At 40.0% G+C, this 144,179-nt stretch overlaps 6 protein-coding genes and 2 non-coding genes across 8 annotated transcripts in view; 3 read left to right on the top strand and 5 right to left on the bottom strand.

The window, feature by feature from the left end:
• The window catches only part of LOC128745771 (uncharacterized), a 3,243-nt gene extending 1,915 nt beyond the window's left edge, over positions 1-1,328 (bottom strand). The window contains exon 1 of the mRNA XM_053842847.1: positions 1-1,328. This exon is cut by the window's left edge and continues 1,915 nt beyond it. Within this exon, the coding sequence (XP_053698822.1) occupies positions 1-1,328 (1,328 nt within the window).
• A 16,711-nt stretch (positions 1,329-18,039) lies between these two features.
• Trnat-cgu (transfer RNA threonine (anticodon CGU)) lies at positions 18,040-18,111 on the bottom strand. Its single transcript has one exon. It is a non-coding gene; the product is annotated as a tRNA-Thr (tRNA).
• Positions 18,112-32,461: 14,350 nt separating this feature from the next.
• On the top strand, positions 32,462-94,286 carry LOC128745768 (mpv17-like protein). The gene is made up of 4 exons (XM_053842845.1): positions 32,462-32,572; positions 93,531-93,720; positions 93,782-93,989; positions 94,050-94,286. The coding sequence occupies exons 2-4, from the start codon at positions 93,623-93,625 to the stop codon at positions 94,284-94,286; spliced, it is 543 nt and encodes a 180-aa protein (XP_053698820.1). The 5' UTR covers positions 32,462-32,572; positions 93,531-93,622.
• Positions 38,479-40,843, bottom strand: LOC128745769 (uncharacterized). The gene is made up of 2 exons (XM_053842846.1): positions 40,355-40,843; positions 38,479-40,233 (listed from the first exon to the last, which is right to left on the bottom strand). Exons 1-2 carry the CDS (start codon positions 40,841-40,843, stop codon positions 38,479-38,481), a joined length of 2,244 nt encoding a protein of 747 aa, XP_053698821.1.
• LOC128734063 (uncharacterized) lies at positions 50,274-52,866 on the bottom strand. The gene is made up of 2 exons (XM_053828057.1): positions 52,533-52,866; positions 50,274-50,703 (listed from the first exon to the last, which is right to left on the bottom strand). Exons 1-2 carry the CDS (start codon positions 52,752-52,754, stop codon positions 50,311-50,313), a joined length of 615 nt encoding a protein of 204 aa, XP_053684032.1. The 5' UTR covers positions 52,755-52,866; the 3' UTR covers positions 50,274-50,310.
• Trnas-gcu (transfer RNA serine (anticodon GCU)) lies at positions 67,847-67,928 on the bottom strand. Its single transcript has one exon. It is a non-coding gene; the product is annotated as a tRNA-Ser (tRNA).
• Positions 94,287-113,604: 19,318 nt separating the features above from the next.
• LOC128745767 (protein UXT) lies at positions 113,605-114,033 on the top strand. Its single transcript, XM_053842844.1, has one exon. The coding sequence runs from the start codon at positions 113,605-113,607 to the stop codon at positions 114,031-114,033; it is 429 nt and encodes a 142-aa protein (XP_053698819.1).
• A 3,702-nt stretch (positions 114,034-117,735) lies between these two features.
• Positions 117,736-127,824, top strand: LOC128734056 (zinc finger FYVE domain-containing protein 9). Its single transcript, XM_053828045.1, has 9 exons — positions 117,736-117,920; positions 117,981-118,219; positions 119,556-120,308; positions 120,368-122,014; positions 125,410-126,357; positions 126,428-126,674; positions 126,728-126,848; positions 126,923-127,084; positions 127,146-127,824. Exons 2-9 carry the CDS (start codon positions 118,105-118,107, stop codon positions 127,302-127,304), a joined length of 4,152 nt encoding a protein of 1,383 aa, XP_053684020.1. The 5' UTR covers positions 117,736-117,920; positions 117,981-118,104; the 3' UTR covers positions 127,305-127,824.
• The last annotated feature ends 16,355 nt before the right edge of the window (positions 127,825-144,179 follow it).

Raw genomic sequence — 144,179 nt, 5'->3', positions numbered from 1 at the left:
CGTCTTACATTATTTGCTAATTGAGCGAGCAAACGAGCTCCACATAGCTCTAGGCGCGGAATCGTGGTTCGATTTCCCTTGATAGGTGCGACGCGAGATTTTGAGCATAGTAAACGACTGGAGATTTGACCTTGCGAGTTTCGTGACCTTAAGTACAAACATGCTCCGTAGCCCTTCTGCGATGCATCACAGAACCCAGCAAGTTCTACAAATTCTGTTTGCAACAATGGAAGTACACAGCGACTAATCCGAATTGTGTTCATCGTCTGTAACTGTAGTCGATACTCGTTCCACCTGTTTTCTATACCAGCTTCCAGCGGCTCGTCCCAATTTAGTTTCTCTTTCCATAGTTCTTGCATGATGAGTTTGCCCGTCATAATAACTGGTCCTGCTAGGCCAAGTGGATCGAATAACTTTGATATGTCTGAGAGAATTGTTCGTTTGGTCGGTACTCCTTCATCAAAGGCAATTGACATAACTTCGAAACTGAATACATCTTCATCGGGTTGCCAAGTTAACCCAAGGGTTTTAGTTCGGCCTTCTTTGTTCAGCAGTACCTTTTGCTCCAGCCTGGCTTCGGGAATATCAGCCAACACCTCTTTGCTATTTGAGCACCACTTATGCAACTCGAATCCTGCCTTTTCGAGCATAGCAGCTAGTTGCCCTTTCAACTCTCGTGCTTCCTCTACCGTATCAGCACCGAATAAAACATCGTCGACGCATACCGATTTCTTGCCAACTTCTGCTGCAAGGGGATACTGCTCTGCTTCATCTTCACAAATCTGCATTAGTGTCCGGACTGCCAAAAACGGGGCGCTGGCAGTACCATAGGTAACTGTCGTTAACTGATAAACACCGATTTCATCCTTGGTACTGGATCTCCAAAGAATCTGCTGGAAACGTCGATCTTCTTTGCGTACTAAAATTTGTCGGAACATTTTCGAAACATCGGATGTGACCGCGACCTTGTACGTTCGAAAGCGAAGCAGCGTATCGACCAGCTGGGGTTGCAACGTTGGTCCCACCATAAGTTGATCATTCAGCGATTTTCCATTGCTAGTTTTAGCCGAAGCATCGAACACCACCCTGAGTTTCGTCGTACTACTATCTGGGCGTTTGACAGCATGATGCGGCAAAAAATACTGCTTTTCCGATTGCAACTCTACTGGGTTGAACGTGCCAATTTGTTCCATATGGCCCAGGTCGATGAACTCCTGCATAAATTGTTTATAATCAGCGTAAAGTTTCTGATCCTTCGTGAGTCTCGCCTCCAAAAGAAGGAACCTGCGGTGAGCCATGTGTCTAGAGTCTCCAAGGTCAATTTCCATGTTTCTGAACGGTAGCGCTACAGTATACCGACCTGTAACATCACGACTGTGGTTCGATACAAAATGATCTTCCGCGGCTTGTTCTTCGACGGACCAACTATTTTCGGAACCGTAATTTTCGATACACCAGAATTTCGAAACTTGTTTGTCTAATTGTTCATTCGTCACTGAGAGCACTTGCACTTGAGGGTAACTATCTCTCTCCTTTACATGACCACCTGCAACCCAGCCAAATACTGTCTGTCGGAAGGTCGGAAGCTCTTTCGATAGTGTATAGGACTTAAACAGCATCATTTTGTCCCATTCAACGATTCCGAAAAGGATATCAATTTTCGCTGTTTTATTAAACTGTGGATCCGCAAGATCTATCCAGTCGGGAATATTCCAATTGGCAATATCAAAAGATCGCAACGGTAATTTATTTGTGAGTCGAGGGGTAACCAAAAATTCAGCCATCGATTCGAAATAAGATGACCTTGAACTAACATGGGCGACAACTGATTCTGTAATTTGCCTTCCTGCTCTCCCAAATCCAACAACAGACACGTTCGATGAAAAGGTTTTAAGTCGCAACCTCTTTGCACACGCAGTTGTCATAAACGTCGACATCGCACACGAATCGAGAACAGCACGGCATTCTTGAAGTTCACCACTACTGCTGCGAACCTGTACTAAAGCAGTGTGCAACAATGCTTGATCGTTTACTGCCATCAACTGAACCTTTTTTGACACTGTACTTTCGCTCGGAAAACAATACGCCTCTGGTCCGTGCGTATTCATCAAGGCAGAGTTGAATTGCTCACACGACTGGACTGGTTGAAGCATTGTGCACAACTCGACACGAACGGGATTGGACTTCGTGTCGGTGTTCGCATCCGTTGACTTCGTTTCAAAATGTAGCAAAGTATTATGACGAAGATCACATTCCTTACACGTACCACTTTTACACTCGGCGACAATGTGACGGTTGCTGAAGCAATTTACGCACAGTTTAAGTTCTTTCACTCGTTGAAAACGTTGGGTTGGGGATTTCGACAAAAAGTTGCGGCACTCGTTTATATAATGCCCGCCCTTACAATTGAAACAGGCAAATTTGCTTCTATAGTCTGAATCACGATTAGAGCTCACTAACACATTCGGCTTCCACTTGTTTGCCGACGGTTTTGTATTACTGTGGGACGCCAACTTATGATCTTGCTCTAGATTTTCTAGAATGCGACAACGATTTTGCAAAAAGTCAACCATCCCTTGCCATTTCACTAGCTTTGTACCGACCACGTGGGACTCGAAATCTTTATGTGTCTGTTTATCGAGACGAGAAGCAACCACATGCACTACCATACACTCGGAAAGTGCATCGAGCGGCAATTTTAACGACGACAAAGCTCGGAGATTCTTCTGTACGATGTTAATTAGTTCGCGCAGGGCAGAAGAAGATTCAACTTGGATTTGCTTGAGTTGAAAAATGTCTGCAAGATGGCGGTCAACTAGCCAGCGACGATTTTCGTAACGTGCTTCCAACGCCATCCACAAGGACGCAAACGATTCTTCTGGTGTTTCAATTGTGGCAGCTTCACCGGACAAACATGACCGCAAATAATGTAACCGCTGTTGATCGTTTAACGAATCATTTCGACGAACAAGCAGCTTGAACTGACTGCGAAAATATAACCATTGTTCATAATGGCCATTGAACTTTGGCAACGAAATTTCCGGTAGTTTTATGCACGAATCGGGGTTAGGTTTCTGGGCGAAACTTGTATCTGAGGTCATTGCTTCAGGAGGCTTTGACAACGCCTTCACCTTTTTCATGATTTGGTACCGAATTTCACTCAATAAGTCGAAAAACTCTTCACTTTCCTTTTCGATTATAGGGACTTCATCGTCTTTAACTAGTCCATACAACTTGCTTTCAGTCTCGAAATAGGTAATTCGCATCTCGTCTAAAACCGTTCCACGAGTTTCTAGCATTAAAGGATCATCTTCATCTTTGAACGCGGTCACGAAAATCATTATTTTAGAGGCACGCTGTTGAATCGCACTTAGCGTCCTCTGTAACGACAAAATGGTGGCTTTTTTCTCGGCAGCCATCGCGAAACGCGCACAAAGGAATCAAGCCGTCTATACACCGAATCGAAACGGCAATCACGAAACGTATCTCCAATTAATTTCTTCAGCTCACTTTTACCGGTGGTCCATCCGGCTCGAAGGACCGATTGATGTACGAGACTCGACACGGTCCGGCTCCTTATCGTCGGCGGAGCCTGAAGGGTTTTCCGGTTCACCGGTTTTAACGCGAGACTGGAGGGTTCGAATTAGAAAAATAATTTAATTTTATCCTGGTCTGATTTAATCGATAGTCAAACGATAACTCGTCGTAAAATTAAAACTAGTGGCCACTTATATCTACAGTTTACAATGTATATCGGTACATAAGCATGTATATTTTGTTCTTCGGTTCTTCGTGACTTGCTGCAGCAATGTATATGTGCACACTCGGGACAAAATCGCTACGATGTGCAATGTTCGAAACACGACGATAAGACGATAGGACGATAGCGCTGTTGCATCTTTCACTCGTTATTGCAGTGATGCCGATTCGATCAGATTATTCTGAACAGCTTCGTTAAGGTGATGATCTTGCATGCCTGCTGTTCATCATTCAACATAGCGCTGCAAAGCGTTATGAACTGAGCGGATATCAACACGTGGAGCACGATTTTCAACAAATCTAGTCAATTCGTCTGACTGAAGTTTTTGGAGCGGCTTAGTAGAATACGAAACCTGAAAATTGAATAAAGAGAAAACTTATCCAATTTAATTCTACTATGTATATTTTGTTCTTGACAGATACGTATTTCGCCTACGACTTGCAGGCTTCCTCAGTGTTTGTTTTCGAACTAAATTAGCCCAAGCAATTTTACGGTTTTTATAGGAGCTTAAGGTTACGTGAGCTATGTAAATTAGTGTAGGTAAAGGGACACACTGTTTGCTCAAGACTTTCTGTGTAGGCATCCACAGTTGGTGTAGGTAAATAATATTGTAAACTACATTCTATTGAAGAACTAATTCTATTGCAGGAGTCTGAAACCTAAAAAATTAGTTAAATTAAGGAAAACTTGGAAAAGTCTAATGGGATTATGCGAAAAATGTGAAACCGGGATCCGAGAAAGGAGAGAGAGCGAAGTTTTTAACCAGAAGTTATTTCGTCTGTGCGTATTCATGTATGTCTGTGTTTTGGCACATATTTAAAAAGCCAGGAGTTACCGTTTACAGGGACTTTTTTTTTAACGAGTAGGGAAACCTGCTATCAGACACCTTAGAAGACAACTCAGGGAGTGGGGTTTGGTATCCCGACCCACCTACTGGGGCGTGAACCCTACTCGAGTCGCCAGTCTCAATCGCCCTGGAACCACCTTATCGGTATTACTTCAGGGAGGGGCTATTGTGCTTAACGCACACTCTTAGATAACTACTGGACTATGGTAGTTAGGCTTTTTATTCGCCGTTGATCGGCTTTCCAGCGGTTTTGTAGCTCAAGTACGATCTGGGTAGCAGACGCATTCACCGCTCCCCAGACGTCCGAGCTAGAACACATCCTTTGGACTAAGTTATCCGGAATAGTGTCCTGTCCGCTCACTGCCATCATGTTGCTTCTAATGCCCGCGAAACGAGGGCATATGAAGAAAGCATGTTCTGCCGTTTCCTCAACGTCCACGCATTCGGGACACACGGGGGACTCCGCATGCCCAAACTTGTGCAGATGCAGATGTGCAGAAAACAACCATGCCCTGACAGAATTTGTGTCAGGTGGAAGTTGACTTCGCCGTGGCGCCTGTTGACCCATCCGGATAGTTCCGGGATAAGTCGTTGTGTCCACCGGCCTTTTGTAGAATCAGACCATGCCCGCTGCCATGTGATCATCGAGGCCGATCTTGTGGTACTCCGTATGCCTCTAGTTCCACGTTGGTTGAAGCACTCTACGTCTTCGCTGATGATAATGTCAATAGGCATCATACCTGCTAAGACGCAGATTGCGTCATGTGAAACTGTGCGATACGCACTCGCCACTCTCAAGCACATGAGACGATAGGTGCTTTCCAGCTTGGCTAGATAGCTTTTGGTACCTAACGCCGATGACCACACCGCACAGTGGGACGGCTTCAAAAATAGTGAGACATAAGTAATAGCATCGAAACCTTAAGACATAGCATAACAGTTACTTCAGAAAAGTTTCTTCATTCAAAAATCAATTTCCAGTGGTGAAAACATATTTGGACATTAGAGTGTCCCTAATCAAATACAAAAAATATTTTCTCTATTTTAAGTCAGAAATGATTGTTACGTACAGAAAATGTACAGAAATGTTGAATACTGAAGATTTCTATCTCTTAAATGAAAGAAGTTATAGAGCCAAACTCTTAGGGACACCCTTCAAAACAGTTTTTACGATCTAGCTCTTTAATAACGCTTCGTATGCTTTTCTAATGCTATAAGAAATTATTAATCACACCAAATTGCATATTTTCGTCGAACACAATAGAGCTCTATCTTTTTCCCTTTAGCAGTTGACACTGGTTTTTTAATTTCAACATGTAATATTTAAGGGGGTGTAACTCGGGGGAGAGCAGCTAATCTCACTTATTTTTTGTGAATCAATTTAGGCTGTTTCCTATTATGTACAACTTAGGGCGGAACACTGTGGAACATCTGAGAAAAGTTACCATGAAGGCTACCGTTTTTAAAGCTGAAAGTTATACTTCTATACTATACTAAACTCCGATCCCGACCTCCTCGTGGTACCAGCCGGAATACGAGCAACCTTAGCGGAGATCGGGTAACCAACCCCGGTGGAAACTAAGGTCGTATACTAACCGGGAAGGAGGTAGTGAGTCTCGGCACTATAAGATGGCAGCCCCATCACGAGACTCGGTAGTGTTGCCCCAGTACGGCTACACACCTAAACAACACAAACTAACAACATTCAAGCATATTCGGAGCGGAATATTCGGCATCGACCTAGGCGACGGAATAAGGACGACGAATGGAGACTCGGGACTTGGAACTGCAGATCGCTAAATTTCGCAGGTTGCGAGCGGGTGCTGATTGAACAGCTGGAACCCCGCAAACTCGGCATCGTAGCTCTGCAGGAAATCTGTCGCAAAGGAGAGAAGGTATGGAAGATACGTGGCGGAAAGGCCCAGTTTTACCAGAGCGGTGGCGCTACCAACGAACTGGGGACGGGCTTTGTAGTGCTGGGCGGAATGCAGGATCCCGTGATAGATTGGAAGGCGATCAACGAGAGAATGTGTGTATTGAGGATAAAGGGTCGTTTCTTCAATTATAGCATCTTTAACGTGCACTGCCCGCACGAAGGTAGACCCGACGAGGAGAAAGAAGCGTTCTACGCGAGGCTGGAGGCAACGTACGACAGCTGCTCGTCACGGGACATCAAGATCGTCATCGGGGATATGAACGCCCAGGTCGGTAGGGAAGAAATGTATAGACCGGTGATGGGACTCCATAGCCTGCACACCGACATAAACGATAACGGCCAACGATGTATAAACTTCGCAGCTTCCCGAGGCCTGGTGATCCGAAGCACCTTTTTCCCGCGCAAGGATATCCACAAAGCCACCTGGAGATCACCTGACCAACGTACAATGAACCAAATTGACCACGTTCTCATAGAGGGCCGGTTCTTCTCTAACATCACGAACGTACGCTCCCGTCGGGGTGCGGACATCGATTCTGACCATTACCTAGTAGCAGTACATGTGCGCTCAAAGCTGTCCACCGTATACCGGACACGTCAAAGCCGCCCTCCTCGGCTGAACATCAGGCAGCTAGATAACCCACAAGCTGCCGAGAACTACGCGCGAGTACTGAATGAGGCACTGCCTTCTTCCGAGGAGTTAGGTGCTTCAAACCTCGAAGACGGTTGGGGCAGAATACGCTCGGCCATCGGAGAGGCCGCTACCGCGGCACTAGGTATTGGGCCTCGGGGTACACAAAATGATTGGTTTGATGGGGAATGCCAACAAGCGGTGGAGGAGAAAAAAAATGCTTGGAAAAATTATTTAAGTATTGCCACTAGAGAGAACCTGGCCAAGTACCGACGAGCTAGGAACAAGTTGACCACGATCCTGAGGAGAAAAAAGCGCCAAAAGGAGGACAAGGATCGTGAAGAATTGGAGCAACTATTCCGAGCTAATGACACGCGCAAGTTTTATGAGAAGGTAAACCAAACTCGGAAGGGCTACACACCGAAACCTCACATGTGTAGGGACGAGGGAGGGAATCTAATTACAAACGAGCGCGAGGTGGTCGACAGGTGGAAGCAGTTCTTCGATGAACACCTCAATGGCGAAGTCGCAGAAGGAGGTGGAACGGAAATTAACCTAGGAGCGCCCATGGAAGATAGTGATGTCCTAGCAGGGCTTCGACCGATCCTTTTTTTCTACCGCAGTCCCACCAACGCGCATTCAAGTTCACACCGTCCGTTTAGTGATGGAATACGAACGCTATGCATAACACAACTGGCAGTTTGCTCAGTCAAACGCCGATGGCACGCAGTAGTATGAACGCATTCTAACGCTTTTTAACATTTTCGTTTCGATCAAGTTGCCTTTACCGTTTGGAGCAGCGAATGACTGCAAAACAGTCAAATGACTGGCAGTCACCACGCTTACGAAAAGCAACCGCACAATCGTATGATTCAATACTACAAAAAAACAACCACTACATGTGCATGGAAGAAGTCGGTCGGACTCCGCCCAATAGGAACGAATATTTTGCTTGCGTCGGACCGACGTCCGGGTGACAAACTATTACTGTGAGCAGCCGATTTGGAGACAAAAAGAGAAACGAAAAAATACGTCACCGTATGCTTCCAGTCAGTTTGCAGTTTATATTCTCAAAGCGCAAAGCAAAACGGGAGATTGACTGTTTGCTTCTGCAGAGATGCCGCATGAATTGTAAGACGGCAGCAGCGCAAGCGGCAAATTGACTGAATTCAAAAAAACAGTCAAATGATCGTTCAAAAAGCGGAGTTTGAATGCGGAAAGTTCGCATTCACGGCAGTCACATTCAACTTGCGATCCCTTTTCAAGCCCTGTGTCCTAGCACCTGATCTCCAAGAAGTCAAACGAGAAATCAGGTTGCTGAAGACCAATAAAGCCGCTGGGAAGGACCGCCTACCGGCAGAGCTTTATAAACATGGCGGAGAAACGCTAGCAATGGCTCTACACTGGGTTATTTCGAGGATTTGGGAGGAGGAAAAGCTACCGGAGGAATGGATGGAAGGAGTGGTTTGTCCCATCTACAAAAAGGGTGATCGGCTAGACTGCTGCAACTATCGCGGTATTACGCTGATAAATGCCGCCTACAAGGTACTCTCTCAGATCCTGTTACGCCGGCTGTCACCGATAGCACAAGGTTTCGTAGGGCGGGTTTCATGGGGGCTCGCGCAACTACGGACCAAATTTTTACTATCCGACAGATCTTGCAGAAATGTCGGGAGTACAACGTGCCCACGCATCACATCTTTATTGATTTCAAAGCAGCATACGATACAGTCGATCGAGACAAACTATGGCAGATAATGCACGAATACGGTTTTCCGGACAAACTGACGCGACTGATCAGAGCTACATTGGATCGAGTGATGTGTTTTGTACGCATCTCTGGGACACTCTCGAGTCCCTTCGAGACGCGACAAGGGTTGAGACAAGGTGACGGTCTATCCTGCATGCTGTTCAACATCGCTCTTGAGGGGGTGATCCGACGAGCGGGCATCGAAACGAGAGGCACGATTTTTACCAAGAGTAGCCAACTTCTAGGCTTTGCAGATGACTTCGATATCATTGCCAGGAACTTTGCGACGGCGGAGGCAATCTACGCCAGACTGAAAGCGGAGTCTAGGAGAATTGGGCTAAAAATAAATGCGTCGAAGACCAAATACATGAAAGGAAGAGGCTCAAAGGAAACAAATGTGCGCCTCCCACGGACGGTAACCGTTGACGGCGACGAACTAGAAGTGGTAGAAGAGTTCGTGTATTTGGGATCGCTGGTGACCGCGGACAACAACACTAGTAAGGAGATCCAGCGGCGCATCCAAGCGGGAAATCGGGCCTACTTTGCCCTTCGTAAAACGCTACGATCAGGAAGCATACGCCGCCGCACGAAGCTAACAATGTACAAAACCATTATTAGACCGGTAGTTCTTTATGGACTTGAAGCCGTGACGCTGCTTACGGAGGACATACGCGCCCTTGCCGTGTTTGAGCGGAAAGTGCTGCGGACGATATTTGGCGGAGTACAAACTGAAAGCGAAGAGTGGCGGAGGCGTATGAATCACGAGCTACAGGCACTGCTTGGGGAGACTCCCATCGTACATCTAGCGAAAGTTAGCAGGCTACGGTGGGCCGGACACGTCGTAAGGATGCCGGACGACAGTGCGACGAAAATAGTCCTCTTCAACAATCCCACCGGCACCAGGAACAGGGGGGCCCAACGTGCACGATGGCTCGACCAGGTCGAGAGCGATTTGCGACTTCTGAGACGACTAGGAAATTGGCGACGAGTGGCCCAAGACCGAGTTGAATGGAGACGAGTGCTTGAAACAGCACGAGCCACCCCGGCTCTATGCTGCTGAAGAAGAAGAAGAAGAAGCTATACTTCATCGATGAAAACATGTTATCAATATAACGAATATTATACCGCACAGTCCTACGTCACACTTTCGTACAACGCTTAGGGCTGTAGTTTTTTTTAGAAATTAATATAATAGTAATAGTAGGGGAATGTCGTCGTGGTTTGGCCATCTTTTGGTCCACAAATCTCATTTCAAAAGAAACTTTGGAAATTTAACAAAGGTCTAAATACAAAGGTCCAAATACGAACTATCAATAAGACCTTTGTTCAATTTCCAAAGTTTCTTTTGAAATGACATTTGTGGACCAAAAGATGGCCCAACCACGACGACAAACCCCTACCGTGCCGTATCGAAATCCGTACACCTAAGAGCTAGACAATTTTAAATGGTCAATATAAAATTATAATATTGTAATAAGCAATTCGTCATATTTTCTTTTGACAGTATAATGCTCATTTTAACGTTATTTCGAATAACAGGAAGCTAAAATTAATCCTAGTTATAAAAAAACGAGATCAAAATGTGCATCTCTTGATTCAAAATCCGTACACTTTTTTATGCCTGATTCAAAATCCGTACACCTGTGACTCAAAATCCGTACACCATGTTAAAAATCAATCAAAGTCCGCATAATTTTGAATCTAAATACGTGTAAGCTTGATCGAAATGAGTTTAAAGTTTGTGGCTAAATTGTTTTTCTTTATTTGACTAATTACTTTATAAAATATATTTTTCTCGATAATTGACGCATTGTATTTTAGTCCTGCTCATCTAAGAGTCGTTCACACGCACAGTAGGAACACTACAAGGAATCAATCTTTTTGTTTTTAAGCCAAATTATGGGTTCATTTTCGGTCGGAAAGTTAAAATATCAGGTTTGGTACTGATTAAATATTGGTTCTATCCATCCCACTTGTAACAAAACCTCGTTTGTGTTAAATGTTCTTACATTCTTTTCCTTATGTCTCTGGAAATATTAGGCTTAGAAACAAACTTTTTTAACATTTTAGAGTAAATGAACTTCACTTATAAACAATATATAACATTTTTTCTTGATTTTTGTTGCAAATTATACGGAAAGCTGAAAAATTGCAGAAAAGACTCCGGTATTTCGAGAGTACCAATTCAATATAATAGCTCTTATCGTAGTGACCGGAACTTAAACTATCTCGATGCTTTTATTAATCGTTATGTGTGCAACAGGGTACCCGGGTACCTTTTCAGTTTTAAAATAGTTATAACTCATTCAATTTAAAACATACGTCATTGAAATTTTGCGACATCGTAAAACTCGTTGATCTTAAGTAATTGAAGTTTTTTTGGTGCATATCCATAAAGGGGATTAGCAATGAGAGGCACTTGAATTTTTTTATTACGTAGGAGGGCGACAAGGGTACCCGGGTACCCATGATTTACTATGTCCATAACTTTGGCTATCTTGAACCGATCTGGATGAAATCAGTGGCATTTGATTCATACATTTATCTAGTTTTGATTAGATAAAGCATTTGGCCATCAAATGACATGTACTTCCCGGGAATCGGTAATTCCGGAGCAACGTCCGGTAAAACGTGGGAAGCCGCTTGTTTTGAAAGAATATCAGCTTTCAGCAAAGTTATTAGCTTTGAACTTGACATTGTGGACCCTTTTTTCATCTTATTATATAAATTGGTGACTTTAGATCGCATTGGCCATTCCAGAATTGGGTTCCTGTAGGGTTACAGATGGCCAGTTGGGTGCTTATCCAACATTAGAATTGGTATAGCGGATCTTTTGGATGTTTAGAACTGATATGGCCAGTTTAGTACTGATTAATAATTTCGGAACTGGTTCCAAATGTATAACGGATGGTTCAACGTTTTGAACTGTTCTGATAATGCTAAGCATTATCTTGAATCCTGCGGTATCATCTGTAACCCCGTAGAAACCGTTTTCGAAATAACCAATCAAAATACATCGAAATGTAAAAAAAATCACCTACCGAACTAATTCCAAGAACTTTGATACCCATATTGCTAGGTTTTACCTCCAATCCTAGACTGGCCACCCATGACCTCACAGGAACCTACTACGGAATGGCCAACCTGATTCATCTCATTGTATGAAATAGTTCATTGTATGAATTTTTAGAGTTTTTATATCCGCATGCCTGATTTTCCTGCAATACAATCAGTTCTCTACTTCACAGCGGACACTCTGTCGGAATTCCGGATTTTCAGGCCTCGTATGTCTTTTAATGGCCAGATGGCCAAATAATTCAAAGCTAGATAAATTAACGAATCAAATGACGCCTATTTCATCAAAATCGGTTTAAAATTGTTAATGTTATAACAATATCAATTTTGGGTACCCGGGTACCCTTGTCGCCCTGCTAAAGGTGTTTTTTTTTGTCGCACACATAACGGTTAAGGGATTATCCACCATGTATTATCGTAATTGCCATCTTCCAGTTTATCGACATATATTTAGCTTTAGTTATTTCCATTTTGTTTGGCAAAACATAGAATAGAGTTGGATCACTAAGGATACTGCACAGGTGTACGGATTTAGATTCAACTAATAAAACTGAATCAAAATCCGTATAGTACTAATTATGATGAATAAATATTATTTCAATGCCATAATGAATGAAATTAAGCTGTAGAACGATAAACACCTTTAGTTCAAATTGATTTTCGGGATTTTAAATAGGAAAACCACTTCAAGTGCGCTTTACACTTCATTTTATTGGAAGTTATTTTCTTAGCAAATCAGGGGCGGACTGGGAGCCAAAGGGCCCACCGGGCCTTTGAGATTAGGGGCCCCGTGCAACTTGACTCGACTCAGTCACTGTCGAGTATCGAGTATCAGGAGAACGGGCAGCATAACGGCTCGATGCTCGAAACAAAACAAACTCAGTCGTTATTAGGACCGAGTTACCAACTTTTAGCGTGTTCGGCATATTAGCGGTTCACGGTACTTTAGTTTGGACGCATTTTTCTTCAACCCAATCTTCGCTACTTTGAGTTTTAGTTTTTTCAGCCACCACCACAGATGTTGTTCTATCGACAATATCCATTTCATTGGCAAAGCAGACGAACTAACTAGATTTGCTGAAGATTGTTGAACAGCCCGCATGAGGGACCATCACGTTGATAAAGTCCACTGCGCGGTTAGAATGGCCATGATTTTACGGTCGATGGAATCATGCGCAACTTTGAAATCAATGAAATAATTGTGCGTAGAATTCTGTATTCATGAAATTTTTGGAGGATCTGCCGCAGCGTGAATATTTGATTCTTTATTGACCGTGCTTCAGCGAACCCGGAAGAGAACTTTTCACATTCTGATAAGTGCCACTGTGCATCTTTGCCAGCAATGCAACGTTTTCCTCATCTATCACCCATTTATATTTCTGCAGATTTTATGTTATAGGGTTAATGACATGCAAAATTGCAAGTATCAAATAAGCTGATTTTATAAATGATGGGATGTAAACAGTTCAATATAGTAGCTTACTGCGTCTTCAAATCAGAACAAAACAGTCCATAGTGCAGGCGATTCCCGTGCCGAGTTGTAGGTATCCCTGGGATTAAACTCTTGGATTTTCCTATAAGAATTCTGCTTCTATAAGCAAGGTATTCTGTGCGAATCCCCTGCAGAATTTCTTTACACGATTCCGATGTGAGGAAGGCCCGAAACTCTGCGCGAATCTTTTTGGTTCGTCCTGGTAGAACTGCGGAAGAAAGAACCCACCGTCTAAAAATGTCAGTACGAAGACCACGTGCTCGTCAGTCCAGAGGAGAGGTTCGCCAGCAACGACACACGGAGTTTCTACAAAACGGTCAGGTGCAAAAATTTTGCCATGCCTGTGATGTGCAATGATAGTGCTGGCAACCTGCTTACTGACAAAACGACGGTAGCAGCCAGGTGGAAGAGTATTTCCAGACGCTGTTGAATAGAGAAGTAAACACGAAGATCAGCAGGTACAGGATAAGAATTTTGAGCGACGGCAAAACTGTGGAACCATCAACACAGGAGGAGGTCAAAAGAGCAATCAGTGAGCTGAAAAACGGTAAAGTTGCTGTAAAGGATGCTATCCTGGCTGAACTTCTAAAAGCGAGGAGCGAGCAGCTGTACGAAACAATTCGCACCCCCTTATTGTCACGAACAGAATATGGGAGGAAAACAAATCTCGGAGGTGTGGTTGATTGGCCTCATTTCCCATAATTTAAAAAACGGACATCGACTTGAGAGTAAAAACTATCGAGACATTACGTTGCTCAATTTTGCCTATAAGGTGCTCTCCCTATCGTGTGTGACTGAGTCCGTTAGCTGAGTTCTTCGTCGGTGAGTATCAAGCTGGTTTTCATGAGGGTCGCTTCACGATGGATCAGATATTTACCCTGCGTCTAGTAACTGACGAGTTCCGGGAGTACAACTTGCAGATTCATCATGTTTTTATGGATTTAAAGGCGGCATACGATTCAGTAAAACGAAATGAGCTGTGACAGTTAACGCTAGGACATGATTTTCCCACAGAACTAGTTACGTTGATTCGTGTGACGTTGGATGAGTAAAAATTATGAGTCAGAATAGCAAATGAGACCTCACGTGCTTTTTGATTTTGCGGATGACGTCGATATCACCGAAATCAAAAGAAGAGCAGCGAAAGAAGCCTTTAGATCATTTATTGAGAAATTGGGACTTACCCTTAACACCGCCAAAACGAAGTACATGGCGCGGAAATCCAAATGGTGTTGGTGTCGAAGAGGAACTGAATATATTTTGGTATGCTCGTGATATGTGACAACGATGTGAGTCGCAAAATAAAACGACTAATTGCAGCTGCGAATTGGCCTTTACGCAGGCATTACATTTTGTAGCTGAAGTCCCGTAGCTTGCAAGTTCACATAAACTGACGCTCTAGAGAACACTAATCCTTTCGGTGGCCCTTTACGGACATGAATCATGGACGCTAAAAGAAGCTGATCGACGAATGCTTCGGGTTTTAGCGTAATATTGCAAAATCCAAAATGGCGTGTAGCGCAGACGCATGAACCACGAGCTGTATTAAGAATGTAAATATGCTGTTATAATGAAGATAGTACAGTGTGACAGTCTGCGCTGGGCTGGTCACGTGTCTAGAATGCCCGACGAAGGAGTAACCAAAATTATTTTAAACATAGAATCAAGAAGAGGCCGTAGACTTCAGAGTAGACATCACACTGATAAATGTGCGCTATCGAGGATGATGCACGTTCAGCTGGTGTTCGAGGGGTTTGAAGAAAGGTAGCCCAGGATTGAGTACTGAAGGACCATAATTCATTCGGCGCAGGATCGATAACGGACCGTCGCCACTGAAGTAAACTAAGTATGGAGCTTAAACCGACAGTTCGATATTTATAAGTAATCAAATAACTGTGGATGAAATACTAATTCTACTTTTAATTACTCAGAATTGAAGCTGGTAATATTTTCTGAGCTTGGACCCCAACAGCTCAACTTAAATGGTTTCATGAATCACGGGGCCAGCAATTAAACATTCGTGAGTCGTAGAAAAAGTTCAATTGAAAGAGAAATTTTGGTTTAAAGTTCGGGGCCCCAATAGTCCCATTTAAAGCTGAATTTTCAATCTTCAAATCGATTGATTTCATGAATCATGGGGCCCCAGCAATCGAATATTCGTGAGTCATAGAAAAAGTTTAACTGAAAGAGAAATTTTGGTTTAAAGTTCGGGGCCTCAATAGTCCCATTTGAAGCTGAATTTTCAATCTTCAAATCGGTTGATTTCATGAATCATGGGACCTCAGCAATCGAATATTCGTGAATCATAGAAAAAGTTTAATTGAAAGAAAAATTTTGGTTTAAAGTTTGGGGCCCCAATAATTCCATTTGAAGCTGAATTTTCAATCATCAAATCGGTTGATTTCATGAATCATGGGGCCCCAGCAATCGAGCATTCGTGAGTCATAGAAAAAGTTTAATTGAAAGAAAAATTTTGGTTTAAAGTTCGGGGCCCCAATAATTCCATTTGAAGCTGAATTTTCAATCATCAAATTGGTTGATTTCATGAATCATGGGGCCCCAGCAATCGAGCATTCGTGAGTCATAGAAAAAGTTTAATTGAAAGAAAAATTTTGGTTTAAAGTTCGGGGCCCCAATAATTCCATTTCAAGCTGAATTTTCAATCATCAAATCGGTTGATTTCATGAATCGTGGGGCCCCAGCAATCGAATATTCGTGAGTCATAGAAAAAGTTTAATTGAAAGAAAAATTTTGGTTTAAAGTTCGGGGCCCCAATAATTCCATTTGAAGCTGAATTTTCAATCATCAAATCGGTTGATTTCATGAATCGTGGGGCCCCAGCAATCGAATATTCGTGAGTCATAGAAAAAGTTTAATTTGAAGCTGAATTTCAAATCATCAAATCGGTTGATTTCATGAATCATGGGGCCCCAGCAATCGAGCATTCGTGAGTCATAGAAAAAGTTTAATTGAAAGAAAAATTTTGGTTTATAGTTTGGGGCCCCAATAATTCCATTTGAAGCTGAATTTCAAATCATCAAATTGGTTGATTTCATGAATCATGGGGCCCCAGCAATCGAGCATTCGTGAGTCATAGAAAAAGTTTAATTGAAAGAAAAATTTTGGTTTAAAGTTCGGGGCCCCAATAATTCCATTTCAAGCTGAATTTTCAATCATCAAATCGGTTGATTTCATGAATCGTGGGGCCCCAGCAATCGAGCATTCGTGAGTCATAGAAAAAGTTTAATTGAAAGAAAAATTTTGGTTTAAAGTTCGGGGCCCCAATAATTCCATTTGAAGCTGAATTTTCAATCATCAAATCGGTTGATTTCATGAATCGTGGGGCCCCAGCAATCGAATATTCGTGAGTCATAGAAAAAGTTTAATTGAAAGAAAAATTTTGGTTTAAAGTTTGGGGCCCCAATAATTCAATTTGAAGCTGAATTTCAAATCATCAAATCGGTTGATTTCATAAATCATGGGGCCTCAGCAATTGAACATTCGTGAGTCGTAGAAAAAGTTTAACTGAAATAAAAATTTTGGAAAATCTCATTTTGTGTAACGACGAAATTTTTACTGGGGCCCACCGGGCATTTGCCCGGTTGCCCGGTGGGCCAGTCCGCCCCTGTAGCAAATTGCTAACAACACAGCCAATTTAAAGGGAAATCTGATAGGCATTAACGTTTAAATTTTTATTACTTGTATTTGATGGCCTACTACCTAAATTTTGACATTAACGTAATGTTAATAAACCACGGGTCTAGGCCTATTATTAATATTTTGCATTTAGACTGTTTAATACATATAATCAAGCAAATTGTACTAGGTGTACGGATTTCGAAGCTGTACGGATTTCGATACCGCATGGTACTCATAAACAACCCTAATTTGTTATTTTATATCGACAAACACTAGCACATACGAGATTTACGGTGGCTCGAAAACCACGTGACAACTTGAATTTATTATACCTGAAAATAAAAATCAGACATAATGAAACGAGCCAATATAGTCCCTAATTTGATAAGCATTTCCTCCTACCAACGCTAATATGCAGAGATATTCCGCCCTACAGGCTTTAACTTGCGAGTAATATCTACAAATAGCCGGAAATAGATGAAAGTTGAGAAATATGTAGCTGAATTAGCTGAGAATAGCATTTGTATGTTTTATCAAATTGAACATGTAAGCCATTATTTTATACAATTTTTGCAGACATTTGTAACTGTTCGTAACAAAGTTAGTGGATTCAGTTTACTCAGCGACATTCGCAACTATTCTTGTAAGATTGTAACTTGGAACCGACTGAGTTTTCCACTTAATTACAAATAATTTATGTTGATGTTGCTAAACCACAACGAAGGTATGAGCTATTATTATTCTTGAAGAAAATAATAGAAATTCTTTGTCTCACATCGTTAGGTAACTAATTTAAAAACTCAACTGTTAGAACATACGTATGCATTCATCCATTGCTCTAATTCCCAGTTTGATAAAAGATTAGTAAAGGAATTCTAAATTGCTAACAAAAAGTGTTGTACAACGATTTGCCCCCTGTGAGGTTTGAACTCACGACCGCTGGTTTACGAGACCAGCGCTCTACCACTGAGCTAAAGAGGCATGCGTATTATCAAAGTTGGGAGACCACACACTGATGCACTGGAAGCTTTCAGCGTAAAAAGAATAAATTTAGTTTACCAGGCAATTCTTTCAATTGCAATAAGATGAATTTCAGCTATTAGTGCAACCCCGGTACTGCACATAGTCACAAATTTTAGTCGAATAATTTCGCTGAATTCAACGAACCTATGCAATTAATACCAGCAAGCTAGTTATTTTAGGTAACATTTAACCTTTCTCTGCTTATCTTTTTTTACTCAATTGGCTAGTTAATAAATGGTTGTCTTTTTCGTTCACGAGGTACGACTCATGATTTATTCAGTCATTTATAAAAGCGTCAGAAAGAACACGTCATGTGAAGAAAACAAGCAATCGTTGCCGCGAAGATGGGAAAATTAACAGAAGGCGTAAATTGCTTATCGATTCAATATATGTACCTACCTAGTTGAAACACTCGTCTGTTTTTAGTCTGTATCGTCATAAAACAAACGCCATATGCAAAATAATCTATCGAAATGAAATGTGGTATCAAATCTGGGTGTTATATTCATATGTTTTGCATTTAAGCAATGACGCAAATTCACCCGGTTATTTTATGTATGGAAACTGGAACAAATTTGTGGCATTCATTGTGGCGTAATTTTAATCTTTACGAGGGGTACGAATTGCCAAAACAGATTCTATAATGTGATGGTTACAAAGCCGTGTAAATTACCGATGGTTGAATGAATAGGTGAGCATGTGGGAAGTGAGAAGATCAGCTATGATAAACAACTTTCGTTTCAGATAAATTGACATATTTTGGATGTTAGACTGTAAAAATGCAACAGCATGCCATGAAGTTACATTGAAAGTCTTTAAAAATCCTCATAAAACATAATATAATTTAAAATTAAAATTATACACATACTTCAAAATCTAACATAAATGAGAAAAAATGTATTTGCGACACTACAAAAAAATCACATAGCTTAGCTTCCCTGGAGAGCAATTAGAAACATTTTGGAATAGTTTATTCCTGTGCTTGCATTGTCAAAGTTTCTTCATTCTGGCTTTGGCTGCAGCTCATGAGACCTAACTCGTGCTTCACGGCCTGCCTTACTCGTCCCAGGAGGAACATGATATCTCATTTGACAGAGCCCATGCGGCGATCGTCTGACGAGACGAGAGGTTGTTATTTTAATCCAGAATTTGCCTGCCTACAATTATATGCTATATGATATCTCAATTTTACTTACCTCTTGAAATTCAGTCAGATCTGGAACTGGCATTCTTCGTACTTCAAAATGTTATTCATTGCTAAATTAAATAGACGGAAACGTGAGAGGGACAAAATCTAATTGACGAGGGTTGTTTTGCCAACCACACTCAGAGGGGAAGCACGTGTGCTGGGGACGTGCTGGTTGCGGGTAATCCATAAATATCTGACACATGAGAGTCCTTCGTGAGGCACGAGGAGTGTTGATACTAGCTTGTTTGACAAACGTGACGATATCAGTAATGGTTTTAGGTTCCGTCACCTAGTTACCAGATTACTGTGCTGGCTGTATGTGAATAGCGAAGAAAACGCTAGCAGAAATTATCGTTACTAAGCCATTTGATGGCGAAAGAGGAAAAAACTCGAATCGACCTTTTACAACTTAGATGAAAATTTACATACGTGACCTGTATCACGAAAAGTATCATTTCACATGGTTCTCGTAATGCTTAAAATAATAATGTAGACTATCGACTGGCAAAGCTTAATTCGTTTGGAAATGTAAACAAATGGAATTTATAAAAAAATTTAGCTTTGGCTGATTTTCTGGTTTCTGCATTTATACCCGTAGCTTGGCTAGGAAAAAGATAAAAAATGAGGAAAGGTACTGGCTACGACTGTATGAGCTCATAAATAACGCTTTAGCAAAAGTGTCAAAACTTTTACTGAAAAACTTTCAATAATTAATCTTCACACGTACGTCATACGCATAATTAGGGTAGATGCTCCATTAGTCGCGCAACTAAGCACAATGTAACTTCTTTTTTCTTGTTTATTGAGATAAAGGGGTATTAGGGGCATAATGAGCACCATAACTTGTTGGCTGATTAAAGCATCCAAAATGATTGAATTTTTAAAGTGTTGTCATTGCAAAACATACATTCACTATCAATAATTAAAGGCGAAACTGTTAACAAATTGAAAAATATTTGACATGATGACGAAAATTGCAATTTAAATTTATGCTTCAAAAACTAAAAATCGGTCAGTGTGTGGGGCGCAATGAGCCACCCTTATAAACACATGCTTGGAGGGTGTATATAAGTACTACAACTATACACACACTCACACACATACATATACACATATATACACACATATATACACACATATATACACACATAGATACACATATGCCCGGCCACTCAGCTACCACCAACTGGCTGGAGTTCACATCTACTTGCATTACACACCTTGAAAACAAAGCCCAGGTTGATGTCATATACACCGATCTGAAAGCTGCTTTCGATCGAATTGATCATGTATTCCTGCTGTGTAAATTAAAACGCCTGGCAGTATCTGATGATATGACCCGTTGGCTACAATCTTATCTGGTCGGTAGAACACTTCGTGTACGATTCGATACGCATAGGGGAATGTCGTCGTGGTTGGGCCGTCTGTTGGTCCATGAATTCCATTTTAAAAGAAGCTTTGGAAATTTAACAAAGGTCTAAATACAAAGATCTAAATACGAACTATTAATAAGACCTTAGTTAAATTTCCAAAGTTTCTTTTGAAATGAGATGTGTGGACCAAAAGATGGCCCAACCGCGACGGAATTTCCCTACATCAGAACCATTCGTCAATGCATCCGATGTGCCGCAGGGTAGCAACTTAGGCCCGCTACTATTTATTCTCTATATCAATGACATTGTACTCATGCTTGACTCAGGTTGCAAGTTAGCAGATGCGGATGATTTGAAGATGTTTTATGAAGTTCGTTCACCTGATGATTGCAGGCACCTACAAGAACTTGTGAATAAATTCGTTAACTGGTGCAGACGAAATCGACTTACAATTAGCATTCCAAAATGTGTCGTCATGACGTACAACCGCAATCGTTTCCCTATTATATTCGATTATAGAATCGATGGTGTTGTGCTACAAAGGGCAGACCAAGTGAGCGATCTAGGCGTGATTTTGGATCAAAAATTGTCATTCGATCAGCATCGATCTGCTATAGTTGCCAAAGCGAATCGACAACTAGGGTTTATATCTAAGCTCTCTAGAGACTTTACGGAGCCTTACTGCCTTAAATCGCTGTATTGTGCACTAGTTCGACCAATCCTCAAAAATGCTTTATTGGTGTGGTATCCCACTCATCTATCTTGGACTCTACGGCTAGAACGTGCAAAAAAACGGTTTATTCGTCTCCCTCTCAGGAACCTGCCATGAAACGACCCCGTAAATCTGCCGCCGTATGGCGATCGCCTTCGGTTGTTGAACTTGGATACGCTTGAAACACGACACAAGATTCAACAAGCAACTTTCGTAGCAAAATTGCTCAATGGAGAATTCGTTACCCCATGGCTGCTATCGAGGTCAACGGCGATACTACAGCACAACTTTCATCGCAACTCCTATGGGCTAAATGAGCCGATCACATCCATGATCCGCACTTTCAGCATGGCCGAAGAATTGTTCGAGTTCGGTGAACCAGCACGCATTTTTTAACAATAGACTAAAGAGATGTTCAGGGGTCAGTCCCGGCGTAGTGGTTAGCATTCACGCCTCTCACGCCGAGGACCCGGGTTCAAATCCCAGCCCCGCAGAAGTCACGAATGACCCAAAACTGGTTAAAGTGACTATAATCTAAATAAAAAATAAAAAATAAAAAGATGTTCTGTTTTTAGTTTTAATTCTGCTTAATTAAGTTCATTAAAGCCACTAGCTGGATGGAAAATGATAAATAAATAAATAAATAAATATACACATACACACTATAGATACACAAACATAAAACGTGCCAAAACGTCGAAAAAGCTATTGACTGCCGCCGGAGAGTAGCGTCAGTCTTTTCCTGGATCCGATTGGGGATTATCTTACAGAGTACTTAGAAAGTTATACAGAGCAACGTGATGCCACGCCAGTTACCGCATTCAGTAAGGTCTTCTTTATCATGAACTTTGATCAATATGCCCTGCATCCAGTCCACCGGAAAAGTTGCGGTTTCCCATATATTGCTGAAAAGCTAATGCTGATGATGATCTGGGCTGACAAAGATGGCTCAGATTTGAGCATCTCGGCTGAAATACAGTCTATCCCTGGGGCTCTATTGGCTTTCATACTTTTGATGGCTGGTTCTACTTCATCCAGCGATGGCACCTCCGAATTGACATGATTAATTCAACGAACTGTAGGCGGCACACGCTGCTAGTTTTGTTGGTCTCTGACATTTGAAACTCGAAAGAGTTGTTCACAATGTTCAGTCCATCGCTTAAGCTGTTCTGTACGGTCAGTCAGTAGCTGACCAGCTCTGTCCTTTAGCGGCATATTTGTATTCATCCTCGCATCCTGGATATCACCGTTGGCAGCGGGGGTTTCCTCTTGTTTGGCTAGGGAGTTAGTGCAGGCTCTCTTGCCCCGCCTACAAGCTCGTTTAACAGCCCACTGCAGTTCGGCGTATCGTTGACGGGCAGCTGTCTTAGCCGATCTGGTAAGCGCTCACTCAATGCCGGCTTTCGCCTCTCTCCGCTCGTCGATCTTCCTCCAAGTTTCATCCGCAATCCAGTGCCTCCGTCCTTTGCGCGCTTTGCCGAGGGTTTCATCACTGGTCGTGATGAAGCCGTTCTTGATGCCGGTCCATTACTCTTCGACGGTTCCACCAGGTGGCAACTCCGAGGCTCGGGATCCAAGTTGTTCGACAAATCGGCGGACGTCATAACGGCACCCAACTTTCTCCTCCCGTCGTTAGACACGTGCGACGCACACAGGAGTAACTTGGGCAAAAGCTGGCCAAAATTATTTTCTTACGTATTAAGTAGGGTAAGGAACGAGTTAAGCAGTGTTACCTATTTTAATCAGTTGAACATAAATGATCCGAAAATGCACTTTTTTATTCATATTTTCAAAATCTTTTGATAGGATCATCTTCACAAATCACTTAACCATACATTTGGTTCACACAAACACAATTTATTGGGTTTCCGACAAGAAATATGATGAATTAAAAATTGTTGTCCAAAAACGTACATTTTTCAGCTGCTCTTCAGCAATCGCCACCTTGCTACTGACGAATTCATCAAATTTTCAGCACTGATTACAACCACTCTGAAAGTCAAGCACTCAATTGTCACATACCATATTATTCAGTCTCTTTTTTTCTATTATCTAAGGCTTTGTCACTAGCCGAAAGTTTTATTATTTTCTAACAAAACTGAAATCAAATTCTGAATTGATGGAACCTGTTCACCAGTAGCAGCAGCTGCAGCACAACTGATGAACTATCGGTTGCCAAGATACTGTTTCGGTTCTGGAAATAAGAATTTTAAGTTTGAAATTAACTGAAACCTCCTATGGTGAAAACGTGGTTCAATACTTTTAAGAGAAATGTATGTTCATAATTAATTTTTCTTTATTAAAAACAACACAAAAGACAGCTTTTTCAATAATTTTCGAAGATTTTCTCAGTGATTTAATGAAGCAACGATGTGTTTCAATGTTATTTGCTTTGACAACACTGTTCTAAAGTTAGATCGTGTGCACTTCTATGTTTGCCTCTTTTGTTCTCCCACCATCCTTATGAACAGCGAGTGAGACGTCAAACTCGCAGTTTCCCATAAGAACACCAGAGAATAAAAGAGACGACGAATACCGTTTGCCGAACGGTGCGGTGAGTGTATGCCCCGATAAACAATTTAGACAGACGGCATTTTACGCATATGCCGATACGCTATGCCGATTACGCATCAGATGCCGATTAGTAGGTCGCGGATAGGAACGCGAACTTACTGAATAGGGGGAAAAGTTCGAGGGATTTTTTAACGGGACGTAAAAAAATTCAGATTTCAGGATTGCTGAAAACAGCACCCTGCGGGTGAAAATGGGTTCGGTGTGTTCAAAATTAGTTCCACCGCTCCAACTTTTAAAGCGAAAAATCAAAAGTTTAGCTCAACAATAGTGTCTTCCAATGGTAACAGCTTGAAGAACTAAAGATAGCAAGAAGATTGGTATGCTGATATTCCCCACTTAGTCAACCCATCGCTTGTAATAAGGTAAAACAATCAGTGACCCGCTTAGACTGCTTAAAACTAGTTCTTTACCCTAATATTTCGCTCGAATATGAAATGAAACGTAAAAATAGTTAATTTTGTAACTAACTGGCGCCATTACAAGTCATTTCAATTCACTTAATAGTGCAAATTATGCTTTTCTTCTATTCACTATTCACTATTTAGCCTTCTCCAAAACCTACAAATGCATGAGTAAATCAATGAGTATCTTGTTTGTCTCTGATTCATTAAAAAAAATGACATTGGTTAATACCAAATTGTTGATACTGGAGTAGACTGATTCTTCGACACTAAATCAACGCAGATGTCTTCTCTGTGACATATAACTTTTGTTATGCAATTTATCAAATAACAATCGCGCCACACATACTATTACATACTTTACCGTCACCCAACTAACATTTTTCCTACTATTTTTGTCAGCGAATTTTGTTGAATGGGAATGTAGATTCAAATAGTGACATATTTGGAGAACAGACCTCATAATCCCTAGACATGTAGTATTGCTAGTGTGCCCATTGTATTGAAGGTGAATTCTCTTGCACAGAAGATAGTACGCAACTAGATGCGAATGGTCGATATTTCCTTCAAAACAATGTGAAACATACAATTTTCAAAAGGGTCGCAAATGCCAGTCCAGACGTTTCCGGATGAGCTTTAGGTACCGATTTGTTCAGAATACCACAAAGATTCATTCCTTCATAGAATGTATGACCAAATTCTGTAAGATTAGATAACTTTTTTACCGTTGAAAAAGCACAAAATTGCAAAAAATAGTTGTTTGACAAAACTATTTAAAACAAGTCATATTTTCAAAATTTTAAATTTTCTTCCTACAAACCAGTTAGAATTACTTATGATGAACCTATGTTTTGATAAATATCCTTTGTTAATCTTTTTGTTTACTTCTGATGGAATCCGTTTCCTGATGCTTGATGATTTTAAAAAAAGATGTTTCAAATATTGTCAATGTTTGTACACCTGCCAAAACTTACAGGTATGTTTCCGTATGTTTTGACTAAGAGTACTTTGTGCAGCATCTATTTAAGCATACAAAAATATATATATTATATTAGAAGACCGAAAAACATGTTTTTCTTATTTTGGCCAGCTTTTTGCCCTAGTTACTCCTCTGTGCGACGCGCAAACGTATTTCAGCGATAACAAGATTCTAGTTGGAGCTATTGGCAGTAGATCAAATCGTGGATGTACCTTGTCTCATTATATTGCTCGTACAACGGATTACCTACGAATGGCAGAAACACAAATGGCTAAATCACGAATGACCGAAACACAAATAGCCGAAATTAGAAATGGCATAATATATCTAATGGCCGAATCACAAAAGGCCGAACGTTATATTCGGCCGAAAATATTCACGGCCTTCAACCTGCAAAAACGTAGGGTACATGCTGTCCTTACTCGCAGTCGCTCGTTCGGACTTAACTAAGGGATAATCCCTAGTAGTCAGCCTCTTCACGTAAAGATAAATTAGTATATTTCTGCGAAAATCAGCAATTCAGCATGGAATCTTCTATACCTATAAAGAAGGATTTCTGTCTGTCTGTCCGTATATTCCTTATAGAATCGAAAACTACTGAACCAATCGGCATGAAAATATGCATGTAGAGGTTTTTTGGGGCCAGGAAAGGTTTTAGTGATGGTTAGAAACCCCTCCCCCCACTAAGAGGGGGGACTCCCATACAGATGAAACACAAATTTCTGCATAACTCGACAACTAATCAAGCAAATAGAACAAAATTTGGCATGTGGGTGTTTTCGGTGACAAGAATTTATTCTATGGTAAATTGAGACCCCTCCCCTCTTTATAAGGGGAATTATAACTCCTCTCCTCTTTAAAAGGGGGGGCTTCCATACAAATTTCCTCATAACTCGAGAACTAATCAAGCAAATGGAACCAAATTTGGCATGTGAAGATTTTCGAGGGCAAGAATATTTTCTATAGTAAATTAGAACCCCTCCCCACTTTAAGAGGGGGGGGGGCTCCTGTACCAAAGAAACACAATTTTCCTCATAACTCGAGAAGTAATTAAGCAAATGGAACCAAACTTGGAATGTGGGTGTTTTTGTAGATTAAAATTTTTTCTATGATGAATTGGGACCCTTCCCCACTTTAGGAAGGGGGGCTCCTATACAAATGAAATACAACTTTCCTCATAACTCGAGAATTAATCAAGCAAATGGAAACAAATTTGGCATGTGAAGGTTTTCGAGGGCAAGAATATTTTATATGGTGAATAAAGACCCCTCCCCACTTTAAGAGGGGGGGCTCCTATACAAATGAAATACAAATTTCCTCATAACTCGAAAACCAATCAAGCAAATGGAACAAAATTTGGCACGTGGCTGTTTTTGGAGACAAATTTTTTTTCTATGATGAATTGGGACCCCTCCCCACTTTAGGAAGGGGGGCTCCTATACAGATGAAATGCAAATTTCCTCATAACTCGAGAATTAATCAAGCAAATGGAACCAAATTTGGCATGTGAAAGTTTTCTAGGGCATGAATATTTTCTATGGTGAATTAAAACCCCTCCCTACTTTAAGAGGGGGGGCTCCTATACAAACGAAATACAAATTTCCTCATAACTCGAGAACTAATCAAGCAAATAGAACCAAATTTGGCATGTGGAGGTTTCTGGAGGCAAAAATATTTTCTATGGTGAATTAGGACCCCTCCCAACTTTAAGAGGGGGTGCTTCTACACAAATGAAATACAAATTTCCTCATAATTCGAGAACTAATCAAGCAAATGGAACCATATTTGGCATGTGGGTGTTTTTGGAGGCAACCATTTTTTCTATGATGAATTAGGACTTCTTACCTTTTTAAGAGGGGGGGCTCTCGTACAAACGAAATACAAATTTCCTCATAACTCTAGAACTAATCAAGCAAATGGAACCAAATTTATCATGTGGGTGTTTTTGTAGGCAAGAATATTTTCTATGGTATATTTTCTATGGATTTCCCCACTTTAAGAGGGGGGGGGGGCTCCTATACAAATGAAAAACAAATTTCCTCTTATCCTGAGAACTAATCAATCAAATGGAACCAAATTTAGCATGTGGGAGTTTTAGAAGGCAGAAATTTTTTCTATGGTGAATTACGACCCCTTCCCCTTTTAAGAGGGGAGCTCCCATACAAATGAAATTCAAATTTCCTTATAACTTGAGAACTAATCAAGCAAATGGAACCAAATTTGGCATGTGGGAGATTTTGGAGTCTTGAATTTATTTTACGATAGTTAGAGACCTCTCGCCCCTGTGGTAGGGGGATATGGACACTCATACAAATAAGACAGAAATTTTTGCGAAACTCAAAAACTAATCGAACTCGAGAAATTCGAGACTCTTCCATAAAACATTAGTCAATACAAGACCACAAAAACTATCTATAGTAACACTAGATCATTCAGGACGAGACGGTCGCGAGTGTTGCCGGTGACCCGCCGTCGGGAGCGCCGCCCACTGGGGTGCTTGCAAAACTCGAGATTGTGACAAAGATCATCCGAGATTCATGATTTATGTACAACACAGGTTAATTTGTGGCAATACGAAGTTTGTCGGGTCAGCTAGTAGCTCTAGATAGTACAACATGCTTAGGATATTCAGTGAGAAGATTCTCGTCGAAAGAGTGTCGCTATTTTCCCGATGAATGACTATGAACTGAAAATAAGCTCGCCCGTCGATCAGTAAACCCCTCGTTTCACCACTACGACGTAGCAAGTAAACAACGTCCACTGTCATCGCTGATTTAGATCACATCATCATTGTCAGTGCTACAGTGCTAAAATATTGCTACATATTGCTAAATATACCTACAGTGCTTAAAAATATTGCTTAAAACCTTCACTTAATCTACTGCTATAGTATATGTATTTAAGTTAAATGACACAAATTGATGATATCAACTGAATTTTCACAGTTTATTCTTACCAGCTCTATAAAACACATACTCTCTAGTAAAATTACATGCAAGGAACTACTAAACAGCACAATTAATATAATTACTTAAAATTATCTATTCAAACGGTAAAAACTACATGCAAATCAATTATTATTAGTATACTTGTGGTGGTGTGCTGGAAGAGCTCAACGGTACGTACGTTCAGAGATGGACATACCATCTACCAGAGCTGCGGCAACACACACGAGCTGGGTACAGCTTTCATAGTGATGGGCGAGATGCGGAAACGGGTGATTGGGTGGTGGCCAATCAATCCTCGAATGTGCAGGTTGAGAATCAAGGGCCGATTCTTCAACATAAGCATCATCAACGTGCACAGCCCTCACCTCAGAAGTACCGATGACGACAAGGATGAGTTCTACGCGCAGTTGGAGAGTGAATACGACCGCTGCCCAAAACATGATATCAAGATCGTCATCGGGGATTTCAATGCTCAGGTCGGCCAGGAGGAGGAATACAAACCGGTGATTGGAAGATTCAGTGCACACCAGCGAACCAATGAAATGGGCCTAAGACTTATCGACTTTGCCGCCTCCAAGAATATGGCCATACGTAGTACCTTTTTCCAGCACAGAATCCACCATAAGTACACCATAAGTACATTTGGAGGTCACCAAATAAGACAGAATCACAGATCGACCACGTTTTGATCGACAGTCGGCACTTCTCAGACATTATCGACGTCAGATCCTATCGAAGCGCTAACGTTGACTCGGACCACTACCTAGTGATGGTTAAGATGCGCCCAAGACTCTCCGTTGTGAACAACATTCGCTACCGACGCCAGCCTCGGTTAGATCTCGCGCGGCTGAAGCAGCCAGACGTCGCCGCAAACTACGCGCATTCACTCGAAGCTGCACTGCCGGAAGAGGACGAGCTGGACGAAGCCCCTCTCGAGGACTGTTGGAACACTATCAAAACAGCCATCAGCAGTGTAGCGGAGAGCTCCATCGGGCATGTGGCCCGGAATCAGCGGAACGATTGGTTTGACGATGAATGTAGGAGGGCGGCCAAGATGCGCAGTGCCACACGTCAGAACGTGGAAAGACACAAACGGAAGAAGATGCAGCGAAACCAAATCTTTCGGGAGAAAAAGTGCAACCTGGAAGAGCAGGAAAATGCAGAGTTGGAGCGGCTGCATCGTTCTCAGGAAACGCGGAAGTTCTACCAGAAACTGAACGGATCCCGCAAAGGCTTTGTGCCGCGAGCCGAAATGTGTCGGGATAAGACTGGCAGTATTCTGACGGACGATCGTGAGGTGACGGATAGGTGGAAGCAGCACTTCGACGAACACCTGAATGGCGCCCAGGCGGAAAACCATGGCGGCGGGGAAAGCGATTTCGACGGTGCAACAAACGGGGAAGAGGTGCCAATCCCAACGATAGGCGAAGTCAAAGAGGCCATCATGCAGCTAAGGAACAACAAGTCAGCTGGAAAAGATGGCATCGGAGCGGAGCTTATTAAAATGGGACCAGAAAAGCTGGCCGTTTGTCTGCACCGACTAATTGTTAGAATTTGGGATACGGAACAGCTACCGGAGGAGTGGAAAGATGGGGTTATCTGCCCGATCTACAAAAAGGGCGACAAGTTGGACTGTGAGAACTATCGAGCGATCACCGTTCTCAATGCCGCTTATAAAGTGCTGTCCCAAATCATTTTCCGCCGTCTATCACCAATTGCGAATAGATTTGTGGGAACTTATCAAGCCGGCTTCGTCGAAGGTCGGTCTACAACGGATCAAATATTTACACTGCGGCAAATCCTCCAAAAGGGCTGTGAATACAGAGTTCCCACGCATCATTTATTCGTTGACTTCAAAGCCGCATATGATACCATCGACCGGAAAGAGCTATGGAAAATCATGGACGAGAACAGCTTCCCCAAGAAGCTCATCAAACTGATTAAATCTACGATGGATGGTACACAGTGCTGTGTTCGGATTTCGGGTGGATTGTCAAGTTCATTCGAATCACACAGAGGGCTTCGTCAAGGTGATGGTCTTTCATGCCTGCTGTTCAACATAGCGCTACAAGGTGTTATGAACCGAGCGGATATCAACACGCGGGGCACGATATTCAACAAATCTAGTCAATTCGTCTGCTTTGCCGATGACATGGATATTATCGGCAGAACATCTGTGGCGGTGGCTGAACAGTACACCAGACTAAAGCGCGAAGCAGAAAAGATTGGGTTAAAGGTAAATACGTCTAAAACAAAGTACATGCTGGCCAGCGGAACCGAGGCCGAACGACACCGCTTGGGCAGTAGTATATTGATCGACGGCGATGAGTTTGAGGTAGTCGATGAATTTGTCTACCTTGGCTCACTGGTAACGGCGGACAATGATACCAGCCGTGAGATTCGGAGGCGTATTATCAGCGGAAGTCGTGCTTACTATGGGCTCCACAAGCAATTGCGGTCGAGCAGACTAAGTCCCCGTACAAAGTGCACCCTGTACAAGACGCTTATTAGACCGGTTGTTCTCTACGGGCATGAAACATGGACAATGCTCGAGGAGGACCTGCGAGTGCTCGGAGTTTTCGAACGACGAGTGCTAAGAACGATCTTCGGCGGCGTACAGGAGAACGGAGTATGGAGGCGGAGGATGAACCATGAACTCGCACAGCTCTATGGCGAACCCAGTATCCAGAAGGTGGCTAAAGCTGGACGGATGCGATGGGCAGGGCATGTTGCAAGAATGCCGGACAACTACCCTGCAAAGATGGTGTTCGCCTCAAATCCGGTAGGAACAAGACGACCAGGAGCGCAGCGAGCAAGATGGTTAGACCAGGTGGAGCGAGATCTGGCGGAGAGTACTCGGTGTCCGAGGAATTGGAGAGCGGTACCCCTCAACCGAGTTACATGGAGAAATTTTGTTCAACAGGCTTTGTCTTAGGACGGCAAGCCACCTAAGTAAGTAAGTATACTTAATTTTGCTCGTTCTGTATAGGTACGCGAAAACGTAGTGTGCGAAACGTGTCATCAAAAGCAGGGTTAGAAGAGAAGTGAATTGGCAAAAGTATGGTGACAATTATATTGTATGGCATGCAAACTAATTTTCCTATTCCCAACAGGAATTTGTAATTCGTTTTACTGAAATATAGTCCATAGATTCGTATTTTCTGGTGCACGTCGCAGCTTTTCTTCCAACAGATGCAGTTAGTTTTCCGGAAAACATATGCGACCGCCGAAAACTCGAAAAGAAAAAACTTTTTATTGTTCTTTATTTATTTCTGCCGATGTCCAAATATGTTTTCCAATCTATTTATTATTAACGCTATATACCATGAGTACGATGGGAAGAAAGTTAAAATTTTTAGTGATTCAAAAAGTATGAACTTGAAAAACAGGGTTTTAAATCCTGTTACAGTGCAGTACAGGGGGATGTGTTTATAGTTAAGCACATTAAAAAATCTATTACGCAGGCAACCGAAGGTGGTCTTAATTATATTGTATCAAAGTTTTCCATCACAAAATCACTAGAGTACTATTGTCGCCGTCCGAACTGGTTACATGTATTTTCAAGCATTATTTTTCTGCACATGACTTAAACAAGCATCAGTTATCATCCAATTGCAGTGCGGTTTATGAAACAACTCGCTCACGATATAATTATCTCAACCGTGCCATCATCCATCCTCCGTGCCGCCTCCGTGCGATAGCGTATGTTTGCACAATGCCGAATGACATCAGTTTCGAAGACTATACCTTTATTGCCGACCCTAACACTGCTACTGTATGTGCAGTATGCGTATTCCGGGAACTATCCCACTTGGCACGTCCGGAACATAAATAAAATCATAGCGTAAATAATGTCATGATAAATGCTTATGCGACGTACTGTCAGGAGACTCGTTGCGAAACCGCCATCCATAGAACAATAAAATACGTTTATCTTGCGTGCATTCCCGCGTGAGCTTGTGCAGCGTACTCGAGGACGGGGAACGGGAATCCGGAGTTCTGACATGCATAATATTTGCAGCTTGGCAGAGTAACTGAACATAGATTCCATGTGTGTACATATACGGTTATTCGAGTGATGTAGCGCGCGTCATAACAGCTCTCTAGATGGTGGAAAGAAAGCTCTCAGCTGAAAAAAAATTCTCTGGCAACAACAGCTCAGAAATAGTGTCTAGTTTAAAAGAGTCAACTAAAATGTATGTTTGTGGTGAAACATTCAACAGAGTGGTAACAACACAACAATGTAGGAATAAAGGAACAAGCGTAATGTATTTATTTGTGTATACCCTACTCTTCAAAATAGTTTATCAGTGTATATAATAAATGGAATTAGATTTACTAAGTAAAATAGTCCTATATCCTAGACTTTCTTGGCAAACATGAGAGGAAAGTTCAAAGAATCAGTTAGCATTTATTAGCAACTGATAACTCACTGTGGATTGGTAAATGCACCATTGACCGTACATGATGTGATACAAACCAGCAGTCTTTCAAACCTTTATGTAATTTACAGTTTTTAAACTCAAGGTATTCATCTACTTAAGAGGTACGAGTAGATGATGTAGAATTCTATATTTTTGTTTCATAAATTTATTACAATTTGTGATTGTGAATCGATTATTTAAATCTTAGCTGTATCCTGCGTGCGTTGTTACGCATCCAAAGCAAAGCCTTGGGCTAAAATAAAACGTCTTTCTAAGACTTGAGCCTTCTTTATCGACCGACTTCACACAGCCGGCTCTTAGAGTACAGGACAGTTACGGGGCTAGTGCAATAATCCTACTTGCTCTATCTAGCAGCACCCCGCCTATCCGAGATTTGAACATACGACGGGTGGCTTGTTAGAGCAGCATCGCACCTCAAAACTAACTAAGCGGCTGCTACGCATCCAATTAAAAGCAATTTGAATGTAGCACATTGGATGTCACGCTACATTCCTGTCATAGAGAGAAAAAAATGTATTAGAGAACCAATTTTTATGCGAATTGCATTTGAACTATTACTATTCGAGGGAAGGCCCCGTTCCTATGTAATAGACTAATCTCAAGTTTTTAGTCTTGACCTTGAAAACCCGCGCCGAGAAACGCGGCTAACACAAGCTGACAGACGAAAAACGTCACGTGCAGTACCTTGCAAGTCGTAAGGGCCGGCACAGTGTCGTCGTCCTGAAAGTAAACAGTAGTTAGATTAAAACTTCTCGCTCGGTGGTAATCTGCAATTGATGTAGGAAGCGGCACAATATGTGTCGATAACCCAACCAAACGCGTCGCTGTTCTTGAGATGTGGATTTTGCGGTCTCCTTTTGTCCAGCGCCTCTATGGTTCAAAGGTATAAGTACCAGCGAACCACATGCCCTGGCGGGTGTTGTGGGTGTTCGAATCCGGTTGTAATCTCAGATTACAGCTTGGTTCGACTCATTCACCTTCCAGTATTGGACAAAAGGTAGGAGTCAAAATGACTACTTGTCAAGCATAGCTACCGATACCCCCCCCCCTTCCTTTCCGCTCTTCCCCACCTTCACCAAAAAATTTTCATTTCTTTCCCTACCGTCCCTTCATCAATTGTAGAACCATCGTTTCAAAAAATATTAATATATATCTCAAGACTAAAAACTTGAGATTAGTCTACGGCTTTATGCCCAAGCGGTCCACGACAACCAATCTTCTAACTCTTACGTCCGACGTAATAAACAGCTTTGACGACCAGTAGCAGACGGACATTATTTACACGGACCTATCCGCTACTTTCGACAAATCGAACCATCAAATCGCCATCGTCAAACTGGACAAGCTCGGTATCAGAGACGGTGTTACGGTGTTTTAATTCATACCTCTCCGACCGCCACCTAGAAGTAAACATCGATGGTTTTACCTCCAGATATTTCACTGCAAACTCTGGAATTCCACAAGGTCTTAGACTTCTTAGACTTAGACAATCTTAGACTTTTGGTCTTCCTCGTCTACTTCAACAATGTCAACTTCCTGCTCAAATGCCCGCGAATCTCTTTTGCCGACGACCTGAAGCTGTATGCTAAAGTTGATAGTCCGTCCGATGCCGCGTTCCTGCAAGAGCAGCTATCGATTTCTACTAAATGGTGGACAGATAATCACATGCTGCTAATTCCGACAAATGTGAAATAATTACATAATCCAGGAAATTAAACCCTCTCGTCTGCGACTACATGCTATCATAAGTACCTTTACGCCACGAAAACTGTGTCAAGTACTTGGGACTACTGCTTGACTCTAAGCTTGACTTCAAACAGCACAGCGCATTTATTGTCGACAAGGCTTGCAGGAACCTGGGATTTATCATGCGGATCGTCAAGGATTTCTGCAACATCTACTGTCTCAAAGCTCTCTACTACGCTCTTGTCCGGTTCAATCTTGAATACTACGTTCCACTGTGGAGTTCTTATTACCCAAGTAGCACAATTTTGTCATGTCTGGTTACTACAACCAATTTATGACTGAAATTAGTCATTATTCGGTTACCACAACTAGTTTATAACAACTGTGCTAGTAGGGTACACCAAAATGGAGTTGACCTAATCGAGTCAGTGCAGCGCAGATTCATTCATACCTGGAACGGCCCCTCTCAGTTGTACAACGCCGCAGACTCGTCCACCTTGACCCGTTGAGCACTCGTCGCGATGTGATCAGAGCAATAGCTGTCGTCGATATGCTGACCTCGAAAGTGGATTACCCATGTCTACTCGCACACCTCAACATATACGTTCAAAGTCGTGCTCTACGTAATGGTCCATTTTTGCGTGTACCGCATCGGCGAACCAACTACAGAACCTTTAGCACAATCACCGGTCTGCAACGATATTTACTATTGTATTTATATTTGAATATAGGCTATTGTGCCCGTTACCCAATCTAAACCTATTTACAAAATATAAAAAATACGTACATGAGTCAATTTTCTTAAAAAAACACATTAGAAATAAACAATAATATAATATTAATAATTAAAACATTAATATAATTGTCCTCTAAAATATAATCTAAGCCTACTTTTTATTGTACCTGAGCTCATGTCGATGGCTATTATTTCCTGAAGTGCATTGATGCCTCCCAGTTGGCTTCGAGGCATGACGCAGGCCTTATAAGCCAGTCGTCGTATGTTCGAATCTCGACTGGGAGAGGCTGTTAGAGTCAATAGGATCGTAGCAACTGGCCCTGCAATTATCATGCACTCTAACAGCTGGCTGCGAAGTCTGTCGTATAAAACTACAAGGTATACTGCCCTAAGAGTTGTACGAATGGGTGACGTAGGACTATAAACATAAGAATCTATGAGTGCCATTGTTTAAAAGAGAAGAGCGAAAATATTCAGAATCAATTCTTCATTGAATGCAATGGTGGCTTTGAAAACACGTGGACGGGGGTTCATAAGTACAACGCCTGCAGCCATTGAGACATAGAAGATTTTTTTTTAAAAATCACTTGTGTGTATCATAAAAGTTGAAATAGTAATGAATGACCAGCCCACAGATTATTGTATTAAATATGATTATGCGTAGCTGGACATGTTTCAATAATCTTACTTTTACTCGTTTGTGGTCTTTAAAAGGGCCATTGGTTACAAATAACATTAAATCCAAAGCACGTTCATCGCAAATATGACGTGCCATTCGAAGGTCCTTCTGTTTTGACATGAATGGCAAGAGGCATGAAAGTTAACGGCTTCGATTCACTCTTTTGCTCCGAGAAGGTTTTAGTAGTTTACTTTCAGAGCTTACCGCTTTTTACATAGCAGGCATAAAATATGGCACATACGCAAAAAGTTCTGTTTTATTTGTATGAGAGTCCTTATCCTCCTACCACAGGGGTGAGGGGTCTCAAACAATCATAAAATAAATTCATACCTCCATAAACCCTTACATGCCAAATTTGTTTCCATTTGCTTGATTAGCTCTCGAGTTGTGAGGAAATTTGTATTTCATTTGTATGGGAGCCCCCCCTCTTAGAAGAGGAAGGGGTCTCAGTACGCCATAGAAAAAAATCCTACCCTCTAAAACCCCCACATGCCAAATTTGGTTCCATTTGCTTGCTTAGTTGTAGATGTTGGCGCTTGCCCTACGTTGTGTATTTTGAAGGAAAAAAGCAGACGACGATAGCCGGCAGCAAGCGTGTATAGCAGGCGGGAACGACGACAGCCGGCGGCTGCTGGATAATAACCACCAAAGAGGATGGTAGTGGATCGGAAATTTCACTGTTACAGAATATCACTTAAGTCACCGTATTAGGCACTATAACTTAGCGATTTATTTCAGGCTAAACGGGTCCAACTAATAACTAACTACACAGGTAAGTATTGCAGAGTGGTAAGTATATTTGATTGCAGGATAACGAAGACGCAAGTTTTGCGTTCACTCTTGTTACTGGTTTGATCTGGACTGACTATCGTCCGATCGCTACCGAAATTATTATGCGGCTGACGGGTTGCCAGAAGGGCTGCAAAACTGGTCTAAATGTACGCCCGTTAGCACCAATCTGCTACAGGATGCAATTCTAACCGCCAGTGCGGTCGATTTTACTTCTAAGTCTCAACATACCCGCCGCCTTGAACAATCGTGTTCAACAAAAAATGTAAACAAGAAACATAACTTTTAACTAGCTAGTAATACAGGTTGGTTTTTATAATTCTAACACTATTTCTTCTCACGTTAATTCATTCTGACGACATATCCGAACTGCGTTGGGCCGGTTGTGGGTTGTTGACCATTGGTGAATCTTGTGAAGTGCTGGCTGGTACTGGAGAACACGGCAACAGGCAAATTTTTGCAATCGGACGGGTGATGCTTCCACGAGTAGTGCGGATTGAAACAACTCGTGCCAGCTGATCTTTTTCCGGGCTTAACAGCTTGTATTCGCCCTAACGGCCAGCGAATCGGTGGTTGCAGTTCGTCGACAATGATGACCAGTCTGCCGGGAACTATTTCATCATTTCGTTTCCATCCTCTGGTGTCTTTCTGTAGTTCTTGTAGATACTCCTTTCGCCAATGGATCCAAAATTGCTGCACATGCAACTGCAGCTGCTGATAGTGGTCGAGTCGGTTCACAGGTATGTCGTTCAGATCTGGGTCGGGCAGGGCTTGCAGGGATGATCCGATCAGAAAGTGTCCAGGTGTGAGTGCGGCTAAGTCGTTCGGATCTTCTCTCATGGGTAGCAGTGACGGTTCGAAATTTTTACCATTATCAGAATGGATATGCGCAAGACAGCCACGCCGGGCGAGAAACCTTCGGAGGCAACATTGGAATGCTTGGGTGGAGAGGTCATTCCCCAATTCTAGGTGCACTGCTTTGGTTGAGGAGCCCAGAAAGACGCACAGGTAAGATTTGGCAGGTGCTGCACGCTTATGAATCGGACGAAGATACAGTGGGCCAGCGTAGTCAATACCGGTGATACTGAATGGACGACTTGGGATTATTCTCGGAGCTGGTAATTGACCGCTTTGTTGCTGGGCAGGTACTGGATTGAGGCGTGTGCAACGAAAACAATTTCTGACGATGCTTTGAACTAGTTTGTGGCCTGTTAGCGGCCAAAATTCCTCTCGAATTATACTTAACAGCAAGCGCCCGCCGCCATGAAGCAATTTACGGTGGTAATGTTCAGCTGTCATCCGGGTAAACGGGTGGTTAGCGGGAATTAAAGCCGGATGCTTTGCTTGATAGTGTAAGTGGGACAAATTAAGACGGCCTCCTACTCTCAACACTCTCTCTGGGTCTAAAAACGGGCTCATCAGGTGAATGGAGGATTGTTTTGATACGGTTTCACCTTTCTGCAACTGGTTGGCTTCTTCGACTGTTTGTGCCCCACCGATGAAATCGTCGACATAAAAACATTTCTTAAGAGCTTGTGCACCGGCCTGATATGGTTCACCTTCGTCTGTCGCTAGCTGCTGGAGAGTACGGGTCGCAAGAAATGATGAAGGGGCTAAACCATAAGTTACAGTTAGCAATTCGTAGGTTTGTACAGGTGATTTTGATGAAAAGCGCCACAAAATGCGCTGCAACGGGGTATCTTCCGGATGAACGAGTACTTGTCTGTACATTTTAGCAATATCTCCGACTAGAGCAACTGGGAATGTGCGAAACTGTAAGATGATAGTGAGAAGATCGTCCTGCACCACAGGGCCTACGCAAAGAGCTTCATTGAGCGAGAAACCGGTAGAAGTTTTTGAGACGGAGAGCCGTCGAAAACGACTCGAACCTTGGTTGTCGAACTTGCTTCCTTAATTACGGGGTGGTGAGGTAAATAATTGGCTCGAGAGTTGTGTTCTTCGTCCTCTTTGATCAACTGCATATGGCCAAGGGAGAGATACTCTCGCATGAACTGGTGATAATCATCTTTAAGTAGTGGGTTTCGCTGCAGCCGTCTTTCAAGTAATTCAAATCGTCTCATAGCTGCAGGTTTTGATTCACCTAATATTGATTCGAAATCAGGCTTCTTGGGGTAGCGTACAAAATAGCGTCCTTCAGGATTTCGGGAAACAGTAGCCTGGTACAGGGTTTCACATTGCGTCTCCTCAACCGAGTAGTTGCCTTCCAGAGAGATATTCGAAACTAATACGGTATTGCAGACTGCCGAAGAAGAAACTGGTGAAGAAAGAACAGGACTTGCAGAGCCAACAATAGTCCATCCGAAGACGCTGTCTACTAAAAGCGGTAGATTTTTGTCCAACTGAATACGCGCAGAACTGGGAAAGAACGAATAGAAATGTCTGGCTCCTAATACCATATCGATTGGTTGACTCTTGTTGAACGATGGATCTGCCAGGAACAATCCCTTGGGAATTTTCCATCCAGTTGTAGAAATATCCTGAGAAGGAAGATTTGCCGTTACCTTATCCATTACTAGGAAACTTACACCGCAAGAAAAATCATCCCGTCTAGAATGGATTTGGGCAAACACTGATTCCCGAACCGGCTTACAAAGTTTACCGGCTCCCTGTACGGTAACATTAACACGATCCCTTCTTAAGCGAAGAATTTGAGCCATTCGATCTGTGATGAGATTTGGCTGCGATGCGCTGTCCAACAGAGCGCGAGCCAGATGCGTATGTCCGAAGGCGTCGATTACCTTCACGATCACAGTGAGCAGGAAAACATTCTCTCTTGGATGCTGGACAGCGGAGCTGACTTCCACTTCTGGAACATTTTCGGTAGCTGGAACTGAAGACTGGGCCGACGCGGTTGCTGCAGTAAGTTCGTCAGGTTGCGAATTCTCCGGTAGAGTAGAACTTGAAGCAGTTGCTTCGATGGTCCTTCGTGATCCGTCACCTTGCGTAGAATGCAGTAGAGTATGATGACGACGATTGCATTTATGACAACTGGAGTTGGATAAACAATTGCGAACCATGTGGCCAGTTTTCAAACAATTATGACAAAGTCGTTTGGATTGAACGAGTTGCTGACGTTCACCAAACGTAAGCTGGTTAAACTTTGGGCATTTTATCGCCATGTGCGGTTGACCGCAAACACCACATCTTTCTGTGGGTTTGGATCCTACTGAATTTGCTGTAGACGAGTAGGAAGACAAACGATATTGCGAGTGAAAGGGTCGCTTTGATGTGTTAGCTGGCGTAACAGAAGCAGGATTGGAAGCGTGGTTATGATTCACTGATATTGAATCCAAAACTCTGGTCCTTCTTTGGAGGAAATCGATTAAGCAGGTGTAATCAGGATTCTCTACAGTCGAGGCATGGTTTTCCCATTCTCGAAGAGTGCTGTCATGCAGGCGGGTACACAGAAGATGCTCCAAGATGGTACCCCACGAACCGGTTGGCTCGCCCAGTTGATGAAGAATTTTAACGTACCGCTCGAACTCGTCTACTAACCCATGTAACGTTGTAGCGGACTCCTTTTTCATGCACGGAATGTCGAAGAGTGCCTGCAGATGCCGTTTTTTAAGTAAATAATCGTTGGAATAACGCCCTTCTAATGTCTGCCAGGCCAAAGCGTAGTTGGCAGAGCTAATTCCAATCGATCAATTTAGCAGCTTCTCCCTTTACAGCTGCACGCAGGTAATGAAACTTTTGAATATCCGGAACTTCACTGTTTGAATGTATCAACGCTAGGAAAGTGCCGTGAAAAGCAAGCCACTGCTTATAATCACCATCGAATTCCGGAAGAGAAATTGTTGGCAACTTGATGCCCGAGAGAGTGGAGGAAGACCGAGAGGGCTGAGGGCTCTGACTAGCAGGAACAGAAGGCAATTTCGAAATTAGACTGGCTTTTATTGTGAAGAGACGGGATTCAAAATCGGCACGTGCCGCTGCATGCTCCGCTTGACCCTCTGGACTGGCTTCAATGTCCTCTAATTGAGCCTGCACGGCCTCTAAGTTATCCCATATTCCGGAAAGATATTGTAATCTTAATGTTACCTGCGTTTGGTCTCGTTGAACGTCGAAATCAGCATCAAAAGCCTCTGCCCGACTCAGCGATGCTAGCAGCGTAGATCTCCGGGAACGCAGCTGCCTTTCTAGTTGCTGATCCGCCATGTTGATAAGCGGCACGATGAATTAAACTGGATATGAAACAGCCGAACGACCTGTAGAACGAAAGACCACAAGTAGACCCACAAAAGGGTAGAAAAATGCTTGGAAAGGTGCTCACCTTTGCCAAGGCTAATTATGCCTTGTATAAATTTCAGCCAACAGGAACAAATATGAATACCGGATTCACCGGTTCGAATAGCAGGATGCAGAAAGGCCAAGAAATTCCACAGCACAATGAAACTGGAACTACAACTCGTTGAAAACTTCGAAAAATCCTCCGAATTTGTCGTAGCAGGTAGAAAAGCGTTAATTCCCACAGCTTGGGACGCCACAGCAAGATAATGGTCGTATTGTAGTCCTATTGTCCAGATCGATGAAAGCGTCACTTTGTATTATGAACAATGGTGATTCGTAGTATAATAGCACTTTGTAGCAGGAACAATGATGCCTCGTGGCGGGAACAATAGCACTTTATATCAGGAACAATGGAACTTTGCAACAGGAACAATAGCAATGTATGCCAGCCGATGCCAGCAGAACAATCAGGAACAGTACCGATCCACGTGAAGCATGAAAGAACAAAAGCAGAATCTAAAGGGCACCTGCGATACCCGCGAACTTCATTGGACAGGTCGTTACCTTACGCCCGATAAATCGAGCCTTGTAGAAAAATTAAACAGCTACTGGATGCGCCAAACAGCAAGTAACCAGTCAATCCTGGTCACGGCACCAAAATTGTGTTGGCGCTTGCCCTACGTTGTGTATTTTGAAGGAAAAAAGCAGACGACGATAGCCGGCAGCAAGCGTGCATAGCAGGCGGGAACGACGACAGCCGGCGGCTGCTGGATAATAACCACCAAAGAGGATGGTAGTGGATCGGAAATTTCACTGTTACAGAATATCACTTAAGTCACCGTATTAGGCACTATAACTTAGCGATTTATTTCAGGCTAAACGGGTCCAACTAATAACTAACTACACAGGTAAGTATTGCAGAGTGGTAAGTATATTTGATTGCAGGATAACGAAGACGCAAGTTTTGCGTTCACTCTTGTTACTGGTTTGATCTGGACTGACTATCGTCCGATCGCTACCGAAATTATTATGCGGCTGACGGGTTGCCAGAAGGGCTGCAAAACTGGTCTAAATGTACGCCCGTTAGCATCAATCTGCTACAGGATGCAATTCTAACCGCCAGTGCGGTCGATTTTACTTCTAAGTCTCAACAGTAGATTTATGAAGAAATTTGCATTTCATTTGTATGGGAGTCCCCATCTTAGAAGGGGAAGGGGTCTCAGTACACCATAGAAAAAATCGTATCTTCTAAAACCCCTGCATGCCTAATTTGGTTCCATTTGCTTGACTAGTTCTCGAGTTTTGAGAAAATTTGTGTTTCATTTGTATAGGAGCCCCCCTCTTACGCCGTCCATAAAATTGCTTTCTCGTCCCTTCCATAAAAAGACGTAGTCCTACATCAAAAACAGAAGGTCAAGTTTCGATAACGGAATGTAGCACCTAGGCTTTGCTATCCTTTTTTGCATTGAAGCTATTCAAGAAGCGTGTAGCTGGTTCATTCTGTGAGTAGTTTCTGGTCCACAACGGTGGCTCGAAAATTCTCTTTCGTCGAAGCGAGACTGGACTATCGTTTAGTACTAATCGACTGGAAAGAGGTCGACTGACCGTTCGCCCTGCAAGGTTGTTCGTGAATAATACGATATCAGCGATCTTATGCCTCGAGTGGACCGAGTCGAGGTCGACCAAACAACACAGATCATGATAAGGTGGTAGCTATTCTCCGTTCCATCCGAAATTCCCAAGAGCAAATCTAATAAATCTCTTTTATTTTGGAGCAAATTTTGGATTCTTTCTAGTCGCTGAATGTGGGTAACGTACTGCCGGCGCCATATTACACTTGCGAAATCCAGTTTGCTCCTAACAAGGCCTTTTCAGATTGCCAATATAGCATGTGGGTCATTGAGGTGATGGCACAATCACCTAAATAGTGAGAATAGCTTCAAACTCTCTTTGATCACGTTATTAATGTGTCTATTGAAGGAGCGTGAGCGGTCAAATGTTACACCCAAGTCGCGAACATATTCTGTACGCGGTACTACTCTACTCCGGTAAGCGAAGTCAAAGATCACGGGGTTAACTTTTCTGCTGAATATCATTACTGAGCACTCATCTGTATTCACTTTTAATCCACAGTTTGCGCAGCAAATTTACATTCCAAAGTGTCCTAGGTCGAGCTGTAATTTCAAGCAATCATCCATGGACTTGATAGGTGAAAATATTTTTACATCGTCGGCGTAAATTAAAATACTTGAGTGGGAGATATTATCAGGCAATTTGTTCATTAGAATCACGAACAACAGCGGTTCTTAGTGACTGCCTTGTGGTACTCCAGAGTCTACAGTAAATGGGCAAGATTTGTTGCCACATATTTTAATAAATTTTATTCTCTGCTTCACATACGACACCAACCAGGTGTACAGTAGACCTCGAACGCCGTACTCTTTAACTGCCTCCTAGATGCTATTGATACTAGCGGCATCAAACGCTTTAGACATATCGACATGTACGCAATTCACTTGGAGGCCTTTTGAAATGCAGTTCATAACTATCGAAGTGAACGCACACAGGTTTGTAACCACTGATTTCTTCTTGAAGAATCCGTGTTGCACAGGAGAAATACGTCCGACTGCATTGTCGTAAAGGTGGCTGTAAACTAATAACTCGAAAAGTTTCGGAACAGCCGATTGTATAGCAACTCCGCGATAGTACTCTACGTCTGGCGCCTTTTGTATGTATCGGAGTGATGTGCGAAATCTTCCAAATTCCCGGAAAATAGCCGGAGGCAAATGAAACATTGAACAAACTGGTGAGCGGTAACACAAATTCTTGACGAAATTGCTTGAGGATGCTATTTTTTAGCATATCCGGACCAGCGGATTTCAATCGCTTCATCAGTGTCCTTAACTACCTACAATAAAATTAGTTTACCTACACCAACCTCCTTAAATCAATATTAGTATCATAGCAGCAGAAAAACTAAAAGGTTGGCAACACTGTTAAGAAAAAACTTATTATATACTGTATACATGCTTCCACGGTACCACACAGTGTTTTTGCAATGCATAGAAACTCACTGCTTCAATGAAATGTAATTTTGCTCTTGATTATTTATGAAAAATCGCTGGTTTCTTTCTTCAAATCGCTGTAACTCTGGATCGGCAAAGAACACCTCGTAATTTTGAGCGATTCTTTCACCCCATCGACATCTCTATAACGAGCTGCAGTAAACGTCAGCGACAGCATGTCCTGGGCTCAAAATTTGACAGCGGGCCCAAATCAGACTGCTGGCAGTTGAGTGAAACGCACTGCTGACATGCTATCTCATTTTCGCACACACGAGATGTTGGCAGCGAAAACATGGTTGCCTGCCGATGGGCTGGATTCTTATGTAAAAAATCTAAGGAATACGACGAAATTGAAATTTTTGAAATCAAATTGTACTCATTGAGAGAAAAATGCAAATTTAGTTTTTAAATCGAATTTAAAAATATTTGGCAGCGCTGCCGCTAAAAACTAATTTTTTTTCGGATTCCTTGGACAATTTTCTTTAGAAACATGATAAAATAGTCTTTCTAAACCTAGTATTTCCAGAGTTACAAGCAATAAAAAATAAGAGGATTTAACGAAAACGTGTCTTTTCGTTCGTTTCGTCTTTTGCCAACTCTGCGAATTCGAAAGCGAAACCGCAGAACATCTGCTCTGCCAGTGCAGTGCACTAACTCTTCGCAGACTAAGAATCTTCGGTAAAGGAACAATGGAGCCTTTTGAAGTCTGGTCTGCAAATCCCAATCAGGTAATAAACTTCATAAGAAGTTCAATGCCGGACTGGGAGAAGAGGTATGAATTGGCAATGACAAACACTTCCATCAATAGTGTTATGTCGGCAACTAATACCTAGACAAAAGAAGAAGTATACCACAATAGATCAAAATAATGGTCGCAGTGGTCAAATCTTCCGACAAAAAAAAGACCACCAAAACCTACCTATAGTAACACAAAAAGATTCTGGACGACACGGCCGCAGGCCGTGAGTGTTACAGCGACTCGCCGTCGGAAACGCTGGCCTCCGCAGAGGTCACCTCTATCTGGTTTATTGGGTTTCCTAGGTCTACTGACCTGACTTTCCTTCAGTTGAGGCCAAACGAGCGACAGCGAAATGGTACTTTCCACGAAAAATTTTTTCGCGAGTTAGTATTCCGCGTTATGGTCAACCGAGAAGTCTTCTTCTTCTTCTTCTTCAGCAGCATAGAGCCGGGGTGGCTCGTGCTGTTTCAAGCACTCGTCTCCATTCAACTCGGTCTTGGGCCACTCGTCGCCAATTTCCTAGTCGTCTCAGAAGTCGCAAATCGCTTTCGACGTGGTCGAGCCATCGTGCACGTTGGTCCCCCCTGTTCCTGGTGCCGGTGGGGTTGTTGAAGAGGACCGTTTTCGTCGCACTGTCGTCCGGCAGCCTTACGACGTGTCCGACCCACCGTAGCCTGCTAACTTTCGCTAGATGTACGATGGGAGTCTCCCCAAGCAGTGCCTGTAGCTCGTGATTCATACGCCTCCGCCACTCTCCGCTTTCAGTTTGTACTCCGCCAAATATCGTCCGTAGCACTTTCCGCTCAAACACGGCAAGGGCGCGTATGTCCTCCGTAAGCAGCGTCACGGCTTCAAGTCCATAAAGAACTACCGGTCTAATAATGGTTTTGTACATTGTTAGCTACGTGCGGCGGCGTATGCTTCCTGATCGCAGCGTTTTACGAAGGGCAAAGTAGGCCCGATTTCCCGCTTGGATGCGCCGCTGGATCTCCTTACTAGTGTTGTTGTCCGCGGTCACCAGCGATCCCAAATACACGAACTCTTCTACCACTTCTAGTTCGTCGCCGTCAACGGTTACCGTCCGTGGGAGGCGCACATTTGTTTCCTTTGAGCCTCTTCCTTTCATGTATTTGGTCTTCGACGCATTTATTTTTAGCCCAATTCTCCTAGACTCCGCTTTCAGTCTGGCGTAGATTGCCTCCGCCGTCGCAAAGTTCCTGGAAATGATATCGAAGTCATCTGCAAAGCCTAGAAGTTGGCTACTCTTGGTAAAAATCGTGCCTCTCGTTTCGATGCCCGCTCGTCGGATCACCCCCTCAAGAGCGATGTTGAACAGCATGCAGGATAGACCGTCACCTTGTCTCAACCCTCGTCGCGTCTCGAAGGGACTCGAAAGTGTCCCAGAGATGCGTACAAAACACATCACTCGATCCAATGTAGCTCTGACCAGTCGCGTCAGTTTTTCCGGAAAACCGTATTCGTGCATTATCTGCCATAGCTTGTCTCGATCGACTGTATCGTATGCTGCTTTGAAATCGATAAAGATGTGATGCGTGGGCACGTTGTACTCCCGACATTTCTGCAAGATCTGTCGGATAGTAAACATTTGGTCCGTAGTTGCGCGAGCCCCCATGAAACCCGCCTGATAATTCCCTACGAAACCTTGTGCTATCGGTGACAGCCGGCGTAACAGGATCTGGGAGAGTACCTTGTAGGCGGCGTTTACCAGCGTAATACCACGATAGTTGCAGCAGTCTAGTCGATCACCCTTTTTGTAGATGGGACAAACCACTCCTTCCATCCATTCCTCCGGTAGCTTTTCCTCCTCCCAAATCCTCGAAATAACCCAGTGTAGAGCCTTTGCTAGCGTTTCCCCGCCATGTTTATGAAGCTCTGCCGGTAGGCAGTCCTTCCCAGCGGCTTTATTGGTCTTCAGCAGCCTGATTTCTCGTTTGACTTCTTGGAGATCAGGTGCTAGGACATCACTATCTTCCATGGGCGCTCCTAGGTTAATTTCCGTTCCACCTCCTTCTGCGACTTCGCCATTGAGGTGTTCATCGAAGAACTGCTTCCACCTGTCGACCACCTCGCGCTCGTTTGTAATTAGATTCCCTTCCTCGTCCCTACACATGTCAGGTTTCGGTGTGTAGCCCTTCCGAGTTTGGTTCACCTTCTCATAAAACTTGCGCGTGTCATTAGCTCGGAATAGTTGCTCTAATTCTTCACGATCTCTGTCCTCCTTTTGGCGCTTTTTCCTCCTCAGGATCGTGGTCAACTGGTTCCTAGCTCGTCGGTACTTGGCCAGGTTCTCTCTAGTGGCAATACTTAGATAATTTTTCCAAGCATTTTTTTCTCCTCCGCCGCTTGTTGGCATTCCCCATCAAACCAATCATTTTGTGTACTCCGAGGCCCAATACCTAGTGCCGCGGTAGCGGCCTCTCCGATGGCCGAGCGTATTCTGCCCCAACCGTCTTCGAGGTTTGAAGCACCTAACTCCTCGGAAGAAGGCAGTGCCTCATTCAGTACTCGCGCGTAGTTCTCGGCAGCTTGTGGGTTATCTAGCTGCCTGATGTTCAGCCGAGGAGGGCGGCTTTGACGTGTCCGGTATACGGTGGACAGCTTTGAGCGCACATGTACTGCTACTAGGTAATGGTCAGAATCAATATCCGCACCCCGACGGGAGCGTACGTTCGTGATGTTAGAGAAGAACCGGCCCTCTATGAGAACGTGGTCAATTTGGTTCATTGTACGTTGGTCAGGTGATCTCCAGGTGGCTTTGTGGATATACTTGCGTGGGAAAAAGGTACTTCGGATCACCAGGCCTCGGGAAGCTGCGAAGTTTATACATCGTTGGCCGTTATCGTTTGTGTCGGTGTGCAGGCTATGGGGTCCTACCACCGGTCTATACATTTCTTCCCTACCGACCTGGGCGTTCATATCCCCGATGACGATCTTGATGTCCCGTGACGAGCAGCTGTCGTACGTTGCCTCCAGCCTCGCGTAGAACGCTTCTTTCTCATCGTCGGGTCTACCTTCGTGCGGGCAGTGCACGTTAATGATGCTATAATTGAAGAAACGGCCCTTTATCCTCAATACACACATTCTCTCGTTGATCGCCTTCCAATCTATCACGGGATCCTGCATTCCGCCCAGCACTACAAAGCCCGTCCCCAGTTCGTTGGTAGCGCCACCGCTCTGGTAAAACTGGGCCTTTCCGCCACGGATCTTCCAAACCTTCTCTCCTTTGCGACAGATTTCCTGCAGAGCTACGATGCCGAGTTTGCGGGGTTCCAGCTGTTCAATCAGCACCCGCTCGCAACCTGCGAAATTTAGCGATCTGCAGTTCCAAGTTCCGAGTCTCCATTCGTCGTCCTTATTCCGTCGCCTAGGTCGATGCCGAATATTCCGCTCCGAATATGCTTGAATGTTGTTAGTTTAAGTTTAGTTTAGGTGTGTAGCCGTACTGGGGCAACACTACCGAGTCTCGCGATGGGGCTGCCATCTCATAGTGCCGAGGTGCACTATACCTCCTTCCCGGTTAGTATACGACCTTAGTTTCCACCGGGGTTGGTTACCCGATCTCCGCTACGGTTGCTCGTATTCCGGCTGGTACCACGAGGAGGTCGGGATCGGAGTTGCTGGATAAGAGGCTAACGACCACTATGGGGTCTATATTCCGCATTATCCAGCCGTTTACCAACCGAGAAGTGGTGTTCCGCAAAATGGTATTCGGCGAAATGTTATATAATCATGGGGAATATTTAATTGCCATCCGCTTCATTTTATCAGGCTAAGCAAGGGAGGCAGTTGTTTTCTACTTTACTGTAAAATTGCAAATTTAAATATTATACTACCCATAAACTCCGCAGAAACTTGCAAAACTCGAGATTGTGACAAAAGTCATCCGAGATTCACGATTTCTGTACAGTTTAATTTCTGGCAATAATTTGTGTCGGGTCAGCTTGTAAACAATAAACTTATGTCATCGAAATTAAGTTTTTGACTGGTTTAACTCCAGAAACACTAGAACTATAATTGCTAAGAGGGTGAAACGGTCAGATGCTAGTGTGGGTAAGACGGACAATGAATAGGTTTCAATAAAATTGTTGATTTACTGACAGACTTAATAGCGAAATGTAGGTATCGCGACCCCGCTAGGGTAGTATACCGAAGCTCTCATATACAACGAACAACGAAACTGGAAATGCGGAACGGATTAATCGGTATATGACGCGGAAAAGAACAAGGAAACGATTAATGATAACGATTGCAAACTCGAAACCTGGAATGTCCTGGAACTCTCTTTGCACCGGCACGAGGAGGCTTGCTTGCTCGAGAGCTTAATCGACTCGGAGTGCACCACTCGCTACTATTCCGCCAATTTCCAGAGAAATGGAGCTCCGCGCAGTAGACCCTATTGCAGGCACTTATTTCAAGTACCACATCGGTTTCAGAGTGGGAGTCAGGGTCGTCGTAGTCGGTTTCATAGTGTTGGAAAAGCAAAACCAACGCCCAAAACCGGGGCTCTATATCACTGCATTCTTGTTGCCAATATGAACAGAGTGAATATATTGTCATGAATAGAGTTTTTGTTTTAAACAAAAAAACTACTTTTGAAATTCATAAAAATAAAAAAAAAATCAAAAAATCAATGACAACTCATTTCGCCTTAACGGAAAATGTGCAGTCATTAACTTTTCGTCTAAAGCCCAATTTCGGAAGCAGTTTTTGAGCACAAAACAGGGATTCAGTATTTAAAAATGTATTTAGCCATTGCCAATCTAAACACGGCGAATATATATCCATGAACATATTTTTTGTTTCACCGAAGAAACTGCTTTTAAAATGTACAAAATCAATGACGACTCATTTCACCTTAAGGGCAAATTCTTCAACTACAGCCTAATAAACGTATATATACCGACACATGATAAGCCCAATGATGCCACTGTTTTACCTGACTCACTGCGAATATACGTATTATTGAAATAAAACGTAACCATACGTTTTATTCGTTTATAACGCATATGCAGTTAATATCGATAACAAACGATTTTTTATAAGTTGTGCTTTTGTTATAGCGTTTAATTTCTAAAAAGTTGCATAAATAACAATTCAGTTTCACAATACGATTATTGCGTACTACTCGCACTTGAAATATAACGTTTAAGTACGTTATTTTTAGTGATCAAAATTAACGATATTTTCGATACAAAGGCGATATTTTTCGAAACCTTTCGAACCAACACGATGCCGCGAACACAACGCATATTCGCAGTGAGTCAGGTAACACAGTAAGGGCGAGTTCTACGATAGGCTCGAGAGGAGCTATGGAGACTGGCCTAAACTTGGTGTGAAAATCATCATCATGCAGCATGCACATGCTTAGGTCGGGAGGTACGAATTTTTCCGTCTTGTCATTGGAAGACAGAGTTTTCATCTGTCGACCAATGATACCGGTTTAAGGTTCATACAATAATTAGGCTATTCTAATAAAAGTAATACAATAAGTTTTTCTACAATTATTATTTATTATTTAAGATCAGGTGGAAAAGGAACGAAAGGGGTGTTTCATTGTGAGGAAAAAAGAACTAAAGATCAGTTTTGTTATTCAACGACTGGTTTCCATATGCAGTGTCAACTTCATCCATACAGTCCATTAAGAAACGCGTTAGCTTTCTTTGCATTTGGTTAGCGAGCGTTCGGTCAGGTATTTTGCGTAGCTCTTCTGCCAAAAAATTGCCAAAAACTTGAAAACTGTCCACTTTCTGGATATTTTGCAAAGATTGTTGTAAACTAGCCAAAATTGGTGAGACGTTTTTAAAGTCATTTGCCGGAGACATTAGTGTGGTGTTCTGCGAAACAGGCGCACGTTTCGAGTGAAGCGAATTATGATAAGATGGGCGAAGTCGTTTGATGCTGGATTTCGACTGAAATGGAGTTGATTTCTTTGGACTAGTAGTATTGACTTCGCATTCAGCCAACTGAAAGAGAAAAATAAAAATAAAAATCATGAATAACGTTGGCTGAAGTTTTTAAAGCGTCTTAGAAGAATACGAAACCTGAAATTGAAGGAAAGGAAGAAAACTTTTGTCAAATTAACGGGAAATTAGCAGTCATTAACTTTTCATCGGAGAGCCCAATTTTAGAAGCAGTTTTTCGGCCCAAGCGCGGGGTTCTGTATGAAAAAATGTAAATAATGCTTTCATCTTGTCAATCTGAACACAGCGAATATATTTTCATGAACAGAAATTTTGTTTCAAACAAAAAAACTGCTTTTGAAATTGGCAGAATCGATGACTGCTAATTTCACCTTAAATTCTACTATTTATATTTTTTAAATTATTTTATTTTTCTACTACAAAAACTTTTTTCATTTTATTTTTATTTTATTTAACTTCAACGGACTGAGTCTTCTTGAAGTATATTTGTATCTGTATAGGAAAAGCCGATTTAAGTTGACAACATTGACATCGGCATTCGGCATAAAAACTCATCATCTTTTCATTCACAGTACAGATTTATAAACATAGATTACAAAGATAGTCATCGTCATATACTAATTGTATACATCAAACATACATTGTCAGCTATAAATTTCACAAACTTAACCTAGAATTATTCGTTACATATACGTATTTCGCCTACGACTTGCAGGCTTCATCAATGTCTATTTTCGAACTAACGTTGTAATGTTGTAGGACAAAAATCAAAAAATCAAATAAGGGGGAGTGTCGATAACGATAAAAGATGTAACCAAATAGCATCAAAATTTCAATCAACACAGTAATTCATTCCAGAAGGAGGAATGAAATTCTTTGATGTTACTTTCCATGTCTACTTACGCCTTCAGAAATTAAGTTTTTATTAGGACATGAATTAGTACCTCCACTTTTGGTTTGTGCTAATGTAAGATCATAAACACAGCCCCGATTGGTAAATAAGGTAAATTATTTATAGGTATGCTGTAAAAACAATAAGTGATGTGTCCTGTCTATGAAGATAGTTGAAATAGTAACTCATCATTATTTTAACGTAATATTGTTGTAAGTGGACATCGAAACATTGGATGATCAAATAAGTCTGATCGATTCCCAATCAGATGACTCTAACAAACATATTACATAATTGAAGCTCCGTAGCCGTGGCAGAAACGTTTGTTACAAATGTGATAGAAAAATATCAATACATAAAATATTTTACAAAGAGTATATCTCGTTCTTCTATTAATAACATGTTTTGTTATATTTTGGTTATAAAGCAAGATAGAAAGTGTTTTTGCAACACATCTTGATATAAAATAGATCAAACAATAACACAATTTGTTTGTGATATACCTAAAGCAGTTTCTGAAAAAAATTTGAATTTGCCGCCATGTTGGAGTTTATCAGAAATCACGTCTTGAGAGCTCCAACCCATTTTAATTTAAAAATTATCAATGGAAATCTGAAAAAATATTGCAGTTCGGACTCGACTATCCGGGGATTTGATAACCGAGTTCTTAGAGTCGATTATTAAGGCGAAAAAAATATTTAATGATTTATTAATGATTCATTTTAAGGCGAAATCAGTCGTCATCAATTCTGCAAATTTCAAAAGCAGTTTTTTTGTTTGAAATAAAAATACTGTTCATCATCATCATCATAATCATCATCATAATCATCATCATCATCATCATCATTATCATTAAAATCATCACCATTGAAATCATCTCTGAAATTATCATTGATTTTCGTATCGATCGTCGAAATTTCTAGGAAATATCGATAACGACTGGTATGCATTTTGATCTCTATGTCTCATCACTACTCACCAACCGTTGTTGATCTTTTCTACTTCCACCGATAAACGTCAATGGCTTAAAGTATTTCCAGGTTATATGACTCATTCCCTGTTCTCGCTTCTGTTTTGCCCAATAAGCTTTAAATTGTATCCTCAGATTGTACCATTTCGCAGTTAGTTGATCGGTATCGAATTTGCCTTCAAATTCCGCTGCAATTTCTTGCCAAGCAGCTTCACGCGTTACTTTGCACATATGATCTTCATGGGAAGAATTCCACAACAGTGGCCTGTGTTCAACTGCCGAAATTAATCGGTAAACCTCATCACTGCGCCAGTCTACTGATACCTTAACCCTATTTCTTATTTTTGGAGGAGGCATTTGTTCCAGCAAAAAATCGTCGTCACTGGCGTCCCTGTCCGACATATTTCCATAAATTTCAAACCGTAAAAACGAAGCAAAACAACTCGACACGAATTCGATTCGTGCTCAGTAAGCACTGAGAATCAACTGGCAAAGTTATTTGGTCGTGTTTGGCACAAGCATCGAATAGCAACAAAACAGAGAGGAAGTGTTGCTCTCTGTCTGTCAGCAAAAGAGAAACATATGATTACCTATCTTCGTTTGCCTCACTCACACGTAGGTATTCACTGAAAACAGGCAGAGCTGCTATAAATACAGATATTTGTGCATGCATAAATTTGGGACCCTACCGTTTTCTCCGGAGTATTTAATTTTCTCGATCTAATCTTTTAAATAACATAAATAGTTTATGGACTACTTTAAAATTCAGGAACATTAGTAGAGCCAGAAATCACAGCAACTGAAATAATTGATGGGTCCCAAATTTATGTATGCACAAATATCTGTATTTGTGGCAGCTCTGAAAACAGGTTCGTTACATGCGAGCAGCGATGCTGTTTATTTGGTTTGGAATCGATATGGCGCAGTAATATGAAGCACATTCAAAAGGATGTTTTCTTCACTAAACATGCTGGTTCGTTGTTGGTGAACAGTTAAAACTGTAATCAATTTAATTATTGTTTTAAATACATTTTGTGACTTTAAGCGTTTCTGTAGCCATATCAATATATTGTAATTAATTTCATATGCACAACATGTTTGAAAAAGATTTTTTGATAATAAATTTAACACATTTTTTAGGGATGAAAAACTTATCGATACTTGTCGATAATATGGATGTTTGCCAGGCATCGATATTATCGTGGAAATTTTCTCATCAGCGATAATTTAACGATGTTTTTCCCAGCGGGGTGGTGTGGCTGTCAAACTATTTACATACATTGTACATGTCCCACTCATTGGTTTTTGGTACTTTTGGTTCTGGTGCCTACTTAAAGCTTGATTCATTTTAAAACAAATGAAACTAGTTAGAAAGCAGTTAAACACAGACTCTTAGCTATAATTTAACTAATATTAGTTGTTATTATCGGTAAGCTGACTGGTTCCAAATTGTCGCCATCCATGGATGGTTAGTCCGCAAAATTTTGATAATTTCACACCCCTGGTTTTTCCACTTTCAAAAGCTGCATGTCCTTAAATTATGCTCGAAATAGCAACACACACTAGGGTTGCCAAGTCTCAAAATTACAAAAACCGGCCGGTCGGTCCTGCCTTCAAAAAATGCGGGGGAGGGGGTTGTCGCAGCATATTATTAGAGGATTTGCCTGGAATGTGTAATGTGCGTTATTGACATATTGTTTGGGTAGTCGCCGGAATCGAAACCACAACGAACATCAAATGGATTATTGAAGATAGCATAGCTAGTTTCAGAATGACAACTAGTTGCTTCTGGTGCTGGTGGACAATTTAATTACTGTCAGAAGCAAAGTATTGCTTCATATGTCAGAAAACCGGCCTTTTGGCAGGATTGACCGGCCACCGGCTTTGCAGGTGAAAAACCGGCCACTTGGCAACCCTAACACACGCTGGCAGACAAACATAGTTTGGCCAAAATGGCTATTACTATTACCTGAAATTTGTCGTTCCATGTCGATGTCGATCAGCTATATACGGTCGGATGCTGCCGGTGCTTCCCTTAAGCAAAACAAGCAGTTGCTTGGAGCGCTACTTTGAGAGGGGCGCCATTTCGGCTCCATTAAAAAAAACTGCAGCATTGTTAATATAAAACTTTCCTCCTTCTCCTGTAACAACATAGAGCCTGGAGGGCTCATGCTGTACACTCAAGTCGCTTTTTACGCGCAGGATACGTCCCGCGTAAATCAAAACCGCGTAAAAAAACCGCGTAAATTCCGAAAACCGCGTAAAAAAATAAAATTTCGCGTAAAAAAAAACTTTGTGGATTTCAACACTACGCGAAAATATAGACGTTTTGAGCACATCCGCGTAAATTCCGAAAACCGCGTAAAAAACCGCGTGGATTCCGAAAACCGCGTGAATTCCGAAAACCGCGTAAAAAAAAACCGCGTAAATTCCGAAAACCGCGTAAAAATAGTCGCATAAAAAACCGCGTAAAAAGCGACTTCAGTGTATTTAGATGTACTCTCTGCTATATTTAGTCCACTTGCCGCCAATTCGTTGAGCGTCTTGACACAAGCATATCGGCTTCAACGCGGTCGAGCCATCTAGCACGTTCCTCTATTCCTAATTCCGAAGGGACTAACAGACGTAACACTTCGAACAAACTTTCTAACAAACCATCGTTTCAATGACACCCCTAAAACTTGAAGAAAAACCCGATTTAATCCACCTAGTGGTGAAAGGAACCTTTGTTATACGGTCTTACTTGCTATTTGAGATAGAAATCGACACGTCTTCGAAACATAATTCATCTATTGGTTAACGTTGCGTGGTGCGTTGGTTTTCATTAAATTTTTGGAAATTTAATAAGTTTACAAAATTTGAACAAAATAGCAGCACCTATAAATTTTGATAGATCCTTTTTTCATGAAATTACTGAGTAAGGGTAAGCTGGTTGTTTCTAGTTTGAGTAAGTGCAAGTAAAAGCAAGTTATAAGAGGAAATATTATTCTTTAACATATACATTGCGTAGTAAAAGTCTAGTTCATAGGTTTTTGAACTACGCATAAATTTCTGTAACGCCATTATTTTTGATTGACATCAATAAAGTTTTCTTGAATAAATTTCATCAATTTCTATTAACCTTCGATTACTCACGCTGTTGCATTTTGTACAACACGTGTAGGTTTTTGAATGCCATATTGTTATAAAGTTACAAATCTCTGCTTAACTAACGTATGTTCTTCAATTACCTTGTTATGAGCAAAATGTCATAATTATGCATTAATACTTTAAATTGTTGGGCAAATAGATCAGCATAAACTGACATCACAGAAACGAAGCAATCAGCATGTGAGTTGTACCGCGATTGGCCCTGGAAGTTTCTCTCGTTTCTTCATATGTAAAAATGGTGTCTGTATGCAGCAACATAATTAGCAAATATAAAATGTTTAAAATGCATCTGTTGGTAGTCGAGTCATTCGGGGTCAAAATTAAGGCTTTTTTTTAATCAAAGTTCTACAGCACCTAAACAAACAAACATAGAGGTATACTATATTAATCAAAGTTGTGTATTTTTACTATTTATACAATTTTGTAGTACATAAAAAGGAATGCAACAATTACAAAAAGAGCTAAAATAGAAAAAACTGATCTTACAAATTCATATACAATGAATAAGATTTTTCTCTCTTCGCTTAATAGATAGAAGGTTACTGTATTCAACAAAATTTCTTGTAATAATATGTTCTAAAACTTTGCAGAACACATCAATGTGTTATATTGAAACTGAAGAAAAATAATTTTTTTATTTCACTTATAGGGGGATTAATCAAAATTTAAATTGCACCAGACGATAGAACTTTCAATTTCAAGAAATTCTTCCGAAGGTTCCATAAACCTAAAACCAAGTTTTCCCAGTCAAAATTCTAATGCGCATGTCTTTTTGGCTTTGGACCATTGTGCGCACGAGTAACCGAATTACAAAAGTCGGGGCGAGTGTTGGAGGGTTAATATCTTTTGATCGGCAAAACCGATTCTTCTGAAATTTTGCAGATATATTTGTAGCATTAAAATCTCTAATTTGATGCCAAAATAATTCAAACTAGATAAATCATCTAAGATGAAATCGTTATAAATTATTGTAAATTTTAATGTGTTGTATTCAATTGATCATAACTCTCAAATTAAACGTCCAATCAAAAAACAAATCAATAGTGATCTATTAGGTTATGTTACCTGTCAAATGAGACTAATAGCGTATAAATCGCTTTAGTCATTTCTAAGAAACAGGCGATAATTATTACCTTGTCAAAACAGGTTTTTTAAGCATAACTTTTAAACTGATTGTTTGTTTTCAATAAAATTTATCCGAAAAATTTAGTGTTAACAAGAGCTTTTATTCGATACCAAGATCGTTGAAATCGGTCATTTGGGTTCGGAGAAAATCGTGTCACGTAATTTTTACTTTTTTACTTATAACTTTTAAACGAAATGTCGGACCTCGAAACAATTCAATAGTGATATACTAGGCAATAATACCTTTCAAACAAAAGTAATAGCGAACAAATCGGTTCAGCCATCTCCGAGAAACAGGCGATAGAAAAGTTGCGCTCCGCACATACATACACACATACACACACACACACACACACAGACATTGCTCAGTTCGTCGAACCCTGTCGATTGGTATATGTGGCTCGGCCCTCCGGGCCTCGGATCAATTTCGTGTTTTTCGACCAATTCCTAAACCTTTGTTATAGTATAACAAAGGTAAAAACACTTGCATCACCTGGTACAGTCTTCGCGCTACGCAAAGCAGCTTGCTATAAATTTACTTGTATATTATCTGACAACAGCGCCAGCGCAAGCGAGTGGCGTTCTCGCGCAGCGACTGTTGTTTGAGTCTTGGCTTCTGTTGTTTGAGTCTTGGCTTAAGCGAAAATTTGAAATGATCGTTTTCATTGACGATATAATGAGGCTTGAGTGTTACGTCTGTTAGTTTGTGCTTGTTAATTAGGTACGATGAGCGAGATTTTAAAATACCATAGTGAACCAAAATGTGGTCTTTATAAGAATTATGAGGAGTTTTGAAAATGTTTAAACGTAATATTTCGGAAATTAGATTATACTAGAAATTTCAGTCTGTTAGTTGGTAAAACGTTCGATTCAATATGCAACACAAAAGCAACTAGCACAAGAAATATTTTTGTTGTATGATAGGTTATTAAGTGCTTGTTCTACGGGTTATGCAACAGTTAAATAAGCTTTACTTTAACCAAAATGTTTGTTGGGAGGAGTCGTGGCCTGCTTTCCTTTTAACATGAGACTGGTTAAAAGACCTGCCCGAGAAGTTCTTAGTAAGAACTACTGAGTACCGAACATTGAACAACCGGAAACTCAGATTTTCCTACGCTATAAAACAAACCAGCAGAGAACTTTGAGCACGTTATAGATTGTTGTACTTCCACTAGTGAAAGAAAATCCCCCGCCATGTACACTTGAATGTTTAAGCAGCATGGATGATATGCGAGGGCAGCTATCGCTGGAAAATCTCATACGTGTTTCGTATCAGCTATAGAAGCTGTGAACCCAGGAGCAAGTTTTGTCTTCGTATACCCAACGAAACAGAGGAGAGTTCTCCTTTTGTCGAAAAATATATCATATTGAAATACACATGAGAAAGCATGTATATCGACCGAATTCTATTTTCCCACTTTAGCGAAAAAGTTTTGTTTTGATTGAAAAATCCATATGCATGTATGCTGCACAGTAAGAGCAATATTTTTGCCATGGTTACAGCTTTCATATAAGCTTACTTAGAAAGATGGGAGTAACTTTCATGGCTTCTCTATAGCAATATCGAGTTGATTTAAGATTTCGGCAACAATAAATCTAAATAAATCTCGAGCATTAAATCAAATGCTTAAACTTTGCACATCTATTTGCTTGGTATTGCAGCCTACAGCCCTACAGCTGAGAAAATTTAGAGATCATTTGAAGCAGCTCGGTATAATATGATATTTGTGTTTTGAGAGTAATCAGCTTTTAAAATTTTGAAGGCAGAGTGTTTTATTATAATTAGCAATGACTAAAGTGAATGAACGGTTGATTCCTTCCCCTACTGGTCGATATTTATCAACATTAGATAGGCATGGCACGATCTCTTTGTCTCAATTTTGATTCATTTGACTCTACCGCGTGTCGCTTCAGCTAAACGAGTTTAAAATATTTTATGTATGATGCATTTGTAGAGCTAGTTATTATCTACAATATTGCTGAATAAAGCTTCGTTGTGTTTTTTGAAAAGGACCACTGACGAACTGACGTGACACGGGCGTTTCATTTTTGACTCACAAGATCTTGCAAGCAAACAACCACTCGCTTACAAGAGAGCGATCGCTTATGTCCAAGTTCCTGCTAGGCAGCCATGTTTTTGCAGTCAACATCTAACCACGTGCGTAAATGGAACAGCATGACACCGCTATACATTCTGTTCCTTTCACTCTGCAAAGCCGGTATGCTGGCAGATGGGTATTATTTTCAAATCTTAGCCAGATTTTTGCAAATAATACCCGCGCCGGCAGTAGATGTTGGCTACTGTCAAACACACATAGTAGGGATAGGGTTGCCAGTCTCTTGCTTATGTCAAACAGCAGAGCGATGCACAGAGGCACGGGAGACAGATTTATGCAAAATTCAATTTCTTTCACCGGAAATCTGTATGAATATCGGAAATAACCCGGTAATTCTTTGTGTATTGCAAAAACAAAGGATAAAGTAATTTTTACAAAGGGCTTTATGCATTCACTTGTGCTCCTAATGTGTTTTTATTTTTTTCGTGTAGGTCACACATATGTTTTTTTTTCTAATTCCCGTCGTAATAAGTAAAGCCATTCCAATTTTCATCATTTGTTGGATGGATTTAATGAATACTCCAAAAGTTCTTGTGCTGATTTGACTAAAACACACTTACCTTCTGATTCGTGAACTTTGAAATAACTGAAAAGCGACTATTAAAGCAAATTATTGAAATTACGCAACTGACTTTATTTATAAAATTCGTTGTACCGTTTTAAAATCCGTCCATCAAAATTTTTCATCGTCCGAACTAAAAATCACAACAATGTTTACGAAGCTAACGCGCATGTATTTGTGTAGGACGGCATGACAAATGTTATTCTGCAAAATTTCTGCAGATCAGGCAAGTTTTCCTGGCTGTAGAATAACGACAATGACTTGGCAAATGAGGGAACATGTGCAAATATATCACCTCTGTTTTCTAACTCCTATCTCTACCTCCACGAGGTGCCGGCTGGGGTACGGTAGCCAAAGTTGCGCACCTGGTGGTACGCAACCTTGGTTGTCGTATGCAGACAGAGTGGAACACTCGCCGTGTGGTTTCCGGCTACCTAATCATGCAGTTCGGCGCAGGTTTTTCGGACGGCGCGACTGCGGGGTGTGGGCACACCGGGAGAGAGTTATTTTCTCAGCTGGCTTAGCACAGAGAGAGAGACTCTTAATCGGTCTGTTTTACACAATCTGCAGTTACGCCCTTTGGCGGTTGGTGCCGAATTGTATGTTTGGGCAAAAATTGAGCCACGGGACCTGATCCTGCCGGGAGTCGGCAAATCAGGAGCCCCTAAGTCAAGGTCTAACTCCGTGCCGATGAGGGGTGAAAACATGCCAGTCGCGAACGGATGCTTTGGGCATCTTGCCCCTACTGTGCCATGCGGGGCTCTGGTACGGTCGATCTTTGTTGTCCCTTGCGTTTCGTGGGAACAGCATGGTAGTTCTGCCCAATTTCCCTTATGGGTTTTACGCCAAGTGCGTTCTGGCCAACATAATTGGCTTCGCTTACAATTTGCTGTCTGATCTGTGTTGGAGATTGTTTGTGCATATACTCCGCTAGTCAAATAGTTAGAGTCGCACAAATAAATCTTCAACACAAACGGGCAGCAAATTTGTATTTATGCGACAAACCTTTTTAATGGCTCTGTCACCATCGCATTGGTTCAGGAGCCATATTTTCGCAAGGGGTACTTTCATTCGACGGATATTGAAAACCAGAACTTTGCTGTTTTCAGCAAAACTGGTATGACAAATCCTTGTTTGATGCCCAGGGCATGCATATTGTTGCATAGGTCAATAAGTGCATGCCTTATCTCTGAGTTGACTACTCGAGATATTTGTGCAGTCACAGTAGAACTTGTCGTGGATGATGTCCATAGGCGCTATGTCTACTGTTCTGCAAACTTACCACACGATAAACCGTCTCCCAGCGACGATTTCAGAAATGTGGTGAGATACTGCCAATCTAATGGGCTTTCGCTCATTGTAGGCAGTGATGTCAATGCCCATAACATCATTTGGGGCAGCTCGGATATCAATCTGAGAGGCTCTGATTTGATGGAATATTTGAGTAGTACCAATCTTGGAATACTCAACATTGGCAATTGTCCATCTTTCATACGAGCTGGTAGAGAGAAAGTGTTAGATATAACACTCTGCTCTAACAGGATCAGTCATGAGTTGGCACAATGGCATGTTTCAAATGAGACACCAATATCTGATCATTGCTTTATATATTTTGATCATTTGGGTGTCTCCTTGAACGCTGCAACCTTTCGCAATCCGAGATTTTCTGACTGGGAACTCTTTGAGGAGGAACTAGCAACGAAATTTCAAGGATTCGAACCGACGATTGAGTCATCGATCGACTTGGATGTGGCTGTAGATGTCACCTCTTTTATTACGGAAGCTTTTGAAGTAGCTTGCCCGCTAAAAACTATTAAAACGACTAGAGGAACACCATGGTGGAACTCTCATCTCGCGGAACTAAAGAAACGATGCAGGAGAGCCTGGAATAGACGTCGGAGGTATGGCGTGGAGCCTTTCAAGCAGGCCCGGAAAGCCTATGCAAAGGCTCTACGATCTTTAGCACGCACGAGCTGGCACAGGTTCTGTAGCAACGTTTCCAGTTTCGGCGAGGCAAGTCGACTTAATAAAATACTGTCAAAATCGAAAGATTATCAGGTTAATAACATTCGAAGTTCGAACGGTGAATACTGTTCGAATGACAATGAAATCCTGGAATGTCTCTTTTATAGTCACTTTCCGGGCTGTGTGGAACCTGAAGTTCGAAACGATCCAGAAATCGTTTTAGGTGACTTAGACTCATGGGCTTTTGCTCGGAGACTTGTCACAACTGAAGCGATTGAGTGGGCCGTGAACAGCTTCTCTCCATACAAATCTCCTGGAACAGATGGAATATACCCTATTCTACTGCAGAAAGGATTCAAGTACTTCAAACACATTCTGAGAAGGATGTTTGTGTGTAGTATTGCTATTGGGTACATCCCAACTCAATGGCGTGAAATAACCATTAAGTTTATTCCTAAAGGTGGACGCGCGACATACGAGCAAGCAAAAAGGCTTAGACCAATCAGTCTAACGTCTTTCTTGCTTAAATCACTTGAGCGGATTGTTGATCACCACATCCGCGAAACAAGCTTAGTAGAAGTTCCTTTTCATTCAGCACAACATGCTTATCAAAGTGGCAAGTCTACAACTACTTTATTACATGATGTGATGGATAAAATTGAGGTTGCTTTTTCACAAAAGGAATCTTGCTTAGGAACTTTTTTGGATATTGAAGGCGCGTTTGATAACGTATCTTTCGCTTCCATTTTGGAGGCTGCTCGTTATCATAATGTACCTTCAATAATCATAAAGGGGATAGAACAAATGCTTAGTAACCGATTGCTTTTTTCGTCCTTACAGCAAGCAAGCATTTGGAAGCAAAGTGTTTGTGGATGTCCACAAGGTGGCGTTCTCTCGCCTCTTTTATGGAACTTTGTGGCGGATGGCCTACTGAGGAAACTCAATGGTCTAGGCTATCCGTCGTATGGTTTTGCGGATGACTATCTCATCCTAGTAGTTGGAAAGTGCATAAGCACATTATTTGACTTAATGCAGCAGGCACTACGCGTCGTGGAAACGTGGTGCCGAGAAACTGCACTTTCGGTAAATCCGAGCAAAACATCTAACGTCTTATTTTCAAGACGTAGAAATACTAATGGAGCTCGCACTCTGCGTTTTTACGATTCGGATGTTGATGTTGTGAACGAAGTGAAGTACGTGGGGTTGATTCTCAACTACAAGCTTGACTGGTCCACAAATATTGATTTCCGAATTAAAAAAGCGTACATGGCCTTTGGGCAATGTAGACGAGCAATTGGCAACTCTTGGGGGCTTAAACCCAAATACATACACTGGTTATACACGGTCGTTGTCAGACCAATACTGGCGTATGGTTGTCTTGTATGGTGGCAGAGAGGGGAAGTTGTGACTGTCCAGACAAAGCTAAACCATCTTCAAAGGATGTGTTTAATGGCAATGTCTGGTGCATTTACTACAACTCCTACTGCCGCCCTAGAAGCTATTTTCAATATTAAACCCCTACACTTCCACCTGAAGGAAGAGGCACTAATATGTGCTTACCGACTACACGCGATTGGCCTTTGGCAGTCTGTGGACGGTTCCACTGGTCATACTCGATTGTGGTCGCAAATTGTTGCTGAGGACAAGTTTGCCCTTGCTCCTAGCGATGTAACGCTCATGCGTACTTTCCCATATAGGACATTCTCAAGTGACTTGCCTCCTAGAGAGGATTGGATATCAGGCTACACGGAAAGAAAAATTTCCGACTATGTGGTCTGTTATACCGATGGTTCCTTGTACGAAGGTCGCGCGGGTGCTGGTGTTTACTGCCGTGAGCTGGAGTTGGAGGAATCCTATTCGTTGGGTAGTTACTGCACCGTTTTTCAAGCTGAAATCTTTGCAATTGTGTGCGGAGCTCAGTTTGCACTTCAGAAAGAACTGATAGGCAAGATTATCTACTTCTGTTCTGACAGTCAAGCCGCTATAAAAGCCCTTTGTGCGGCTAATTCTAAATCTAAAACAGTCATCGCCTGCCACACCCAATTAGAAGAACTAAGCATTCTAAATGCCGTTCATCTGGTTTGGGTTCCTGGCCATTCTGGTATAACCGGAAATGAATGGGCTGATGAACTAGCAAGATCTGGAGCAGAAAAGTCGGTTTTCGGACCAGAACCTGCTTTACCAATTGCGGCATGTTGGATAAAACAAAAGATTCGATCTTGGTTTTCATCTGAACATGTACGTTATTGGGAAAATCTTGAAACTTGTCGTCAAACGAAAAGTTTCATTGTTAAGCCTTGTGAGAAGGTTGCGAAATTTATTTTGCAACACTCAAAGGTAAATTGCAGTATTCTTGTCAGATCACTGACTGGTCACTGCAGACTAAATTATCATATGGACTGCAGACTAAATTATCATTCAGCGAGCTGAATCGTTTCATTGTAATTTATGTGAATCCGACTACGGTACACCATATCACGTAATTTGCAACTGTCTTGCAGTAGCACAATTGCGCCATAGGGTCTTTGGATCCTACGTCTTAAATGAACCGGATTTTAGGAAACTAAAATTACGAGATATTTTGATGTTTCTTACCGAAAGCGGTATTGAGCTATAAGTTCTTATTTATCATGAGTATACCCCCCAGGGAGTGTACTTTTGATAAGTTAACTACCAAGGATTGCAGTATCCCCTCGGGGGTACAAAAATCTCTCGGTATGTATGTGTTTGTGTTTGTCCAAACTCCTCGTCCACCCCTTCCTATTCCTCCTGTTTTCCTTCCCGTCCTCATCAGGTAAATGATGACACCGGCCAAATGGGCAAGGCACACATCTTCCATATGATTGTGAGGAACGTGCTGCTCGAGCCAAAGATGCTGATACCTGAACATATTCGGGAATAACTAGTTTTGCATTGTGTGTCATAAAAATACTGATATTTTTAATAATTTGAAAACAACAGTTTTCAATTTGTAAAAAATATACGGGAACAAAACTTGCCACCGGATACCGTTCTGTTCTCTTTGGACGTCGTTTCTCTCTTCACAAATGTGCCTGTGGACTTTGCACTAGAGTCTGTCGACCAACGATGGGATGAAATCGAGCAGCATACTCGCATTGAAAAGGGTAGTTTTATGGAAATGCGGAAAATCGTGTTAGGTTTTAGGCAACATTTTTCCAGTACAACGGTGAATTTTTCCGCCAAAAATTCGGAATGCCAATGGGCTCCCCTCTCTCCCCCGCAGTTGCAAACATCGTACTGGAGCGCATCGAACAGGCGGCTTTGGAAAAACTACAACAACGAGGAGTACACCCAGTTTCTACATGCGCTACGTAGATGACTGCCTAATGAGAGCCAAAGTCGATCATGTACAGGAGATTCTTAATATTTTCAATAGTTTTCACCCGCGAATGCAATATACCGTCGAATTAGAAATTAATGGGCAGCTAAAATTCTTGGATACCATCTTACGTATACAGAACGACAAAATATCAACGGAATGGTTTCCAAAAGATCCAAATACTAGATATTTAGACTTTAATTCTGTTAGTCCTTTTTGTCATAAGAAAAACACGGCAGTCGCTTTGGTTGATAGGGCTTTACAGTTGACAGATGCCGAAATTAGACCGAAAACATTACAAACAGTAAAGACAATGCTACATAAAAATCACTATCCCTGCTATTTCGTAGAAAAGGTAATAAAACAAAGACTACATAGGATGTACAATACGTTAGAAGTACCAAGCAAAGAAACAACTCAACAATTCGTGACAATTCCCTATGTTGCCGGTTTAGGTGAAAAGTAAGGCAGATATTTAAGACAATTTTAGATTAATGTTGCTTACAGACCAACCGACAAAGTAAAAAACGTATTATTTACAAAAACCAAAGACAAAATTATAAAAGATAAAAACACAAACGTCGTTTATGAAGTAAATTGTGGTCAGTGTCAAAAGTCGTACGTAGGAGAAACAAGCCAATTTTTGCATAAACGAATGGAACAACATAAATATAGCATCAAAGCAAAAACAGTTGGTGGTACAGGTTTAACCCAACACACCATTGAAACAGGTCATGTTTTTAAATTTGACGAAGCCAAAATCATAGAGAAAATAACTGAACATAACACTAGACTAATTGCGGAAACATTTTACATTAAAATTAAAGGTGAGAACAATGTTGTGAATAGACAAGTAGATTCCGCAACGTTCAAAGCTGCATATGACCCTGTAATCAAAAAACTTGGGGGAAAGAGAAATAGAAAGTCATAGCACAAGACATAGCAAAGAGAAAGATAAACGAAGTAGAACCTAATGGACGAAAAAGTGTAAGTTAAGAATTTGTAATATGTTTTATGTTGTAAATGTGCCTAATATAGTGTTTTAGTGTCCGTAGATGATGAGCGAAGACCAGTAGTAGCTCGAAACGTCCGGACTAACTGGTAATTAAAATCTTCATACTTATTTCGCCGAAAAACGTCGATTAAATCGAACAAACATTGTGATGGCGGCGATTATCTGAAATCAACAATAATTTGGGTTGGATAGGACGGCAATAGGCAATTACGACAATGTAGCAACATACCCTAGTTAAGGATTTTGATTCAAATTTTCGGACACAAGTTTTTTAAGGAAAATGTATAGGATGTCATGTCGGTTCGTCGGTGCTAATGGATCGAATAATCTTCTGCGCATCGACCCCAATAAAGAAAACTATTGATTTTGAAGTGCGCACTGTTGAAAAATCGAAAATAATGAAGCATTGTCCAACTGGAAATCCTCGGTTCGTGATTGGCTAGAAAAGACGCCATCATAGTTTTAACGTGATTTTAGAAAAAATTACAAAATCTCCTTTAATGGTTGAACTAGAGTGACTATATACAGAGTGGCGACAAGTCATCCCAAATGTATGCAATGCGGTTTTTCCAAGGTTTTTCTTTCTCTTTCCTGCATACGCGTTGGATAGGTCGTCTGCTCGATTGGAATGACACTGACAGATAATTATCATTCCAATTTTGACATTGTCGTCACTCTGTATATAGTCACACTAGGTTGAACTATTTGACAGTTCTCATTTGTTTACCTTTTGTTTACCTTTTTACCTTTATGGGACACCATAAAATCTATCAACTAGTAAGTTTATTGACAATAGTAATTGTTCCATTCTTACCAAATATTTTAATCAATCTTTGTTTTTGAGAAAGCTTAATGTCCGGACTTGGAGGATTTCTCCTTACACTCAAGTACTTTTTTTACACGGTTTGTTTTCTCGAATATGTAGAACGGGGCAACTTAGAGACCATTTACGTATTTCTCAATACATTTGGGAGAGGCCCGACATTCGTCACGTATTTTGTAAATGGTCCCTAAGTCGCACCGTTCTTGAATAATCGAGAAAAACAAACCGTGTAAAAAAAGACTCGAGTGTATACTATGACAAAGGTAAAACAGATACGATGGTTTTCCCAAAAGAAAAATATGGTAATATGTAATATGTACCAACAAAGCAGAATTTTAGTGTATTTTTTGTACTGAATCCGGCCGTGGAGTTCTCTACACACTAAAATCGCAAACAATCTTTTTATGCGGGGAATGCGTTCAAAGATTTCTATAAAACTGCGTAAAGCGATTTTTTTTATATTTTTATTTATATGGAAAATTATTTTAAAATGTTTGGATCTCGTTTGACGATACATTACGTTATTTAGTGCCACACACGTAACTTTTAAAATTTTCTAATTTACACAAAAATTATAAATTTTTGAAAAATTAATACATATGCGATAACTTTTAGTTCTTATTGTAGCTTTCGACTGAGTATCTTTGCAGAGTTTTGTTTATCAGCTTTGCAGTCAAATTGCTCATAACTTTTAGTTAAAAACAAGAAAAGTGATTTGAATTAAGTCAAGTTGAGTTTATTACAGAGTATTCAAGAAATTAGGCCGTATGAATAAAACAGTTTACTTTGCTTTTTCCGTGTAAATCTTATGGGAGCGTTTGCTCTAACTCTTTTAATCCATAAGTTGCATCGTTTCAGAGATAAAAAATACGTAAAAAGACTTTTCTGTATAACGCATGTATTCAATAAAAATCAGCGGTTTTTTGTTTGTGAAAAAAACATCTCGTTGGATTCGCAAAATTAAATCAACCCATTAAGTTTCTCAGCAGGAGTAGTAAAGGAAAGTAGAACAATCATTCGATTTGGTTAAATCATTGCGCAACTAGGCCTTTTAGCCTTTTAAAACATGCTCTTTTACGCGTAATGAGATAAGCATTGCGTATTTCTTCTTCTTCAGTACTCATACATACTTATCATTAACTATGAAGCAAACCAACAATTTAATTTTATTGATGTTGAAGCAGTAAAGGTCATTTCTCCTACACATAAAAAATATATTGAAGTCTCGACGAGGATGGGATTCGAACCCACGCGTGCAGAGCACATTGGATTAGCAGTCCAACGCCTTAACCACTCGGCCACCTCGTCGCCTATGAACTTCACGTGCCCTGAACATAACACCTTCATAGCTATTAGCCGCGACCTACTATCATACTAAGTTCAACTTATGACGTGTTTAAAAGTTGAACAACATTCATCAAAACAAATACAGCTCAAAGTTCATCGTCTCTTCAAGCAGCCAGTCGATGTAAAAACCCATTCCAGACGAATATCGTTATCACATTTCTTTTCATTATTGATTCTCCGCTTCCTCATTGTGTCAACGTCCGCGAAAAACGTATACCGGCACGACTGCAACGTTTAAAGTCGACATCGTATCAACAACTTTGAACTTTCAATGAAATTTCAACATTATATTACGTTTGCATACTGCAGCAGCAAAATATCGATAAAAATGGATTCGAAATTAAGTGCGCTAAAAATTACCATCAAACTAATGGAAGCGTTACCTTGGGAACGTTTGGAGGCATCACTGTTGGAACCGTAATACAGTAATATTAATGGACCCTCGCATAATTGGTGTTCAGAGAATTGATCAAAGAATGATGCGAAAGGGATTCTCTGTGATTTAATGCTATCACAATATTATGGTTTAATTTCATAGCACAACATCAAAGCAAATGCTTTTGCTCTTCTGATAAGATTGCCGCCAGTCGAGTGTATTGTGTTGGCAGTCGTCGGGATACCGTATACATGCGTGATTAGGTAGACTCGGTCTCCCTCTGTTATCCCGGTGGCGGTCTCATGCAAAAACAATATCTCTTGGTTACTCAAAAGTAAAGTGAAAAATTAACATAATGCGCGAACAGCAAAATGATATTTGTTTGTTGTTTTATAAAAAAAAATATCTGGTACTCGATCCACGCAACCTGTGTGCGCAGAAATAAAGCTAACTCGTAAACATCTAAATGATTAGATTTGATTGAAGCTTTTGGCACTGCCACATTTCATTTCGCCGCTTTAGAAACCGGTAAAAACTCTTTTTTTTCGAGAACATACACGTTTTACAATGACATACTATGTTCTGTAAGTATTAGAACAAATACTATAACAATAACATAACAATAGGCTCGAACAGATACGGAATCGAGGCTCAACAGGTGGGCGTAGTGTACGTAAGATTTACGAGCATAAAAATGCACATCATTTATAGTATAGTTACTATATATATAGTTCGGCGGATAGAAAATCGGTAGCCAAATAAACGTCAAAAGCGGAGCCAAAAGCTTTTCAAAATCCAAAATGCAGGAGTAATGTTAAAAAAATACACTTTATTTTCATAGAACTAGTCATTTTCAACACCCGCCAGTGATTATTTTTCGTAAAAACCTGCACATTTCACCATAATTTCAAATTTAATTTCATAAATCAGGGATGCCAATTCGCCTGGTTTTCTATCCGCCGAACTATATATATAGTAACTATAATTTATAGCAGCAGAGCATAAAAATTCACATCTGATAGTATGAAACTAACAGGGCTATAACTTTAATGAATAACGTGTACTTCTATTTTTCCAAACAAAAATGTTAGATTTTTTGTTAAATTGAAAACAAGAACCACCCTAACATTCAAAAGCACCCACATGAGCGCCTATGGCTTTCGCGGGCTTTTATACGCACATTCTCTGTTGCCAAAATCGAAACCCTTTTTTGAAATGAAAATATTATATATATGCGTTAGAAATTGGCCAAATATAATTAATCAACGATTTTTCCACGATTGCAACTATTTTATGTTTTAAAGGCCCGGCAAGAGCTGTCCACTCGATGCAAGTAAGACGTAGTCTAACGACAATAGAAATATCTTTCGGAACTGTCTGTCTGTCTGTCTGTGGCTCCTATACAAATGAACTACAAATTTCCTCATAACTCGAGAACTAATCAAGCAAATGGAACCAAATTTGGCATGTTGGGGTTTTCGGAGGCATGCATTTTTTCTTTGGTGAGTCAGGACCCCTTCCATCTTTAAGACAGCGATAGCGAGCAGGAAGAGTATCACCCCTGCGAAATGGTTCTTTCCGCGAAAAGACTTTCCGTGAAATGGTACATTCCGCGTAATGGTTTTTCGCGAAATGGTATTCTGCGTTATGGTCAACCGAGAAATGGTTTCCCGCAAAATGGTATTCGGCGAAATATTATACAATCACGGCGAATATTTAAGTGCTACACGCTTTATTTTATCTGGCTAAGCAAACAACTCCCCCGTTTTCTATTTTACTGTGAGGAAAACTTGAAAATTGGGGCGAACCAACCAACGGTTGAAAGCCCCATCAAATAGTAAATAAATAAATAACTTGAAAATTTGTATATTACTACCCATGCTTTTATAGTTACGTAACTGTCAAAATGAATCATCTAAGACGGAACTCCTCAAAAACTTGCATAACTCGAGACTGTGACAAAGGTCATCCGAGATTCACGATTTATGTACAGCACAGTTTAATTTGTGGCAATACGAAGTTTGTCGGGTCAGCTAGTTTTCGATGGCAAGACAATGGATTTTTATTTTTCACTATCTGCTTCAAAAATTAGAGGCCTTCTTGATTTTTACCTGTTTTGAATACGTTTTGACGAAGAGAATCTGCTAATCACTCAGAGTTGGCACATAAAATTTTCAGCTGTGACTCAAACTAGGGCTTATTTCTAATTCCCGTCGTAGTAAGTAAAGCCATTCTAATTTTCCTCATTTGTTGGATTGATTTAATGAATACTCCAAAAATTCTTGTGCTGATTTGACTAAACAACACTTACCTTCCGATTCGTGAACTTTGAAATCACTGAAATGCAATTATTAAAGCATATGTGGTGTGGAGGCCAATGTATGCAACATACATGAACAAATTGGAAACGGTACAGAAAAAATTCTAAGTTTGCTGTGAGAAATTTGGGATGGAGAGGAAATCTTCCGGAATATAAAGATTTGTGCTGTCTGCTGAATATGGATACTCTAGAAAATAGGTACCAGATTGTGGACGTTAGCTTTTTTCTCAATTTGCAGAGAGGACGATACGACAGCGATTATTTGAAATCCAGGATAACTGCTAACCAGAGTACAGTAGTTCTGAGGAGACCAAGGCCATTCACTCTAGACCACCGTCGAGCTAACTACGCACGCAATGAACCAGCCTATCGCTTTATGCAGCTAATGAACAATTTTAGAAATGTACTAAATTTAAATATGTCGACTGATACTATTAAGGAAAAACTTAGGCTATTTCTGAGAGGTCAATTACATGTACACTAAAACCTCTGCATTTTATATTATTTTGTATTTGGTATTATATTTTATGTTTGTATCCTATATTAGATGATGGGCAAAGCCCATATATCTCGACAATAATTAAATAAATTATTAAAGCATATTATTGAAATTACGCAACTGACTTTATTTCTTAAATTCGTCGTAACGTTTTAAAATCCGTCTATCAAAATTTTTCATCGTTCGAACTAAAAATTACAACAATGTTTACGAAGCTAACGCGCATGTATTTGTGTAGTACGGCATGACAAATGTTATTCTGCAAAATTTCTGCAGATCAGGCAAGTTTTCCTAGCTGTAGAATAACGACAATGCCTTGCGTGAGTTATTTTCATTTATGAATGACGGAAATTAAAACGATTAGTCGACATTTTCTTCTTCGTCACACGAGAAAACGTAGGAAATTTGGCTGTTAGGACTTCTTTAATGATAAAAAGCATTAAATGCATTAAATAGATCTCAGCTCACTTTGGTTGTTCGCGTATGTTAAACAACAAACTAAAATATTAGAGAATAACTAACTTTGCATTGTGTGTCATAAAAATACTGATATTTTTGATAATATGGGTTGGATAGGACGGGAATAGGCAATTACGATGAAGCAGCAACATACCCTACTTCCGCTTTTTGTGGAAGTTGGATAGCTCATGCATAAAACGCAACGAATACATACAAAGATGTTTGTAAATGATTACTGTCTATTCATGATAAAGAGACGAAAGAAATCTTGCATCTGACGAAGTGAAGTTTTCGTACGCCCGCTGGAACATGAAAAATTGTTCCACTAAAATATGTATAAAAATTCCAAAATATTATATCTATCTAAATAAGTGTAGAATTCTTCTCGTGCCACAAAATTGAATGGTTGCAGATACAATTCCTTTTAAAACTTGAAACAAAGTATGGATCATGTTTAGCTATGACGAAGGGGGTCAACCACCCTGAAACATATAGTTGAAATAGTTCATCTACTAGGCGTTTCAATCCTATCCAGAAAACGGAAAACTCCAAGTAAAACGAAAATACGTTTTACAGTACGATTTATCAGCGATTTTAAATCTTTCCCATCCAAATTTTGCGAATTTAGAAAATCCTAGCGAAACAGATACGTTTAAGACGGGTAACGGACTTCCGATGTTAAAAAAAATGATCTTTAAATTATTCTTCTCAACAATTTGCGAAAACAGTATAAAAATGGGGTACATCTATTCAGGCAATGGAACATAATACCATTATAGCTATATCATATTACCAGCGTTGCTTCCAACGTCGACTTAAGAACCCTGCGGTCATAGCAAGTTTCCAAGGCAAAATAAAACGGTTGGAAACTAAATAAAACTGATATCGTAAACCGAAAACTTGTCTCTCTATGGTTCAAATAACTGCTTCATCCGGCTTACGAGCACACGAGCTCCGGTGCAACAATGTTGCCAACATCCTGCATATAAAAGAGCGGGAAAGGGATGCATTTTGTCTTGTATGAAAGCTTTTCGCAGCAAAATATTTTCTTGAATTTGCCTTCGCTAGTATACTTGCCAATTCATATTTTTATTAAAACACCGGCTAATTTTTTTAAGCCAGTTTTTTTGTTCGAAAATTTTAAACACAAATATGAGTTTTCAGTGATTAATTTTTTTTTGGAAAACTAAACAAAGTATCGGAAAAAATATTTTTTGACTAAGTAATTGTTTTTGCATGAACATCAAAACTTGAGCTTCTCTTCAGTGTACTTTCAGGAAAAAATAGTTATTAGTTGTTAGCATCGGTTGTACGTGGATGTTGCCAGTTAAAGGGGGTAAAAAAGACCAATTTCGTCAACTGTGTAATTGGTATTAAAAATTAAACTGTTGAATTTCATTGCTTTGCATCATAATTTTGATATCTTCAGTGATTTAATGTAATCGTAACATATTCGTAACATTTTATACTGTTTTAGGCACCTTGTAATAACTTACCTGTACAATAGCTCGCTGACATCCATTTCCTAGTTCTACCTCGAATTGTTCCTGAGTTATAAGTTTTTCAGATGTGACAACCTAGAAGTATGATCGAAAATATGATTACTATTTGTTGACAATGCAGCAAAAAATTCATATAATTTTTTATCTTGCTTGTAAGCTAAATTACTTCAGGATTTTTTTCCGAAATATTCTAGTGAATTTTTTAATATTGGGTGAGAGCTTTCCATACCAAATAAAACGCCTCGAAGCATAATTGTAAGTTATGATTATGTACCTACGTTAGTCGACATGAAAATGAGTATGTAAAAAAGTTTCTGTTTGCGAATTGTTCCTTATCACCCATTGCCTTGCGTTCATGATCACGAAAATCTTTGCACGTAAGAGCAAAGCAAAACCTAGACGCTACATTCCGTTTTCGAAGCGTGACCTTCTGTTTTTGTTCAACATATTTCGCAACAAGCTGTTAGAGTACAGGTCAATTGCGGGGCTAGTGCTACGATCCTAATGATTCTAACAGCAGCAGCTCCCAGCTGAGATTCGAACATACGATGACTGGCTCGTTAGACCAGCGTCGTACCTCGAGGCCATCTAGGAGACCTTTGCGCGTATTCATGCATAAAATCACCACAGACTACAGCACTGACAATTTTGCGTAAAATGATCCTAAATCTGGATGAAACCCAAAAAAAGGCGTTTTAGTGTTTCTGTTGATGCTCAGGCAAGATGTTCTTATAAATCGCAATATGATCTCCGCTTTCCATATCAACCACAGTCTTTAGGGTATTCAGTAAGATTATCGATTTCATGCGTGCCATACAAACGAATTATTCCACGAGTATAAAAGCACAGCTATAAACATGAGGCAGACGTTCCGCCGAAATCGACAATGGGAATGGACAGAGTCCATATTTACATTTAACATAAGAATCAAAAGAAATGAAGCCCAAATTTGAAAAAAAATATAACGTGTTATCTTGTTTTTGCTTCCTGTCGTTGTTAACAATTTGTCATTCCATCATGCAAATTGCAACTGATGGAAAAAAATCTTATGCAAAAGTTGTCACAAAAACTGTAACAACACATTTTATAGTTACAAAAAATTCGTCAAACAACATTTCAGCGACTTGATTGCTAGCAACAGAACGTTGTTGGAAACTCAGTAGGAAGTTGTCAAAAATTTTTTTAGAAACTAAACATGCTCAACTTATATTTATTTATTTTAATAATACTCCGGTAAGGGGGCGCCTTTCTTCACAAATAGATCAAAACATCATATTGACCGAAAGTTTAACTACTGTATCACATTCAATCAATAATGCGAAACGCTACAAAAAGTGCTTTGTAAAAGGAAAGCTCTGATCAGATCGATTTTTCTTTTGCCATTGTCCCTAGCTGTCTCCTAAACTTTTTGTGTCCGTTTACCTACCTCGAATTGCTCCGACACGCATAATTTACAAAACCTAGATTTGTCCTTCCTGTTTCCATCTGCTCTTTTGTCAATTAATATTACTTTCTTTCAACTTAACTCTCAAATCATTCTATGTCAGATTTCCCCCACCCCTCGTCCCGATGAATTGTCACATAATTTTTCTCCAGCAGAAGGGAGCAGTAAAGAGCAACAGCGTAATTTACGACAGTTTCTGCGTTTCAAATTAAATTACAGAGCAAGGCGCGCCATTAGAACGGTTTCAGTACTTTCTCGATTCTGCTTGACGATAAATTTGGCAGTTTTATTAATTTATGTTCCAGGAAACTTGCAGGGCTTGTTTCCGGTTTTAAACGTTTCATATCGGAAATTGCCTTGACCCCAACCGGCATACGACAAAATATACAAAGGATGTATATATGTACGTACATTCATACCTTATATACCGAAGCGGGAATTGGCTACCGGTTCCAGCAACAATCTTGCGCAACAGAAAAACCTCCATACCAAATTAATAATTCTATGTGCTCTGAATGCCACTTAATTAAAGGTCAATGCTATCCCTTGAGCAATCTGTCAGCACCTAGTCTGGCTTTCATGGTAGAAAATTGCTTCAACAGGCCGCGGTTGTCATGCTGATGGGGGTGACACGTGCCCTAAATATAGCTTCACAGCCGTTTGTTTTCTGCTTGATATCTGGCAGCACGACGTTTTCTGTATTCGGCGTCTGCACATGGGAGCATCACATTCCCACGTGACCGCATGCACCAGGACCGAACAAACTCGTAAGTAGAAATATTATCCCGATATGATTCCGTAGGAGGGTTATAAGCAAAACTCAGTACGGTTGTTCTCCTTATCAACCTGTGCTAATTCGAACCGTAAATCATGCACAAATACGATTTTTATTGGCTTCAATAACAACCGAATTTACTTGATGGCATTGGGGTTTGACATAATAGGGTATGCCAAATAGATAATTGCATTGTGCATGTGCTCCACCATAAGGGAAGCATTTAGTTCAATGCGACGTGTTGATTAGTTTGCACCATGTTTTAATTCGTCATAAAAGGGAAAACTAGACTGTTTACTAACATTAAAGAAATATTCAAAACTGTGCATCGATAAAAATATCCCTGTGTCTATGTGCGTTCGTGTGTATGAATATGCGTGACGCTTGTATTTATTTGTCTGTTTCTCGGAGATGGCCAAATCGATTCGTGCACTGTTACTGTTGTTTGACAACTGTATGAAAACTACTACCGTGGACCCCGTTCGTTTGACCGTTTTTAATCTGAACACTTTTTAATTTGCACCCCGTTGGTTTGCACGACGTGCAAATTAAAAATGGTTCAAATGTCATTCTCAACATGACATCATTTGCTTATGCAGACAATGCGCATAAACGCGATTTGTTTGTACTGATCTAGCGTGTTTAATCTGTTTCACATTGCGTTTTCCCAACGATTATGATAGAAATTCGATCGGAGAATAAAATATTCGCTGCTTCCAACTTTCAACTGAATCAAAACACCAAAACAATAACAAAGAGTAGGGCGACCAGTTCACACAAGTTCCAGCATATTTAGGGTTGCCAGTTGTTCAAATTAAAAACCAACCCCGTTAGTTTGCATGAGGAATCGTTCAAACGAACGGGGGTCCACTGTACATCACTATTGTATTGACCTTTACTGAAAATTTAAGACCCATATTTGGCCATTAGATTGCCCCTTCTGATTTAGGGTGGTCTCAACAATCATCACTAGTGCCATGATACCCTCTCAAAAAAAAATTCAAAAATTTTGAATCATTCGCACGATTTCAACAATTTTGATAGCAAATGAAGCAAACGAAAGGTATGTTAATGAACTTGTAATAAAAAATATTGTTTCGCAACCTAAACGAGTTTTTTACGAAAAATATTGGATTGAAAACCTAATTCTTGCATAACTGCAAAACTCTGAATTTTGGTGCTTTAATGAAGTTATACTCATAAAGATCCCAATTTTGCTATTTTTTCTGTAAGTTTGAGATTTTTTACATAAGTTATCAAGAAACGTCTATTTTTGTTTTGGAGATAAAATTAATAAAAATGGTGTCGATTTTTTTAGTCAACCCCAATTCCTTGCTTACTTACTTACGAGTACTCTACGCCAGATCTCGCTCCACCTGGTCTAACCATCTTGGGGGGCTCCGTAACGGCAAGGTTTTCGAGTCTGCTTTGACAAGCGAGTGGTCGTGGGTTCGAATTTTAGTAGAATTAAGCCATTTCTTGTCAAGTGACTTTAGCGTGGGTTCATTCTCAGGCCCCTCATTTACCCTTCCTTCATGCTGAATTCTATATTTACCCTCTGAAGCCTCTTGACAGTGCAAATGTCCCTCCTATAGTTAAGTGTACTGGTCAGAGGGTACGAATGAGTCCTCACCAGGGACGGCTATAATATGGGATAGTACTGGTAGCGAGGAATAAGTGGGTAAAGCAGATCAAGCTTTGAAGGAAGGGTAAACCCCAATACACACAAGCACGCATACAATTTAATAAGCATGTCGTTCATTCAATAGCGATTATAGCAAAAAGAAATGCAGTGCAGGTCATACAGCAAACGCCCGGGCGATATCACAATAGATCAACTATACTGGTCGCAGTGAAAAAAACCATCTTGGTCGCTGCGCTCCTGGTCGTCTTGTTCCTATCGGATTTAAGGCGAATACCTTCTTTGCAGGGTAGTTGTCCGGCATTCTTGCAACATGCCCTGTTCATCGTATCCGTCCAGCTTTAGCCACCTTTTGAATCTGGGTTCGCCAAAGCGCTGTGCGAGTTCATGGTTCATCCTACGCCTCCTCCATGCTTCGTTCTCCTGTACGCCGCCAAAGATCGTTCTTAGCACTCGTCGATCGAAAACTCCTAGCATTCGCAGATCCTTCTCGAGCATTGTCTATGTTTCATGCCCGTAGAGAACAACCGCTCTAATAAGCGTCTTGTACGGGGTGCACTTTGTGTGGGGCCTAAGTCTGCTCTACCGCAATTTCTTGTGAAGCCCATAATAAGCACGACTTCCGCTGATAACGCTTCCGAATCTCATGGCTGGTTTCATTGTCCGCCGTTACCAGTGAGCCAAATTCGTCGACTACCTCGAACTCATCGCCGTCGATCAATATACTACTGCCCAAGCGGCGTTCTTCGGCCTCGGTTCTCCGCTGGCCAGCAAGTACTTTGTTTTAGAGGTATTTACCTTTAAACCAATCTTTTCTGCTTCGCGCTTTGGTCTGGTGTACTGTTCAGCCACCATCACAAATGTTCTGGTTATAATATCCATTAATAATTTTGAAACGATGGTTCTACAATTGAGGAAGGGACGGTAGGGGAAAGAAATGAAGATTTTTGGTGAAGGAGGTGAAGAGCGGAAAGGAGGGGGGTATTGGTAGCTACGTTTGATAAGTAGTCATTTTGACTCCTACCTTTTGTCCAATGCTGGAAGGTGCATGAGTCGAACCAAGCTATAAATCTGAGATTATAACCGGATTCGAACCCACAACACCCGCCAGGGCATGTGATTCGCTGGTACTTGTACCTTTGAACCACCCAGCAAACATTTTGGTCTGTATAACTTAATTCTAAATGAGATAAACGTCAGCATATAAGGTCTATCAAATCATATATCATGCGCAGAAACGGCATATACATGCAAAAGTGGAGGCGATATACATGATTTAGTTCTTCAGAATAATTGAAATGACGACAAAACAAAACAGTTTATACGACTGAGGCGATTGACTGGATTGCATTTCGACAGAGTTACGATAATATTTCTACTTTACCCTTCGCCTTTCCACCATGTGGTAAATGGCAAGTGTCAAAAATTGCATACAGAGCAGGCTATTTATAGCCAAATATTCGCCCTGAAAGTTAATGAGACAAAAAAGTAAAAGCTTTGCTGAAAGCTTTTTTTCATAAGCTTCCAGGATATTACCGACCTGTCACAATACTTAACTTTTTTGTCTATATCGTTTAAAACAAGTTGTACTCACCTGGTTTAGAACCAAGAATCACCCGCACCGCAGTATTTGTTCATTACCTTTAAGCTACTGGTACATCAGTACCTCAATGATATTTTTGCACATCTTAAACCGAAGTCATCGTACATATAAGCAATGAGATCTTATCTGATGCATTGAACATGTAAGTACGGATTTGATTTATTCTTATCCGACATACGAGTTTGTGGCAATTGTGACTGAATTTCTGTGTCGTAAATAAGTTTGCATTCGATCGTTAATTTTAATGATAATGTTGACTTCATGGAATGATATGCAGTACCTTTGTTAGCATTCCGTGGTACAGATTGTTCTAAATATACATTAGAATACGTTATATGCATATTCATATTTGATTACATGGAGATAATATTATTAAAGCTCAAGTACAAAAATATTGTCTGTTATTTCAGAAGCTCTTAAAAAGAAATTAAAAGTTATTTAAAATAGAATGCTGAACATTTAGATGCTATAGGACAGCTCAAAATTGCTTACAACAATAAGCATCAACCATTATTTTTTACTGTACCAGTTTAATGCTGAATGTCTTTTTCCAATTCTACTTAACATTTGTATTTCTTCTGAAAAGCCATAAGATGCACTGATATTAAGGCATTTAGATTAGCGGAATGAATCATAATCTAGACTTGCCCAGTTCTGAGAAATACTCTCCTTGGTAAATTTTAAGATTTCCGTTCGTTCACTTTCCTATCAGAGTAATATCTAAAAAATTATGTGTTTCTATTTTTAACATTTTTAATTTTTAAAACGTTACGTTACGTGGTTTTAATACGCCAAAAAACAATCAAACTCCTCAAAGAGTGCTTCTTCAAACAGATCTTTTATTGTCTTGTCAATATGTCTTAATCATTATATGCTTGCTGCTTAATATTTAGGCGGGCTTATTTGAATTATTAACATTTTTAAAAGAGTTAACAAGGTAATTGTAAAAGTTTTTCAAACCAGGTAATAGTTTTTTGAATATTCCGCCACAATCAAAATAAGTTCAATTTTAACAAAAGAAATAAATAGTTATTTAAAGTTAAAATAAAAGCGAAGAAGCCGTTAATTTTTTTGGTTGACAAATCTGCATTAAGAACGTATCCTTGAAATCTCTCTATTTTGTTGTTGACGTAGGACTACGTCTTACGGCAAGTTTTGAGATAGGGTGTCATTCCAAAAAATCGAAAAATGCGAGCGTCACGAAAAATGAAAGGTTTTGAGCGCTAATAGCCCAGCGGTTTTCCGATCGATTTTCAACATTCTTACACCAATCGATCGGAAAATCTTCTAAGAATTGACCCAAATGAAGAAAAGTATGGATTCTTGTTGAACTATTGAAAAATTGAAAATAATGAACCTATGTTTTACCAGAATTCTCTCTTCGTGATTGGTTGGAAGATTCTTTACGATGATCTAAACCTATACCAATTTGATATCTGTGCTTGGGAAGTAAGCCAAAACAAGTGACGAAGTTTCCTTATTTCAACAAGATTTCTTAACACCGCGGTTAAACCTAGACCATTTTGATGTCCTTGCTTGGGAAGTACGCCAGAAAGAGTGACAAGCCCCCTCTTGTCAACAGATTTCTCACGAACGCGATTAAACCTAGTCCAATTTGATGTCTGTGTTAGGGAAGTGTGACAGAAAAAATGACTCAAGTTCGTTGTCCCAACAGATCGCAAATTCTTTACTGCGAGACGATTAAACCTCGGCGAATTTGATATCTGTGTTGGAAAAATGTGCTACAGCACACAGCTGTAGTGTTCGCTTATAATACGACTCTGTATGAATACGCATGCTTGCCGTTTCATTAGAAGTGTAGTGAGTCTTTTTAGAATTGAACGTATGCAATGTTACTACTTTGATAAATGTTACATACAACGCATGCAGCATGTATATATGTTGCATATAGCATGTATTCTTGAAGAATCGAATGAGGGCTTTTGCTACACACACACACACACACACACACACACACACACACACACACACACACACACACACACACACACACACACACACACACACACACACACACACACACACACACACACACACACACACACACACACACACACACACACACACACACACACACACACACACACACACACACACACACACACACACACACACACACACACACACACACACACACACACACACACACACACACACACACACACACACACACACACACACACACACACACACACACACACACACACACACACACACACACACACACACACACACACACACACACACACACACACACACACACACACACACACACACACACACACACACACACACACACACACACACACACACACACACACACACACACACACACACACACACACACACACACACACACACACACACACACACACACACACACACACACACACACACACACACACACACACACACACACACACACACACACACACACACACACACACACACACACACACACACACACACACACACACACACACACACACACACACACACACACACACACACACACACACACACACACACACACACACACACACACACACACACACACACACACACACACACACACACACACACACACACACACACACACACACACACACACACACACACACACACACACACACACACACACACACACACACACACACACACACACACACACACACACACACACACACACACACACACACACACACACACACACACACACACACACACACACACACACACACACACACACACACACACACACACACACACACACACACACACACACACACACACACACACACACACACACACATGCAAGACGTCTGTTAGGCACACATTGCATCTTTTCCTATTCGATGCAGCAAAAACGCGTTGGATAAAATGATCATTTTTTCTAAAATTATTTATACATTCGAAACAATTAATGTTTAAATCAACCAAGAAATGTATCCCGATATATATGTTCACATTTAGCAACTAATATTTCAGTGAATTAGCATTAAATCGGTGACCCAAAAATACGATTTTCGGATGTAGCATGCCGCATAGGCCAAGTTCGAAACAACTGAATGTAGCATTGATTTTAGTATAATTTATTGTTTTCTTGGCTGAAAGCAATCGCTGGTTATAGATATTTGGTCAGTTTTATCCCGCTAAGTTAGCTAACATAGTTAATAGTTACATTTTTGATCAATTCTACCGCGTTTTAGCTTGTTTGTTATTTGTTATTTAGTAAACAGATATATTACCTTGCGATACATATAACGCAAATAGTAATTTCTGTTTTCAATGAAGAAATTAAATTATTTAAAAAATCTCGCCCTTTCCAACCCTTACAGTTTATATGGAGCTGTCATTTTTGCCTACCCAACAGCTCTTCAATACATATGCACTCTGCAAACACCCTATTACAAGCATGAATACATGCTACTATCACTACAAAGAGACTTACGTAGTCTTGCGTCACCTATATATGCGGTCGTGTCCTGTACACAACCCCTCTGATTTTTTTTGTTGTAAAGAAATAACAACAGATTTGAACGTGTTTTGATGCAAATCATATTTTAATGTACCTAAAATCTCATGATTATCACTGCTTGTATATAAATCTAAAACGATGTCATATAAGACATTTTGCAAAACATAATCCGATGAAAACTGTAATTAAATATGATTACATCTTCATGATAGCCATTGTTGATAACTAAATCTAAGAAATCGTCATATGCGATATTCGCTTAGCATAACCCGATTAAATTTCGACCTATTTACGATTTTTACTATTAATTCGTATATCAATCATCGTGTGCATTACATACGATGAAATTTACACAATGTGCTTACAACATGTGTACATTTATACGAGTCCGATGTGATATCCATTTATATAAGATTAAATCTCGACATGAATATACGATATCTGGTTTGCTGGGCATAGAGGCGCTGGACAAAAGGAGACTGCAAAATCCACTTATCAAGATAGCGACGCGTTTGGTTGGGTTATCGACACATATTGTGCCTCTTCCTACATCTATTGCAGATTACCACCGAGCGAAAAGTTTAAATCAAACTGGTTTTTAGTGGCAGGACGACGACACTATGCCGGCCCTTACGACTTGCAAGGTATTGCATGTGACGTTGACGTGACGTGACGTCAGGGTCAAGACTAAAAACTTGAGATTAGTCTATTTCATAGGAACGGGGCCTTCCCTCGAAAACCCGCGCCGAGTATCGCGGTTAACACACGCTGACAGACGAACAAGTCACGTGCAGTGCAGTACTTTGCAAGTCGTAAGGGCCTGGCGTCGTCGTCCTGCCAGTAAAAACCAGTTAGATTTAAACTTCTCGCTCGGTGGTAATCTACAATAGAAATAGGAAGAGGCACAATTTGTGTCTATAACCCAACCATATGCGTCCCTATCTTGACAAGTGGGTTTTGCAGACTCCTTTTGTCCAGCGCCTCTATGGTTCGAAGGTACAAGTACCAGCGAACCATATGCCCTGGCGGGTGTTGTGGGTTCGAATCCGGTTATAATCTCAGATTATAGCTTGGTTCGACTCATGCACCTTCCAGCATTGGACAAAAGGTAGGAGTCAAAACGACTACTTGTTAAGCATAGCTACCAATATCCACCCCTCTCCTCACCTTTCCGCTCTTCCCCCTTCTTCACCGAAAAATTCCATTTCTTTCCCCTACCGTCCCTGCATCGATTGTAGAACCATCGTTTCAAAAAAAATGAGAATATTGCAAACTGGGGCCCCTAATCGCAAAGGCCCGGTGGGCCCTTTGTCTCCCAGTCCACGCGTGTGTTGGTGATGTTCGAGAAAAACCAGCCATCGAGGCGATGACGTGGGAAAGTGATTGCTTTGGATGTTCGTTGGTCAAGTGATCTTCTGGTGGCCTTGTAGATATCTTGCTGGGGGAAGAAAGTGCTTCCGATAGCCAAAGCTACGAAGTTGATGCACCGCTGGTCGTTATCGTTTGTGTCGACGCGCAGACTATTGTGTAGACTAATGTGCCGCAATTCTGTGTCTTATAAGAGTAAACACGTTTGATGTAGTTTTTGATGCCAAGTATAGTGATACAGTGAATCTTACATAATATGCAAAATTTGGCACATCCTAGATCCTACCACTTTTAGTTGATTTATTGAGAATTTCACTGTGGCAACATTAATATGTTTAGTCAATCTTAGCTAAGATAAGATATTAAATTCTCATATCATTACGAAATAGTAACCACAGATTTTAATCACACTGCCAGGAAAATAAAATATTTGGGTATGAAATGGGGAAGGCAAACTTGAAAGCGATTAAACATAGCTTCTGCCAGCCCAAGCTCCTACCTAGCGCCTCCACGCGACTATATTGAGTAGCTAAGCTAGGGGGTGCGATGCTGCGTAGTTCCCAGATGCCTGATCTCAAAACTGAGATTTTGGGCAGACGGCCTTGGTGTCAGATAAGCGTAATATGTCATTTTAACTATTTGTTTCGTTTTAGTTTATCAAACACCTGTACAATGAAAATTTTGACAATAACATATTTAAATAATGCACATGATCAGATTATCAGAAGAAAAAATTAATTTAATTATTGGATATTAGATGCGTAGATGGAAACTCAAATGATGCGATAAGCGAGAAAATGTTATTTCATCAGCAACTTTTTATTTACACGGGTCGAATTTATATACACTGATCGACTCTTTTGGTGATAACATACCAAACGAGTTGACAGTCCGAATGTAATAGTAAAATTCATATGATTCTAGAATTACTTTCTGGCGGGGCTTGCTGACTAGAAAATGATTCCGGAATGCGCCGCAAGTACTCAGTCATTCTTCATGGAACTTTGGATAATCAGTAGAGCTAACACCATGTATAACCCGAAACTAAGGTAATTGCAGAGATGAAGCATCGCTGCAGCCACCTGTTTTAATAATATCACTGCCGGACAGTGCAGTGGGAGATAGATAGGTTATACACACACACACTGCCAGGGAAATAAAATATTTAACCAATCATTTCTATCAAATTACGTTCGATGTAATAAATCAGCCCTTTGCGCTCGTCCGGTCTGTTTCAGTTGCATTAAGTATCCAAAATAATTGTCGATGGCATCTATAAATGTGTGTGGCGCACGGATCGTGGTGGTAGAGTACAATGAAGGTTATCATTTTATAAAATTTATGATCTGAGGTCTTATTTATGGGATATAAAATTAATTATTTTTACGATTGTACGCCAAGTCCCGAATTGGCAGTTCGAGGTTTCCCGCAACCATTCTTGAAGACACGCAGGGAAAGAAACTCAAAGTGAGATAATCGACGTCCATCGCGTGCACCCTACGTGCTGATTTATTCGTCATGTTGCGTTTGGGTTGGGATGGAGCAAGCCCGATACTACGATGCCAGCTACACTGGTTCAACTAAGTAATTGGAACCTTTCTGTGCTTCATCCCTTCGGCTACAGTGGTCTTAATGCGATTTCAAAAGCTTCACTGACGATACCTTTTCTTTGAACGTTCCGACTATACCTTCCGTTCACATACGATCCGATCAGCTTTTAATTTTATGACTTGTTTTAACGTGGTTACTTTGCAGTCCAGAGCAATGAGCAGTAAGCAAATGAAGATTTTATACCATCATAAATTCTTATCAATTCTAATAGTCGGTGAGCTAATGTGAATTAGTGTGTATGGAGCTATTTTACCTTTCTTAATGTTTCTATGATAATTGTTTATTTCAATTGGCTAATAACAATCATATCTACGAAAGGCAGTAATATTCAAATGAAAGATTTCTTTTTATTTTTGTTTATTTGGTTCTGTTTTCTACGTAAGATTGCGCTTTATCTTAAAAGACGTAATTCAGCATTTCGTTTACTGGTTTTCTGTGTATTTATATATCGTCGAATAAGAAAATAAATTTGCATTATATTTGCACTAATCGTCTCGAAATTTTATAAAAAAAAGCCTGGCGCGTGATATCCTGCAAAGAACTAATTCTGAAACATGCATAATTTTTCATTTACTCTTCAAGTCACTCAGTCACTTCAGCAACACGATTAATCTGTGCTGTTTTAGCCGGATTTGGCATTTCGGAACAAAGGCCATGGTATACCGCTAACAGCTTGCAGATGGTGCTCAACGACAAGTTGGACATCAGTGATTTGCTACATTTCATCGCATATCGGAACATGATGCGATACCTACAATCAGAAGTTACAAAAAATTGCTTTCTGCTTTTGACAAGACACTGTTGAGAAGTTGGGTTGACAACAGCGACATTCACTAATTTTCTTTTTACAATCTACATCAATACACTCTCGTGGTACTCCTCTGATCGTTCCCAGTTAGCACCAAATCGTACAACTATGACGAAAAGTATTGTAAATATTTCTTAACAAAACAAATTTCTCAATTTCACAGGCACGAACACAAGTTCGCTGGCCAAATATTCCATTTCTTCTATTTCAGATTCTATTAAGTCACTCAAAAATAACTCTTTTGATTATGTAACTAAAGTTATGCTTTTTCTTACAGTATTTCGTACCACGAAAACAATCAGGGTATAACTATTGCACAACAGTTTTAAACTGTTTCAACATCAGGTATTTTTATCTGAAATTGCGACTCGTTGATTCTATGAAAGCGCATCTTCCACACCGGAATAAAATGAATTTACAATCAACATTAGCATAATTATAATAACAGCCTCGCATTCGTTCGCTAATCACAACTAATTATATTTGAATAATCACCGGCTGGAAACTTTTCGCTGAACAGTTCGATTCTCGTAAAATCCTCACTCATTCGACAAGGCTATATGAAGTCAGTAAAGCGCCCAAATCGTCATGTAGTCCATAGAGTCGCATATTGTTTGAGTTCCAAACGGAAATGGGATACACATTAATATTGGCGGCATACACGTACGCTGAGTTAGCGAGGATTACATGCCAACAACTGTCCACCTCATCAGGGCATGGTTGTGATGTGCGATAAATGCTTTTGAAACTCCACTTTGTTTGCTCTAGTAAGTGAGCCCCACATGTCTGCCTGTATCGCGGTCTCGTCGCCAACGTCAACAGTGGCGTGTTTTCGGCCTGGCCAAGCGGACATGCTAACTGGGTTATCTTTTTATACCCCTATTAGCGAATCAAATCGTGCGTGATACCCGCGTTTTAGTGAGACGGCTCGGAACGGGGTCGATCGATTGTAAAATAAATGTTGCGCCCGACCGAGCGGTGTCAAGAAACCAGGCGCGTGTGTCAATTGGTCCATCATCAAACAAATCACCTTGGTCACGGTCACGTATTGTTCCCTGAGGAGATTATCTGAAATGCTTTCAGTATTATTAATTTATATTTTCCGGTTACAGTTTTATTATTCTTTTTTGATTTAAATGGTTCTAGAACGAAACCATTCCTATTCAAATCACGTAGTCCAATTTTCATCAAATTTAAAGAACAAAAATACCTTAACCAAGCTTCTACACTAACAGTTGTAGAATTTTATTACAGGAAAACATTACCAACGATCTGTTACGGATACGGACTCTGAATACCAGCTAATGAATATCAACTGTTAATCAAAACAACCCAATCAAAAGCGGTTACTTTTTTGTACAAAAGAATCAGAACGAAGCTATGTTTAGTGGATATGATGTTTCATTGTATGTGACCTATTTTTTCAGGGCCTCAAACGAAAGCCTTATTTATTTTATGCTGCCACAAGACCTACCATTTCAGTATTTGCATATAATTCAATTTGAACGGGTTGAATTCTTGCCATCAGTTTTAGTGTTCTCATCTGAGGCTACCAGGCAATTCGATACCAAACTGATGATTCAGGGTATGCTTTTGCCAACCTTCACCAGTCGAAAATCAGCATGCACAAGTACAAATGTTTGGATAAATATGTTGTCGCCATGTTCACATGCCGGGTTCAGTACATGGTCTTGTTTCATTGTGGTAGCCATATTATAGCGTGCAGAGCAAATTTTGTATCTGTACTTTATGTATGATTTGTCTTATGAGTATGCACCTACATCAAAATTAGGACATACAAAATGTTTCAAGCGACGATTTGAATTTAAGACCGGTTCTGAGGTAGAAGTCTTGGATGGCTATTTGCTCGGAATTATTCATCTGATACTATTATTTACGTAAATAAACGAACCTCAAGTCCTCAACTTCTCGTTTGTTTCCAATGCCGACCCCTTCTCGCTGGTTGGTCAATGCATCGCAAATGCATAGCCTTTCAGAATCATTTTATTATGATTATATCCGATGACGTCGCTGCAAATGACGAGCGTCATGCATTTATATGTCTACAACTGCAACGGGCAAGTTTCCTTCACGGCGAACTAAACCCGAGAACGTGTACATAAAACCGACAAAAGTCGTCCTACACCCGTTTGCAGTAATGCCGATTGTCGGTCTGTTTCGCACAGCACTCTATGCGCTAGAATTGCCAGTTAGCGGTCACTACTGTGGCAACGTCAATCGATATACTAAACGATGCAATGGTACGATGTTGACGCTTCAAATAGTTATCAAAAAGCAAAGTTTTGGGCTTAAACGTCTTGACTAAAAACTTGACTTTTCTTTATCGACAGACTTCGAAGCCGGCTGTTAAAGTACAAGACAATTAAGGGTCGAAGTCTATGTCGGTAAAGAAGGGTCAAATATTTAAGACGTTTATACCCAAGGCTTTGCTTTAAGACACACATCTTCCCCAGGATTATGAGGAACGTGCTGCTCGAGCCACAGATGCTGATATCAGATCATCGGTGCAGCTTTGTATCTCGGCCAGCAGTTAAGCATGACGGAAAGCTTAAGTCACTTCACGGAAGGACCCAACAACGACAATATACTTTGTGATTTTGTCGAAATAAAACACGGCCAACCGGTCGGCAGGGTCATCAGTTTCTGTGAGGCAAGCAGACGCAAAGGTGCTGTTAGAATGGCGCTAGTGGAAAAGCCACCAGGAGGCTTGGCAAAGTTCAGAACATCCCCAAGGGGGACAAGAATAGTATGGAGAAGCTACTGCTGAGGCGGCTTCCTTGTTGTTCGATGATCGTCTATCGCGGGATTGACACCTGGTGTCTGGTCAATTAGCAAAGTAAGCAATTTCTAAAGTCGTCATCAAATATATTTGGTAAATTGTTCAAGTAAATGTTTCAAGCTGGTATTATGATAATTAAACAATCGGTCCTTTTAACGCCTAACACCTAATAATTGAAGGTTTTTTATGTTTGCTAGAAGGGCATTGGGTTGAAATGCCACTGCGACAGTCTTAATGATCATCTTTTGTGGCAGGTCCCGATTGCTGCATTGCTCAGAAACTCTGGGCATCGAACGGAAGGAGAAATGCGGTCAGAATGGATGTTGCATTAGTGATCAGGATCATAAAGATGCCGAGGAAGCATTTAAGCGGAATCCCAATGCTTCGATTAGGAATCTGGCCAATAAGTTGAATCTGTCCAAGACTTTCGTTCAGAGAACTAAGGAGCGGGAGGAACTGCAAAATACAGAAGGCTCCAAATCATGACGAACGGCAAAATACGGTGAGAAAGTCACGGGTCCGGAAACTATACACCGAGATGCCAACGAAGCCTCATTGTCTCATCATGGATGATGAGACTTACGCCAAGGCGGACTTCCAGCAGCTTCCAGGGCTACTGTTCTTCACTGCCCAGTACATTGTTTGATGTTCCGGAGGAAGTAAAGAAGCAGAAACTTTCAATGTTTGCCAAGAAATACATGATTTGGCACGCGATCTGCTCATGTCGCAAACGGAGTGCGCCGTTCGTGACTACTGGAACTGTAAACGGGGAGATATACCTCAAGGAGTGTCTACAGAAGCGTCGGCTTCCTCTGTTGAAGCAACATGAGGTTCCTACGATCTTCTGGCCGGATCTGGCTTCGTGCTACTATTTAAAGGATGTTCTGAAGTGGTACGAAGCCAACGGTGTTACTTTTGTACCCAAGAATATAAACCCCCAACGCACCGGAACTAAGGCCCATTGAAACATACTGGGCTATTTGTAAAGCAGGCACTTCGGAAGCATCCTACGGAGATCAATACTGAGGAAGACAAGAAGAAAAAGTGGGTTTCCGTACAGAAGAAGCTGCAGCCAGATGTTGTACAGAAGAGTTATGAGTGGAGTTAAGCGTAAGGTGCGAGCATACGGTTACGGTATTGATGTTGAATGAAATAAAGATGCCAAAAGTTTACAAATTTGTTTTTATTTTATTATCTGAAAGTTTGAAAGGGATCGGTCAATATGGTAATTTTCTACGGCGTTTCTTCCGTAATGCAATTTGATGTGGGACACCCTTTACAAAAGCGGCAGGTGTATCATCCGATATTCTTTAAATGATAAAGAGTGGGAGTGCGTCCTGTTAGGAGTCCGTGATTGTGCGTAGTTCACTACGAGTTAAATGCAATAGCTTTTTAGCTATTTACTGCAGGGTGTTGGTAGATAAAATGTTTATAAAGGTTGGCCGATTCAAATAAGCGGCTTATGGTTCATGGATTGTGCGCTGAGTTTACGATTTACGAGTTAAATTTTGTTTTAGTTTAGGGTACGTTTCAAGAGTCATTCGTTTGAACACTCTTTCTGTAAATCGGACCGTGAGCCGTTCACCCTGCCCTATGTTAAACCATCAGCATCTTTGGCTCGAGCAGCACGTTCCTCACAATCATCCTCACAATGTTAAACCATAGAAAATAATTTGCTAGACTGGAGGTGTTTTGAGAAGAAAATGTGTTGAATTAAATTGAGTGCCCTATTATGTAAGTCATCTCGAATAACTCGACTCTACTCAGTCATTATCGAGCGTCAAGTACGGGGAGAACAACCAACAATGTAAAAGGTACGAGCAAAACAAAGCAAGCTTAGGCGTCATTTACTGACAGTTGAGTTACTAACTTTTCAGTGGTCGACTCAGTCGAGTTACTCGACAAAGTTGTGTCGCGTGTGACTTATATAATACCAAAAGTAGACCAATTAAGCAAAGTGCCACTTGACGATATTTACATAATAGGACCCCAAATTTTTAAATTCGCACGACGTGATTTGCCACAAATTTCCTGTCACAGACATCATAATTTAAAAGGAATAGGTTGTAAATGTTCTTTGAAAATTACAGCTCAGTATTACAAGTGCACGTGCTTTTATTACAGTGTGGATAAAGTTCTCTGCAAAAATAGAGCGAGTGATTATGTTTAAACATCTTACTTTACTTTTTTACTTTTTCGCCGACAATCAGCTTATCGAATCCTTGCCGAAGTCAGGAGCCGTCTTCACGTTTCTCGGTCCTGGGCTGCCGATCTTCAGTCGCGCCTGATACTCGCTGCTCTAGCATCCACGACAACCGCCCACAGGTACGGAGTCTGCCTCAAACTTTCAAAATATTGTTTTCGCTGGTCTCTCATCCGACATCCTTCCTACGTAGCCAACCTATTATAGCCTGCCACGTTTTAGTCGTTTCACAATATTCGCATCTTTGTATACTTGGTACATTTCATTGTTCATGCGCCTGTGTCACACTGCTTTGTCGCCAAGAATTGATCGCTTACGCTCAAAAACGCCAAGATCACGTCGGTCGCTCTTTTTTAACGTCCACGTGGCCGTAGATTACCACCGGGAAAATTAGCGTATTGTAGAGCGTGAGTGTTGTGCGAAGTTACCGGCTACGGGACCACAGCTGGCTACGTAATGCGTAGAAAGCCCTGTTGGCATTGGCAGTCGCTATCCGCATTTTTGCTACAACTCACATCGTTGTTACATGTCACTAACGTATCAAGGTAAACAAATTCATCGACCATTTTAAGTATCTCCATCTATCACCACCGCAGTTCCAACACGCTCTCTACCAGCCACCACATACTTTGTTTTGGTAGAAGTTATGATAAGCCCTATCCTCGAAGCTTTCTCCTTAAGATGCGTGTACGCTTCTTCCACAGCCTTACGGTTAACACCGATGGTATCGATGTTGTCCGCAAATCCTAGGATTCGTGATGATGGTACCACTTCTCTGCAAGCCTGCCTTTCGAATAATACCGTCCACTGTAATACTGAACAGCAAATTCGATAGCCTGTCACCTTGCTTCAAACCGTCGTGTCTCACCCGCTATCCTGACGCTTGATATTGAACCATCAAGGGTAGTACGTATCAACCTAATCAGTTTTGTTGGAAAACCATGTGAAGCATAATCTGCCACAGCTCATTTCGTTTAACGGAATCGTACGCGGCCTTGAAGTCTATAAACCAATGATGAGTCTGCACGATGAATTCTCGGAGTTTATCGAGGATGTATCGCAAGATGAACACTTGGTCCGTCGTGGAGCGTTTCTCTCGAAAACCGCACTGGTATTCGCCAACAAAGGTTTCCTGCAACAGCCTCAATCTGAGAAACAGAATACGGGAGAGAATTTTGTATGCAGAATTGAGGAAAACAATACCTCGATAATTGCTGCATTCGAGTCGAAGGCCCTTTTCGTAAATAGGGCTTATGTGACCTTCCAACCTGTTCGTAGGTAGTTCCTTCTTAGCCTTTACCTTGGGTATAACCTGATAGACTGCACAATACAGCCGTTTGTTCCTAACTTTCAAAAGTTCGGCGGGGATGTCATCTTTTCCAGTTGCTTTGCCGTTTTTCAGCTCTTCAGCTGCTTTTGTAAGCTCGTCCATAGTTGGTGGATCCACAGCTTGTTCATCATCCTCGATCATTAACCTGTTTCTGTTGACAGCTCCATTCACCGTTTTCACCGTTCAACAATTCATCGAAATGTTCGCTGGTAATCGCCGAATGTTCAGTCGTATCTTCCTCGTTGGATTCAATTTGAATAGGTTGGACAACTGGGCACGAGTTTTCCTTAGTACGATGTCCGTGCCGACGTTTGATCTCCGGAAGGACCGCATGTCTGCGACATCAGTGCCGGTGGAAGAGTGCCGGTCATCAACTAAAAGGGGGTCGCTCTGAGAGCAGGCCTCTCTATTAGGGTATTTCCAGGCATTAATCCGAATGTTCCATCGTGCAAAATTGGTAGTACAGTAAGCCATTCCTCTGGCTGCAGCGAATTTGATTAGCCTCAGGTCATTGTAGTTTGTGGTATTAAGATGGAAGCTGTCTCTACCAATAATGGAAAGAAAGAACTCTTCGCATCCGACCTGTGCATTTGTTTCTCCGATGACTATCTTTATGTCATGTCTTGAGCGCTCTGCATACGTCCTTCCGAGACTCAAAGAACTCCTCGAAATCATTGAACTCTTCTTTCATGTCATCGGGTTTGTCATCTATTACGCGGAATTCGCGTTCTCCGGTCTTTGACCATCGCACTTCCTGAATGGCTGCAATCTCGACCTTCTCGGATATTAGTTATTAGTTGCATTTTTCTTAATTTATGTATTTCTTATGTATCTTATGCATCCGTCATAGGCTTGATTTGCCATGTTGTCGAACTTGAACTTCACTCTAATGTCATTATTATTTTATTATCGTCAGAATAACCAGTTTCCCCCAAAATTTCCGTTTCGCTAACAGGAATAACAATTTACACGCGTCAAGTTATACGCCAAAATATATTGTGAAATCGTGTAAACAGTTTCGAGAATATCTTCTGATAATTGACTCAAAAGCCGTCGCGGATGCCGCAGGTGCCTTATTCATCCTTTCCTGCCCTATTAGAGGGAATCGAGCTACTGGCGAGGCAATCGAGAAATTTATGTTTTATTATGTGCCAAAAGATATGCGCTATAGATGTTACCGCAGAATCCAAGAAAGCCTACTAATATGTCGTCTACAATTCAAAAATAGTTGTCAATTTAGTTTACCTTCAAACAAAATCCCATATATTACAAAAACTTCGAAATATCGAATCACTTCAGCAAATAATTTTCTTCATTATTTCAGGAACAAAATCCTCGGAAAATACTTTTCATCCAGAAACGATGTGGTGGTGATTTATTGTTGACATAACAAATGAGTACAAGATCTTACGTGGAATGCTATCGTACTCTGCCTTGTGGCCGTTGGGATGCATTCTACAACAGACTTTCGAGGGCAAACGATGGCATAACTATGAGTGGGATCGATGTCTTCGGTGTGTAAAGTGAAATGTTTGAAATTTACTTTCAATTACTGACAGTTCAAATTTATTGCAGGTATAGTATGTATGGCACGTTTATATCCGCCCCGATGCTATACTCGTGGATGCGTCTGGCCAACATAATGTGGCCTCGAACCGATTTTCGATCATCGCTGATAAAAGCATTCACCGAACAAGCCGCGTACGATCCTTTTGCTATTGTGTTTTTCTTTTATGGAATGAGTATTCTGGAGCGTAAAAGTCAACAACAGGCGGCCCGTGAGGTAAGTTTGATGTTAACCCAGTTATGTGAATATTAACAGACACCAATGTAACCTCTTTAGGTGCAAAACAAATTCTGGGACACTTACAAAGTAGGATTTTTCTATTGGCCTGTAGTACAAACTGTGAACTTTTCATTGATACGAGCAAAGAATCAAATCATAGCAGCCGGATTTTTCAGTCTAATCTGGACCACTTTCTTGGCTTATGTTAAATCCAGAAATCCTGAACAAACAATGGAGTCTATTACACAGGAAGGGCCACAACAACCTAAGTCAAAACGATCGACAAATCCGTAATTGGATCATATGCAATATTTAGTAACCTTTTAGCAAACAATTGAAACATTTTTCAGCACTTTCAAACAAAAATGTTGAATAAACAACGAATCATTAGTACTTTTGAAATTAGGCTAATCAAATACTTCCGTTTCATATCCCAATGATAGAAAAAGCAGTGGTCACGTTCAGGTCATTTACTGCAGCCGGTGGTCTTAATACGCCCCCTCTCCATGTGGCTATGACCTGTTTATGCGATTACATAGTTATTGACCAGTTTTATAGCGGGCAGGGTATTAACAAGAAACAAACATTTTTAATAGTACTAAAAGAACTTCATCAACTCGGAGTGGAAGTCGTTGCTATTCAGGAAGTTCGATGTACCAAATATCGACTAATGATCACTATCTCGACGTGTACAAGATTCGCGCGAGGTTTTCGAACGCGACAAATGCTCGCACTGAGAGGACACTACGTTTCAACAACCAACGGTTAATGGCAGATCGCGTGGCAGTGAAATACGCCAGAAAACTTGAGCAACGCATCGCAGAGCAGCAGGAAGAAATGGAAGATGATGTAAGCGCGCAGTGGAGGAACCTACCTGGTGCCAAACCCAAATGCCAGAAAATGACAGATTCCAGGAGCCGCACGTTTACTGTCGCTACACGTCAGAACAGAGAAAGGTATAGAGCTACTAGACTGCCGTGTATCGCATAAAGGTCCCATTTATATAGGAAACTTCACAGAAAATGGGATTGATATGCGATTCGCTGCAGTAGAGATATGTCTAAAAACGCGAGTACGAGGGGACGTGCTCGCCGGCGCAGAGGAGAGCTTTGCCAGCAACGATACACGGAGTTGCTACGACACGGTAAGGTGCAGGAATTTTGACAAGCCTATGATGTGCAATGATAGTGTTGGCAACCTGCTTACCGACAGAACGGCGGTAGCAACCAGGTGGAAGCATCACGGCCGGATGTTGTTGAATGGGGAGGTAAACACGAGGATCAACAGAAACGGGATAAGAATTGTGAGCGATGGTAGGCAATCAGTGAACTGAAAACCGGTAAGGCTGCTGGAAAGGATGGTATCCTGGCTGAACTTCCAAAAGCGGGGAGCGGGCGGTTGTACGAAGCAATACACCGGATAATTGCTAGGATCTGGGAAGAAGAACAAATGCCGGAGGAGTGGTTGAATAGCCTCATTTACCCTAGTTTCATAAAAGACATCGACTCGTGTGTAAAAACTATCGAAGCATTACATTACTTTACTTTATTACTTTACCAACAGGCAACAATGCCCTAATAGCCCTTAGCACCTAATACAGTACACATCGAAACATTGAGATAAATTTAGAACGAAACACTTGCTGACACAAATGAAAGTCGATGTCAAAACTTCCGAATATCGGTTGAAAGCACGTTGCAGACCAGTGATGGTGCTGTTAGCACTGTAGTTGGTGCGACGAAAACGCAGGTTAAGTAAAGGAATCCTCCGCAGCATTCTAAAGTTCAAGGGTGTCAATGCTAATGAGCTGACAGCGGTGATGGTCGACGAGCGAGGAGATGTGAAAGTTGGCATTGAAGGAACGCGAACCTACGCGGAAAATCAAATCATCGTAGAAAAAGCGCTGTAAAAAATACCTAGTTGACCGACTGTTTTCAAAATTTCAGACAATAAAATATAACCCATTAGGAAGTTTTTGCCATATTCATTTCATTCAACTTCATTACAATAACCGTATGCTCACACCTTACTCTTAACTTCACTCATAAGGTTCTGTACAACATCTGGCTGTAGCTTCTTTTGTACGGAAACTCATTTTATTTTCATGTCTTCTTTGGAATGTTTCGTCGTGCCTGCTTCATAATAGCCTGTATATTTCGATGGGCATTAGTTCCGGTGCATTGCGGGGGTTCATGTACTTGGGTACGAAAGTAACCTTTTAGGTTTCGTACCACTCCATGACATCCTTTGAATAGTGGCACGAAGCTAGATCCGGTCAGGAGATCGTAGGGCCCTCGTATTGCTTCAACATAGGAAGCAGATGCATTGAGGTAGATCTGCCCGTTTACAGTCCCGGTAGTCACGAACGGCGCACTCCGTTTGCCACATGAGCAGATCGCTTGCCAAGTCATGTGTTTCTTGGCAAACATTGAAAGTTTCTGCTTCCTTACTTCCTCCGGACCATCAAACTTGTGCTGGGCAGTGAAGAACAGTAGCCGCGGAAGTCTGCTTTGACGTAAGTCACATCATCCATGATGAGAAAATGAGGCTTCGTCAGCATCTGGGTGTACAGTTTGCGGGCCCGTGACTTTCCCAACGTATTTTGCCGTTCGTCACGATTTGGAGACTTCTGCACTTTGTACTTATGCAGTCCCTCCCGGTCCTTGGCTCACTGAACGAAAAACTTGGACAGATTCAACTTTTTGGTCACATCCTTGGCCGAAGGATTGAGATTCCGCCAAACGCTTGCACGACACGCTTGCGATCTTGATTACTAATAGAACAGCCATTCTGACTGCATTTCTTCTTCCGTCTAATGCTAAGAGTTTCGTACCGTTGACCGCACGATTCCGAATTGTTTTCCGATGTCCCGATGAGAGAGTTGAGGATGTTCCAGGTGCTTGCGCAAAATCAATTGGCAAGTTGCTTTTTGGGTGACGCCATTTTTCCAATTTTCGAAAAACTGAGAGCGATTAAAATACAGTGTAAACAATACACTCTAAACTACTTCTGCCCAAATGTTCAAAAGAAAATGGGCAATTTTCAACTGCATTTTTTTCCTGCAATTTGATTTGAGACACCTTTTATGCGCTTGTTGTATAACATTTCTCGCTGCCTTAGCGTTGCCAAAATGACGGCTAAGCTATCCGCAAGGACAACATGGGCAGACCCAAAGCCTCATGGTGACACAGCTTAACCAATGACATCTGGCGTGTTGACGAGAACCTGTCCTAATGACAGATGATAGCCATGATGTAACATCGTCGGCACTGGAGGTTTTTGATTTTATCGCTATGTAGCAATAGGGGACATGTGTATAATGTGGCATAGGTGGGCAATACGCCCCAGTTCGTTTATTCCTAAACTAGCACAAATTAAAATGCAATACTAACGAGAAACCTTAAAACGATGAAACCAGCCTACTATGCAAGTTTGACAGTTGTCACTAGTGGTCAAACCAAAAGAAAAAAAATATGTCTTCTAACAGCTTCCGATGTAATTTTTTGCGTCGTTTTCGTAAGCTCTCTTGTGGTTAAAATCTGTAAATATTAGGTTGTTACGATTCGATTGCGTGAAGTGAAGTTCTAAAACATTATCTCAAGCGAAAACCAGGTGAAAAACGCTTAGTTTATGTAATTATTTAATATTTTTTCCAACATGTCGAATGCGGCCAATATGCCCCACTGGCGATGGTGCAATAAGCCCTATTGCAAATTTGGCTATAAATACTGATAAATAGATATGAGTGACAGTCTATTACTACTATTAGCCTCAGTTAGTAATGTAGAATGAAAGTCCTAGGAATAATTTATCTACCACGTCCAAATTACAAGCTACTTAATTACGCAATATGCCTCAGCTGCAGTATAATATGCCCCATGCAAAAAAGAAAAGTTATCGCAGGAGACCGAAACTAGGTTTATTTTATGTGAAAACACAATGGTTTGAGAATATCTAAACAAGTTTAACTTTCCACAAAATAGTATAGGCATATCAATCTCAAAAGTAGTCGAAACACAACGTGGAGCGTATTATACTGCAGCTGGGGCATATTGCCCGCACAAACGAGAAACCCAAATTTTAGACGCTGTTTTTAAATAATTCCTGGCATTTTTATTCCTCAATATTAAAGGAAGTAAACAGTTGCAATTGGTTTTCAGCTCGAAAAGTAACATATATTCGTAATTGTAACGTTATTCTTGGGAAGCCTGTGTGAGATATATCCATTTATTCTTAAGGGGGGCATATTATTCTACCTTACCTTAGCATAATTAAAACTCATTAGTCAACATGATTAGACTGAGAAAACAAAATCAAAAACTTAATTGATTTACGTAAGAAAGTCCGTAGAATCGAATAGTTCCCATTTAGTTGGGATCACATTATTTATAGATATTGTTAAAAAAATAAAGGATAATGAGTAAAATGTGATATTTCCAGATGACAAACGGGAAAGGGGTGAGTACCACGCAATTCCCTGGATAATCTATACCTATAAAAAAGGATTTTTGTCTGTCTGTCTGTCTGTCTGTCCGTATGTTTCTTATAGAATCGAAAACTACTGAACCAATCGGCGTGAAAATTTGCATGTAGAGGTTTTGGGGCCAGGAAAGGTTTTAGCGATGGTTAGAGACCCCTCCCCCCACTAAGAGGGGGGGGGCTCCCATACAAATGAAACACAAATTTCTGCATAACTCGAGAACTAATCAAGCAAATAGAACAAAATTTGGCATGTGGATGTTTTCGGTGACAAGAATTTATTCTATGGTAAATTGAGATCCCTCCCCTCTTTATAAGGGGAATTATAACTCCTCTAGATATTGTTAAAAAAATAAAGGATAATGAGTAAAATGTGATATTTCCAGATGACAAACGGGAAAGGGGTGAGTACCAGGGATACCAGATTTGCAGATTTGTCTGCAAATTGCAGATTTTTGGAACGGTCTTGCAGATCATTATAAATTTGCAGATATTTGCAGTTTTTCTGACTTTTATTGATTTGGTGCAGATTTTTGTTCGAAGCTCTTTCAACTTTCACAGACTTCCTAAAAAAGTGTGCAGATTTTCGCAGATTATTTTTAAACCAGAAAATTCGAGTAGCCAGAAAACTGCTCGATTTTTTCGGTTTTCGAGCAGTTGCAGACATTTTTTTAGAAAATATGGCATCTCTGGTGAGTACCACGCAATTCCCTGGATAATCTATACCTATAAAAAAGGATTTCTGTCTGTCTGTCTGTCTGTCTGTCCGTATGTTTCTTATAGAATCGAAAACTACTGAACCAATCGGCGTGAAAATTTGCATGTAGAGGTTTTGGGGCCAGGAAAGGTTTTAGTGATGGTTAGAGACCCCTCCCCCCACTAAGAGGGGGGGGCTCCCATACAAATGAAACACAAATTTCTGCATAACTCGAGAACTAATCAAGCAAATAGAACAAAATTTGGCATGTGGATGTTTTCGGTGACAAGAATTTATTCTATGGTAAATTGAGATCCCTCCCCTCTTTATAAGGGGAATTATAACTCCTCTCCCCTTCAAGAGGGGGGGCTTCCATACAAATTTCCTCATAACTCGAGGACTAATCAAGCAAATGGAACCAAATTTGGCATGTAGGTTTTCTAGGAGGCAAGAATTTTTTCTATGATGAATTAGGACCTCTCCCTACTTTAGGAGGGGGGGGGGCTCCTATACAAATGAAATACTAATTTCCTCTTATCTCGAGAACTAATCAAGCAAATGGAACCAAATTTGGCATGTGGGAGTTTTAGATGGCGGAAATTTTTTCTGTGGTGAATTACAACCCCTCCCCCTTTTAAGAGGGGGGGCTCCCATACAAATGAAATTCAAATTTCCTTATAACTTGAGAACTAGCCAAGCAAATGGAATCAAATTTGGCAAGTGGGAGATTTTGGAGTCTTGAATTTATTTTATGATAGTTTGAGACCTCTTACCCCTGAGATAGGGGGATGTGGACTCTCATACAAATAAAACAGAAATTTTTGCAAAACTCAAAAACTAATTGAACTCGAGAAATTCGAGACTCTTCCATAAAACATTAGTCAATAACAAGACCACAAAAACTAGCTATAATCACACTAGACACGAGACGGCCGCGAGTGTTGCCGGCGACCCGCCGTCGGAGCGCCGCGCAATGGGGGGAGGCAACTCGCCGGAGAAATCACTACTGTCTAGGTTTATTTGTTTTCGTAGGTCTACCTGGGTTTCCTGGAACGAGCGACAGCAAGGTCGCGAAATGGTACTTTCCACAAAAAAATCTTCCGTGAAATGGTGCATTCCGCTTAAGGTTTATCGCATAATGATATTCGGCGAAATGTTGTACAATCATGGCGAATATTACTTTCCGCTTTCTGGCTATGCAATGAGGGGACAGGGGAGTTGTTTTCTACTTTACTGTGAGGAAAAATTGCAAATTTGTATATTAAACTACCCATTCCTGGTAACTAATAAGCATTAACATAAGCAGCAAATCAGCGTATCTGGCATTTTATACTGCACGTTGTTGTATATTAGCTTTTTGACTGCATACGTGTTGTAAATTGGAATCCAAAATTGTATTCAAATTCTTCGTGTCGGTAATTAGTTGTAAATTAGCATTGTCAGCACTATAAGAAGGTTATCAGTAAAGTAGCAGTAAATTTTGCCAAAATAGCATTTAAGTAGCAATTAAAGCGACTTACATGCTTATTGGCCTATATTTGAATAGCATTGGTGATGCTTATTGGTTACCTGGGATGCTTTCATAGTTACGTAACTGCCAAAACGAATCATCTAACGTTGAACTCCTCAGAAACTTGCAAAACTCGAGATTGTGACAAAGATCATCCGAGATTGATGATTTATGTACAACACAGGTTAATTTGTGGCAATACGAAGTTTGTCGGGTCAGCTAGTCTATACCTATAAAAATGGATTTCTGTCTGTCTGTTTGTCCGTATGTTCCTTATAGAATCGAAAACTACTGAAACGATCGGCGTGAAAATTTGCATGGAGAGGTTTTTGGGGCCAGGGAAGGTTCTTATGATGGTTACAGACCCCTCGCTCCACTAAGAGGGGGGGGGGGGGGCTATACAAATGAAACACAAATTTCTGCATAACTCGAGAACTAATCAAGCAAATGAAACAAAATTTGACATGTGGGTGTTTTCGAAGACAAGAATTTTTTCTATGATGAATTGAAACCCCTTCCCACTTTAGGAGGGGGGGCTCCTATACAAATGAAATACAAATTTCCTTATAACTCCAGAACTAATCAAGAAAATGGAACCAAATTTAGCATGCGGGTGTTTTTGCAGGCAAATTTTTTTTCTATGGTGAATTGAGACCCCTCCCCTCTTTAGGAGGGGAATGATGACCCCTCTTCCTCTTAAGAGGGGGGGGGGGCTTCCATACAAATAAAATATAAATTTTCTCATAACTCGAGAACTAATCAAGCAACTGGAACCAAATTTGACATGTGGGTGTTTTGGAGACAAGAATTTTTTTATGATGAATTGAGACCCCTCCCCACTTTAGGAGGGGGCCTCCTATACAAATGAAATACAAATTTCCTCATAACTCGAGAACTAATTAATCAAATGGAACCATCTTTGGCATATGGGTGTTTTTGGAAGTATGATTTTTTTCTATGATGAATTAGGACCCCTTACCTCTTTATGATGGGGGGCTCCCATACAAATGAAATACAATCCTCATAACTCGAGAACTAATCAAGCAAATGGAACCAAATTTGGCATGTGGGGTGGTTTGGAGGCAGGAATTTTTTTATGATGGTTTGAGACCCCTGTGGTAGAGGGATAAGGACTGGGTATGAAATGGGGTAGGCAAACGAGAAAGCGTTTAACATAGCTTTTGCCAGCCCAAGTTCCTCCCTAGCGCCTTCACGCGACCATACCCGGTAATACTCTATTCAGTAGCTAAGCTAGGAGGATGCTGCGTGGTTCCCGGATGCCTGATCTTGAAGCTGAGATTATGGGCAGACGGTTGAGCCGCACATCGGGTAAACTTAATATGTTAATTTAATTATTTGTTTCGTTTTAGCTCATCAAGCACCTATACAGTAGAATACAGTTTGTCCTTAATAAGTTTAAATAAATATAATGCACATGGATATCAGATGGAAAAATTAATTTATTTTTTGGATATTAGACGCACTGATGGAAATTCAAATGACGCGATAAGTAAGAAAATGTAATATGGACCCAATCTGCAATTTGGTAAGATCGTTTCAAGTCGAATTTTTCTACATGCCACTATATACGGGTTCACTCTTTTGGTAATAACATACCAAGCGAGTTGAAAGTCCGAATGTAATAGTATAATCCATATGATTCTAGTATTACCTTCTGGCGGGGCTTGTTGACTAGAAAATGATTCCGGAATGCGCTGCAAGTACTCAGTCATTCTTCATGGGTCTTTGGATAGTCAGTAGAGCTAACACCATCTATAACCCGCAACCCGAAAGATAATTTCATAGACTAACCATCAACGCAGTTAGCTTTTTTTCATAATATCACTGCCGGACAGTGAGAGATAGATAGGTTATACACACACATACACACACACACACACCTGTGGTAGGGGGATACCCAACCCAGATAACACAAAATCGTAATAGAAAGTTCACATTAAATCGTTTTCATGTCAATTTCATATTGGAATTGTATAATGATTAGAGTATGTCAAATCGAAGTGAACAATAAGTTGTTTTGCAGTCGTGCGTGCCTTCATATACAATTCATGACTGTGAATTATAAAGCAGTATAAACGATTGCAATATTTGATTATATCTTAATCATATATTCAGGAGTATTTAGTTGCGTGTTATAAAAACTACGCAAAATAGAATTACAAATAATTGTCAAAGCTTTCGCACGTATATCGCCTCCACTTTGGTACATATATGTTCTTATATGGCGTGAAATATAACTTTTTCGTTCAGATATGATTTCGTATATCACAGTTGCAATCGAGATATACAAACCAAATGGTTTACTGGGAAGTAACCAAAAGTTCGAATTTCACTTAAGGAACAAACTTGAAAGTTCATATTTGGTTCAAATTTAGTTCCGCAGAACTTTCTTGCTGAACAACCAGACACTACATTTGTAAACCGAACTTCATTCTCATTAAAGTACCGTTAATATCTATAGCAACTTGAAAGTCCAACATGCAGCTTAAAAGTTCAACATACAACTTGAACGTAACTTAGAGTTCGGATAATGGTGTCTAAGGAAGGTTAACAAGCTTTATGGCTATGAATCTATAGCTTGCTAAGCAGCTTTACTGGTAATTAACCGAACTTCAAAGTTGTCTTGAGTTCGCTGCATAGAGCGCTAAGCAGCTTCCAAAGAAACTTTGGCAAAGGTTTATAAAATAGCACTTTTAGTTCTATTTTTATACTTTTCTATTCTCTACCACCGCCTCCTCCTAACTTTTGTAAAGTCATGTTCACACTCAAAAAAATCAGCACGTCAAGTTTACGTGAAAACATAGGTAATTCTCATCCATCACACTTTTCATGTAACATTCACGTGAATTGTTGGTAACTCGCACTCATACTAACCAGTGTACGTGCAATCCCGGTAAATTTTATTAATTTTCCCATTAACTAGTACATGAAGTTCACGTTCACGTAAGTTGCGTGATTTTTCACGTGGATGCGACGTATCGATTTTTTTTGAGTGTAGACAATATAAAAAAGCCTAACTAACACCGACCGCTGCTGGATTTGAACCCGAGTGTTCCCTCGTTGCAAGCCTATCCTGATGCATTGCGCCATCTCTGACACCGCTAGTAACATGAATTTTGCCGATGAGTTGTTCTTAAGTGTTCGTTTCGGGGCTGTGATAAATGAGAAATTAGCACTTCGAGTAAAAAAGAATCAAATGGCATATTCCAGCAACGGAGCAATGGTATGCGTCTAAGTCACCGAAAAGAACTAGTCGAGTTCAAATCCCCGAGGTTTTGGTTGGTGGTGTGTGGTAAGTTACAATAAATTAATATTTATAAAAAAACAATCGATTATTAACCGAAATTAAATGCCTTAGTTAATGAGAAATGTCATGAATCTGCAAAACAGGAAGAAGTGGGAAAATATTTCCCCAATCTTTTTTTATTTTTAAAATTATTGGAGTTTTTTTGGGCTGAACAGTGTTCTATATAGCGACTTAAGTAAACTTTTTGCGAACTTTCTAGTTCTGTTAGAAGTTACTTTGTATTCCCTTCGAAGTTTAATCACCAAATACGAACTTGAAAGTACGGTTAATTACTTAAAAATGAAGTTGAATAGAGTTCTATTCATGATCGTTTCGTTGGCTGATTAAGCCAAAAAATCCCCTTTTATCGGAACTTTTGGTTACTTGGGTAGTCTTCGAATCTATAAGGAACATACAGACAAACACACAGACAGAAATCAATTTTTATAGGTATAGACTAGCTGACCCGACAAACTTCGTATTGCCACAAATTAAACTGTGTTGTACATAAAACGTGAATCTCGGATGGTCTTTATCACAATCTCGAGTTTTGCAAGTTTCTGAGGAGTTCATGGGTGTTTTAATATACAAATTTTCCTCACAGTAAAATAGACAACAACTCTTCCCATTGCTTAGCCTGATAGAATAAAGCGGATAGCATTTAAATATTCGCCATCATTACAAACCATTTCGCCGAATACCATTTTGCGGAACACCGATTCTCGGTTGACCATAACGCGGAATATAGAGTTTCGCAGAATACCATTTCGCAAAAAGCCTTACGCGGGATGTACCATTGCACGGAAAATCTTTTCGTAGAAAGTACCATTTCGCAGGGGTGACCCAACTGAAGGAAAGTAATAGAGGTCAGTAGCTCAAGGAAAATAAATAAACCTAGATAGAGGTGATCTCTACGGGGGGCTACCTCCCCGCAGTGGTCGGCGCTTCCGACGGCGGGTCGCCGGCAACACTCGCGGCCTGTGGCCGTCTCGCGCTGAATCGTCTAATGCTACATCTAATGATAGTTTTTGATGGTCTTGTTATTGACTAATGTTTTATGAAAGAGTCTAAAATTTCTTCAGTTCGATTAGTTTTTGAGTTACGCAAAAATGTCTGTTTTATTTGTATGAGAGTCCTTACCCGAGTAAAGGTCATCCGAGATTCACGATTTATGTACAACACAGTTTAATTTGTGGCAATACGAAGTTTGTGGGGTCAGCTAGTTTTACATAAAATCACTTATATTTTATTTTAGAGAGACTGAAAACATTTTTGTCATTTCCTGTATCCAAAGCTCCAATACATACACTCTTAAATGAGTGTTACCTGTAAATAGGTTGGACTTAGGAAAAACCTGCTTCAAATTACTCAAAATGCCCCTAAAGTGTACAACCTTAAGTTATGAGCAAAAAATTTAATCAATTTTGGTTGCTTGCTACCAATAATTGAATTATCCGTTGTGAGAAATACCCATTGGCGGAACTAGGGGAGGGGCTAGGTGGAGCTAAGCCCCCTAGGAAAGATTTAGCCCCCCTTGACAATAGATCTGGCCGACCAAATAAAATGGGTGAAAAAAATCCCGGGGGCTTTATTCCCCCCTAGAAATGAGCGCTAGTTTCGCCAATGCAAATACCACAGTTTTGTGTCATACTACCAACTTGTTGCTTAAAAAACTTTTAAGAATTTGAGTTTGTAGCCTTTAAGTGCATTTTGAGCAGTCTTAGCTCAATCGAATCGATCTGCACGTAAATTTATGCAAGAATGTGCACTGTAAGTATATTAGACAAGTAGTTTCACTTGAAGTACTCTTGAATAGATACGAAAGGTACCTACAGTCACTGAATAAATTTTTAGAATGAACGAATTCGCTATTAGTGCCATGCCATGTTGTAAGCATACATACATCGTTTTCGCACATGCAACAGCCCGATTGCATTTTACGACAGCCATTAAACAATTTTAAGACAAGATAGATCAATGGGGGTGTAGAATTTGCGTCTATATATATTCATAAAAACAAAGTTAGAGAGAAGAAATTCATAAATTGACCATTATCGGATTGACTTTACAGTTCGCCTGGGAGAAATGGTGAATCAGTTGCGTGATTAGTAATTTTACTAATGACGCAGGAAACCAATTAGTATGCATTTGAAGACGATATAAAACCGATGAGCACACAGCTAGTAATGTTTAGTTGTACTGAGTTAGTTGGTTGTTTGGGAGAAATGTCATATATTAGTGACACAGTGCTACTTAGTGTCATCTGGTTGGCTTCATTCCAAATGATAAATTGTTTTGTGGTGAGAAATGTAAAAAATACGTATTTGAAATGTACATTCATCTGTAACTGCTTATTACCCCACCGATAGCTTCCTCGACAATCAAGTCAAGCCATGATGACTGCGGACGGTAACGAAGACCGGGCGTCCATCCCAGGTTTGAGCGACATTCAAAACGCTATTGAACTAGCGCAATTTTTAGTATCAATCGGGCAACAAGTTGTTCCCGTGATCCTAGAGAACCTTACCCCACCCAGTGCGCTCAACCGGTTGAGTGAAACGCAGTTGATTGAAACCATAAAAAATAACGTGGAAGGATTAGGAACACTGCGTGGGACGTAAAATGTAGTGTATAAGGAAGCATATTTTTTCTGTTATCTAATAAATAATCGAACCTTACTGAACCTTACTTAACACTCTCAAAAATGAATACATGTGTAAACTACAAGGCCTAATTGAATTAGTTAGTCTGTGGTAGCACCGTGAATACAAAAGAAATAGCAAAATTGTAGATAATAACGAGTTCTATAAATGTTCTATATATAACTTTGACAAATTTTGTTCGGCAGAGGGAAAATGAGTCAAAGTGAGTGAGCCATCCCTGCTTTTGACTGTTGCGCCTCAGCCAAACCGAACTTGAAAAATTGGTGCAACTGTAGACGTAATAGATACTGTTACACTGTTGAAGAAAGTATAGTTTTAATTTTTTGTATTTATATCCTACTGCCGATATCTGTAAGCGGTGGATACTGCATCACCAGCACCCAATCCAGGCTTAAACCCTATTGAACACCTTTTAGGATCATTTCAAACCTAAAATTAAAAAGCTTTCGATTTCTAGTAACAATGACTTGAGCCGAGTTTTTGTAAAAAATTGTCGGCAATTCCTACAGAAGTATTTGAGAAATTGGTTAACATTATCCCAAACAGATTGAAACAGTTCATCAAGAATGTAGGTGGTCACATAAGGTCTCACAAGTGAGAGTGTTTTTAATTAGAGAGCAACTAATTCAAATATCGGTAAACTACCCGAATACTTTTATTACTACATTTTTGAGCAATTCAAACTATATGCCACACTTAAAATTTTTTAGCGAACACCATAATTTGTTGATAAAATTATTTATAACTACTGAACGTTTGGTAAAAATTTCGATGATAGAGTTGGTTTCACTGAATTTTTTTCTGAACGTTCAGCAGTTCTAATTACGTCAAAAAATTACTATGTTCGGTAACAAAATTAAAGTGTGTGGACTCTTTCTTCAGACAGAACGAAATGCTTCTCCGCTAATTATTGCCATTGTTCCAAATATGCTTTAGTGAAACATTGTTTTAAAAATAAATATTACAATACTTTGCACAAATGCTGCGCAATACCGTGGTGGACCCCCTATTCGTTTGAATGATTCCTCCTTGGATTCCTCACACAAAGTAACGGGGTTAGTTTTCAATTTGAACAACTGGTAACCCTAAATATTAATATTTGGAAACGGTGGTTCTACAATTGATGAAGGGACGGTAGGGGAAAGCAATTAAATTTTTTTTGGAATGGAGGAGAAAAACGAGCGGAAAGGTGAAGGAGGGGGGGGGGGGGTAATTGGCAGCTACGCTTAACAAGTAGTCGTTGTGACTCCTATTTTTTGTCCAATGCTGGAAGGTGCATGGGTCGAACCAGGCTATAATCTGAGATTATAACCGGATTTGAACCCACAACACCCGCCAGGCCGTGCGATTCGCTGGTACCCATGTAACTTTGAACCGCAGAGGCGCTGGACAAAAGGAGATTGCACAACCCACTTATTAAGGTAGCGACTTATCTGGTTCGGTTATTTTTAGACACAAATTGTGCCTCTTCCTCCGTCTACTGTAAGTATCATTGTTCCGCCAGTAAAAACAAAGCTAGATTAAAACTTCTCAGCAGGGTTGCCACATGCACAGATTATTCTTTGTTTAACAGATATTTGAAAGAAATCGCCTGTACAGAATCTGTATGCATAGAATACAGATTTTCGCCAAATTACACAGATTAAACAGATTTTTGAGCTTTTACATGAGAGTGAAAGAGACGGAAATAGTCAGCAAAATGACTCTCTATCTCTTACACTCTCATTGTTTTGCATTGGACAGATTTTTGCACAGATATTTTTCCTCGCCGTACAGATTGTCAGATTTTTCCAACAAAAAACACAGAATTATATGTGGCATCCCTGCTTCTCGGTCCTTGGTTTCTACCCCAAGTAAACAAAAGTTCCGATAAAAGGGCATGTTCTGGCTTAATCAGCCAACGAAATGATCATGAATAGAACTCTATTCAGCTTAATTTTTAAGTAATTAACCTACTTTCAAGTTCGTATTTGATGATTAAACCACAGAGAACAGACTACCAGGTAATTGACAAAAAGTGTGTAAAAGGTTTTTATGTAATCTACGAGTAATCCTTCAATAGAGCACCCCTCGAGCAGTAAGTGGCAAACTAAATCTTGATGTCGCTGCCATCGCTGCTACACTGAGAAAAAAACCATGGTAATGCGAAACATGTATGCATGGTCATCTTAACTATATTGCAATATTGTAGCGCTTACCATGATTATTGTCAACTTGAGAAGTTTCGTGGTTAAAACTACTATGACAACAAGCAAATCGCTGACTATTTCCGTGGTTAAATTGACTTTTCTCTCATACTTCTAATGACAATATTTTTGCAGCTTGATATAACAATATTGAATTGTCAACAGGACCATAAAATTGGTAACTTACTAACTGTAAGAATATCATGGTAGTTTTAACATTTTTATGGGTTATCGTAACAGTATAAGTTTAGTGCTTTTCAACCGACTATGGAAACGCGTTTCTTGATGACAATTTTATGTTTATTTTGCCCTTTTTCTTTCTGTCATTTGAAACCGCACCGCCATTACGAAAAATTTGAGTCACGAGTGATGTGCTTAGTTGTGAGTTTTTTTGTTTTTATTAAAATTTTTTTGATATTATGAACAGTTTGTTAGTGCAAAACAAATAATAATTAGGACTGCTTAGGACTGGAGGATTAGGACTGTTTCAAACGGTTGAGGCTAATATGTTGTTTTCCAGGTACAGTGTTTTACTGGATATTTCGGCAAAAAAAAACAGAAGTAAATACGTTTCGACAGAGGAAAGCGGCAATATAGTAGACCGACAGGAATCAAAGGTTAGTACATATTTTTCCTGACCGGTACAGTGGCAGGTGCGTTACAAGCGTAGCATCCAGATGATCAGACAAACCAGTTCGAACATCCTGCCACACGTACAAACAAAAAGCAGGTTCTGGAACTGCCAACGATGGCTGATTCGTGTCGGGAATTGAGGATTACACTTTCGGTACCTTCAGTCGAATAATTCAAAATGACATCCTATGTAACACCAGCTAGACCAGTGATGGCCAAACTGCGGCTCTTGAATTTGGCCTTTGCGGCCCGCGAACTGGTTTGATAGATGGCGGACGGACACTATAGGTTGAATTTATTAATGTCAGAAGTCATTTAGGGCCGCGGATCTATTGGGGAGATCTGATTTAGCCCGCAATATGCTTGTACCGTGGCCACCACTGAGCTAGACCATCGTCAAACTATTTCCGTCAGCAGACACTGGAGCACAATAGACTTCTAAAACCGATCAGAGTCACAATTAGCAACTCCGAGACTTTGAAATATTTCAATCGTAAAATGTACTTCTACCAGCAGTTATGACGTCCTACTTGTCCTACTACCCCGAAACTACGGCATATCCAACGAACGAACGAAGTGAGTATTTAATTTTTGTCGTATTTCAATGTTTATTCAATTTTGTTCATTTCAGTCGTCTGTTATTCAAGTTGCTGACACACTACGAACGGACATAACGAAAACATCGCTCTCAGTCGATGGTATTCATTATGTGGTTAATCCAGGATTTGTTGAGCAAAAAGTCTTCATCTCAAACACTAGAATGGAACGTAAAACGCTTCCGATGCTGGTTCCAAAAATTTAGCGTACCGATTTGACCACAATGATATTTCAGCTGGGAATTAACGATTTCCTGCAGTTTGATTTTATGGATGCTCCGCTAGTTGAATTACTGTTGCCTGCTTCAGACCTATTGCACTCTTTATCTGCATTAGACAACGAAAGACAGCCGGCATGATTAGATTGCCGTATGACAGACTTTCCCTTAGAACCGAACATATATAAAATGCTAATTATGTCGGTTGTACCAACCTGTTCTGATGAAATTGATCAGAAACCAATTGTTAAATCACTTGACGGAGATCACCTTTGCTTGCCGTTTATAACAGTTGAAATAACAATATTTTCAATGCATGGTGCACGGTGGAGAATCTTATCCTGTAGTTAATTGGCATCATGGATAGGCTTAAGTTAGACGTGTTGTCTGCAGTCAAGAATACGGCATATGTCCAGAAAACTATTTCCAGGATTATCGATTTTCTCATCCGTACAGGATTCTGCTGCATAATGCCCCCGGGAGATGTTTCCAATTTATTCGAAGTCCCAATAACCGATGATCGTCATTGGATGTGCCATCATGATAAGGATTTTTAGAGTAGTAGCTACACGGGCTCAACAACTTTGAGGTAAATATTGGTATGTGTTAGCACAGACTAACAGACGTAACACTGAAGCCTCATTCCATCGCCAATAAAAACGGTCATTTCAAATGTTTACTTAAGCCAAGACTGCAAAAAACAGTCGCTGCACGAAAACGCCGCTCACTTACGCTGGCGCTGTTGTATAGTAATATTCAAGTAAATTTATAGCACTGCTAAATTTATAGCGAGCTGCTCTGCGCAGCGCGAAGACTGCACCAGGTGATGCTAGTGTTTTTTTTTCAAGTTTTAGGGGTGTCATTGAAACGATGTTTTGTTAGAAAATTTGTTCGAAGTGTTACGTCTGTTAGTCTGTGGTGTTAGTTTAGCACACGTCTAAAACCGCTTCTCATCCCAAATAGGATAACGTGAAGTCTATGCCACATTCGATTAATGTTCAGGCAGTTCAAACTAATAGGTAGCCAGTGGTTTCACTTCAGTATATTCCAGCTAAATATGCCAGATCTGACCGGCTCTGCTGCAGGCTGAACATCGCAAATTGTGGTTTTAGCCGCGGATGAATCTATACTCGGAATGCAGGTAACCACAGTCAGCAAACCTACACTGCAGAGCCACACCAAAAACGTACGTAAAATTCCTGTTAAAATTATGTAATCTACGATATATATGTATAGACATAACCGATTGTTTGTTATTTGGATTGTGAAATAATGAGAAATCCGTCTAATTTATTTATATATTACCGTTCACATTATGCTTACTTCGAAAGAATCATATGAATCTTTTGCAATAATTGAATGTGGTGCATCTGCAAGTATACTTGAAAGTTTCTCTGCAAGTATACCTGCAGGTGCACCACATTCATTTATTGCAAAAGATTCGTTTGATTCATTCGGAGTAAGTATAACGTGAATGATCATAAAAACTATAAAATTTATAGTTGAGATGACTACGTTCATGGTTATTTCAACAATAGTTAATAACGTCATTTTTACCACGAAATTGTCACGACAACCAACTCGTCCCGTTCATTGCGTGTTTAAGATGACTATTTTCTTGTCAGCAATATCATACAAAACCTGGTCATGATAACAAAACCATTGTCATGATGACAATTGTATAGTTTTAAATTATAGTTGTCCCAACCATACATGGTCATTTTTACCATAAAATTGTCACTGCAACCAGCTAGTTCCGTTTATTTTTTTGTCCAAGATGACTATTTTCTTGTCAGTAAAACTATACAAAAAGTGGTTAAGATAACTAAAGCATTGTAATGATGACAATTTTATGGTATACAGATTATAGTTATGCCTACTATGCGTGGTCAACCGTACCATGCGTCCATTGTTCAAGCTTATAGTCGAAATAACCATGAAAATGTTGTCTAGACCAGTTTTCCCAGTCGGTTGAAAACCACCATACTTTTCTGGTCAAGCTTACCCCTAAAATGGTAGAATTTACCATGAAATTTTTCTGTGTGTATGCAACTCCAGCACAAAGAAATATTGATAAAGGTACATGGATATTTTTTGATGCGTTTGGCAAACTATTTCTGGAGGGCGCTACCGACAGATTTTACACACAAAAAATCGATTACTTCCTTCGAGCCTGTTAATCTGTTCTCTGTGATTAAACTTCAAAGGGAATTCAAAGCAACTTCTGACAGAACTGGAAAGTTCGCAAAAAGTTCACTTAAGTCGCTATATAGAACACTATTCAGCTCAAAAAGAAACTCCAATAATCTTAAAATTTAAAGATTGGAGGAATTTCCCACTTCTTCCTGTTTTGTAGATTCATGACATTTCCCATTTAAACCAAGGCATTCAATTTTGGTTAATAGTGATGATAACCAATATCAATTATTTTATTTGATGAAAGATCATCAGGAGACTAATCGACTGCTTTTTATAATTATTAATTTATTGTAATTTACCACACAAACTACCTTAACCCGAAACTACCTTACACTCGAGAAAAACTCATCGGCAAAATTCATGTCACTAGCGGCATCATAATCGCGTAGTAATCATTGCTGTTGGAAACCCCTTGCCGAATACCTACTCCTTTGACTGACTTAAAATTATCCTGAGTGCTAATCTAATTAGTCTGTGATCTAACATTCAGTATACATAATTAATATGAAAAATAATTTATGGTGCGCTATCTGTATGTGAGCATACAACTATAATACCTTATAGCACACTGTTTTATTGCATTTACAATACAGGCGCGTGCTTATAGGACGGAAATAAGCAGAATGATCGATAAATCCTTTAAAATTTCGCATCTAGTTGCGCGGTATCTTTTGTGCAAGATAATTCACATTGAATACAATGAGTACACCAGCGCTACTACTTGTCTAGGGACTATGTCTGCCCTGTAAATCCCTTGCTTGACCGCCAGGTTCGCTAATATCTTTAGAAGGATATATGACTTGACTTTACTTCCATTTTTATGTCGTGCCTTTATAGCAAAATATTTCCCTTATTCATTTGCCAGTCACCAGGCGGAAAATTTTATCGTATGGTGTTATGGCATAAGCTATTTATATACAATACAACAAGAAATACCTACATACAAAAAGTAAATAAATAAAAATCTCAAATTGAGCGCACACGCCACACAGTCCATTGAAAAATTTCTAAGCGAGTTAATAGTGCTATTTAAATAATAAGTTTAACATTATTCATGTCTATTTCATTTTAGACAGATTAGTAAAGCAACGGGTTGTAAAAGTTTCGATAATTGAAGATACGGAATGGCACCGGCAATAAACGAACGACTTGCTCCTAGCAACATTGAAAGCTTTGTAAACGATTGCCTTCGTGAAGATTTAAAAGTGTACGAGCAACAGCTGATTCGACTAAACAATGAGATAATGGAATACATACAGTTAAAAAACGTGATTGAAAATCTGCCCGATACAGGAGAAACACTGAAAACTCAGGTCAATATCGGGGCAAACTTTTTTATGAAAGCAAAAGCGGAACGCGTGGAAAAATTGCTGGTTGATGTTGGATTGCGATGCTATATGGAATTCAGTCCAGAAGAAGCGTTGAGGTTTGTTGACATGAAGGTCAAAATTCTTACAAAGCAAGCAAACACTATCAGGGATAAAAGCGTGGAAATAAAGGCAAACATTAAGCTAGCTTTGCTGGTAATCGGCGATACGAATAAACTTCATTAACACCGATACACGATTTTCTATTTGAAGATCTTTAGCAGATGTCCGAATGTCCTCCTCCATAAAGTAAGATCTATAGTTATGAGTTTTTTATTTTTAATTGCCCTATGCCCTCTCATTAATATGTCACCCAGAGACAGGGATGCCAGGTGATTTGTGAAGACATGTCTTCAAGCGAAGACATGTCACTTTTTTATAACAAAATGAAGACATGTCTTCACTTCTGGCATCTCTGCCCAGAGATGCCATATTTTCTAAAAAAATGTCGAACTGCTCGAAAACCGAAAAAATCGAGCAGTTTTCCTGCTACTCGAATTTTCTGGTTTAAAAATAATCTGCGAAAATCTGCACTCTTTTTTAGGAAGTCTGTGAAAGTTTAAAGAGCTTCGAACAAAAATCTGCACCAGAACAATGAAAGTCAGAAAAACCACAGAGAACAGACATTCATCTTAATCTCGCAACATGTGTAAAAGCTCAGCCGCCATTTTGACAGTAAGTGGTAATGCTCCCGCTACGTGGCGCTTACATCACTAAAAGGATTGATTTTGATTTGTAATGTCTGGCACGTTGCTAGCACTAGCATGTTGTTTATGCAATCTATAGCGAACCAAAAATAAAAGTAAACAACATTTTTAAAAAATAGTAGTGCTTGAGTTATTCCTTTTTAATTCTTCTGTGAAACCATCTTTGCGTAAATAAACCAAGTTTTTCGCATTTTGGTTCCAAGTGATTCTGTGCGGCTTTTCGCACCCGTTCGTCTATACGAAAGTCTTCATAGCGGTAAGGGTTTCTGGGAGGTGTTCAAAGTTGAGAAGGCTGCTGCAGGTGCCGTCACGATGGTATCAGGCGGTACGAATGGTACGTTCAATTATTGAACAACTCTAAACATGACAGCTATTTCCGGTAATTATCAAATAAAATAAAATCTTGAGATGTCGTTTGGTTTCTATTCTCGATTTTCAGCCAGGTTCAATAAATAACATAAACAAAGTTACAGCCGTTGCTACAGTAACTTACATAGAGTAGCCAGTATTTCGAATATGCAGAATATAACAAGACAATATATTAAATTTGGCAACGAGGATATTGGACAACTGGTGCACCTGAAGTGAGATGTCGCTAGTGTCTTATTAAAAAGTTTACACACCTTTTGCATGATATTTTATATGAGCATAAATGTCTGTTCTCTGTGGAAAAACTGCAAATTTATAATGATCTGCAAGACCGTTCCAAAAATCTGGAATTTGCAGAAAAATCTGCAAGTCTGGCATCCCTGCCAGGAGTCGTGGGCCCCACTGACAACTGAAGAGCTAACTTGTGTGAAGAGTGGCGAATATATGATTTATCGTTTACGCTAACGCTAGAGTGACTATATACAGAGTGGCGCCAAGTCATCCCAAATGTATGCAATGCGGTTTATCCTAGGTTTTTCTTTCTCTTTCCTGCATACGCGTTGGATAGGTTGTCTGCTCGATTGGAATGACACTGACAGATAATTATCATTCCAATTTTGACATTGTCGCCACTCTGTATATAGTCACTCTAGCTAACGCTAACATGTTGGTATCGAAAACATGGCTGCCTGCCAGCTACTTGCCAATGTCAACCAAACCAGAGATGCCAGATTTAAAAAAAATGAGCGAGTACTTATAAACTGAACAAAAGCTACTCGAAATCCCAAGGGGTTTCCAACAGCATTGATTACTACGCACCCATGAAAAATTTACTGTTGATTACTTTACTGATTACCTCTGATTACCAGTAATCAATCTCTTGTGGTTACTGAAAGTGAATCATGATTACCAACGGTTACTTAAGATTATCATTGATTACTATACTGCTAACAATTGATTACCTAATTAATTCGTAAATGATTACAAAAGTAATCTCTGATTACTCTGATTACTACGCATTTATACGCCTTACTGGAAACCCCTTGCGAAATCCAATAGACCAAATCATCATACCGTCAATTGACAGACACTGGCGCCCTTGTTTACATTTTGGAAAATTTTCCTTTACATTTATAGCGAATGTAGCGTGTGTTTTAACATTTTAAAGGCATAATGGCGTTTTAAATTTATCCTAATGCGGTTTAAAACAACAAACATGACATTTAACAGCTGAAACTTTTTTGGACTCTGCGGTGTATTCGTAAACAAGGGCGCCAGTATCTGCCAGATGACGTCACCTTGATTTGGTCTATTGAAAAATTTTGGAAAGAATTAGCAAAAGGGCGAATGTAATACCAGAGACCAAGGGGTTTCCAGCAAGGCGTATCCGTGGTTTGTAACCAGAGATTACTTTTGTAATCATTTACGAATTAATTAGGTAATCAATGGTAATCAGTATAGTACTCAATGATAATCTTAAGTAATCATTGGTAATCATGATTATTTTTAGTAATCACAAGAGATTGATTACTGGTAATCAGAGGTAATCAGTAAAGTAATCAAAAGTAACTTTTTTCTAAGGTGCGTAGTAATCACTGCTGCGCCAGCGCAGGCGACCGGCGTTCTCGCGCAGCGACTGTTGTTTGAGTCTTGGCTTATATGCATATGAATATATGAATTATATGCAATTATATGCATATGAATAGTATGTGCAAATTTTAAAGGTAAATTTTAAAAACACATAAATGGTAACTATAGTTACTATATATATAGTTCGGCGGATAGAAAACCAGGCGAATTGGCATCCCTGATTTATGAAATTAAATTTGAAATTATGGTGAAATGTGCAAGTTTTTACGAAAAATAATCACTGGCGGGTGTTGAAAATGGCTAGTTCTATGAAAGTAAAATGTGTTTTTTTAACATTACTCCTGCATTTTTGATTTTGAAAAGCTTTTGGCTCCGCTTTTGACGTTTATTTGGCTCCCGATTTTCTATCCGCCGAACTATATATATAGTAACTATAATGGTAACTGTTTGGCACATAAAGTTCATTTACTGGGCACATGGAAAAAATCTATGTGTGAAACACATAGAAACTATACGAAAAGTTTTCTTAGTATGTACAGTTACTGCCGTCAGAGTAGCCAGTATTTCGAATATATAGATAGTGACAAGAATATATAATAAATATGGCAACAAGGATATTGAACAACTGGTGCACCGTAAGAGAGATGTCGGTAGTGTCAAAAGTTTACACCCCATTTGCATGATATTTTATATAAGCATAAATGTCTGTTCTCTGTGGCTTTAAGCAAAGTTATAACAATATTTCATCCAAGGCATGCTGAATCAATGTCCTTATTGTTTAGAATTTATTATGTAATAAAATTTTAAGTTTTAATTAAAATGCAGACAAATAAAAATTATAGTAAGTATATATGTTGGCATATGGTATATGGTTGGGTTATCTAACCCAACCATAACATTTGATGGATTCCAAAGCGCGTACTTTAAAAAAAATTCAAATTTGCTTCTGATGATTCTAGGTTTCTATGTGTTTTGACAGCTTGAAATAAAAATATCATCATTTTTACCGCGGCGCCCAACACTTGTGGAATGAAGCTTTTGATATTATTTACGCTCGCGAAAAAAACAAAAAGATGAATACTGGATTTCGAGCAGTTGTTGATATTTTTAAGAAAAATATTTATGGCATCTCTGGTTACGAATGACAGTTAATTAAATGTCATAATCGTTTATAAGTCATTTATTATAAAGTGCAGGGTGCAGCTGCAGTAGTGAAATCTTCCAAATTTATTACTTCGAAAAGCTTTACTGCGTTCTAGATATGCGATAGATTACGTGAAATAAATATCCGAATACAATTCTACACTGCGAACGTAATAGTAGCGAAAAAGTACAAACCGGAGATTACATAGGAAGATGAAAACACCAAACCATCGATCCACCAATTTGTGATAATAGTTAGCCGAAGTGCGTTTTTTCGTTTACCCTTCTATTGCAGTTTTTTTATTATCGATGTGTAATATTCAGGTTCGTTGTTGTCGGAACTTATTCATGCAACAACAGAGGGCTGTTTGCGCTCTAATCTGAAGAAAATCTACACCAGGATAATAAATTGTGGCAGTGTCTACTGCAACAGCGAGCAAATCCGAAGATGGATCTTGTTGATATAGATAAAGTTCTGGATGATTTAGAGTTAAACGAGAATACAGAATGCCGGATGGTTACTTCGCAAGAAACAGCACGGGAAAACTCGAAATCTATACCAGGTAAGACTCAAAGGAACTGATGTTTATGTTTGTCTATATCGTTTCGTACTATGTTCTCTTGCCTGATGGGCAGTACTACTTAGCTAGTCTTGTTTAATTGCGCTCGATTTGCTTGTATCTAGTCAATTATTTCAGGGTCATGTGATTCACGATCAAAACAGCGTATAAGTTTTCTGTGATTGCAAAAAATAAGCATATGACGTAGGTATTTTCAGTATTTGCATTCTGAAAAAGCATTTTATGGAATATTTTAGAAATTTTTGCTAGTTGGTCAAAGATTTTTGGTTTATGGAATTATTATTAATAATCATGCTGAGAAAAATAAGTTCGTAGAAATAGTCTTTTTCATAAATTGAAAACGAACCTATTTGTTAATGTAAACGGTGAGCAGTGCATAAATGGAATAAGTTTACGTTTAATTGTTGTTAGTAGGTAAGCGATATATTTGAACCAAGGTGCAAGCAAGCGGTGTAAAGTTTTGAAAAAGTATTCGCACACAACTCGGTGTTTCAACACACAGTATTAATAATACATAAATAAATTTGTGAACGGGAATGTAGAAACGACTAATCAAAGCCTAGAATTTGCCATACTTGTATATTATTATAGGCCCTAACATTAATTAAATTTTAACGTTCTTCAATGGTAGATGGCTAACTACTTGCCCGAAACCGGTCCACCCAAAGTAATTGTGTTTTAATGTTGTAAGAACGATAAGTGTTGGGTCCTATAATAATAGCACAGACTAAAATAGTTTTATAGTGGTAGTCGGCTCTTACGTTTGCACGTAACAGAAGTAAAAGTTTGCTATACTAGTATTAAAATTTAATGTACTCTCAATTTTGGATATGAATTAAAAAAGTATGAAAACTTGCGAACAGTATTTCGATAGATCTGTTAACACATTTTATTATAACTATCTAAATTTATCGTAATTTGCAAATATCGATGAGAATATCACTTAGTGCGCGGTGACTTAAACATGCGCGGCGACTGGTGCTTTCACGGTACTTCGGGAAAATAGTCATTGTCCCAATGTGAATTGCAGCTCATAATCGCATTTATGTTTGGGCAAAATGATGAATTAGAACAAATGCGAATGGTATTAGCTTTCGGTCCACGTCACGATGGCTTTTAAGGTGCACGACTTTTATGTAAAATTAACGATAACCTGTACAACTATTTGGGACAAACCGGGCACATTCCCGCTGACGATTTATATATTTAGTATTTCATTTTATTACCATGTTTTATTCTTTATTTACGGTCAAATATACGAAAAAACAATCGTATTTAAAAATTGCTGCTAATGTAGAATTATCTCAACTATTTTCAGAATCAACCTTTAACAAGACATCAAAACACCTCAGTGACAAAATGATAACACCACACTCTACGACATTTTTAAAACAGGAAAATGGAGCTACATGTAGTCCGATTCCAGAAAGTAGCAAAGCAGCGGAAAAAAGCAAATCCAGAACGAACGTTATAAACGTTTCCACCGTCTTTTCCAGTTTGAATGAGTATGTTAATGCTGGAACAGAGCTTAATGGCAAACTGCAGCCAGTTGCAGAGACTTCGCGGCCAGTGTCGTTTGAAGCGATGAACACGGTTGAATCTAACAGTAATGGAGATAGTAAACCTCTTCTATCGCCGTCCAGTTCGTCGATTTCCACCGAATCTCACACCTCTTCATCACTTGGCCGACCTGAATCATCATCCCCATCATCTAACAGCTCTGAATCAGATCACCAATGCCAACCCAGGAGCAAAAGCAGTGGAAGTAGCAAGAATCTACATAGCAGTGACAGTTCATCATCATCTACATCCACCAGCGACGGGGATGAAGAAGATAATGCGGAAGTGCACGAAAGATTAACTGAAGCGCTATCGCTTAGCGGTGGCGATTACATGTTGGAACTATCGGACAATACGACCGAAGAAACAACAAACCGAGAGGAACAACAAGCTAGCCAAGTTGTACTCTCTAAGCAAATCGGCCCAGGTGAACAGCAAGACACTTCTGCATTTTCCTACAAAAACAGTTTGTATTCGGATACACTGAGTAACGATGTAATCAATTTGGAAGGTAATTATCTTTTGATTTATTTTTTTTACTTTTAAAGAACGTTAACTTTCTGTTGCCAGGTATTTCCTCGATTTCATCGATAGTGGCGGTTGATTTAACTAGTGCTTGTCCAGCGGAAAAACCTGTTGCAGACATGTCACTGCCAGCAGAGGATCAGAATAAAAAAACACAAGAAGGAGCTGTTTTGGCGCGGCCGGAAAACTTAGAGGATGAGAAGACCGAAATCAAAAAAGTTGTTGGTTTTGAGTCCACTATGGACGATGTTTCCGACACAGAATTGGAAAGCTATTTGCAGGAATTGGAAGAATATGATATACAACATAATTCAGTACCTCAAGGACCAAGTTCCATCGCATTTATTGCAACAGATAGTGCCGTTATCGCAATGACGGGTAAAGAGTCTAACAAGGAGCTGGATAAAAAGGACACAATAAGCATTGAAAGTCATAACAGCATCGATACTAGAAGTGATGAAAGTATACCAGAATCTGCAAGAGAAGAAAATGATGAAGATCTAATTTCTCAAGCTTCCACACTCGAATTCAATGATTTAGCTGCAATGACTGCTCCAGCAACGAACGGTGCCAATTTAGGAACTGATGTAGTTCCAATAGAACCAGTTCCAGAAAACGATGTTCTTGAGTTCACTCATGATCCGTTAGATGACGGAAGTGAGATAAAATTTATTGATTGTACAGAAACGGAGTCTGCATTAGTACGTGAAAACCTGCCTGTGGAAGAGGTGCATGCAAATGCTGACAACACAGGAGAAAATATCCAGGCAGAGCCAAGACAACTTCCAGCAGAAGCAGAATTGAAAGTACCTTTGCCAAGGCCTAATTCCTTGGAACTGCCATCTCAATCAAATAATTTCAGCGAGAACCATAATTCTCCTGGGCATACCCCGCCTTCGTCGCTGTCACATGGAATTGATTCTGATCAAGGTTTGACATTATCCTCAACTAGTTCGGAAGACTTCGTTCCATCAATAGCAGTTGTTCCTCAGCCGATGCCATCAGCACCACCTACCGAGACCAGCGAGAGACCAATACAAACCATTCCAGTTGAAGAAAATGGATCAACAGGTTCTCTAACCAGTGCTCATTCGCAACTAGGGAGAGTGCCCCCTTTCTGGGTTCCAGATAATGCAACTAATTTCTGCATGCAATGCAATCAAAAATTTTCCCTTATCAAACGTCGACACCACTGTCGTGCTTGCGGGCAGTTACTTTGTTCGGCTTGCTGCTGTCTCAAGGCCAAACTCGAATACCTAGGAGATGTAGAAGCTCGAATTTGCATCACTTGTGACATTATCCTAAACCAGCAGCAACAAGCTCTCGAAGAGGCTCAGTATGGATCACAGTTTGCGATTGCCGCTGGTGCTGCTTCGGGGTCTACAACCCTACGACAACCCAATCCCAATAATCCTATGGAATATTGCTCCACGGTACCACCGTTTCTTCAACAAGTCGGTAGCCAACCACAATCTCCTATATCTGTTATGGTTCCGGTAGGAGTACTAAAGCGAGCCGGAGCACCACGGTCCGGTCGCAAGGATAAAACGGTGATATTTAGTGACGGGATCCGACCGGGCTGCGACTTAACCGAACTGGATGAAAATTGGGATGTTCAGCCAAAGACCTCAAATACACTACCTAAAACAGTTGAAGATAAGCGCAAAGGGAGAGTACAAACGCCAGTTTGTGGTATGTAATTTTGTTTCCATGTTAACTGCATTATGCTTTATTATCGGTGGAATTTTGTTTCGCTACTTTACAATGCTTTTTCATTACAAATTGTGTTGAAAAAATATAGCTACTTGTAGTATTATAGTGAAATATTACATCTGTATATTGTCTTTACAATCTCTCTTTTGTATTTTTTTTAAATAACATTTCATGATTTTAAATCCCTTTGAACATCAAATGATCAAAGATCTGAACAATTTGAATTCCAATAACATTTTGCCGCCAGAAAATAAAGGTTATACATTATTCAAAGATGCTTATAAATATAGCCCAATATATAGATTGTTGAACATATAGACTCAACAACAGAGGTGGGCATCGCTAACCGAAATTTTAGCTTCGCTAACAGCTAATCAGCTAATTCAAAACGTTAGCTTCGATAACCGCTAACCGCTAAAGTAACCGAATATTTAGCAGAAGCTAACGCTAACCGCTAAATTGGTTAGCAGCGCCAACTTTGACAAAAGAGAAAATCTGCAAAGGTCCAAGATAAAGTATGTATCTGGAAAAAACATGAAATAATTCCATGTAAAATAAAAATCACAGGCGTTCATAAGAAAATGTTTTGAAGAACATTACCATAATGAAAATGGGAGAAATGGAAAATATTTCCATGAGGCAGGTTATAGTTTTTTAGATTTTTCTTTGGAGTTGTCTATCACTGTGGAAAATTTTGTAAAAGTTTTTTCCAATAATATTAGGCATCATTCAGGCAATTCTTCATTCCAATTCTGTGCTCCTGGCGCTTTTTTTCTCAGGATCGTCGAACATTGGTTCTGCGCTTCTTTTTTCAAGGTCTTTTTTTCCATCTTCGTCGCTTGCTGGTATTCTTCTGCTGGTGAATACCCCAGCTTGAGTAAAGAGGAACGGAGGAAGAGGAACAACTTTCCAAGCGTTACTTCAATGACCCTTCCTTACCTAATTTTCTACTCTTTCCCCTTTATTTCTTACCTCCCCTGAGGTATTCACCTTTATTCTTGTTCACGACCGTATTCTGCATTCGTACGAATAGCTTGTTTCGAACGAATCGGGAAGCATTATTCTCATGTTCGAATGAACAAAAGAAACGGGTGTTCGAATCACGGGAATGACACTTCCAATACCAACCTGTACAAAAAAACGTAGCCAACATAGAGCGGGCCCAAGCTGACAGCTTCATAGATGGGCGCAAGCTGACAACCGAGTCGGATGTGTAATTTGTTAAACTTTGTTAGTTTTAGTTTGATTTTAGCCAAGGTTTTAGCATCATATAGCCAATGCCAGGCAGGCGATTGATGCGAAATACATGATACTGTGAAAATGGTTAGTTAAATTCGTTTTGTGAAATGGTTTTGCGTTTGCCGCCTTTTTCATGTGAGCAACGAAAATGTGACGTCAAATCAGCCCCCTGGTTCGAATTGATTCTAACGAAAATAAGAATACGAATCAGCTTAATTTTCGAAAGAATATCATTCGAACGAAAACAAGAATAAGGGTGATTATAAACATATTTGCTTGATTACTTTCTCTAGCGAATGTAAAACTACCGTTGAAAAAATTTATCAAATGCCTGACCTCCTTAAAGGTCAAGACAAAACACGAGGTAAGTGTTGGCATATACTGCCGTGAATCGCATATCAGTCCCATATGTATTTTTTGTGATTTTGAGTTTAATCGCTAAACAGTATTAGTTATCATTGTTCTTTAGGTTGTAACAAAAAAATAGCTAGTTTCATTTCAAAAAATAAAAAAAAAATATCAGGTCAGTTTGTCCCATCTTAAAAATAATCGCATATCAGTCCCACAGCGGTGGGCGCAGGAAGAAGATATAATATATCCCATACTTTAAAGCTCAAATGAATGATAACACAATTTTATCAACTCTTACGTACTTTATTTACTCATATTTACTCTTATTATAGATAAAATGTTAGCAAACATTACAGATCGTTCGTCAAATATGCGTTCACTGGTTTTGTTCTGGTAATTCAATCCAAAATTGTTTTTTAGTTTCGTCTACTAATGGAACGATGGCTTTAATCAATGATTTTTTCCTTCCATCATCAATCATCCATCAAAATTTTGGTTGATTGTCTTTTTAAATGATTTTCAATATCAAATTCATTAGACATGACTTGTTTTTCTTGCTTCATTGTAAAAATCTTGCAATGGTTTTGGTTTAGCCCATTCACAGAGTTGCTGTAATGGAATTCGTATGATCTTTTTTTACAACTACGTATCTGATGTTGTCGATATAGGGTCGAGGCTTCAACTTATTTAAAACATATTGAGATACGCTAAAAACATTTATAAAAAAAACTGTCGGGAAGCATATCCATAATTTCAACGTTGTTTTTGGCGTTTCGTACCGAAAACTTAACGAGGACATTTTTCAGGAGTTATTAAAACTTTTAAATAAACAACACTTTAAGCGAAACAATCAACTTTGACAGTTACACCGTAAACAGAAACCGGTCATAGCGGGACTGATATGCAATTATTTTGCAGTATGTCATGCAAAATAATGGCATGTCAGTCCCATTGTTGTTTTTTTATACAAAAATATTATAATTTTATTGTATAGTACTACCAAAGTATTAAAAACATTGTAATACATATTCTTGAGTCAAGTTAATAACGATATGTCATGCGATATTTTTCTTATCTTGATAAACATGATCACAGCTTTCATCACTGTTTTCTCCGATTGATGAATTTCCATATGGGACTGATATGCGATTCACGGCAGTATAAGCTTATTGACATATGTCATATGGGGATGTTCATAGTAAGGTTCGCATAAGCGTTCGTTGGGCAAATCGTTGGGCAAGAAAGAAGTGTGTTCCGGGGTGAGATGGATGAGATGCTGCTGGGATGAATATGGCTGGTGGATGAGTAATTGATGTAGTCGGCGAATGTTTTATTAAATAAGTGGAATTCATTTTTAACTCTATCAGTCTTATTCAGCACCCAAACTCAAGCTAATTTGGAATCCCAAGCAAGATCGGTAACTCAAGTAATCCAATAACATAATAAAATCTTTTGCGAGTTATTTCGATCTAATCTTCGACATCGGAACGAAAATTGAAGTCCGGGTTCCGGTCCGGTCCGGTCCGGTTAAAAATCGGCTCGATTGTTATTCCGACTTCATTCCGGTCCGATTTGGCTCTGTTCCGGTTCCGGAACCCGGACTTCAATTTTAGTTCCAATGTCGAACACTATTTCGATCCATAAACCAAAGATTTTTATGATGTTGCTTAGCGGTACTTTTTCTTTTTGCTTAAAACACTGTGTTTAAATAAACAGGCCTTATTTTTGCTCGTTGGTATAAATCAGGTAATCAATTAATACAAATAATTTCCAATATTTCGCAGAAAATCCTCACCCAATTTCTTTACCATCGTTGATCCCTGCGGAAGAGACTAAGTTGCCGCCAATCATTAAACAGATCTCCAAAACTGAAACCAAGCACATAGAGATCGACAACGATGCTAACCTAATTGCCAGTTTGCGTAACGGGACCTTAACTTTTGCATTACAACGCAATCTACATGTTTTGGTGACGATTGTGGAGCTAACCTGTTGTATTAATAAGACTGTGATTAATTTTACCACACGTGGTATGCATTACGTAGGCCAAGATGAAATCGTTATACTTTTAGCGCTTGACGAGTCCCAGCTTCTACCGAAGGACATATTTGTACATTTAAATGAAATTTACTGTGATGCTGATCGCGGAAGTACTGTCACAGAATTAGGTTTCAGTCCAGCAAGAATAACCAACTTTTTGGGTTCGAAAAATCATGGCGGTTTTCTTTTCGTTAGACCGACTTATCAGTGCATGCAAAATGTGATAATTCCAGACTCTCCCTATTTAGTAGGGGTTTTGGTACACCGATGGGAAGTTCCCTGGGCAAAAATATTGCCGTTACGTCTAATGTTACGTCTCGGAGCTCTTTATCGGTATTATCCAAGTCCACACGTAAGCGTACGCGAACGAGACTCCGTTTATGTTGAAATCGCTCAAACAGTAATAAATCTGCTGGCAGACTTCAGGAATTATTCTTACACGATTCCAACTATACGAGGAATGGTGATTCATATTGAAGACAGAAAAACAAGCATACTCATCCCACGAAACCGTTACGAGCAGGTTATGAAAGTGTTAACTACTTCAAACGACCAAATTTTAGCACTTGGTGGAAATTTCAGTAACGTTGCTGATGGTCATTTAGTTTGTATACAGAATACCGAATCCGGTTGTCCGGAAGCGATGCAGTACTCTACACAAGCAATCAACATCGAGGGCCAGCCTAGAAAAGGTACATAATACCAGCTCGAATATGTTTCGATTGTAATACTAATTTCCAACATGATCATTTTGAATTACAGTAACGGGTGCCAGTTTTCTAATTCTGAATGGAATACTACAATCAAGTAGTGGTTTAATAGGAAAGTGCAGTATAGTCGAAGATGGTCTAATGGTTCAGATACCACCAGAAAGAATGAACGATATTAAGGACGCTTTGAAGAATATGAAGGATTATAAAATTGTCTGTGGCCCGGAAGAAGGTGATGATAGCCAAAAGGAAATTGTCAGCATCGAGTGGATTGAGAACGATTTGAATTTCAACATCGGGTAACATAGAATGATTAACTGTAACTGAAACTATTAACGGATATTTTCCGTAGGGTCGTTTCACCTATTGATAAAAAACCATTAAATGGGGTACCCAGCATTAGAGTTCACAGAGGTATTGACTTTTCAAACACAAACCACATCATCCGCTGGACGGAAGTTTTTATAATTCAGGTAAAAATGTTCCTAAATAATGCAATCCTATTCCAACAAAACTTTACTCTAATCTGATCTTTGAATATATGCAGGGTGACGAAGAATCCAATCATCCAGGTGATCCAATTAACATGTCAAAACTTTCTGAACTGATAGCTAAAAGTGCGTGCACTGCACTGGTAGCTTTCCTTGATTTGTTGGCTTCAAACGGATTTCTTAAAATTGGCCTCAGGATAATGCTAGACCCGGAACATGTAATAACCGGCTACAATACAGGCAATAATGTAAAGTATATTATTTCCAACTACATTTTAGGTTTCCTATGAAGCAGGAAGTCAATTTAACAAGTTAGGTCCATTGTATATGAATGCACTGGATAATGAACTTATCGGAACTTTGAACCATCAAGCGAACAGTTTGCATCTAGATCAGCAAATTATCATCGAACTAATATTTCATATAATGCAGAAATAGGTGTACTATTTAAAATCTTAAACCGGAATATGTATGCTGGATTCAGTGTGGTGCGTTTCCGATATAATCTGAATAACCATCTCAGAAACCTTCATACAAATACTAGTGATGCCAATTGTTCTCCACAAAGTAGCATCCGTGTTTAGTAGAAAACTTGAAATAAAATATATATGTCTTAGACAAGACAACATTAACATTAACAATGTGCATAGCTTAGCATAGTTCTTTGTTAAAAGGTGGATTTTAGCGTGGAAATACCAACCGAATGTTGATATATTTACACACGTTGCAATGACTTGATGGACTGGAAGGACAAAAAGTTCTAATAAAATATAAGCTACGAATTACTAAGAAAGCTGGTTGAGCACATGACGACATAACTAGTATGAAGCGTAAATTGAGAGAAAATTCACTCTATAACAAAGAAAGTAACGTCTCATATATTGTATAGTTGAATTATTACACAGTACTTTTGCTATTAATCGACGTAATATATTTATATTTTGTTTAAAATTTTAAATAAAAGAAATAACTAACTTTCTTCTTGTTCTTGTTTACAACAGTAGACTATGCACTATGTTTTGAACATATAGGGATATTTTACGGCCTACAAAAAACGAAAACTATATTGTCCGTACCGTTGGTAACAAAACGCGCTGCATAACTTTTTGGCCGCTTGAAATCGTTCAAAAATCATGGCACAATTATGAATCACTTTTATTTTCCTTCCAATATCCATAAAGCCTATTTAAAACATGTACAGAAGTTAGATAAAATGATCCGGACAGGCAAAATTTTGACGAAATTCAAACGGCCATAACTTCTACAAAATAGGACATTTTTAGATGAAACCAATTGCATTCGACGGGGAAATTTTTCCAGTTTTTCTATAATATTTTAAGATTGGCAATAGCCAGTGGACACCAGAGATATTCTGGGTTGTCCGGGTGCATGTCAAAAACTGATTTTTTCATTTTTGAAAATTTTCACAGAACGTCTATATATATAAAAGTGAGCGTGAGTATGTTTGTATGTTTCACCATAACTTCAGAACGCTTTGGCCGATCTCCACCAAACTTGGCACACATGTTACTTGATATAAGAGAATCAGCACTGGAGGGTTAACAAAAGGGGGGGGGGGGGGGTTCGTAACAGGAGGGCAGGCCATAACTCCGAAATGCCTGGACGGTTATTCATCAAACTAGGCACAATTGTTCCTTGACATAAGAGAATCAGCACTGGAAAGTTAACAAAAAGAAAGGAGGGAGGTTCCCTGATAGGGGGGAGGATCCTAAATAGGGGGGGGGGGAGTATAACTCCGAAACGCCTTGACCGTTCTTTATCAAACTTCAAACTTGGCACACATGTTCCTTGACATCTGGGAATTATCACGGGAGTTGACAAAGAGGGGAGGGGTACTAATAGGGAGGGACCATAACTCCGAAATAAAAGGGGGTTGTAACAGGGGGGAGGCCATAACTCCGAAATGCCTGGACGGTTATTCATCAAACTCGGCACACATGTTCCATAACATAAGAGAATCAGCACTGGTGGGTTAACAAAAACGAGGGTTAACAAAAACGAGGGTTGTCAAGTGTGCCGAATCAAAGTGACCCGTATAAAAAGTGTTCGACCATTAGTGCTAAGTGTTGCTGGTCAACTCTATTTGAGTCACAGGAGCAATCATTCAAACAGTGTGGATTTGATCTGAGAACACCATGTTTTTCCCATGGTTACCTTTATGTGGTATGTTGCAGAGTGGGCTCGGCCAATAATTTGTGCATACTTGCTCCTGGTGGTGAAACTAAAAACATTGTTTACAAACAAGTTTGTCTTGAAGTGAGATGAAAGGAATGACAGGTTTTTTGTATCCATGAAAGAAACACTGTTGTACCCAGGGATGGTTCGATCACTTTGACTAAATTTTGATTCATTTGACAGTACCGTCTTGATGGGGCCAAATATGATAAAGTTATGTATAGAACATTTGTAGAGCGGATTAATGTCTATAATTTTGCTGAATAAAGTTTTGCTGTATCTTTTGCAGTTACGGCGCTACAATGCTAGTATGTTATTAGTGACTAAATGAACGTTCATTTAGTCACTGATGAGTTACTAGCGTTGTACCACCGTAACTACAAACGATACAGCAAAACTTTGTTCAAAAAAATTGTAGATTAAAACTTGTTCTACAAATGTCCCATATACAACATTGTCATATTTGGCTCGGCTGAGACGGTACTGTCAAATGAACCAAAATTGAGTCAAAGTGATCGAACCATCCTTGGTTGTACCTTCTACTTTTGTTTGAAAAATACAATAACAAAACTATTCATTACCTATGGGTGGGGTGGTCATTGTTAGCGGAAGGTGCAAATAGGATAAATGACTTTGTTTCTCTTTCGTTGTAGGGTTTTATAGCGATTTCCGTAAAGAAAAGAGATGTGTAAGTAGCCAGGTAGACAAAAAAGGGGGAGCTGACAATTGGTAAGGAACGTCCAAAAGAGGAACAAGCGTTATATTTTTGCATCATAAGCATTTTGGTTACAATAACTGATGTACAAGTGACTGTGAGACAAAGGCGCCCCGAGTAAAACCGGGCACTCAGCTAGTATACGATAAATTTATTCCTGACTGGGCATTTGTTTTCTGTTACAAAACTCTTAAGAATATCGAAAAATGTATAACAATTGCTTACCTCTTCCACCATAGACAAAGGATCAGATCCAACGCTTCCGTCGAGTCTGGGGGTTTCGCGTGCAATCGCATATTCTTGTGGATGACGCCTTTTCAGGTGATTCCACATATTCATCGTGTTACCCGCAGTTTTAATGATAGCTCCACACTCCTTGCATTCACCAGATAAATAATCTTTTTCGAAATACATCCAAATATTGCTTCTAGGGGCCATTTTTCGAATCTAGAAAAATTAAAACTTGATAAACTTCAGCAGATTTTCAAATTTGAACAAAATTTGAGGATCTTCATAATTATTTTATTATTATATCTTCAACTTGGGGATGTACAGACAATTCATTTTGCTTTAATAGTTACATTCCCTGCTACATTTACATGTACTAATATCGAAATCGTGAAGACACGGGAACAGGTAGCACAAGGTTCATTATACCCGTAGTTTGTGCGAAGGCCACACACAGAAGGAAGTGCTTCCAGTGCTGCCTTCAGCGGACATGAATGTTTACCTGGCTTGAAAGAGATCAATATCTCCGCTTAGTCGTCCACCCTGGGCATGGCATAACCTTGAGGATTGCTTAACTGCAACCAGGTCCCAGGGCTGGTCTGTATCTTTACACAAATGGAAGATGCACACTAGTGATGCCAAATGTGGTGAAGCCTACCAAAAGTATTTTTGAATCAATTTATTTGGCAGAACGTTCAAAATGGTAGCAAGACGTTCGAAGATTCGATTTACGAATCTTAATTTATATACATATACCTATTTTCTATTGATTCAGGGCTTTTGGTAAGGTTAATCACAAAGATATTTCCTTTGACTTGGCTTGCCCGAATCGCGAATTTTAATCTATCCAGGGCAGTTGCCCAAGGGGTTTTCGTCTTTTTTTCTTCTTTCAGTTTGTTTTCGCTGGAAGACCAAGTAAATGTCGACAAACTAACACGACCTGAACAAGAAAAGAATCTGGAACAACATGATAACAACAATAATATGGACCAATAACTGATTCAGGTGATGTGACGGGCTACAGAGAATCCAGGTAAAGCTAACAAAGAAAAAGGCAAGAGAAAGGTAAGCGAACCAGTGATATTCAAAATTTATAATGTTTCCTAATAGGTTTAAATATTACTAAGTTTATTATTATTTCTTCAGTGAAAAACATAACATGGTTGCATACTGAATGAAAACTTGCCTAGAAGCGGGTGTTAGATTGGTCGACAGTAACTCAAAAACTCATTAATACATTTGTCAATCAATTGAGTTTTCTTTTCAGTAGTTTTCAGAAGTATTAAGCGAACAAAGTTTAGATTCACGTCAACGCAATGCATATACTGCCATTATGCACATATCAAGTATGTACACTGTTGATGGAGATATGCGCATGATGTTAGTAAAACAATATTTTAGTGGGTGACATTACCTCTAAAGACTCAAAAAGACAAGATTTAGAAATTCTAAAACCCTATAAAGTATCTTAAAATCGATAAAGCATTACCAAATTCAAATTTGCTTCCCGACTTGTTTCTTAGTTAAGAAAGGAGAAACGTGCGACGCGACGTACCTACTCATCTGACTTTATCACTCGTCTTCAGACTCATATTCAGCCACCATGAACAACTACATCGCACTACAGTCAATTGGTTTTATTTTGAAAACCTATCCAAAGACAGTACTGGCCAACCAGTGTTCAACCGGCCGACATAGGCTAGTCCGTCTGGAAGTACTGTTGCAAGATAGAAGCTAAAATTTATTATTCTTTTGGGTTGAGCCTTGAAAATCAAGCTGCCAAGCAGCTCCAACTCAACACCCCACAAAAAAAAAAAAAAAAAAAATATCTCCGCTTAGTCGTCCGAAAACAAAAAGCCTTCGCAGTAATTTCTTTCTGGTATAGCTAACAAATGCGATTAATTAGCAAGTAGCGTTTCTCATAGGCTGGTAGATTTTAATGATCGTTTCAGCGCAGAAAATGTAGAGTGTATCTCAGGATTTGTTTTCTATTGATATGCATTAGCTATTATCGTAGAGATGTGCTCATTTAATCTAGCTATACGCCGAAATCGTCAATATCCCGTACTCGGTGTAGATAGCTCTGCCCGATAGTGTAATCGTTTCGCAAGGGATCACGTAGGCGGCTAACAGATATGACGCAGCATTTCTTGACATTAAGTTGCACACCATTTAGAGTACACCATCTAATTCGTGCACCTCGAAGAAGTTGTCAACGAAGCGTGAGGTTCAAACGCGGGAAATTAGAAGATACAAGCAGCTTCATCATGCTGTCGTTAATAGGAACTACGATTCTTGTCGTATAACTAGGGTGTCGTGGCAATAAAAAAAAGTAACAAGGTTCGATCCAAAAACTTAGCGATTGCTTACCTTACGCCTGAACCACCACACCACATGATCAGTTTGAATATGTGATGGAAAATGCGAAATAAGAACACATCGGTTGCGGCGCGTGCGGTTTGATATCATCACGGATATTAGCCAACTTCTCATTTATTTTGGATATTGGCCCAATTTATTTCACGTCCTGTGCCTCCGGAAATGCAATTTTTTACAATCGGCATTCGGGGTGGACTTTTTTGGGGGTCAATACTATCATGTGATATTATGATCTTAATTTTGGAAAAAATGGCATGTTAGCAACATATTAGCCAATTTGTCATTTATGGGCAGTATACAACAAAAATGTTCTTTGGTCTTACCCTTTTTCACTGCCAGTGGGTATGGAACTTTGTCGAGGTATATCGCATCAACCAGTCGTATCTTCTCAACACACTCGATCAATGAGTTGATGAATACAGCAAAGCCTAGGTGCTACATTCCGTTATCGAAACTTAACTTTCTGTTTTTATACGACAGACTTCGCAGGCAGCTGCTAGAGTGCAGGACAATTTCAGGGCCAGTTGCTACGATCCTATTGACTCTTAACAGCCTCTTCCAGTCGAGATTCGAACATACGACGACTAGCTTATTGGGCCAGCGTCATACCTCGAAGCTAACTGGGAGGCAGAATACAGCATACCATCAAATGTGTGGTTCTAGTTTCTAGACCGTTTTTTCATATAACCGTGTTGGTGTTCGGGGAAATTATTGGGTGCACTACATGATACACAACATCGTAGACTATCTTTTCAAGAACCTTGGGCTTAGAATTAAAATTCCGCGATAATTTTCAATGTCTTGGATGTCTCCAGTCTTGTGTAATAGATGCGACTTTCTACACCGTTGCAAAAATTCCATGATCTAATAAACGATTGAAGATGAAGCGAGTAATGAAGCAAATTGTTTAATGAACGATGGTGGCAGACTGTGAGCGAGGGCCTTTTGAGGACTTTAGGGCCGAAAGTCCTTCTTTCACATCCTCGATGGACACAACCAAGTTTATTCCTTCTTAATGACATTAGCTATCTTGGAGTCTGCACAAACATCTTTGTAGAAAATGTATCGCATAACGCCATTACATCTAAGTTTCTACACAAAGATCCCGCTTTGCGTTTTCAAAAACACAGCTTTTTCGGAAAGAATAGAACAATACTAAATTGCAAGATTTCATGGTGTCCAAATTATGACGACTTTATTTGAAAACGTAAACAAATGAGAACTGTCAATGGTTCTACCATTAAAAGAAAGTGATTCATGAATCGAGTAAATTTCATGAAAGTGCAGTAACAAATGTTATTCATAAATGAAGGAACAATTCCAAATAATGTTTTAGTTGTATAGCTTTTCAAGCACTTGTTCCACGAGAATTAGCCGTACAATAGTTGAATAAGGTATTTTTAAACAAAAATGTTTGTTTCGGAAAAAATTGCCAACTCTGTTAGCGTTTGTTTTACGTGACGCTAGTTCGGCAGATTTAAATAAATTTAGCTAGAATTTTAACGGTAATCAGTTTTTGGTTTTCTTCAAATTGTTAGGTCTGTATTCTTCAAATATAACCGGTACATTTAGATAATACGGCCTTTTGTCAGGATGAGTCCGGCTATAAGTTTTGTCTGAATTCCTACTGTTTGAAGTTTTAATTCAAGGATCCGAACGAGGCCTTGCTTTGTTTTTTTTAGATTTCTCGAATAAAAAGGCAACGTATTTGTTGCTTTCTATCACGCGTTGACGATTTTATTTCCAAAGTTCGTTGTAGCGTAAACGGTGCTTGAAATTGACACTAGTCGATTCGATTACCGATAAAATAAGAAAATCGAATTTTCTCAACACTCGTTTGTTTGACATACAATGCGCAACGTACCTAATGTTTTTTTCACGAAAGTGAACATTCTAACTTTTGTACTGATAATTCATTATAGCAATTGCAATCGCTATGAAAGAGTGATGTATATAGTACATCAATATCAACGATTTCAGTGTGTGTTTACAAGCAAGACAAATTGAAAGATATAATCTAATCATATTTGGTGTCTCCAACAAATGTTAAATTCGTAGAAAAAAACCATGGAAATATATTTCCCACGGGAATGACACTTCCAATACCAACCTATACAAAAAAAACGTAGCCAACATAGAGCGGGCCCAAGCTGACAGCTTCATAGATGGGCTCAAGCTGACAACCGAGTCGGATGTGTAAATTGTTAAATTTTGTTAGTTTTAGTTCGATTTTAGTCAAGGTTTTAGCATCACATAGCCAATTTCAGGCAGACAATTAATGCGAAATACATGAAACTGTGAAAATGGTTAGATAAATTCGTTTTGTGAAATCGCTTTGCGTTTGCCGCCTTTTTCATGTGAGCAACGAAAATGTGACGTCATATCAGCCCCCTGATATTTCCATATAACTCATACTTCAGATCATCTTACTCTTACCTATGGTACTTCGTTAATAGCAAATACAAATCGATTTCTCAATTACACTCAATAGAAAAAATATTTATCGATCCACACTCGATATCTAAAATCACAAAAATGATCGATTCCAAGCTGCAACATGGAAATGACCTAAAGCAAAGCAACACGGATACGAAAAATCCAAAACCAGAGATGCCAAATTTTCTGAAAGAAATATCAGCAACTACTCGAAAACCACCAAAAACTGCTCGAATCAGACTGTTCGAATTTGGTCAACAGAATTGGCATACAAGAGCTTCATTCGATAAGCAGTTGGCGCTGCGGTAAATATTTCAAACTACATAATACATAGGGGAATGTCCCCGGTTATGAAACAGGTTTTATTTTTTGGCCATAGCTTTTTATCGGATTATCCAATTTTAAAACTTTTTGAAGCATTGGAAAGTTTAAACATATACCTATCTTTTTGCCAAAGGAAGTATATGGTTGTTGTTTAAAACACAAAAGTTATAGCAAAATTTCAAAACATGTTTTTTGTGGCTAAAAGAAAAGTATCCCCGGTTGTGAAACACCTCAGAAAATCAATAGGCGTTTTTGACAAGCTATCACCCGCTTGGAGGCGCTGCATAAAAAAGTGATGAAAAGTAAAATCGCTGTCAAACTCCATACATTTTTAAAAAAAAGCTGTAATAAAATGCAGGTTTTGATTAACCTTTTCAATTGTCAGGATTTTAGATAGCGTAATATTGGAAGAAATTTGTTTATCTACGTTAAAGTAAGTGAAAATATTCGAATTAATTAACTTTATGGCAGAAAAATGTTAATGTTTGATTTTGTACCGCATGAAGCAAAAGTACATAGAGTCAGCTGTAAAGTTTACATATCCTGGATAGAGAATCACCAATTATTTTCAGTCTTCAGTGCATTCCAATGTGTTTTCAAATGCTAACGGATTTATTTTCGTGATTAGCATCACTTGCGCCATTATAACCTATCAGTTCGTAAACATAAATACACTTGCGAAGCTCTAATAATCTCCCGAATCAGAAACAATATATATCAAATGAAAGGAAATGCATTTTCTTACCTTTATTATCCATTTTTATCATTCCCACTGTTGTTAATTCAGTAAAATATTACTTTTAAAGTTGAGCTCCATACAGGTGCCAGCAAACATTTTGGGAATTGCACTTTTTTTGTAGTTCCAATAATCACAACCAGGTAGCGAACGGTTGCTCTTAGTTTTGCTCGAATTCGCCTATAGAAAAGAAAAGAAAATATAGAAATATCGAAGGAAAATCAAAAAATAAAATCATTTATTCATGGAAAATACTAAAAATACAAAATCATTAATCAATTTCTTCGTTTAATCATTTAAATCTGAATCGCAATGAATGCATGTAAAAAAAGCAAGCTATCATATTGGCGCATTTCAAATGCACTGGTCTGTTACATGTATTACAAGCAATTGAGTTTTTGCTAAACCTAAATGAATCCTGCTGCCATAAAAACTCATAATACCCCAATTGAAGTAATGTGCGATCATTGAAGTATAAAATATTTGATTTTCTAGATGTTTCACAACCGGGGAACTCGACTGTTTCATAACCGGGGCGGTGGCCATATTGCAAAAAAATTATATTATAATTTTTGAGTCAATTATTTCACCTAAAATTTGCCTGTGTGATGAAATAGAGGTCCAAAACTTAGCTTATATGCTTTTACCTGAGCTTTTTTATTCCATTTGGTTCACAAAATAATCAATTGCAAAACATGCGAAAAAACTTTTTTGGGTGTTTTTTGAAACACTTTTCCTACAAAGCATCGTAAATGTTGAAATTTGACCGTTGTTTGCTCAAAAGTTATATTACTACGAAACTAGACGCTGGTAGTAACTTGGCTGCACTAGGATAATAAATACGTTAAAAATTATGGGTGTTTCACAACCGGGGCCGCTTCACAACAGGGGACAATCCCCTACATGTAACAGACCAGTGCATTTGAAATGCGCCAATATGATAGCTTGCTTTTTTTACATGCATTCATTGCGATTCAGATTTAAATGATTAAACGAAGAAATTGATTAATGATTTTGTATTTTTAGTATTTTCCATGAATAAATGATTTTATTTTTTGATTTTCCTTCGATATTTCTATATTTTCTTATCTTTTCTATTGATTTTCTGAGGTGTTTCACAACCGGGGACACTTTTCTTTTAGCCACAAAAAAACATGTTTTGAAATTTTGCTATAACTTTTGTGTTTTAAACAACAACCATATACTTCTTTTGGCAAAAAGATAGGTATATGTTTAAACTTTCCAATGCTTCAAAAAGTTTTAAAATTGGATAATCCGATCAAAAGCTACCCAGGTAACTAATAAGCATTTCCAATGCAATTTAAAAGCAAGCCAATAAGCATTTAAGTTGCCTTAAATGCTACTTAAATGCTATTTTGGCAAAATATGCGGCTACTTTACTGCTAGCCCTCTTATAGTGCTGACAATGCTTATTTGCAGCTAGTTACCAACAAGAAGAATTTAAATAGAATTGTGGATGCCAATTTACAACAGTTATGCAGTCAAAAAGCTGATAAACAACAACCTGCAGTATAAAACACCAGGGATGCTAATAAACGACTGATTTAGTGCTTATTTTAATGCTTATTGGTTACCTGGGTATGGCCAAAAAATAAAACCTGTTTCATAACCGGGGACATTCCCCTACTTTTCAATAACCATAATATCCGTTACATTAAAAGCAAAGCAAAGCCTAGGTGCTACATTCCGTTGTCGAAACTTGACCTTCTGTTTTTATACGACAGACTTCGCAGCCAGCTGTTAGAGTGCAGGACAATTGCAGGGCCAGTTGCTACGATCTTATTGACTCTAACAGCCTCTCCCAGTTGAGATTTGAACATACGACGACTGGCTTATTAGACCAGCGTCATACCTCGAAGCAAACTGGGAGGAAAATCCGTTACATTACATCAGGATAAAATAAGGATTACATGTAGCGAATCTTTATATCTATATGCTTCAATCGCACAATTTTTAATCGATTTATTTTCGTGCTTCCTGCAGAGTACTATTGGTGGAAGCTGTTATATTTTGCCGATAAAATATAGTACTTTCCTATGAAAGTTGTTTGGTTTACCCAAAGTTGCCCGAAACTAATTTTTTTAAATATGCATCTTAATAGTCTGTAGAAAAATGTGTATTTTAAGAACATTTGAAAGCACCAAAATAATCGTGTGCAAAGTTATTGAGCGGAATTAATTTAGAAACGCTAAGTTGAAATGAACCATTATATTTTGCAACCAGTAAGACATAAATAGTTACTATATTTAGTAAAGTTCCGTATTTTAGTGTGCTTTGCAACTTTTCTAAGAAAAATAATTTTTTTGAGAGTATTTGAAAAAACAAAAGTTTGTATCACCCTTATAGGTGGATCCACGGTTACCCTAATAGTGCAGAAAGACGCGCTATATTTTATTAATAAACTTCTCCGAAAAAACACCTCCCTTGAAAAATTACGCGTTTTTTACGCAAACGCTAATGATTGCGTTTTTTCGCTTCGGCACCATTGTGCGGTGCAACATACATAACACGGATTCGATTTCTTCTTCTTGATCACGGGCTCGTACCAAAGGATTCTCATCTATTTATAGACAGCTCGTACAGCAAAAATTGACAACCCAGAATATACTATCGCTTAAATCATATAAGCATTTAAACTACCTTCGCTCAAGTGTAATTCTGGTGCAGTGGTCAAGACTGTGGCATCGTGTGCGGTATGTCGTGAGTTCAATTCCGACTGAAAAGGTGCGGATTTTGAAAACGGAAAAAATGTGTGAAAGTTTTTTTCTGTTGCTATTTGTAAATGTTCCAGAAAAATAGTTGTACTATTTTTGATGATTCGTCGGGAAAAAGTCGATATAGTAGATAGTGAGGAAAAGAAGTTTTTGTTATATTTTAACAAAATTATAACAAAACCTGCTGAAAATATTTTTGATATAATTTTGTTTATATCATAACTAATTTTGTTATATATTTGCTGTAGCTGCTAAGAATTTTTGTTATTTTAACCACTAACCGCCGCTACTGTAGCATTTGGCACCGACGGTATTACCGGACGTACTCCAGCTAAACGGAAATAGTTTTCCCTTTTTATTTTTTTTTATAAATATCTCAGATAGGGTACGGGAGGGTATTCCCATCACGCTACTAATTTTTTGGCTACAATTTCCCAAATAAAAACTTTGCCGCTATATAACAATACTGAAACGAATGTAGCACTCATAGGCTTTAATGTGTTATAACTATTTTCATACAAATGTAAGTAATTAGCTAAATTTTATTCAATAAACATCAAAACCACTGTTTTTCCACTAGCACGTAACCAGGCTGAAAAAACCAGCAGCAATCGCTTACGCGTATCCGCCCTTGATGATGGTTTGGAAAACACACAATTATGATTACGTTTACTTATTCTAGAAACTAAACAGCTGTGAATATGCTATCACAGAACAATTCTACTTCTTTTTATCACGGTAGAACACAAAAATTCCCCTCTGATATGAAAATATAAGTCAATTTTCATTCACTAGCCATTAGCAGCATTTTGTTTTTAATTCCAGCATATGGTGCGTAATTTACACTATTACCAATATATGAGGCCTGAAAGTCCTGAAATGCTTCTATCGTATTGGCATAGCTGGTATTTGAGTGACAACTGGCGCTAATGTATATGAACGATTCAATGATACACTAGCGCCAGCAGCAAGCTGTTGTCACTGCAAAACTAATTATCTTCAATGAGCCCGGAATGTAGGCAATAGCGACAAGTTACCCTTCGGTCTCTGTTTTGATCTGTTTTTGAAAAGCATTTAATCGATGTGCTAGCTATTTCGGCATGTCAGATTTAAAACACAGACACCACTGTAGAAAATTGGCTCAATTTAGCCGCAGCGACTTCATCATTTCTCGCAACTATAACTCAAATTCAGTAGCGTTTTAGTAAGACCAAAATACACGACGATATTCAGTAAATATTATTCTATCAACTGGTATAAAAATATTGTCTCGAATAAATATAGTTTCAACGTATTTCCTGAATATTGTTCAGGCTACCGTTAAATGGGCTGGAAATACCTTACTTGCGGAATAAATTTATTTCGATGAATCTCGGAAGTTATATTTTGCTGGTCACTTGGTGCCGTTCACTGACTAGTCGGTAAACTCGTTTTGAATTAACCGAGTCTCGTCTAAAAACTCCGAATATGTCAGCATAGTCAACCGAAGTTCTCAGTGTATTTTGGCAGATCGATTTTGTTTGCATTTACTGAGCGATCAATAATCGTAACTTTTGCCGAGAATATTGCTTCTTGAGTTTTCGGTGTTTTATAACGACATGGTCGCCTAAAAACTAAGTGTGTAGACACAATTTATCTGTAATTACAGATTTCGCCTAAACAATAACTGCTTCAATAACTGAGCAATTGACAATAGACCAAATCGAGGATTGTCTTGGAATCCTCTAATGATGGAGCAGCTAAATGACCTCGACCTAGCCGACGACATTGTCTTGCTCGCACAACGCCGAAATGATATGCAGAGCAAGTTAGATGACCTCTCCGAGAGCTCCCAGGCATCAGGTCTCACAGTCAATGTAGCAAAAACTAGGTATACGGTAGTGAACACTGACAATTCCACCAACTTCACATTAGCGGGACAACAAGTTGAGCAGGTAGACGCCTTTCAATATTTTGGTAGCCAGACAACACCCGATGGTGATACCAAAACTGATATAGCCACACGGATCAGGAAGGCCAGGGGTACCTTTGTAGGTCTGCGAAACATTTGGCGCTCAAACCAAATCACTCTACGTACGAAAACCCGAATCTTTTATTCAAACGTTAAATCCGCACTGCTGTATGCCTGCGAAACGTGCATCTCAGCGGAGGCAACGCAAAAACTGCAGATATTTATTACCCGTTACCTGCGCACATTCGTGCCTGGTGGCCTGATAACTGGATATCCAATGAGGAACTCCATCGTCGGTGTCATCAACGGCCGATAGCCACAGAAATTCGTGAACGTAGGTGGTAGTGGATCGGACAGACCTTGAGGAAAGGAGCGAACGAGGTCTGCAGAGAAGCACTCGACTGGCATCCACAAGGACAGCGTAGAAGAGGGTGACCCAGAGGCTCATGGCGACGCAGCTTAGCCAACGACATCCGGGCTGTTGACGAGAACCTGTCCTGGCGACAGGAAAAATCCATGGCGGGTAACCGTCAGCACGTCGTGGTGATCCGAAGCACCTTTTTCCCGCGCAAGGATATTCACAAAGCCACCTGGAGATCACCTGACCAACGTACAATGAACCAAATTGACCACGTTCTCATAGAGGGTTGGTTTTTCTCTAACATCACGAAAGAACGCTCCCGTCGGGGTGCGGATATTCATTCTGACCATTACCTAGTAGCAGTACATGTGCGCTCAAAGCTGTCCACCGTATACCGGACACGTCAAAGCCACCCTCCTCGGTTGAACATCAGGCAGCTAGATAACCCACAAGCTGTCGAGAACTACGCGCGAGTACTGAATGAGGCACTGCCTTCTTCCGAGGAGTTAAGTGCTTCAAACCTCGAAGACGGTTGGGATAGAATACGCTCGGCCATCGGAGGTATTGACCCTCGCAGTACACAAAATGATTGGTTTGATGGGGAATGCCAACAAGCGGTGAAGGGGAAAAAACTGCTTGGAAAAATTATCTAAGTATTGCCACTAGAGAGAATCTGGCCAAATACCGACGAGCTAGGAACCAGTTGACCACGATCCTGAGGAGGAAAAAGCGCCAGAAGAAGGACAGAGATCGTGAAGAATTAGAGCAACTATTCCGAGCTAATGACACGCGCAAGTTTTATGAGAAGGCGAACCAAACTCGAAAGGGCTACACACCGAACCCTGACATGTGTGGGGACGAGGGAGCGAATCTAATTACAAACGAGCGCGAGGTGGTCGACAGATGGCAACAGTTCTTCGATGAACACCTCAATGGCGTAGTCGCAGAAGGAGGCGGAACGGAAATTAACTTAGGAGCGCCCATGGAAGATAGTAATGCCCTAGCACCTGATCTCCAAGAAGTCAAACGAGAAATAGGGCTGCTGAAGACCAATAAAGCCGCTGGGAAGGACCGCCTACCGGCAGAGCTTTATAAACATGGCGGAGAAACGCTAGCAAAGGCTCTACACTGGGTTATTTCGAGGATTTGGGAGGAGGAAAAGCTACCGGAGGAATGGATGGAAGGACCCAGATAACACAAAATCGTAATAGAAAGTTCACATTAAATCGTTTTCATGTCAATTTCAAATTGGAATTGTATAATGATTGGAGTATGTCAAATCGAAGTGAACAATAAGTTGTTTCGCAGTCCTGCGTGTCTTAATATACAATTCATGACTGTGAATTATAAAGCAGTATAGACGACTGCAATATTTGATTATATCTTAATCATATATTCAGGAGTATTTAGTTGCGTGTTATAAAAACTACGCAAAATAGAATTGCAAATAATTGTCAAAATTTTCGCACGTATATCGCCTCCACTTTGGTACATATATGTTCTTATATGGCGTGAAATATAACTTTTTCGTTCAGATATGATTTCGTATATCTCAGTTGCAATCGAGATATACAAACCAAATGGTTTACTGGGAAGTGGTTTGTCCCATCTACAAAAAGGGTGATCGGCTAAACTGCTGCAACTATCGTGGTATTACGCTGGTAAACGCCGCCTAAAAGGTACTCTCCCAGATCCTGTTACACCGGTTGTCACCGATAGCGCAAGGTTTCGTAGGGGCTCGAGCAACTACGGACCAAATTTTTACTATCCGACAGATGTTGCAGAAATGTCGGGCGTACAACGTGCCCACGCATCACATCTTTACTGATTTCAAAGCAGCATACGATACAGTCGATCGAGATAAGCTATGTCAGATAATGCACGAACACGGTTTTCCGGACAAACTGACGCGACTGATCAGAGCTACATTGGATCGAGTGATGTGTTTCGTACGCATCTCTGGGATATTCTCGAGTACCTTCGAGACGTGGTGGGGCTTGAGACAAGGTGACGGTTTATCCTGCATGCTGTTCAACATCGCTCTTGAGGGGGTGATCCGACGAGCGGGCATCGAAATGAGAGGCTCGATTTTTACCAAGGGTAGCCAACTTCTAGGCTTTGCAGATGACTTCGATATCATAGCCAGGAACTTTGCGATGGCGGAGGCAATCTACGCCAGACTGAAAGCGGAGTCTAGGAGAATTGGGCTAAAAATAAATGCGTCGAAGACCAAATACATGAAAGGAAGAGGCTCAAAGGAAACAAACGCGCGCCTCCCACGAACGGTAACAGTTGACGGCGACGAACTAGAAGTGGTAGAAGAGTTCGTGTATTTGGGATCGCTGGTGACCGCGGACAACACTAGTAAGGAGATCCAAGCGGGAAATCGGGCCTACTTTGCCCTTAGTAAAACGCTACGATCAGGAAGCGTACGCCGCCGCACGAAGCTAAAAATAGCAAAGTCGTTGGCTTAAACCGTCATTAGACATTACCCTTCTTTATCGACAGACTTCGCAGTCGGCTGTTTAGAGTACAGGCAAACTACGGGGCCAGTGTAACGATCCTACTGACTTTATCAAGCAAGCACCGCCTAGCCGATATTCGAACATGCGACGACTGGCTTGTCAGACCAGCATCGTACGTCGAAGCTAAGTGGGCAGTTAAACGCACGAAGCTAACAATGTATAAAACTCTTATTAGACCGGTAGTTCTTTATGGACTTGAAGCTGTGACGCTGCTCACGGAGGACATACGCGCCCTTGCCGTGTTCGAACGGAAAGTGCTGCGGACGATATTTGGTGGAGTACAAACTGAAAGCAGAGACTGGCGGAGGCGTATGAATCACGAGCTACAGGCACTGCTTGGGGAGACTCCCATCGTACATCTAGCGAAAGTTAGCAGGCTACGGTGGGCCGGACACGTCGTAAGGAAGTTCTTCAACAACCCCACCGGCACCAGGAACAGGGGGGCCCAACGTGCACGATGGCTCGACCAGGTCGACTAGGAAATCGGCGACGAGTGGCCCAAGACCGAGTTGAATGGAGACAAGTGATTGAAACAGCACGAGCCACCCCGGCTCTATGCTGGTGATGATGATGATGATGGGTAACCGTCAGCAGTGGAGTTCTCTGATTTCATCCCTTTGTTCTGCCGAACCGGCGGACATGGACACATAAGTAAGTAAATAAATAACTGCTTCGCACAGCAGGAATTAATTAATAAAACACCTGTACCTACGGAAAACAATTAACA

The sequence above is a fragment of the Sabethes cyaneus genome, chromosome 1 (genome assembly GCF_943734655.1).
Source record: "Sabethes cyaneus chromosome 1, idSabCyanKW18_F2, whole genome shotgun sequence".
NCBI classification, from domain to species: Eukaryota; Metazoa; Arthropoda; class Insecta; order Diptera; family Culicidae; genus Sabethes; species Sabethes cyaneus.
This window is presented reverse-complemented; position numbering and strand designations above follow the sequence as displayed.

What these genes read in the sequence shown, in the direction of transcription:
- LOC128745768 (XM_053842845.1), top strand. Translation starts at nt 93,623, where the DNA reads ATGCTATCGTACTCTGCCTTGTGGCCGTTGGGATGCATTCTACAACAG. An exon ending in GAGTGGGATCGATGTCTTCG is followed by an intron (nt 93,721 to 93,781) that starts GTGTGTAAAGTG and finishes AATTTATTGCAG; the next exon opens with GTATAGTATGTATGGCACGT. An exon ending in AACAACAGGCGGCCCGTGAG is followed by an intron (nt 93,990 to 94,049) that starts GTAAGTTTGATG and finishes TAACCTCTTTAG; the next exon opens with GTGCAAAACAAATTCTGGGA.
- LOC128734056 (XM_053828045.1), top strand. Translation starts at nt 118,105, where the DNA reads ATGGATCTTGTTGATATAGATAAAGTTCTGGATGATTTAGAGTTAAAC. An exon ending in AGTACAAACGCCAGTTTGTG is followed by an intron (nt 122,015 to 125,409) that starts GTATGTAATTTT and finishes AATATTTCGCAG; the next exon opens with AAAATCCTCACCCAATTTCT. An exon ending in CGAGGGCCAGCCTAGAAAAG is followed by an intron (nt 126,358 to 126,427) that starts GTACATAATACC and finishes TTTGAATTACAG; the next exon opens with TAACGGGTGCCAGTTTTCTA.
- LOC128745769 (XM_053842846.1), bottom strand. Translation starts at nt 40,843, where the DNA reads ATGGCGGATCAGCAACTAGAAAGGCAGCTGCGTTCCCGGAGATCTACG. An exon ending in TTCATTACCTGCGTGCAGCT is followed by an intron (nt 40,234 to 40,354) that starts GTAAAGGGAGAA and finishes CGGCATCTGCAG; the next exon opens with GCACTCTTCGACATTCCGTG.
- LOC128745767 (XM_053842844.1), top strand. Translation starts at nt 113,605, where the DNA reads ATGGCACCGGCAATAAACGAACGACTTGCTCCTAGCAACATTGAAAGC.
- LOC128734063 (XM_053828057.1), bottom strand. Translation starts at nt 52,754, where the DNA reads ATGTGCAAAGTAACGCGTGAAGCTGCTTGGCAAGAAATTGCAGCGGAA. An exon ending in GAAAAGATCAACAACGGTTG is followed by an intron (nt 50,704 to 52,532) that starts GTGAGTAGTGAT and finishes TTTCTCTTTCAG; the next exon opens with TTGGCTGAATGCGAAGTCAA.